A 144,179-nucleotide genomic window follows, 5' to 3' on the forward strand; every position below is an offset into this window, starting at 1 on the left:
ATGGTGTATGGTTGTGCTGTTGTGTTGTTTCCTTCCGCCTCTTTTATTTTATCTGCTGCAATTCCAGTCGTTTATATTGTTGTAACACTGCACAAACATAATATGAGTATTTCCACCAACCAACTTGTAATTCACTTCCACACACAGGAAAATACAGACACACTGAATAACGTAGTAATTAGTACAACACACAAAATCAGGCGTATATTAAAGCACAATCTCACAGTAAAGTGTCACATAATCACAAAAACATTAGAGCGGCCAAGGGCCTGGCAGGCTGGCTTATATCCAGCTGTTTGCGCATGATACAGTTCTTGCTGTGCCATCTGTGTTGAGTGAAGTGGTCATTGAAGCATGCGCTGTTTAATTATGTACGCTTACTGTATGGGTCAACAACACTCCTTCCTCTTGGAGGTAACTGTTCACTGTGGAGATGTCTGTCTCTTCATCAGATGGGATGACTGCTGGAGCAGGTGTCATGCTGTTACTGCAGAATATGGTCTGAAATGACGTATGTGTTGACAGGTGCGGTGCTCACTCCCCCGTGAGAGACCATAATGAAGCACCGGTGATAGAGGTGCCATATCCATATCCAGGCAGGCACTTGGTGATGAAGGTAAAAGAGAAGGCAAAGGCAGTGGTTTATGGGGAGGGAAGCAGCCCTGCACTAACTACTACACCTGGCAGCAGTGGCTCCCAGAATGAAGATGATGCAGGAGCCAAAGGGGGTGGGGACTGTGGCGCGGGACCAGTGCGGACAGTGGAGGCAGCCGTGCAGGCGGCAGGGTCTCCAGTGCGTGGTCGGTCATGCATGGGCAGAGCTGGTCTAGTGTCAGGGCACCAAGCCATTGAAGGTGCACACGACTCAGAGGCAGCAGCCTCAGCAGTGGTGTACGACTGCCAGATCCACTTAGGGCATCGGCGAGACTTGCTGGCGCAAACGGCAGAGCTCGGATAGAACTGCTGTGAGGCAGGTGCTGGCAGATGGCTGGGCATTGGCCGGAACAGATGAAGCAGCATACAGTGCTGGCAGTTGTGAAGCAGCTCCACCAGGCCATAGTCGTCAACTGCAGGGAACCTATAGGAGCTCAAGAACCTATAGTGTGTGTCCTCAAGAGAAAATTGTGTGATATATTTTTTTCATCTGAGTTTGAAAGTACGGATCGACTACTCCACCTCACTGTTTGACTAATGAGGGGTCATAACATGCCAAATGGAAACACAACAGTTCATCCTGACCAAATACTGGAACAGGGCCAATTGGCAACTGAGAGAGAGCATCTTTGTACAAAAATCCTGAGATGCAAATTGCAGGCCATTGTTTATCACCAGCGTATATGTTAATCTTCCAAGGAAAATATCTTTGTGAGAGTCATGACTGTAGCCACCATGGATGTGGATGGATTACAAAAGACATAAGGAAATTTTGGAAAGTGTCAACAAACCAAAAAGAGTTAAGGAAGGAAACTGCAAAATCAGCTCGAATACACTCCCAGGGGTGCTGGGGGTTGGCCACAGAGAAAGAGAGGCGCATAGTTGTCAAAACCCAGACAAAACATGTGTGGTGGGCCAGCAATTTTGTCCAAGAAACATGCCAGAGGGCCCGGTGGAGTTGGTGCATGATGGCCCACTGCAACATGGCCAGGATCACAACCATGAGTGCTGTGGTGAAGAGCATGGACAATTGAATAGCCTGATGTAAAACAGGATTGGCTGTGACAGCTGCCAGAATCTGAGAGCTGGTAATGGGAAAATCATTCACAGTGTTTTGAACTTCGACATCTAAATGGAAGCACAACAGTTCATCAAAATACTGTATCGGGGCCAATTGGCAACCGAGACAGAGCGTCCACATTAACATGTTGTGCAGTGGGGTGGAAGTGAATCTCATAGTTCCAGCACTGCAAGTGTGGGCTGCTTTGTCTGGAAGACACACTGAAGGATGAGGAAGAGAGCCAGAGGTTTATGATCAGTAATCAAATGAAATTTAGAACCATAGAGGAAAACATAATTTTTTTTTAGTGCATAGACAATAACAAGGACTTCTTTTTCTATCTGTGAATAACACTGTTATGCCTGATTCAGGGTTTTGGCAGCATGTGCCATAGGGTGCTCGGAACTGTCCACATGTTTGTGCACAAGAATGGCTCCAAGGCCAGACTAGGTGGCGTCTGTGGCCAAAATGAGATACTGACCTGGTTGTAAGGTAAGAAAGCAACGTGTCAAGTGTAATAATGACTTCACCAGAGCAAAAGCGAGATTTCAGGTGATGACCAGTGAAAAGGAATACCTTGACATAGGAGAGCCTGAAGGATCTGAGCCCCACTGTCGCTGCATCAGGAAGAAATTTATGGTAGTACACAATCATTCCAAGAAAGGCCTGCAACTCCTTGACATTGACAGGACGTGGCGAAGCCATAATGGCATCAACATGCTGGTGTAAGCTTGTGAGACTTCAAAACCAAGGTAGATGATAGATGACTAAAAATTAAGATTTGTCCAAGTTACATTTCAGACTCGCAGTTTGCAGTACCATGAACAAGGCCCCAAGGTTCCATAAGTGTTAATCTGTAGAGGAATCGGAGACAAAAATATCATCTAGGTATTTAGTGCACCCCAGAATGGTGATTGTGAGTTGCTCCAGAAATCGTTGGAAAACAGTGTGGGCACTAGCTATGCTGAATGGCATGTGCAGGTACTGGTATAGCCCAAAGGAGGTAACAACTATGAGGATATGTTTGAAATCAGTTGCAAGGATTCCAGATGGGTCTATTTTGGAAAAATATTGGTCCGTGGATAGATAAGCTAAGAATTCATTTCAAACAGGGTAATTGTCAGATATGAATAAATAGACTGTGATTTCACAGACTTCTTAAAATCACCACAGAGCTGGAGGCTGCTGTTAGGTTTTGCGACAATGACCAATGGGGTAGACAATTCACTAGGGGAGACAGGTGTGACAACACCCAAGAATGTAAGTCAATTGAGTTCTGCTTTGACTTGCTCCCATAAAACAATGAGGATTCCCACCCTACACTGCCCACAAACAGTGAGGAAAATTCTAAGTAGAGTGCGTCCAATTGTTGGCACAGAACTTAATCCAATACCAGATGCACTTCATCAGAAATAGAGAATCCATAAATTTTGAAGACATCCAACCCAAATAAGTTTTCTGTGTTGGCATCACCAACCGCTACAAAGGTCAAAGGTCGAACAACTGCTTTATACCCTATGAGAGTTGAAAACTGTCCCAGTGTGGGTAGTAGTTGTTTGTTGTAACTCACAAATGAACAAGAGGCAGTGGACAACACCTGTAATCCAAAATCTACATAGGTTTGGGAATTTAACAAAGTCACTGCAGCGCCCATGTCTACTTGCAGTTTTAATATCTTATCCATAACATGTACTTCAATATAAAGTTTGTTTAGGGCTGTTGTAACTTGGGAAACACTGTTTACACCCATGTGATGAATGAGAGTGAGAGTTGCGCACAGACCCAATATGTCCATTTTTCTACAGTGTTTGCACATATCCCAATGCTTTGGGCACTCGGGCCACTCTTGTTGAACAAAGCAATAAGGGCACGACGTGAGAGGAGCACGTGTCCACTGTCATGGTGCAGACTGCTACTGTTGTTTAACACAGTGCTGCCCCATGTAACTTGAAGACCACAATTGTATGGGTGCGATGTCATTTTCCACTCGTGAGCTAACCAATGGTGACTGAAGAGGAGAAGTAGTATTGCCTACTTCACACCAAGCTTCTGTCTGACCTCTTGCTTCTGTAGATACTTCAAAAGACTGGGCAATGTTCAAAATCTCTATGAGATAAGTATTTTCACATTTTAGAGTGCATTCACTAACTTCTCTCCAGGGGATAAGCATATTATAGCATCACAAAACATTGAATTAGCATGAGAGTCCCAGTGAGCTTCAGTAACAACCTGGCAATCACAGCAAAGCCCATAAAGTTCTGCTGCCCAAGCCCTGTAGGACTGTTGTGGCTGTTTTTGTCAATGGAAGAACTCAGCACTTGCAGCAATAATGTGAGTACATTGGAGAGCAACCGACACATTCCATCAAAAGAGAGTCTGGGCAGGTTCCTGCAGAGGAGCTAGCTGATATAAAAGGTGAGGAACATGAGGAGAAATCATGACAGAAAGAAAGCCTTACACATACTGGGGTCGGTTACAACAAAAGATTGAAAATGTTACTGAAGGCATTTCTTGTGCACGTCCTGATCCTCTGCAATATCATTGTGTGGAGGAAACAGTGGGGGCTGGCACTCAGTAAAGTTGTTAAATTGTTTAGTGCCACAGAGAGAGCCTGCTCTGGTTGGTGAGAGCTTGCTGCTGTTTAACAAGAGATTGAAAAATTTCTCCCTCTGTCATAGTGGTCTCAGTGAACTGCAAATTGAAACACGCTACATAGAGTACCGCACTCATTGGCAAAAATATTACAATGTTGCACAAACACAGTATTAGGATTCCCACCAGCCAACTTTTAATTCATCTACACAAACAGGAAAATTGACACACTGAATTACATAGTAATAAGTACAACACACAAAATCTGGGGTTACATTAAAGCACTGTCTCACAGTGAAGTGTCCCATAATCACAAAAACAGTAAATAGGGCAATGGTATGAAGCACATGACATGGCACTGTGCCAAGTGAAGTGGCCTCTTTAGGCTGGCCGTGGAGGTGTGTGTTGCTTAATTATGCATGCTCACTGTATAGTGTTACAACACAAATAAACTGGAAATTAGCTATAATTATTTGCCAAATTTCTGTCTACATTCCTTAAGTACTACCTTGTTCATCCTGCAATTATGCTATAATTTGAACTTGTGTCTGTATTCTTTTATCACATAATGGATCAAGAATAGGTGCAGAAATTAGGCCTGTTTCTCCTGCATCCGTGATTTATACCTCTCAGTAGAGTGGTAACTGACATTAATAATTTTTGGCATATATTTTCTTATAGTGAAGCTTCTTGGTTTACCTATTCCAGCATCCCATAAATTTATCTTAATCTTGGAGAACAAAATTTGCTAGTGTTTGAAACCTATAAACAAGAAGACATACAGATGTGAGTTAGTAATTCCTGCCCACCAACATTTACACATTACAGTAAAAGAAATGCTTATATGGAAGAGGAGGAGTTGTCGAGGTGAAAGTTTTTCTGTTTATTTTCAAATTTTACTTTTCTGTCTTATCAGACAATTTATGTCATTGGGTTAGCGATCAAAAATTTTAGTTGTAGCTTTGTACACTTCTTTCTGTGGTAAAGATTACCTTATGTAGCATAATAAATGTCATTTTTTCTTCTGGTGCTGTACCTAATATACATCATTGTTCCATTTGAACTGCAGTGGATTATTTACAACAAACTTCATGAGGGGATAAATATGCTGTGAAGTAGTATCAAAAATGCCTAACTCCTTACACAGATGTCAACATGTGATAGAGGGTGAGCACCACATATAATTCTTACAGCACATTTTTGAGCAATAAAGACTATTTCTTGAAGGCAAGTTTCTCCAGAGCATTATTACATATGACATTATTGAAAAATATGTAAACATACTGATTTCCCTCTCCCCAAAATTTGCAGTGATTCTGAATGCAACTGTGGCCGAACTAATTTTAACAAATTAAGTTGAGTCGTCTCCTTTATTCCTAAACAATTCATTATTCTCAACCAGAACTTCTGCACATTATTGAACTAACTGTAAGTCGTTTTAGGAGTTCCAAAATCTGTTTCTCACAGTGTAAATTCCCATCGATTGGATACCAAAGAATTTTGAAGTTTAATGATTATAAAGAATCTGCCTTGATTGCAAATAGAAACCGGATGTTGACCTAGGTTTCGGCGTGGATAACCATGCCTTCTTCTGAACACACTAAAACTACAAACTGCCTAAAGAGGCATGGTCCAACATTAATATAGAATGCCCAAAAGGGCAAAAGACTCGCCCTTTTGGGCGTTCTGTATTAATGTTGGACCGTGCCTCTTTAGGCAGCTTGTAGTTTTAGTGTGTTCCGAAGAAGGCGTGGTTATCCGCACTGAAACCTAGGTCAACATCCGGTTTCTATTTGCAGTTGAGGTGGGTTCTTTATAATCATTAAATTATTCACGATTTCTGACGCGCTGCAATGTTAAAAGTTATCAATTTTGAATTTTGCACCCTATTGATTATTTCCTAACCATGTGTGTAGTACCACTAGATGTGCAGTACTGAGTATTTGTGTCTTTTTAAAATATAGAGTGAGACAATTAACTGAAAATCAGTCAATGATACTTTTAAGAACATTGTTTACTATTTCTTCTGTTGCTGTATGTGTGCTTAGACTGATTACAGTACTACTGTTATCTGCCAAAAGAACTAATTCTAGTTGTTTTATGTTAGACGGAAGATATTTCACATATAAGATGAACAATGGCGAACCTAAGATTTAGCCTTGTGGAACTCCTTATATGATTTCTGCCCAATCAGAGTAATGTCCCAGGTCAACATCAGATGTATTAGTAAGTACAACTTTCTTCATTCTTTTGGTTAGACATGACATTATCCACTGGTTGGCTATAGCATCAGTACCATGTAACCTCATTTATCTAGGATATTTTGTCATTTAATGCTAGTAAAATCTTGTAAGTGAACATGTAATTGGCTTTCTCAGTAGAGCAACTGAAATCTGAATTGTGATTTAGTGATGTCAGTAGTGAAATGGGTCACTAATTATAGACATCTCTCCTATCACCTTTCTTAAAGAAGGGTTTAAGAATTACACATTTCAGTCTTCAGTAAGGGCAGAATCTGAAGTAATGAATTAAAATTTGTGCCAAGGCCAGAACTTGAACACAGGTCTCCTGCTTACTACACAGATGTGTTATCCACTACACCACCCTGGCAATGTGGCTAAAATAGCTGCATAGATACGCTAATCCAGTGCCCTTCCTAACACAAACTTCAATACCTGGCCTTGGTACAAATTTTAATTCATTACTTCAGCTTCTATCATTATTGAAGATAAAGTGGAGACTCAATAAGTCTTCAAGAAAATGTAATTCCATCAGATCAGCATTTCAGTCTCTCTGGAAAAATGGCTTGAGTTAATGATGCATTACATTTTTCAGGTAAGACATGGAAAAAATCTTTAGTTCTCCATTAAATGCCATCAAATCCTGGTGAGCTTTTATTTTTGAGAGAATATGTAATTTTCTTAATTTAAAAGGCAAAGTCCCCGTCTCCCAGTTGTAGCAACAGGCACTGCACTCATATGAGATTTCATTTCTGTCAGCAGCAGCCTGCTCAATTCAGTGTTCACACAGCTTACAGCAGTATTAACCCAGGGCTGGTCATGGGGCTGTAGGACATTCACAAAACTTACATTTCTGTTTGTAGTTGCTAATCTTCTTTCATTCAGGTCATCCCTAATGTTGTAACTTCTGTCTTTAGCCAGGATTTTGTCTGTGCATTGGAATTTATGTGGTTCATCTATATGGACATATGTTTTATTTTTTTCTGTCTATTTTTATCCATTCATTTGTCTAAGTAGTTTACAGCAAAGATTAAAACACATTATGCCCACAGCAATCAAGCCTGTGGAGCTAGTGAGAAAAAGATGAACATTAATTTTCTTGAAACTTCCTGGCAGATTAAAACTGTGTGCCCGACCGAGACTCAAACTCGGGACCTTTGCCTTTTGCGGGCAAGTTCTCTACCATAGCACGACTCAGGCCCGGTACTCACAGCTTTACTTCTGCCAGTATCTCGTCTCCTACCTTCCAATCTGCCAGGAAGTTTCATATCAGCGCACACTCTGCTGCAGAGTGAAAATCTCATTAATTTTCTTATATTTGTTAAAAGGTCCTATCAGATGTTTCGTCAGTCTTCTATTACTGTCTTTTCCCATCAATGACAGACAGGGGAAGTGGATTTCTGTTTAGTTCACTAATAATGTGAAATATATTAATTCTTATAATTCAAAGTCAACTACACTTACTAGTTCTTTACTTCACCTGATCTATCTATCTGGATTGCTGGTACCTGTAATACTTTGGAGAACTAAGAAATTTAAGCAGAGCAAGGTGGATGCCATAGCATTGTGTTCAGAGAAGAGGAGGAGGTAAGTAACTACAAGGCTAGAAGAACTATCATCTAATAATGGAACGTTAAATGCTACAGACATTTTGTGTGTACGAAAAATCGTAAGCCTGACTGTCTGCAGTGTGCATTGCAGTGCTTAAATTAGCTAAGACACACTCTCCCCAGCGAACTCACTACTGGTGCACCTCTCATGTGGTGCCAGCAAATTTCCGTTCTAATATTATTCTTAAAATCATTAATAAATCAATAGGCCTGCTCCAACCAGAGCCTAATTTTGGCTGGAACTCACCGGAAAGGCATCCTGGCATCTCACTTTTTTCCAATGGGCAATTATTATTAATTATTGGACACGCATTCATGGAGCAGGTGCAAGTGGCTGGGAGCACTTGAAAAGATGATGCCATAGTCATGAAAACTAATGACTTGTGCCAATATGTACCAAGAAGAACTAGGGAGCAAAATGATGCTGCTACAGGGACAGACAATAGCACCTGTTGTTTACATTAAATCTTGTGGTTTTACTGTTTTTATTATAAGAAGGTATGTTTTAAAAACCTGAATTTCAGAATGGTATTTTGTAAAAAATGACCTCTCATTGTAAATTTTGTCACCAGGTTTCAAAAACTGACACGTGATTTTTATGGCTGGGAGAGAGGGGATGGGAGGAAAGGGGAGGGTGGAGGGGGGGGGGAGGTGCTGTACAGTGAAGAAGTGCATTCAAGCACTTAGAAGTTAAGCATTCGCTCCACTTACTGTAATAACCTAATCATATTTGTCAAAAAAAGACCAAATAGAAATCACGTTCTAGTTGTACATTCTTCGGTTGGCTGCAAGTTTGGACTGCACTCCGTGTCTCCAGAATACCTTTTGTATTGAAAGGATAATGAGATAGATTTCGTTTGTATTATTTGGCTAAGAAACTGGTACCAGTCTGTTGTTTGAGTCATTGTTATAACACATATGGCTTTGAAAAGTTGTACGTACGTGGTCCTCTATCATAACTTTGTACATGTAGGTTCAACAAAATATAGTGCACCTGAATTTATATTGAGAGATGATTTGTGGGTGTATGTTTCTTTCATTCATTCACACATAGTATGTCATAAACCCCTATCATGAAATAGAGCCTTCAGGGATGTGGATGAGTTAAGTAATATGTTAACTGGCTGTAGCAGCTATTGAGTGCTACTTCTGTAAATTATGGCTGATGCTAATATACTCAGACTGATGATTACGAGAAATACTATTTGACTGCTTCATATGATTACATGTATATTAGAAGAAATACTGCAACTCCGGAGGAAAAAAAGGTCACTGCTCCTCCTTTGACTGATGACCATAGATGTTAAGTCCCATAGTGCTCAGAGCTCCTCCTTTTATACTACTCAGCTGCTGATTTTGTCTAAGAGTAACTCAAAACAAAGCATTTTGTAACATACTATCATAATCTGTGTACATACTGGCAAAGACAAATCTGTTTAACATTAAAATTAGAGTTAGGCATATGCGAAATTCCATGTGATATTATGGGCATGAATTTTACGTTTAAACAACTTGAAACAGTTGTGGCATTATGCTTGAGGACATTCCACTAACCAAATATAAACATGCAGATATTACTATATTGTATACAATATGCAGAAAATAACTGTATTTTCTTCAAATCAAAAACACAACAAAATGATACAAAGGATCTTTACTATGTACTCAGTCATTATACAGAGTATGTGTGTCAATAAAAAAATCTGAAAGTCTTTTTACAGGATTATTAAAAAACCATGGAGCTGTCTTTAAGCCAGAGGTTGGTTTGTCTTTTTCCAGCCTTTGAACTGGCTTAAAGTGAACTCCGAATCAAACAACAGCTTCACATTTTTCATATTGTGGAACCATTGGCAAAAGCAAAAAAAATCAATACTTCTTAGACTGTTATGAATATTTATTAATGAAGAGTTAAATACAACATACATTTCTCTTTACACATACACATACACATACACACACACATACGCAGACAGACAGCATGGCACTGACTGTTGTACATATATATGTGTACACACTCATTGTTTGGAGCCCTCTCGACACTGTACTGTCGATACTATGGATATAAATGAACCACACTCCAGTAGTCTCCTTAAATTTATATTGCAGTCAGATTACATTCAACATTTGTCAAAATTTTACAAATTTATACTTGCACAAGGGAAAGCAGAAAGGTGGAAGGAGTATATAGAGGGTCTATACAAGGGGGATGTACTTGAGGACAATATTATGGAAATGGAAGAGGATGTAGATGAAGATGAAATGGGAGATATGATACTGCGTGAAGAGTTTGACAGAGCACTGAAAGATCGGAGTCGCAACAAAGCTTCGGGAGTAGACAACATTCCATTAGAACTACTGACAGCCTTGGGAGAGCCAGTCCTGACAAAACTCTACCATCTGGTGAGCAAGATTTGTGAGAAAGGCGAAATACCCTCAGACTTCAAGAAGAATATAATAATTCCAATCCCAAAGAAAGCAGGTGTTGACAGATGTGAAAATTACCGAACTATCAGTTTAATAAGTCACAGCTGCAAAATACTAACACGAATTCTATACAGACAAATGGAAAAACTGGTAGAAGCCGACCTCGGGGAAGATCAGTTTGAATTCCGTAGAAATATCGGAACATGTGAGACAATACTGACCCTATGACTTATCTTAGAAGCTAGATTAAGGAAAGGCAAACCTACGTTCCTGGCATTTGTAGACTTAGAGAAAGCTTTTGACAATGTTGACTGGAATACTCTCTTTCAAATTCTGAAGGTGGCAGGTGTAAAATACAGGGAGCGAAAAGCTATTTACAATTTGTACAGAAACCAGATGGCAGTTATAAGAGTCGAGGGACATGAAAGGAAAGCAGTGGTTGGGAAGGGAGTGAGACAGGGTTGTAGCCTCTCCCCTATGTTATTCAATCTCTATATTGAGCAAGCAGTGAAGGAAACAAAAGAAAAATTCAGAGTAGGTATTAAAATCCATGGAGAAGAAATAAAAACTTTGAGGTTCGCCGATGACATTGTAATTCTGTCAGACACAGCAAAGGACTTGGAAGAGCAGTTGAACGGAATGGATAGTGTCTTGAAAGGAGGATATAAGATGAACACCAACAAAAGCAAAACGAGGATAATGGAATGTAGTCGAATTAAGTCGGGTGATGCTGAGGGAATTAGATTAGGAAATGAGACACTTAAAGTAGTAAAGGAGTTTTGTTATTTAGGGAGTAAAATAACTGATGATGGTCGAAGTAGAGAGGATATAAAATGTAGACTGGCAATGGCAAGGAAAGCATTTCTGAAGAAGAGAAATTTGTTTGCATCGAGTATAGGTTTAAGTGTCAGGAAGTCGTTTCTGAAAGTATTTGTATGGAGTGTAGCCATGTATGGAAGTGAAACATGGACGATAAATAGTTTGGACAAGAAGAGAATAGAACCTTTCGAAATGTGGTGCTACAGAAGAATGCTGAGATTAGATGGGTAGATCACATAACTAATGAGGAAGTATTGAATAGGATTGGGGAGAAGAGAAGTTTCTGGCACAACTTGACTAGAAGAAGGGATCGGTTGGTAGGACATGTTCTGAGGCATCAAGGGATCACCAGTTTAGTATTGGAGGGCAGCGTGGAGGGTAAAAATCGTAGAGGGAGACCAAGAGATGAATACACTAAGCAGATTCAGAAGGATGTAGGTTGCAGTAGGTACTGGGAGATGAAGAAGTTTGCACAGGATAGAGTAGCATGGAGAGCTGCATCAAACCAGTCTCAGGATTGAAGACCACAACAACAACAACAACAACAACAACAACAACTTGCACAAATATTTGGTAAAGGTGTCTGCTAAGTTGTTTTGTAAATTTACTTTACAAATGTTTGTAATTCCATTCCTACTATATTCATTCACAAAATGATAATGTACTTCAGTACACATTGAAGTTTTTCTAAAGTTACCATATCTAGCAATAGTGACTGCCCCTTAGTTGTCACCCTATACTTCTAACAGACTTATCAGATTTTGCATAAAAAATATTAAAAATATCTAGAATTAACTTAATTTCAGTGACAGGTTCTAACAACGCTATTTACTCAGCAAAAGTAGAAGATTTTGTGATACTTTGCTTCTTAGATTTCCAGATAATATAATTACAAAGCCACGATCTATGCAGTCACCTGCCCAATCTGCATTACAATACACTCTTAAGAGACTGATATTTTCATTGCCTCCATAAGCTAACCTCAAACCTTTTGCTTGATGCAAACATTTCAGTACTCACAAAGCATACTTAAAGTGAGTATCTTGTAACAGTTTTTAAATTTACTCAAATAGTTTATCCTGTAACTTATATCGGGCCATATTCCTGAGTCAAAATATGGGAAAGCACCTTTCGAATTCCTGTTAATAATATCATGACTTGCATCTTGTGCTGGTCCTAATTTCAAAGTAACTTCCATTGGTGTCTGTACAACTTTGATGTTCAATCTGATATTTCTTAACTAGAGTGTTAGTATAGCTTCCCTGACTAAGAGTCATTTCATTCTCTGCATAATTACAGCCAATCTTTACCCCAAGATAATTCTGTACTTCACCTAAGTCTTTCATTTGGATTAGTTTGGGTAACAGATTCTTGATTTCTTGTATTTTCCTTTTACTATCATAACAAACACGATTACACAGATCACAGAATTTGCAGTCATCAATAGATATGGGAAATAATCATGTTCACTTCTTTTAAAACCTAGATTTTTCAAAAGCTAATCAAAAAAATTACACCATGCCTGAGGACTCACTTTCATGCCATATAATGTCTTAAATAACTTACAAACTCTGCCTGTTTCAGCCTTGTGTCCTGGAGATTGCTTTACATTAATTTCTAAGAAAACACTACCATTTAGAAACGCAGTTTGTACATCCATTCCTTCTACAATTAAGTCTTCTATAATGACAAAGGTAAAGTAACAAAAATTTCAATGTTTGTCTCATAGCAACTGGTAGATAAATATCATCCACAATTTCGTTTTGTTGAAAGCCCCATACCACTAATCTTGCTTCACAATTGTTATTTGATTTTCTTGTAAAAACCCACCTTACATCAAGAACATTTACATTCACAATCTTAATTACTAGTTCCTCAGTTTTATTTTTATTTGAAGAGTCAACTTTCCTAGGCACTAATTGTTTCCAAACTTTTGATTCAGTACTATTCATTGTCTCCTCAAACTTTTCTGGGCTATCTACACTACAGAAGTTCACATAAATGAAGTTACTCTTCACATGATCCTCCTACATTCTCTAGTTGAATGTCTTGACTTGCATTCTTGATCTTGTTTATGACTGATTGAACACACTTTGATATCCTCTTCTTCTATTGCTCATTTACAGATTCATTGTGTATGCGTTTGCACTCAGAATCACTAAAATGTTCACACCCTGAATCAGAATCCTTTAAATTAGTACATCTGACATCCTCTTCCACAATATCAAGGTGTCCGGAAATGAAAACTTTACTGTTAATCAATACTCTGTGTTATAGTCATGAGCGACCTGTGAGCGATGCACGGCAGAAAACGGAGATGCGAAGCCACCAGGCGGGGCAGCCACTGGAGGAATCACTAACAAAGAACAGACAGGACAGACAAACAAGTAGGGGATGACAGACACAACACGAGGCAAGCAAGCAAGCAAACACAATGAGACAACAACAATGCAGGAACACTCCAAACAACAACATTGTATATCTCAACACACAGAACTGGAACGCAGTACGGCCGAGATGTACATGTGAACTACGGTGAGTACCAGACTGCCGGGGGAAGCGCCGTGTGGCCGCCTAAATATGTGACCACAGGAAACACGATTGGCCATGGACTTCCCATGGTATGGAGTGTGGCACATTTGCATGGCAAGGCTCACGGTGCAGGCACGTGCCAGAGCACAGAGACCCCTAGCGGGTATTCAGGTCCATACCCTCTGATGTACATTCAGCTACCACACCTTCCAACACTCGCTCCCTTCCCCCCTGAAAACTGTGCATAGGGGCAGAATTGCCCAGGATGTGCCATGGTGGGTGGATGGAGGGAAAGGAGGGAAACCCTGTGTCGTCAACTGCCAGCGGTGGGTCGGGAGGGCAGTCCATGGAATCCATTGAAAAGTCACCGGAGGGCAGGGCATCACACAGTGCCTCTGATCATTGTGGAGGTGGGAAGGAGTGCCGGCGTGCCTGTGGAGAGCCGTCTACCGTGGGGCCGACATGAGGGCCTCGTGCACACCAGGAGGAGGTGGGGGGTTGATGGACATGAGGTAGGAGTATGAGGCCAGAGTTGGTTATAGTGGCAGCACTTGAGACCCTTCTGTGTCTGTACCAATGTCATACACTGCCCATGGGTCATGACTACTGTGGCAGGAGTGCAAGCAGCATTACCCATATGAGCCCACCCACAAGGCCATGCCCAGTGTGTAATGCTGAGAGGGTCGGAAGCAGGGCTCAGAAGGAGACAGCATCAGCAAATGGAGTAGGGTTCGTGGTTGCCACCCACGGAGGAGTTCGGCCAGAATATGACCACCAATCAGCATGGTGTGATAAGTGCTCAGGAATAAGGTGAGGGCCGATGTGGTTGCAGGGGATTTGACTGCTTTTGTCAGCTGTTGTTTAAACATCCTGACCAGTCGATCTGCTGTGCCATTGGAGGACGGATGAAACAGAGGGGTGCAGATGTGTTTTTATACCATTGGAGTCCCAAAATGTGTTGAATGAGGTTGCTGTGAATTGGGGGCCATTATCTGGGACCAAGGTATGAGACAGGCCTTCGATGGCAAGAACCTGAGCCAAGACCGTGAGTGTGGCATCAGTCACGGTGGACACCATGTGCACCACATACAGGTATTTGGAGTATGCATCTATAATGAGTACTCACATTGATCCCAAGAAGGGATCCACAAAATCGAGATGGATGTGATTCCAGGGCTGGTGAGGCATGGGCCAGGGTACAAATGATTGTGAAGGGCTGGTCTGGCGACATGCACACACCGTGCCCCATGGGCCAAGCATTAAATGTCGCCATTGATGCTGGGCTAGTACACTTGCTGGTGAGCCAACGTATCATTCGGGACACCCCCAGTGTCCACGGTGTAGCAAGCATAGGACATGGTGGTGCAAATCAGGTAGGATGATCACCTGATGGGTGTCAGCCTTCACGGCCAACAGGAGGACACTCGTCACAACCGAGAGCCTGTGTGAGTGGTGTGCCAGGGGCTGAATTCAGTTTCCAACTGGTGAGTCCGATAGGTGGGCCAACCATGGGTCATGTAGCAGAGAACCTACTGCAGAATGGGGTCCTGGTGTATGGCAGAGGCGACATGTACAGTCGTGATGGGAAATCCATCCAGTGTATCTTGGCAGACCATATCAATGTGAAAGCAGAGGACTCCCTGCTCATCGAACTTGGGATCAGGGCCCGAGGGGAGATGTAACAAGGCATCTGCATTGGAGTATCAGAGGTGGGCTAATATCAGATAATGTAAGTGTAATTGCATACGAACAGCGCCCAGTGCTGGAGATGTTGAGCATTTCATCTGGGATGTGTGTGTGTGGGCTGAATAGGGTAACCAAAGGCTTGTGATCTGTGGGGAGAGTGAATTTTGTCCCAAACAGGTAGATGTGAAACTTTAGAATGGCAAACACAATCGCAAGAGCCTCTTTCTTAATCTGGGAATAGTTCATCTGTGCTGGGGACAGTGTCTTGGATGCATACGCAGTGGGCTGTTCTGAGCCATCTGCATTCCTGTGAGCCAGGACTGCCCAATATCGTAGGCCAAAGCATCGGCTGCCACAACCAAGAGGCGGTCACAAGAGAAGGGAGTCAGGCAAGGGACGGACTTGAGCATAGTTTTCAAGTGGAGAGAAGCTTGATTACAGGCGGGAGTCCAATTGAAAGGCACCGCTTTGCGATGCAAGCAATTAGGGGGCTGTGCAGTGTCAGCAGCCTGGGGTAAAAACTTTAAGTAGTAATTAACCTCACCCAAAATAACTTGGAAGTCAGTTAAATCCTTGGGGCATGGAAGGGAGTTGATGGCCACAATGTTACGATCTGATGGATGAATGCCATCTTTACTGAGCCAGTGATCCAGTTATTCAACTTCTGGTTGAAAGAAACTACACTTTTCCAACCAACAGCATAAGCCTGCAGCCTGCATGGCATGAAATAAGGTACCGAGGTTTTGCAAATGCTCATGGCATGTGCGGCCAGTGACCCAAGATGTCATCGAGATAACTGACACAAGCTGGGATGGGCTGTGTGAGCTGCTCCAGGTACCTCTGAAAAATGGCCGGCATGGAGGAAGTACCAAATAGGAAGGCACTTGTGTTGATATAATCTGAAAGGCGTGTTAATGACAGTGATTTTCTGGGATTCCTCATCTAAGGGTAATTAATGGTAAGCCTCCACCAGGTCGACCTTAGAGAACTACTCGCCACGCGCAAGTTAGGTGAGAAGGTCTTCCTGCCGAGGAATGGGATAAGTTTCAACCAGGGACTGTGCATTGACTGTAACTCCAATATCCCCACACAGGCAAAGGGACCCATTGGGTTTCCCGATCAACACTAACGGGGTTGCCCAAGCACTCACTTTCATGGGCTTGATGACGCCTGCAGTCAATCAAGCTCTTGCTTGGCTGCTGGATGTAAGGCCACCAGAATGGGTTGGACCTGGAAGAACTGCAGCTGAGGATCTGGCCGGAGAGCAATGTGTGTCTTGAAGTCTGAAACACACTCTAATTCCAGCTGAAACAGAGAGGCACAGCCGAGCACAGGTCATCGAGGTCCTGGTATGGGACTGCAGTGGAAACAACCTTAACTTCGTCAGAAATAAAAAAGCCAAGCAGTGTGAAAGCATCGAGTCCAAAAATGTTTGAAGCCAAGTGATGGTCAGCCACCTGTAGGGTCAGGAGCCGCGGAATGTGTTTATAGGTGGCTGGGACCGAGAACTGCCCACAGAGGCTGACAGAGCCATCACTGTAAGCGACCAATCACCAAGAGGTGGAAGACAGCTCTGGGGGACCCAGGCATGTATATGTCACCAGATTGATCAAGGAGACGGGGCTCCTGTATCAACCTGGAAATGAAAATCCAAATGCAGAGCGTGAGGAACAACTTCCACATCAATGGGGCATCCAGTGGGATGATCGACTGCAGTGTATGTGCAGTATCCTGATGACCTATGGGTGAGGAGTGGGAGCTGGTGGAGTGGCTGTGACAGACAGATTGGAGATGGCCGTGTTTCTGACAGAGGATGCATATCTTCCAGCGATGGGGACAGTCTGCATGTAGTGGGCACTTTGGTGGTACGGAGGTCACTGAACGCGAATCGTCACACGCAGTGAATGTTTTTGAACTAACCTGATGATGAGTTTTCGAACTGATGCTTGGCGATGAAGTTCGATCCGCTGAAGGAACTGCGCATTGCAGTTTCAGCAGCGAGGTGCGGGCCACAACGAGTTTGTTGTAAGTGTGAGCAATGCATTGTTTCAGCTCGTCATTCTCCCGGTGGAGGTGCACCACTGAGTCGTATTCTGAAAGTAGGTTAGTGATGCAGGTCACAATCTTGCCCACGAGGGCAGAACACTCGCGAACTAAATCCCATGTTGCAGCGGAAACAGAACGAGCAGTGTGGGTGCCAGAGCACAGTATCTGAATGTTAGACAGGTGGTGTAACACTGAACACTGGACTACGTTTGGGGAGAGTTTGTAATGGGACAAAACATCCATACCAAGAATTGGTTCATGGATGTCAACGATGTAGAAGGTCCATGGGAAACACAGAGAAGGGGATAGGTGCACCATCACTTTCACAGAACCGACAGTTTGTAACAGTGATGCATTGACAGCTCGTAGGAGAGACTTCGTCAGTGAAAAGTCGGTAGGAGCCAATGATCGAGGAATGATAGACACGTCAGCACCAGTGTCAATTAGGTAGACAAACTGTGATGAAATGTCTGTCATGTATAAACGACTGCTTGGCCGAGGGGATGAGCAGACGGAGTGCAATGTTAAGGGACACCTGTGAAGTTCCCCGCAGGACTTGGCGTCGCTTACTTCCTGTGGTCAGCGTTTGGGTGTTGGCAAGGTAACCTGCACTTGTTGGCCTCAGCCCCAAAAATCCTGTGGTACCAACAGTATGGATGAGCCGGATGTGACGGTGGCGGTGACTGTGATGGTGGGGGCGGCTTGTCTTCGTTGATCTGTTCTGGGACGCATGGAGTGTGGGCGAGTCTTGAGTGCTCGTAAAGAGGAGAGGGCGAATGAGTACTGCCTGGCAGCGTAGAAGGCATGGAAGTGGAACGGGCCCTGCCCCTGGTTGCAGACGACCAGTAAACAGGAGGTGTAGTGTCCACAGCGATAGCAGATGAGCTGGGTGTTCCTGGCGCAGGAGCGCATACAGCTGACCTGTGATGTGTAGGCAAGAACCGATAGATTCGATAGAGTGTGGCAGTAGATGTATCTGTAGGTCGATAGGTAACTTGGCTGACCACACCGCCCACAGAGTGACATCTGGCATTGTGTGTTCACTCACGAGTAACCTGAGGTGGCGCCAAAGTTATGATGGAGTGCAGTCCCCCAGGTGCTCCTAGCACAGAATCTTGATTATCAATTCCTGTGGCGAGCAGGCAAGTCAGTCTAATATTGTTTTCTTGGCAAACTCGTACTTCGGTGGCGGCGGGGGCGAAAGTAGGAGATCACAAATTAAATCCGAGTGGTCGTGGAGGTGTGTGACCAAACATAGGAACTTGGAATTGTCATCAGTCGCTTGATGCAGCTCGAAGAGGTGCTCCACCAATGCGAACCATTTTCCTCGTCTAGGCAGCTTGGGTAGGCGGCCTGGAGGTGGAGACGAAGATGGCTTTGGCATGTCTTGGAAGGCCTTCGGTCCTGCTGCACAAGAGTTCATGCTGGGATCCGGCATCACCAGAGCGGAAATGATACTAGCACACACATTCAGAACAACGGCAGGTTGTAATGTTTCTGAAGATGGGCGAAAACACGACGCAGCAATCACTGTCAGTACCATGGGAGCAAACGGGCAAGCGGCGTGTAATGAGGGCCCATAAACTGGACCAGAAACTGCAGGAATAGCACTGACATTGTCCAAATCGGAAATGATGCGGAAGGCTGGCGTGGCAAATGTAGACAGTACTGCGGAAGGAGTGAGCGGTTGTATGGTTGGAATCGAGGCCCCCCATGGGCGAGGGGGGTGCGGGGTGTGGGGGGCTGGCCTAGAGCTTAAGGTGGCAACAACGAGAGTTTTCCGTGCACACTGGCCATTCACCCTTCGTGGGAGGACCATGAAACACTGGTGAAACCCGTTGGCGGTCACACTGTTGTAGTACAATGTTCCTGGGTGAAGAGACTATGTTGGGTGCACTCGTACCCACATGGTTGCGAAACTGGGCTGCTGATCCGATGGTTTGTTCTGGCGAACTGGATGCGTAAAAATGTCTGTTACTGATGTGTGAGGAAGGGGAGGCTGGCGTAGCTTGGTATTAGTCGACAGCGTGTTCGTTTCGCACAAATGGTGGCGTTGCACTCAGCAGTACTGTAACTGACATCGTGGCACATAGAGGATAAAAGCACGTGTGCAAATTTTGGCCCCTTTGAACTTCGTATGAGTGATCGATCGTCACATTATTTAGTAGATTGTCCACTTCACTTTTCACTTGTTGTTGAGCGTAATCTGGCGAAACAAAGCCTGAGTCCATTGTTTGAGGTAACTGTGGAACACTTGGTCGTTGTGGAGTTGCTAAAGTAGAGGTTATCCTCGTCGTAGTTCATAGATCATTGTCCGTTAGCTGTGAAATAACCGACGGCGGAGGGTTGTGTTGGCCTGGTCGTAAGAGCTGGGCTCCAAGTCTTCGTAAAGAATGTTCAGTGATGTAGCCATGGCGTCGGATGTAAAACCTGTTGTTTCTATACAATCGGCATGGAAATCGTGGAAGACTTAGAACTTTTTGCCCGGGGTCACCAATACGGGATTCTGGATACGGATCATAATATACATAATAAACAGTTCCCAAGTTTTCTATATACACATATATTTTACCATAAAGACTGATACATATGAACACTGCATCAAGTACAAAGGCAGACTGAATTAAACATGGCGGCTCATTAGAGCAGTTAATGTTCCAAAGACTGTAATTTGTGTGGTCAATGTGACCTATCGACACCACACATTCAATCTAGAGTTTAGCTCTGCCAGTAGATTATGTTATAATGCATGCACCTCATAAGACTTGTAGTCACCACTTTCTACAGTTGCTAAGAAGTTGCTATTAAGTGTAATTTATTTACATTAATAAAAACCTAAATATTAATTTGTGAGAATTGGTTTCTTATCTCAAAGTGCTCAGTTTAAGATCCTCTACAAATGTAAAATTTTGAACCTTGTATTGATACAGAAGCCAAAGCAAATGTTATGATTTTACAATACACAAATATTTGTCCTTAATGCTGTGGTGAGGCATGTGAGAAACAAAGCATATACAAAAAAGTTCACAAAAATGTGTTAAAAAAATTATGGAATAATTCTTGTGACAATGAGATGTTTAATGATTTCATGTCACTGGCTTTGGTGCTATGAGACAAAAAGGATGGACACATTGTTGACTTGTCACTCTGTTGATAAGAATTCTGTTTATGAAATATTTTTCAATTTAAATACTAATTAATCGAGATCAATTTTTTTTGCTGCACAGAATCCTTGTGCCACAGAATGAATATATTCTGTGTGTTTACAAAATATTGAATATTAGCTGCTGCTCATTGTAAATTCAAAAAGAAAACAGAACTGTGAAATTCAATGGGTACGCTTATCGCAGCTTTGCCCCCACAACCCAAAATATGTATGAGGACCACCTTTGCAGATTTTACAAAAACACAAGAAAAGAAAACCATTTTTTTTGTACAAATTGTTTTATTGTTTCTCACAATATTTGCCTCCAGTATTAATAAACTTTTGCAGCACTTTTTCTAACCTGAATTAGGTACCTTAAGAACATGTTTTGGAAGGATTCAACAGCTTCTTGACATGATGAAAATCACTGTCTTTGCATTTTTTGTTTGATGTAAGGGAAGGTATTAGTTAATAAATCAGGTTCATATGAGCCAAACGACATCAAATCAGTGTTTTCTGCCACAAAAAAATCAACTATTTGACACACTTTGTGATAGTTGGTATCATTGTGATGAAGAATAAAGCAACATTTTTGGTTGCTTTTCCTCATTTCATCAATGACCTGTGGCAAAAAAATAGTTGCACACCATAAGGAAAGAGTGGTCTTTTTCTTGGAAGTGCTTCATGAACAAACCACTGTTGTTGATTTTGGTTACCTTGGAACAATCAAAGAGTTGATAATGCTTAGTTTCCAACTTGTACATATGTATCCGAGTTTCTACTGTAACAATTTTGTATATGGATTTTGCATTTGCTGGGTCAAATTTTCTGACTACTTCCTTTTTTCAATTGACATGAGCCTGTTTTTGATTTTCTGTCAAATTGTGGGTAATGTGTCAAGAAAAGATTTGTTTCACAACTAAACGTTCATGTAAAATTGAATGTAATGCGGGCCGTTGATACAACTAAAGGCGTCTCTACCTCATGGTAAGTACAGGCTCACACTCTCCAATCACAATCCACACAACATTGATGTGTTTTTGGAACAACAACCAATTTTAGTCAACCTTTACGAATGGCCATGACAGAATTCAGCAAACTAATTGTGAATTGAGAATGTAGTCTTTTGTGATGGCACTTATACATAAAACATTCTTGGTTTTTTGCCACATCAGTTCAGGATAAAATCTCAAGCTTTTGTTGATAGCCTCCAAAACATGTTCTTAAGGTACCTAATTCAGGTTAGAAAAAGTGCTGCAAAAGTTTATTAATACTGGAGGCAAATGTTGTGAGAAACAATAAAACAATTTGTACAAAAAAAAAATGGTTTTCTTTTCTTGTGTTCTTAAGATACCTAATTCAGGTTAGAAAAAGTGCTGCAAAAGTTTATTAATACTGGAGGCAAATATTGTGAGAAACAATAAAACAATTTGTACAAAAAAAATGGTTTTCTTTTCTTGTGTTTTTGTAAAATCTGCAAAGGTGGTCCTCATACATATTTTGGGTTGTGGGGGCAAAGCTGCGATATGATGATGATGATGATGATGATGACAATGGAGGCTATCGTCAAAAGCTTGAAATTTTATCCTGAACTGGAACTATTTTTTGAAGGCAAATGATTATCAAAAGTTGACTAGACAACTGAGGCATTATTATTAAGTCAAGTCTCTATGAAAATCGTAAAAAAAAAATCATCCCATGAAAACCACATATGGAAGTTCCACAATCTCAACAGATCTACAATCAATCAACATATGTAACGTTCACAAAGCCCCAAACTGTGTGTGTTCTTTCAACAATATGCTATATTTCTGCAAAATGTTCTCAGTGTTATGATTAGTACAGACATCAGAAACACTCGACACCAAACTTGTAATCCAAAAAAGGAGAACTAGAATATGCAGATTTCATAAGTCAAAGATGATGCCATTTTTAATTATATGACAAAACGCACTGATTGATGAGATGATCAATACATAAACAAACACTATTTTGGTTGATTTTAATGTTCTCTTTTAGGGCATTCCCTACTGGCATATAAAATGCAAGTACGGATTAATGTTGTCATTTAGTCTGTTATGCTTGATGGTGCAAATGAGATAAAGTACACCAAACTGCACTACAAGCGAGACAAGTTAAATTGTGTCAGCCTCTCACCTTACTCTATGAGCTAATGTGGATGCACCTCTGTGCCCCACTTCATTCTCCAATAGAACTGATTATGTATATCTGAGAGCCCAATTAAAGGGTTATCATGATAAAGGGCCTAACACCAGTTTTGTGTAAACTGTGTTTTCTACTTCATTAGGTGGTATGTGAACAAGCCATTTACATACTGAAGGGGCTATCTCCAATGATGGCTGATGTGAGTGTAATGGAGGCCAGTAGATGGCATGAGAGGTAACTCCTTTGACTCGTTCAAGCTAAATGGGGTACATGCAGATTGTTTTACAAGAGTTGGCTATACTGGATGTAGAGATTACATACTTCCGCTTACTCTGGCTGATTTGTAGCCTGTCATTTGCATGTCTGCATTGGCAATACAACTGACTGTGAAAAAATAATTCAGCAAAGATAAGTAACATAGAAACTGGTAACTCTGGAAGAAAGCCTGAGCAAAGGTGTGGAAGCATTTTGTTCCTAATGATGTAATGAAGATGATAACAGCAGCTCACAATAAGTGACCATTTAAAGCTGTTCAGATGGAAGTTGGTTATTGTATGGATTTTCAGCAAGCAGCTGACATAATCATCAACACAACCAAGGTTAATATAGGTTGTGCCTCAGGGACTAAAATCACCACATCTGTGGCAATTCAGATAAAAATTCATTTGGCGAAACACAGGGATGGAAAATGATAAGAATATTGAAAAATGGTGGTGAAGTGGGTTTTGAAATGATCATATTCAGTTAGGTCACTGATGCAAAAAGATTTAATTCACAGAAGAAACAAGATATTAAAAGTATGATGGAAGGCTTATCTGAGGTGCAAAAACAGTTGTACAATGAATTGTGCAAAGACTGAACAGTAAAATGATTACTAGAGGTAAAAATGTTCCATCACTTGTTTGATGGACTTAGCCCATTAGCCCATTTAGCTTTTCAGTGTTTATTTGTTGTTTTTGGAACATGCCATATGACAGCTTTCTTTCCTAAAGTCATTGAGATGTATTAATGTGGAGTTCATGCATATTTACGTTCATGTTATCTGAATAAAATTTATTCTGATTAACTAAGAAAGCACATTTTCTTACTTAGCCCCTTTAGCATGATAACCCTTCAATTGCTACCTTTAGTTTCATATGTAACTTCTGTAGTGAATATTATGATTTCTGTGTGGCTTTGTCTTTTTTTTAAAATGTAAGTCATTTTTGTTACTTCTACCACTGAAGATAATTATACAGTTTCTTATTCCATACATTATCAATATTGTGACTTGGTTTCATACACTGATAAACATAAAAAGTAAAATAGACTGTGGGGTTTGAGTTGAGATTTATTCAAAGGCAGTATTAAAAATAAATAAATAAATGCACATTAATTTTTAAGGTACTGATGCAGAAACTGCATAAAATGGCAATGGATGTTTCAAGATATTTCCTGCAGAATCTTCTGCAACTAAAAGCTGACCAGCCTCAGAATATACTTCAGATGGCAGTGCAAATTCAGTTATTTTCTTTTCCTCTAGAAACTGCCAGTCACAGAGAATCTGTCCAGAGCCATCACGAATCTCCACCACTCTGATACCAACAGATGACTCTATTACATTCCTGTGGATATGAAAACATAGTCAATGTCTTTAATCACCATAAAATACTAATTAGTTTTTTGTCTAGTTAAAAATAGTTTTGCAAAACTGAATCCCAGGTCAAATGATGTATGAAACATAGAAATAAGAAATGGGTTTTAGTAATTTAGTGTGTGGTGACACTCCTAAGATTATTTAACTGTATGACAGTTACCAGAATGATAAATAACATGATATTGTAGAACTGAAGATGGGTGAAAAATTCTTGAAAGCAGTATGACAAAAAGTGATGGGGCAGTTTGAACAAGTCCTAAATTGAATTTTTAACCAGCTTCAAGGCTTATTACCTTCATCACATGTTATTTTTGCTGTCTTCACTTATTGTTGTTTCCACTTTGTATCCATACATACATACAATGAAGAAATAAAATAAATACACAGCAAAATCTTACCTCTTACAAATGAAATCTGCAAATTCTGTCAGTTAAAGGTGAACTATTATGACTATACTAATTCTCTTTTTTAACTGATGCACCTTTTTAAACAACATAATCTCAGATTTTGCTTGCCATAGATCTGACTTATACAATCTTTTTTAATTTCCTCATTGTATACACAGCTGAAACAGAAATTAGTGATTACAGCAAAAATCATATGAGCTTCATAATTCTTTTCAACTGCAAATTATTCATATTTCACTTCTTAGAGAATTGATTTCTCTGTGCCATCACTTTACCTCTTTACTCTTTGTATATGAATACAAAGTTGAAACAATAAATTCTTGAGTTGTTAAAAAGATACATTTTATTTAGCTTCCAGAAATGGCTGAATGCTTAAGAAGATAATAGCATTAAGAACAAGCTGTACAGATGATCATATTGTTAATATGCCATATGGTTTGAGGCTGTTGACAGTGATGATGGTTGGCATACTCATCACGTCAACTTTGAATGTCTTGCCATTCCTACTGATGACACAGTAAGGTCCATCATAGTGTGGCTCAGGGGCTAGCCTACTGCGTCATGTTATTTGAAGACATGATGGCACTTCTGATGCTCATCAAAAACAGAAGGGCAACTGGTCTGCTGATCTCTTGGAGCAACAGGGCATAGTTGCTGGATTAGTGTATGTAGCTTTTGTACAAAATCAGATGGGGCAATGCAATCATCTGGCACAATGGCAAAGAACTCACTGTGCAATCATATTGGCTGGCCATAACAAGTTCTATAGTCATAGCTTTCTTTTAGTGATGCACAGAGACACAGGAGGATGACTGGTAACATCTCTGTCCACCACTGTGAGTCATGACATCGAAGCGACAATTTTAGTTGGTGGCACATGCATTCACCTAAATCATTCACTGCTGGGTGGTAAGCTGTAGTTCTAATCCACTTCATACCCAGGAGGACAGCAAGTACTTTGAACAGATATGACTCATATTGTCTTCCCTGATCTGTTGTAATTCATAGAGGCATCGTGAAATGGGTGATCCGTCTCTGTATGAACACAGTCACAACAGTTTTGATGGTAAGGGCGGCAATTGGGGTCACTTTGGATGAGCATGTGAAACAGTTGATGGCTGTAAGGCAGTACATGTTTCATTCTGATGTTGGGAGATGTCCTGTGAGGTCTAGATGGAGATGTTGAAGTCTATGATTCAGAGGAAAAAATGTGCCAAGAGGTGTCCTAATGTGCCGTCCAACTTTATTCCATTGACAGGGCATGCATTGTCGCACATATTGCAGGCGGTCTTTGTTCATCTGTAGTCAGACAAAAGCTTGCTTCACCTTACTGATGAGGTATTCTGGGATGCAACATGTTATGTAAAGAGGAAATTGCCTGTTGGTGAAGGTCAGTAGTCACAAACAGTCGCAAATTGTTTGCAGTGACATCACAACACAGCAGCATAGTTGACAATGGCAGCCAAATACAACGGAATTGTTGGCCAAATGGTCATGCCAACAAACCTTATAGTTCACTATCTGATTGTTGCACTGTGGCAAGAACTTAAAATCCAAACTATCTGATATAGTCAAGATGTTGCAGCTGAAATGGTGAAGCTTTCTCAGAATCTGCCAGAAAGCGTATGTTAGTGGCTTGTCATCTGGGATGAGAGCGAACTGCTGTCCCTCCAATGCGTAACTAATAGCAGCACAGGCAGCATACAGTTCATGACCATAGGTGGACCAATTCTGTTGAGATGGTAATAACTTTTTACTGAAAAAGGTTAAGGATTGCCAATGCTCATATATTTACTGTTGCAGTGCAGCACCAATTGCAGTGGCAGAAACATCGATCACCAGGGTGAGAAGCGCATGTGGAACTGGGTGTGCTAGCAATTTACCACTCTGGATGCCAGTCTTCAGCTTGGTAAATGCCAAATTGGCCTCACTATTCCACAGAAGTTGGTCCTTCAGCTTTGGGGAACAATGCAAGAATTTATTCAGCTAGGAAGCCAAGATTGAGAACAAACTGAAATAAAAACTGTTTATGCTGAGAAATCATTATAGTTCTTTAACTATCATTGCTGTGACTTGCTAGTTGTTAGTAAAGCCTAGGAACTGTATTCTGGTGCTCCAGAAAAGCACTTCAAGAGCACATGTGCATGTAAATGAGTGAAGATCTGTCATAATTGTGACAGGAGTTTGACAAGACCAGGACATTGTCAATATACACATAACAAAAGCCTAAACTGCATGTGACTTCATCCCTGAACTGTTGAAATGTTTGAGCAACATTAAAAAGACCAAAAGGCATTCAGAAAAATTCAAAATAGTACAAACAGTGAGCAGATAGCAGTTGTAGCAACGTCGTCTGATGACACAGATACCTGGTTTCGAACTAAGTCCAACATAGAAAAGATGTGCCTACTGGGGACACTGAATGTAACGTCTTTGATATTCAGTACCGGATATTGACTTGTAATGGCTCTGGCATTGAACTGTCTTTAGTCACTACATCAACACCATCCATTATTCTCCTTTGGGGCCACATGTAGTGGAGATGCCCACTACTGCACGATGGTTGGCAGAATTCTTGTACAAGCACATACCAGAATTCCTACTTAACTATCTTCAGTTTCTGGAATGGCAATCTGTGCAGACAAGCATGAAGTGGTGGTCCATGTGTAATCAAAATATAGTGCACCATTGAGTGCTGCACAGGTGCTAGTGTGGGAGTCTGGCATGTGATCTCTGGCAACTGTCTGAGGAGTTCTATGAACAGACACTACACCCTAATCCTTGATTGCTAGGTTGGTAGTAGTGTCATGAAGGTATCAATGGTGGAGGTCAGGCAGGAGTCAATCAAATGATAAAAAGCCAGCTCCGAGTATGGGGTGCATCATGTCCACTATTACAAAGGGCCACTCAAATTTGCCTTGTAGGCCTAAGTTCAACACTAATGTGAAATAACCATACGATCGTAGAACCATTGGTGGCAAAATGGTAGCAGTCATTACAGATGGAATGCGGCCAATGGCCAAATGGATAGACTTACATGTCAGCATCCTTGTCTACCAAAAACTGTAACTTTGTACTGTGTTCCCATGCATATGGAGAGATATATTTCCACTGTGTGATCTGCAGTTTGTGTGAGTGTATCTAGATCATTGGTGCACATTGGGTGGCAGGTGTGTGATAACCAAGTATTCTACAGAATATTCTCACTGACTATGCAGTCAACGTAGTAGCTATGATGGGAAGCAATCACAAACCTCTTCATTGCAGAGTAACTTCTCCAGTCTCTTTGCCTTATATTTCATGAGCTGTGTAATCAGGGTCTTCTTGATGGTTATGTAATGATCAGTGCTCAGTGGTAATGCCAGAATGTCTTGCACCTTCGTGGCCATATCTTCATTGAGCGCAGCAACTACAAAACTGTATCTCATGTCGTCTGTGGTTATGTGCATTAGCAAAAACTGCATTTCTAGTTGTGCAAATCACAGTACAGGATTCTGTTGACAAAGTGGTGGTGGTTTTACCATCATGCAATTAATTTCTTTGCCAGTAAACATGTCTGCAGTTGGTGATGGGTCCGACATCATGGAGTTATGGTGAATTGGGATACAAAAGCTGTGTGGCACATTTGGCATCGATGATTGTACTTAGCATGATGAGGCACAACACAAACCATTAAGGACCATCAGAGATCATGTCAGGATCACCAGTTGTTGCAGGTGAAGTTGAATTAACTTTATTGCAACATAAAAACTAAACCATAACTCACACAGCTCCTTTTAATAGCACATCAACAACAGAATAAAATGTATATAAAACAACCTTAGACAGCGACTGCACCAAAGATAATCATTAAAAATAGTAATCACTTGCATGCCACATTACACTGCACTTCAAATCATTTGGATTTAATGATCTTTCTGCTAAAGTTAGATGAGACCATGATACTACATGAAAAGTATAATATAAAATTAGGTATCATAAAGTCTATGAAAGGTGGTTACTTCCATCTTTTCTAGACAGAACATTAAGTGGGTGCTGATTTATAAGTCAAAAGTCAAAAATTGATCTTAGAATGCAGTGGACACACTTTTTAGACTATCGTTAAGTACAGTAGTCTGTACTGGGTACCAGTTTTTGAGATAAGTGACACATACGTCTTTTCAGTAACAATGTGGGCAATTTGTATACATGTGATACCATGTGCTACCAATATGTTCCAAGACACTAAGCTTAAAAACGTGATTTTTCTGAGGCTCGTAACTCAGCTTCTAGTGGTGGTACAACAGTAGGATCAAGTGTTTTGGACAGCCCTTAAGCTAGGGACCAATTTTATACTTAACAGAGGGATTGTCTTACTGTAACTATCCTACAGTATAGCATCAAAGTTTGAACATTACACAATTCCTCCAGCTTAGGCAAATTCTGCAAATCAGTTGGTTCTCTTTGGATAAGATGTGGTCTATTGTGCACCTTAAGGAGCTTATGGAGGCACCATGTAGTTAATGGGTGGTTCCTGAGAAAACCCTAAAGAAACATTTTTCATCATTTTTTCACCATCAGCAATGGGTTTCTAAATAACTAACTGCAGTAAATTGCTCAAATTTTAATGGTATTTTCTCTAGACATTTATCTAGAAGTGCCATTTTTCTGTTTTCAAAAATCTTTATCTGTTATTGAGAAACATCCCAAGAACATAGTTTTTGGGTAGCAAAACAGAGCTGCATATTCCAAGATAGCTATACTTAGCAAATAGCTGTAATTTTTACAACATATTCCTAGAGCCCAATCTCAAACACTCCTGAAAATCTTACAGATGTCTTTATCCATTTCCAAGAAACAGAGGTTCAAATCTACCTGATTTGTACATGTAAAATACAGATGTAAAATTTGATGCGAGGTGAAAACTTCATTTATAAAGTGACATAAAGTGTCTTTGTTTTCTTCAGAAGGGTTCTGGGAACCCCATGTTGAGATACTGATGCATATGCAAAATTTTTATGCATGCACAATTCAGTCTGAGATGTAAAATTAGTTTGTGTTATTTCAATTTCACATGAGTGAACTATCAAAACTTTATTGACCATAAATTTCTTTTCATATGTATGACATGTCCTGCTGTAGTAGGGAAAAGAAGGGAACTAACAGAAAAATGCCCATATCAGAACACAAAAAAGGCAAATATGCTCCTGTTTAAATGGCTCTGACTTTAAAGTGTGGCAGCAGCTGCCTCATTCTACCTTCCTCAGCACCTTTAAAAGTTGTCCCAAAAATTATGGCATGTGAAATATTCATGCTCTTTTTAACATACAGCTCACCTCTCACTCCAACAAGCTACCATAACAGAGCCCACTCAACCAACTAGTCCATTTCTTTAAATAGTGATACCTATACACTCTCACTCGTCCATTTTCATTCACTCATTCAGCCCATCTAATGCCATTATCTCTTTGTCTCTCGCCAACTGGCACTGTCCTCTGTCCCAGCCCCAGTCTCCTTCATTGTGTCCTACTATTACTGTCTGATCTCACTGTCACTGTCTCCCTTGTGCTTCCTCTTACTGCAACTATCTCCATTCATTCTTTCCCACTGCTGCTGTCCCTTCTCACTGTCACTATCTCTCTCTTCCTCACTGTCATTGTTGCAGACTCTGCTTCTATCACTGGCTCTCACCCACTTCCACTTTCTCCTTCTTTTCCTTGCACTGTTTTCTCACTGTCGACTGCATTCCACTGCCGCTGTGTCTCTCTCTTTCTTTCACACTGCTGTTGTCTCCTATGCTCTTTTTATACCACAACCACTGTCTACTATTTTCTAGTATTTATTACTTTTCCATCTCTTTCCCACTGCCACTGTCTCCTCCTCTCTCAGCACAAACACTGCCAAATTTTTTGGGAAATTCTTTAAAGGTGCTGAGGAAGGCAGAATGGGGCACTGAGGAACACTTTCACCTTTTTTTTGCTCCAAAAGAAGCTTTTTTCCTGCTGTTAAAGGACATCTTGAAACTCCAAAAATGTTGAGAAGGATGCAGGATGTCTATATACCATACCACTGTGCTGACAAATGGATTACCACATAGAGCCACAAATAGAGAGATTTGTTTACAAGTTAATAAGCTGTCAGATGATAGATTGAATACCCACTGGTGGTGATCGACCCACTGGTATACACTTAATTTCTCTGTCAATTTTATTTGGAGTTCCTTGAAAATTCAGTCACAGTTTAAACCTTCATGAATTTTCTGAGAGATAAAAAACTTCACGATAACAATTCTAACAAACAAATGAATTTAAAAATGACAGCAAACATTATAAACTACTCAAGTTTTAAATGGTCATTCTTCTGCCTCATGGCAGAACAGGGATACAGTGAGAACTGCATTCTGATGGTTAGGATTGAGCCAGAATAGGAAACCTCTTTCAGCAAAATGACGTGGTCAGCTCCTGTGTCTGAGCACGTAGGCTTTGCTTCCTGCCCTTCCATGTAATCAGCAGTGACTCAATTTTTTGACATTCAAAGCTTACAGCAGTGTGGCACCACATCCTGCCCATTCAGTTTGAGCTTTATATGGACCAGCAGTTGCATTTTCATCATCATAATTGACATGTCTTGGTGCAGCCATTTACCTCTTTACTGTTTGTGGCAGTTTCCCTTTTTATCACCCTAAACAGACTATAGCAATGTCAATATCATATGCACACCATTTTGTTCACTCAGAGCAGGGTGGTGTCATCCATGTGGTAAGATTCACCAGAACTTCCTCCTTTGTCACCTTGATCTGTTCTCTGGGTTCAGACTGACTGTAGTTCTGTGGATGCTTTCAATACATGTGCTCTGTGTCGTTTATCATTGTGTAACATCATTGAAATCTACCCTCCTCTAAATGTCGTGTTTTGCTTAATTCTAATTTCAGAATATATTAGTACTTCTGTTACTCCTTATTTATTTCTTATTAGAGTTGTGATATCCTCTACCTTTCACTGTCCAAGAAATCAGGGACCCACAGCAAGTAGGAATGTTGCTGACACCTTACACAGTCAAATAATTGATAGATAATCAATTTAAAATTCCAGTGACATGGCAAAATTTTCTGCACCTGTAAAGTGGGGCAAGCTCCTCTAATTTTTGCTGTGTGAGACTGAATGGACTGTGGAAGGGGCAGCACATTGAGATAGCCACAACCTGAAGTCAAATTTGGTGGCTTCCAACCCCATGATGCTAAGGGTAAATTGATATGTCACTGCAAAACATTGGCAGAATGTGTCTCCTTCCCAACGAGTTAAAATTTCATAGAGTGGCTGAGATACTAGTTACAGCGCTCCTAGCGGCAACCAACGCTAACTCGGCTGCCATGTTCTCCTTAGTCAAAACATTAGGAAAGCGTTACTGTTGTTTGTGTTGGAAGTGTGTTAGCTGTTGTGATATTACTGCAATATTTAACTTTTCTAGTTGACTTTTTTGTTACAAAATATAAAGTCAACATGCCTGCAGTGTGTTCAGCGTTCCACTACACAAATCGCAGCGATAAAACAACAAATATTTCATATAATAAGTAAGTATATTAGTACCGAAATATGACACACGTTTTTTATTGTTTATTAAAGAGTCATCTGCATTGGAACTGTAATTATGCTTAAGACAAATGCAGGAAGTAATTTACTTATCGTTGATTACAGATTTCCTTTAAAAGATAAGGAAATTACAAAAAGATGGGTTATAAATATGAAGCGAGAAAAATGGTTTCCTACTACAGCCAGTTACCTCTGTTCAGCTCATTTTGAAGAGAAATATATGTACCACACAAATGTCCAGAGGTGCCTTTTGTCAAAACCAGTACCTACTATCTTTAACTTTCCACCACATTTACAAAAGCAAGATAAAGTATTACGACCACAACCCAGAAAGCGATCTTTCGACAATTTGCAAGATAGTGCTATTACAGTGACATCATTAGCACAAAGTAAGTCAATAATTTAATTTTACTCCGTATTCTTATTACTTTGAATTACATACTTTCTATTATAATCTTATGATGTAACTCTGTTATAAACTTATGATGTAACTACATTCTTTCAGTGCCTGTCGGACCCACATCTGTTTCTGCTGACCACAATTACTGTCTACCAAGCCCTAAGAAGTTGAAAACACAATATAACAGAGTACAAGCAGAGAATGTGCGACTAAAGAAGCGGATAAAGCAAATGAAGCAACTTAGTGTACGACACAAAAGAAGAATAGTGCAGTTACAGACTTTAGTTGCTGGTTTGAGAAGAAGGCTATGTAGTTCAGTTTCTGATATGTTTAACAGTGAACATGTAGTTGGTTTGTTGAAGGAGCTATTGGAACTTCAGTGCAGTGCTAAAGTATGCCATTATTCTCAGCAAATAAGGAAATTTGCCCTGACCCTACACTTTTATTCTGCCAAGGCATACAGCTACTTACGAAAATTTGTGAAATTACCCCACCCAAGAACGCTTCGACTTTGTTATTGAATTACTATGCTTGTGTTAACTACTTGTAACACATATTTCAAATAAATTCTCGTTCACAGTGTACTGGTTTTTGAGGCTTTGACTGTTTACTTTGAAAGAGCGACAAAAATATCGCATTTCTGCGCCCGTTACTGTTTCTAATAGTTAACCACAGCATGTTTAGAAGTTTCACTGTAATATTCTGGTGGTACCTGCTCTAATTGCATTAATTTATGGGCAACAAGTAACGTTATAGTGGATGGACAGACTTATTCGAGTTGTCTTGTAGTGTTATCTACATCGAAAAGTTTAGCCATATTTCGACAAAAACATCCCTTTTTGCTGTCAGTGTACACTGAAATCACTGCTGTCTATTGCTTGTTTTAGAAAAAATAAAGCTAGTATGGGTTATTTCAAGTAAGTCAAACGCAGTTACAAGGGGGCGGGACACAGCAGACGAATGCCTTGACTAAAGAAAACATGGCGGCCAGAACTTCAATTTGCTTCAAACATGGCGGACCTATAGCCACTCTATGAAATTTTAACTCATTGCTCCTTCCTCAGTACTTGCTGGTGACGGCCATCTTAGATACTTCAGGACCAAAAGTAATCACTGAAACAGATGCAGTGGCACTTGTCAGAAGTCCATGACTCCAAATTTGGCTGTCTATGTTGTGGTGTTGACACCACACTATGTGTGACCTCTCTAACCTCCAACCAATGCTGGATGACATGGGGCACAGTAGTGAGTTCACTGTGTGTGTCCAAACGACAGGTGAAGATGTGAATTGCCTATAAAATGCTTGGCACATAATATGGTGAGCCTTCTTTGGTGTGGTCAGGTTTAGTTGATCAGAATCTTCATGATGCATCTGATTTCCTTCTTGTATTCATTCAACTTTAATGATGAGTCACCATCACATCCAAATGCCCCACATGTTTGGATATTACTCAATATGACCAGTAAACTCTGTCCACAGCTAGTAAGAGAATTCCTTCCTCCACAGCGATCTTAAATGATCTAATGCAGTGCATGCCTATTACATACCTGATAACTTGAACACAAGCTGATAACACTAATGCACTGTGCATGCACAATGTTAATGTGTCCTCAGATCATTTCAACTCTAATCATTTACAAACGAAATGGTGAGACGTATGTGTGCATGTGCAATTGTGATTACATTACACAGTTTCTTTCAGATGCTTTATGCATTTTTTGTTTGTTGGTGTAAATGCCAGGTCCAGCTGTGGATTAGACTCGAGCTTTTTATTACCAATCTGATATGACAAAAAGGGAAAACTGCAGAAGCATTCTGTGTACCAACTGGACAAGTTCACATAATTTTGAAAATCATAAACCTAGTTTACTACCGTTGAGTTAGTAACCACACCTCTTGTGTTTAAGAAGCACATGGCAGTTCAGATGGCCAAGATTGTTGAAAATGCTAATATTTTGGAAGGAAACCATTCCTGTTATTCTCAATGCATGAACTCCAACTGCAACTCCTGTTCCGCAAAATTTATACTCACAATAGGCTGGGCAAGCATCCGTGCATACCACGGATAAGAGCGAACAGGAAAAGAAAATGCAAGTATGAAGTATGGATATTAGCTTCTGAAAACTATAGTCATTTGGAAGATGACTTCTTGGCTGTATCTTGTAATACAATAGCTTCTTTTCCATGATCTGTACAGTTTCTGAGCTTCCCACTGCAAGTTTAAACTTCACAGCACTGTCAGTGACACTTGCAAATTGTGTCTTTATAATGGCAGGTCTCTCTGTTTAATGAAATATTTTCTATCTTTGGCAATTATACCCAGTCATAAGTCTCATGAGCTTTTCAATCATTATGCAAAGAACAACTTAAACTTTATAATAAAACCTTTGCTATGCCATAATGTAAAGTACAGATTTGTCACAGTTTACGTTCAGATGTTTGACAATGATCCACAAATAAGACCTACTTAAACTGGTATTTCCCTATCATTGACCAACATTCTTGTGAGAGCCACATATGAGCATGTGACCATACTGACATGATGCCATTCTCTAACGTTTAGTTTGCACAGATTACTACTAGTCCACTTCCAGGGAAACCACCAATACCAATACCAAATAAAGATGTTTTGGAGTACATGTTGTGGGTTACATATAGAATCTTACAGAGGTCAATGACTCAAGCTTTTAGGCTTATAATTCCTCTCTCTGAAGGGATATCAACTGAGAAAATAAAACCTTTTTTTAGAGGTTGAAGTTAGGCATGTAGAGTACTCAATAAACTGTATACAAAAGAAAGACAGGAAACAGACTTTTGTTGTTTACCTCCAGGAACTTACGTTTCCTTTTTTAGATATCTAATGGAATTAAATATCTATCTGTGAAATTAGGTATATAGGGTACTCAACAAATTGTATACAAAAGAAGGAGATGTTGGGAACAGACTTGTGTTGTTCACCTCCAGTAGCTTAAGTTTTCTTTTTTAGATATCTAACCACCTGATCTATGGTTTTTTTCTGTATTTTTCCTTCCCTCATCTCTTTCTTGTGACTGGCATCTCCAACACTAGTTTCTTGGTTTTCAGTTCTCATCTTTTGTAGTCATTTCACTTCTGATTTTTTCCTCATAGCTTATTCTATCTCCCTTGGCCCAAGCCAGTGTATGGCTTTCCAATCTGATCCTTTAATAAAGATCCTGTGTTTCCTACACTTACCTGCTTCCTTCTGTGCAAAGGAATCAAGAGAATACATAGCATGCTGAACTCCCCTTCCTCCTCCCTTTCAAAAGCCTGTGAGACTCACTTTTATGCCACATGGAAAGTAAAGTTTTTTTATTCACCATTCCTTTTTCAGGGTATTTTTTTGCCGATAAACAAAAGACCACTAATAATTACTGAAGGTAATGCAGAATTAAATGAGTACCTGTAAGTCTGTATATTAAGGGAACCTTTGCATCACACTACAGCCATTTGACAGACCAATTACTGACTGTACCGGTGATGAACACAAATGCTGTAGACAAAAGACAAAACTCTAGTTGTTGATTTTTCCATTAAAATATTTTACTATGAGATTAAAGTAATGGTTAACACAACATCCTGAGGGACTCCTGACTGTTGTGGGCTGTATGTTAGAAACCTTTTTTGAAAATCTGAACAATTAAATTTGATTACGTTACTTTCTAAAACTGTAAAAAAAGGACATTAATTACAAAATTAATTTAGTTTTTCTGCTTTACTGAAAGATGTACAATATACATTATGTTTTTTGACAAAAAAGTAAGTAAGTTTGCACAACTGACAACATATGAATCAAATGACTACATTAATAATTTGATTGGAAATCGATTATTTTGTTGATTTTGCTGTATTACTTCTCCTTGAACTGACGGCAATGGTTGTCTTCATTATATTTGTCACTTTTCTGTTATAATCTGTTCTGTTATAACCTAGTCATCGATTTCAAACATGCTCTTTTTTAACACCTCTTCTTCTCATATAATACACTCCTGGAAATTGAAATAAGAACACCGTGAATTCATTGTCCCAGGAAGGGGAAACTTTATTGACACATTCCTGGGGTCAGATACATCACATGATCACACTGACAGAGCCACAGGCACATAGACACAGGCAACAGAGCATGCACAATGTCGGCACTAGTACAGTGTATATCCACCTTTCGCAGCAATGCAGGCTGCTATTCTCCCATGGAGACGATCGTAGAGATGCTGGATGTAGTCCTGTGGAGCGGCTTGCCATGCCATTTCCACCTGGCGCCTCAGTTGGACCAGCGTTCGTGCTCGACGTGCAGACCGCGTGAGACGACGCTTCATCCAGTCCCAAACATGCTCAATGGGGGACAGATCCGGAGATCTTGCTGGCCAGGGTAGTTGCCTTGCACCTTCTAGAGCACGTTGGGTGGCACGGGATACATGCGGATGTGCATTGTCCTGTTGGAACAGCAAGTTCCCTTGCCGGTCTAGGAATGGTGGAACGATGGGTTCGATGACGGTTTGGATGTATCGTGCACTATTCAGTGTCCCCTCGACGATCACCAGTGTAGGAGATCGCTCCCCACACCATGATGCCGGGTGTTGGCCCTGTGTGCCTCGGTCGTATGCAGTCCTGATTGTGGCGCTCACCTGCACGGCGCCAAACACGCATACGACCATCATTGGCACCAAGGCAGAAGCGACTCTCATCGCTGAAGACGACACGTCTCCATTCGTCCCTCCATTCACGCCTGTCGCGACACCACTGGAGGCGGGCTGCACGATGTTGGGGCGTGAGCGGAAGACGGCCTAACGGTGTGCAGGACCGTAGCCCAGCTTCATGGAGATGGTTGCGAATGGTCCTCGCCGATACCCCAGGAGCAACAGTGTCCCTAATTTGCTGGGAAGTGGCGGTGCGGTCCCCTACGGCACTGCGTAGGATCCTACGGTCTTGGCGTGCATCCGTGCGTCGCTGCGGTCCGGTCCCAGGTCGACGGGCACGTGCACCTTCCGCCGACCACTGGCGACAACATCGATGTACTGTGGAGACCTCACGCCCCACGTGTTGAGCAATTCGGCGGTACGTCCACCCGGCCTCCCGCATGCCCACTATACGCCCTCGCTCAAAGTCCGTCAACTGCACATACGGTTCACGTCCACGCTGTCGCGGCATGCTACCAGTGTTAAAGACTGCGATGGAGCTCCGTATGCCACGGCAAACTGGCAGACACTGACGGCGGCAGTGCACAAATGCTGCGCAGCTAGCGCCATTCGACGGCCAACACCGCGGTTCCTGGTGTGTCCGCTGTGCCGTGCGTGTGATCATTGCTTGTACAGCCCTCTCGCAGTGTCCGGAGCAAGTATGGTGGGTCTGACACACCGGTGTCAATGTGTTCTTTTTTCCATTTCCAGGAGTGTAGTTTGATTCTGTTGTTACAGATAAAATCTCATACATAACATGCAAGCCTTTTTCTTGCTTTTTTGTCATTTCTGAACAATCATTCTCAATGTTCTGCAATATTTCTCAATTACAATATCAACTGCACAATTCCTTGTCTGAATTAAGCTTTAGTTTCCCCTTTGTTATCTTCACAATATTTTAACTCCAAAAGGGGTTCACAATTTCTTTGTTGGCACGTTGGAATAATAGTAGTTTCCATTCAATTTTTTAAAAAATGTACAAGAATTTTATTTATATAAGGATTTGGAGTTCTGTTTACAGTGGATCACACATATGAAGCCATTTATCATTTAATATATTTCTGTAAAAGTTTCTCCATAATTTAATATTACTGGTGTTTATTTTATATTTCACTATCAGTATTATCAAAAACCACAGTAAACTGTAAACAAATCTCAGAACCAAGACCGAAAAACAACTTGAATTTAGAGTTCATACTTAATTGAATAGGCTGTTGGTCATCAGACTCATTTTCCTTTTGTTTTTGATGAGCTATGGGAGTGACATCATGTCTTCATACAGCACATTGCAGTATGCAAGCCACTGCAGCCACCCTATGATGGACATCACCCTGTCATCAGTAGGAAAGACAAGACACTCATCAACACACACCCTGGACTTGACCAATGCTCTAGCCACTCCACCACCTGTCACAGATGAGTCACAATGGGTGCCATAGGCTACTTCTATGTATCTTGTTACTAATGCTGTTGTCTTCTTAAACATTCAACTTTTTATGGATGTTAAATAAAATATATCTTTTTAACAACTGAATGATATATTGTTTCAACTGTGCAGACAGTGAAGAAATAAAACAGTGGCACAGAGAAATCAACTCTCTTACAAGTGAAATCAGTAATTGCAGTTAACAAGGATTATTAAGCTCAAACGATTTTTGATGTCATTGGCTGTGTGTACATACAATGAGGAAATAAAACCAGGCTACAGAAAAATCATTTCTATCACAAGTGAAACCTGAATATTACAGCAGTTAAAAAAGAATTATTATGGTCATAACAACTCATTTTTAACTGACAGAAGTTTCATATTTCACTTGAAAGAGATAAAATTTTTCTGTGCCTTTATTTTATTTCTTCATCGTGTGTACATGTGGATACAAAGGTGAAACAATAATGAGCAACAACTGTAAAAATAACTGTAGTGAAGGCGATAAGCCTGAAGCTGATTAAAAATTTAATTTAGGAGTTTTCATGCCGCTCCATCACTTTTCATCACACTGCAGTCACAAATTTTTCATTTTGTGTCTTCGTTCTTAACTGAATACGGATTTTGGTTGTCAACACAGTGTCTCATACCATAACACAGTATCTTCTTTAATGTGACTGGATTGTGTGGCACAGTAGACAACTATACCAGGTTCACCAAAAACATTTTTGATTAAATCAGCAGAGCAGTACATCACGTTATTGGTCTCATGCACCATACATTGCTAAGAGCACATAGATTCAGGCCATGGCTCAGAGTGTTTTTGATGACACCATGGAAGTTCTGAGGCAAGGACTAAAGGAACATTTTCAATTGGCAGCACTGCTATGATTGGAAACCACTGCACAGAACTTCATCTTTTCTGACTGGAAGCACTGATCATGACATCTTCACCAGCCAGATGCACTGATCATTGCATTACTGTTGGCTGAATGTTGCCATATCATGATTCAGTTTGAACAATCTGGGCACAAGTGATTGGTTTGGCGTTGTTTCAATTGTCTTCCTCAGAAGTCCCACAGACTGCAGGATTTTGTGCAAATGATTTATTGTTCGCAATGGTTGTTTTCAAATAAGTAGAGCAGAAATTTAGGTGTTTCCTTTTCTGTGATTTTTGGGGAGAGTGAAATAATGAAGATCGTGGAAAGTCAGTCAAGTATTCGAGAAGTGCTTATCGAAACTGAGCACATGATGGGGGAAAATCATCAAATGTAGAGAGAAGAGTGTGAAAGGAAGGATAGGGAAAAGAGAGAAAAGAGGGAAACAAAAGAGAAAGAGAAAGGAGAGAGAGGGTGAAGGAAAAGAATACGGAAAGAGAAGCAAAGGAGAAGAGGAAGGAAGATTCATAGTTAGAAATAAAACAGAAGATCAAGGAATTACACATCAAGGAATTAAGTTTAGGCAGTGTAAACTTGAGAAATGTAGGAAAGAAGAAGTAAAGAAGAATCTAAACCATCTTATGCACAATAAAGTGAGAATTTAAAAGAATATGCATTGGAGGAAGATGTAGATGACAGAATCTGTAGTTATGAGAGAGGAGTAGACAGTATTACAGAAGTAGAATGCTGTACGGAACTACATGGAGGGGCCTACCATCTAACAATGAGTTTGTGGAAAGCCCGTATAGTGAGGTCTCACAGCAAAAGAATTTTGATGGGGAAGATGATATAAAAACAGAAGAAGAATGAAATAAATCTGAAGAGATGAAATCTGATGTTGAAACTGTTAGAGAAGGCAGCTGTGTTTGATAATAATGACTTGTGAAAAACAATATCTTTTCCACTTTTCAAATACATTCAGCATCATCAGATGGAAAAAGTGAATATGTTTCTGAATTTCATAATTTTTTTGTGTGATGATCATTTGGCAAATGACAATGTTTTATCTAGACAAGAAATTGATGAGATCCTGTCTCTCGTTCTAATGTTAATGTTGAGAACTGGAGGTGACAGAGATTTGCCAGAACCAGAGGATGAATTATAGCTATGTGGTGAAAAAGCTGCCCCTCAATGGTCAAAATGTGGGAGACGTTTGGGGGAATGTAAGACAAGCAGAAAAAAGAAATGGAAGAAATGGGTAGGACATGATCAAAAGATTTTTGGGACTGATGTGATCGGAAAAGAGCCAAATAAAACTCTTAAATCAGCACATTTCAAGTGATGCAGGGATACCGAGACCAGTCACAGTTGTGCAACTTTTTCAAATTTTTACATGGCAATGACATACATGATATGTAAGGTAGAGATTACATTTGAAAACAGCTGCAAAAGTGCACATGAACCTGGAAGGGGACAGAATTCCCATTGGTGCATCACTGATCAAAGAATGTGAGAGATCTTCCCCAACAGCCTTTTTGACCTTCACTACACCACTAACTGTGCCCTCCTGATCCCCCTCAGCGATCCTGCTACGTGTTTGAATGTACAGCAAATACGTAGTGGTGATATGAAAGCAGTGAAGTGGTTAAGCATGTACAATTTCAGTAAATGCATGTGAATCCAAAATAACATGTGATTTTGGTGACCTACTGTGAGATAGGTGGTTACTAACTTAGTGAATGATATTCACCAATGTGTGATTCATTTGTTGCGCTATTACACTCAGCTTTTCCTGCAACTGAGATGTGACAGCAGTCATGTTTATGTAATATTCTTGGAGAAATAAGCTCATAATAATATTTTTAAAGATTTTATTATACAATGTGTTTCAAAGTTTTGTGCTCTAAAGTTAAAAACAGTCATACAGTAATTTTTAAATGAACACACCACCATTTGACTGTATTGTTATTTAATTACACTGAAGCACCACCGAAACTGGTATAGGCATGCATATTCAAATACAGAGATAAGTGAACAGGCAGAATACGGCCATGCGGTCAGAAAAACTGCTGCTGCAATGGCAAGTTATCAAGATTTAAGCAAGTTTGAACGTGGTGTTATAGTTGGCACACGAGTGATGGGACACAGCATCTACGAGGTAGCGATGAAGTGGGGATTTCCCCATACAACCATTTCACGAGTGTACTGTGAATATCAGGAATCCGCTAAACCATCAAATCTCTGACATCACTGCAGCCAGAAAAAGATCCTGCAAGAACGGGACCAATGGTGACTAAAGAGAAACGTTCAGTGTGACAGAGAAATGTACAGTGAGACAGAAGTGTAACCCTTCCGCAAATTGCTGCTGATTTCAATGCTGGGCCATCAACAAATGTCAGTGTGCAAACCATTCAATGAACCATTATCGATATGGGCTTTTGGAGCCGAAGGCCCACTCATGTACCCTTGATGGCTGCATGACACAAAGCTTTATGGCTTGCCTGGGGCCATCAACACTGACATTGGACTACTGATGACTGGAAACATGTTGCCTGGTCGGATGAGTCTTGTTTCAAATTGTATCAAAGCGAATGTACATGTACATGTGTGGAGACAACATCATGAATCCATCAACCCTGCATGTCAGAAGGGGACTGTTCAAGCTGGTGGAGGCTCTGTAATGGTGCGGGGTATGTGCAGCTGGAGCGATATGGGACCCTTGATGCATCTAGATTTCACTCTGACAGGTGACATGTATGTAAGCATCCTATCTGATCACCTGCACCCATTCATGTCCATTGTGCATTCGGACAGACCTGGGGATTGCCAGCAGGACAATGCGACACCCCATAAATCCAGAATTGCTGTAGAGTATACACTTCCACTGGCCACCAAACGTGCCAGACAAGAACATTATTGTGCAGATCTGGAATGCCTTGCAACACGCTGTTCAGAAAAGATCTCCACCCCTTCGTACTCTTACGGATTTATGGACAGCCCTGCAAGATTTGTGGTGTCAATTCCCTCCAGCACTACTTCAGACATTAGTCGAGTCATACCACATCGTGTTGTGGCACTTCTGCATGTTCGTGGGAGCCCTACACAATATTAGGCAGGTGTACCAGTTTCTTTGGCTCTTCAGTGTATTTGCTTGCTGGCCTGTTGTGTTTAGAATTGTTAGTATTTTAGAATTTACAGATGCCACATAAATGTGTTTTGATTACTTTTAACTTTCAGCTGTATATTTTGTAGAATTTCCTTATTTTTTTTAAATAGTAATGTTTCTGATCATCAAAGGACTACTACAAAAGATTTGATTTTTCAACAGTTACCTTTTGCTTTTAGATGATGATGATGATGATTGGTTTGTGAAGCACTCAACTGTGCTGTCATCAGTGCCTGTACAAATTCCCAATTTTTACACAGTCCAATCTAGCCACTGTCATGAATGATGGTGATGAAATGATGAAGAAAACACAAACACCCAGTCCCTGGGCAGAGAAAATCCCCAACCCGACCAGGAATCGAACTCGATATAGAGGCAGCAATGCTAGCCACTTGACCACAAACTACGGACATTTGCTTTTAGAGATGATAGTGTTTATGAACCATTATACATTGTATTTTTCAAATGTCTTTTTAATTTGTGTCTTTTGCTAAATTATTTCATGAAGTTATTTTATATGAATTAATAAATCAAGTAATTTAGATCTGTATGCCATTTTCCCATTATTCATACAGTAGTTTTAAAGGATATAACATAAGTGGGTAGATAAAAAAAAAAGTCCACTAACAAAGCAGTGACAGGAGAACACACATATAAAGGTATTTAAATTTGCAAACTTTTGGAGCCAGTGGCCCCTTCTTCTGAAAAAAAGGGATGAAGGCAGAGGAAGAGGGGCAGTTTTAAAGAGGTGTATATGTGGCCTCTGTGATCACCAGGGCTCAGATTTGAAGGTTTTTCACCTTACAGAAAGTAAAAAATGGCTAAATCACACTTATAGGCCTAAAAGGAGTCAAAGAGGACATTCCCAGGAAAAGTAAGAGCTAAAGAGAGCTTCTGCTGAAAACACGTTATTTAAATAGATTTTCTGAATTAATACTAAGGAAGATCATTCATGTGAAATGGCACATTTTAAGGAATGATATAATAAAGAAATTTACACACTGTACTGAAATCAAGAATGTGTTTGGCACAATAAAATTTGTGTTTATTTCGTGATAGTGTGTCAGCATGCTGCTACATCAATCTCACTCAAATCTACTTATTTTTATAGTCCAGAAGATGTAAGAAATATAGCCCATATTGAAATCACAACACAATGTATGACAAATCATTGTTTTGAGAATATGTCCACATGCTGCTGCACAGGGACAAACTCAGTCACCCTCTACTAAAAGACACCCACCAACAGAGTGGTATATTAAAGGAATGGATCATGACACTTGAATCTATTTATTTTTGTAGCAACAAAGTAAAGTTGCATGGTGTGGAAGATTTATAGCTAATGTCATGGTGAAGGAATTATATTTGATGGTACCGGGAAAAACCCACCTTCTCCTGTGTAAAGAATTGGAGAAGACAAACCGCAGTACAGTAGCTGCCACTGTCAGAGACACCCTATGCTTCCTAGGCCAGGGGAAGATAAGGATTAGGAATTTTTGCTGTTGGTGACAGATTGTGCTGCCCATATGTTAAATGTGGGAGCAACACTGAAAGAATTCTTTCTGAGCGTGATCCATCACACTTGCGTTGCTCATGGCCTACACCATCTAGCAGAGGAAGAAAGTAATAATTTTCCTGGGGTTAACAGTATCATCTCCTCTCTTGTGAGACTATTTCTTTCCCACATTCAGTCCTTTAAGGAAATGGCTCCCAACATTCCCCTCCCACTCGAACCCATACTTACATGGTGGTCCACCTGGTTCTTGGCATACTATCAAAAAGCTGGAGAGGTTAAACACACTTGATTCTAGTAAATCAGCTTTTATTAAAAAAGCCAAGATGCATCTTAAGAATAAAAAGAATGTTGCATCCGTGGCATTTTTAAAAACTCATTTCTAACATCTGCCTGTTTGGAATTCAACACTTAGGGTCTGCATCTGTACCACAGAAAGAGTCTGTAGATGTAATCTCCAAGATGCAAATGTATCTGGAGGAAATACCTAGTTCACTGGGTACAGCATATGTCACTAAATTAAGGAATATTCTTGTCAGGAATCCTGGATATGAAAAAAAGTCCATCATTATTGTGGGTTGATCCTTTTCATGAATTAGACAGAACATGAATACAGCAAATAAACAAAATTAATAAATATCTAGGAATAAAAATGGAAAAGTATTTACCCATTAGTTAGATCACATAAATGATAGAGAGAAAGTAACATATTCAGAATAAGTTTTCGAAAAGGTTACTTTAGTTTTCATGTGTCCCTGCTTGTGAGTCATAACTTAAGCTGTCTTGTGATCACCTTGGCAATAATTTATTTATTTAGCTGTGCAGATAATTGAAATCAGTTGTGTAATCACTTTAGGGCCAATAAATCTCTACATCTATGTTTGTCTTCCTCGTATACATTACAGTAAACTCATTTTCTATTTCCTCCTTGAAGAAAGAACATTCAGTTTAAAGATGGACTGCATTGGGGGCCACAAGTTACTTCCTCAGTGAAATATGCACCATTGACATCTTGTGCTGCAGAGGGATTTTTCTCAGCCAACAAAAATTTACTGACAAGCAACAGGAAAAGTTTCAGCTTACAAACCTTAAGAATGTGGTTAACTGTGTACTGAAATACCAAAATACAATATAAAATTCCTTGTTAGTTGCAGCATACAATGGACTGTGGTAATACATAGGTACACATTTCAAGTGAGTCTTTTTATGTGAGTGACTCATGAAAAGAATTTTTCTGTAACAGATTTTTCATTAAAATATTATAAAAAGAGATAGTAATTGTACCATGGGTAAATATCTCAATTGTTTATGCATTTTCTGAGTGCCAGTATAAGGGATAGTTAATTGTGCATTCTCCACAAAGAATTAGAATAACTGTGTCAAAATTATAGTAAAATTTTTTATGTTAATATTAGTGTTCATTATATCTTTCATTAAAAGATTCCAAAAAGGTTAAAACAGTTTGCTTGGACCTAAAAAGAGCTATTTCATGAAAATAAAGAGGTAAAATTCATCTTAAAAAAATTTGAAATTGTAGGCCCTGATGGTCATCAACTGATAAGCCATTGCTGCTATATGTTACTTATATTTCTTGTCTCTTAAGATTTTCGTTATCCTTGGAGAATCATTTTTATCTGTCGCCGAAATGTTGGGGCTGTGTAACAAATCATTTTCTGTCCAACCACATGTGCTAGCTTGTTTGCCTTTGTAATCTTTCCAGACACTTTCCTGCTGCTGAGAATGTGGGGTTTTTCCCCCTAATCATACTAAAAGGGTCAGCCAGAGCCTACTTGGTGGGCTTACTTGGCAACAGTTTCCCCATGAGGGCCATTGCAGAAAAGGTTCTTAATATCCTACTAGGAGACAGCCCCCTACAGTAGCAGCAGTACGGAAGAAAGGAAGGAAAGAAAGAAGGAAGGAAGGAAGGAAGGAAGGAAGACCAGTGTTTTAACAGCCTACTGACACTGAGGTCCTTAGAGACAGAGCACGAACTCGGATTATTTCAAGGCTGGGGAAGGTAATCTGATGTGCCCTTTCAAAGGGGCGATACCAGCATTTGCCAGGAGTGACTTAGGGAAATAATGGAAAACCAAAATCTGGATGGCCAGTCCAATGTGCTAACCACGGTATCACCTCACTTGGTGTGGAGGTATGCAGGAGAAGACAATAGCCAACAACAAGGCTTTCATTCTGCTTCCGATTCTGATTGGCGGGAAGGCCTATATGTTAAGTAATTTCGTGGAGCAGTTTGGAGTTCATGAAATCATTTGGTTGCTTGTCAGCCATCATGGTGCTGACATGGCAAGTCATGTGTCCACTGGGGCAGAGTTTATGTTTATCATCATCATTTCAGAGTACTGGATCTTGTGATCAATGAGATCACTTAGATCACTTTTCTGGTATGGAAATCCCACAGAGCATTTGAAACTGCATTCGCATGTGTGGATCAGTGACAGTGGACTGTTTAGGTACAGAGAGAGACCCCAGAACATAGCGTGGAGCCTTTAGCTAGCTGGAGATGCAGTTAGATAAAAGTAATCAACCTGGCTAGAGTTGTTTGATACCAATAAGCTTTACTAATTTCCTTACAAATCTGAGAGTGATGTCTGAATTTAAGCCGTGTTCCTGTTTGTTGTTAATGTAATTATCGGAATCTTAGATGAAATAATTAGATATCAGTATGGCTTTTCATTATGACTTTTGAATCGTGAAATTTAACCCTGTCTCACGGATTAAAGCAACAAAGGTGACCTTTATTTAATCTCCTTGTCAAACACTTTTTCCGATTAAACCCAGAGAGTAGTAGATCACATCACTGGTCTTGTGTGCCACACATCATCCTTAGTATGTGTATTCAGGTCGTGACTGTGCATGTTTTTTTGCACAACACCACCATAGCTTCGAACACGGACAAAAGAAATCTTTTCAACTTCAGTTTCATAATGCAGAAGTAGCAGTTTTTTGTCATTATGAAGCAAGGAGCATTTAATTATAATCATTACATGCATTACACATTCTACATCTCTAAATGTGTGTATACTTGCCTAACTGAATCCAGTACCAGTTCTCCAGAAAACTCATCTGTATAGTCATTGAACCACCTGAAAATTGAAGTATGAATCTAATAACAATCATTAGGAAACAAAAAAAACTGAAAAGAAATTCTTGTGTTTGTTGCTCACCTATGGTATGATAGTAGAGCTGCACAACTTTTTGACCAATATGTATGATCAGAAATATCCATCAGTTTCTCTGTAGTGTTGTTTGGTTTCTTGTTCTGTAAGCTGTTTGTCTTCTCAAAATTATTACCACTCTGACTGGCAAATTTCTTGCCAGTTCCATGTCGTTTAGCATTGTGTACATTCTCTGTGCTATTAAAATCTGCTCTCCTGTTTATATTCTCCTGTTTCTGCTTCAGTTTCTCTTCTAGGGGTGTTACTGTATATGAAACCTGTAACAATCTTGTTAAACAGACAGTAGAATTCTGTGATAATTCCCTGAAAACTGGTTTCACAATGTGTGCACATGTTTTGCTAGAAGTCCTGTTTTCATTATCATTTTTGGGCACAGTAAAAACCAGATCAATGTTATCAAATCCTCTTCCCATTATACCATCAGAAGAGTGACCTAAGTCAAAGGTGTGGCCAAGCTCATGTAAAGCTGATCCCAGTGTGGTTGAAAAACAGCTGCCATATGTTCCCCTGAAATTTTCAAAAACTAAATATGCACAGAACACAAATAACAAAATTCTTACTAACACAGTAGAAATTTTCACAAAAACTACACATTTTTTAAAAAAATCAAACAATCAAACCAAATTATGAAATTCTGGACAGTCACATCTCATTTCAGGAAAAAAATTATATTTTCTGACCATTAATTCCACACAGTAGGTTTTAATTTGTTTTTGAACTGATCATCACATTATTTATGTTAAGGGCACAACTAGACCCATACCATATCATGTGGGCTTGGTGTTATTTTCCTCAATACAAAGGTCTTTTATTTCTGTGGTAGAGTTAACCTTTCTGAAAAATCTAATTTCCATTTGAAGAAAAGGGTTTCATCCATGCAAGATATATTCCTTTAGTGCCATATTTTATGTTGCTGAATGGAACTTTATGGTCCAAATAATCAAAGGCCTTGGCAGTGTCACAGGTTACATCAATGGGATAATTTTTTATGTTTAGCTCTACTGGTACCATTTTGATGTCACATACGTATGGCCTTGTTGTACAGAATTGACAAAAAAGTCATCGAGTGAAACAGAATTGATACATGGTATACCCAAGGAAGGGTTGCAGGTCTTCTGCTGTTCCTAATCTATATAAATGATTTAGGAGACAATCTGAGTAGCCCTCTTTGACTGCTTGCACTTGATGCTGTTATTTACAATCTAATAAAGTCACCAGAAGGTCAAAACCAACTGTAAAATGATTTACCCAAGATATCTATGTGGTGCCAAAAGTGGCAGTTGACTGTAAACAATGAAAAGAGTGATGTCGCCTACATGAGTACTAAATGGCATTCATTGAATTTCTGTTACACAATAAATCACACAAATTTAGAGGTTGCAGATTTAACTACATACCTAGGGATTACAATTGCAAACAACTTAAACTGGATCCATCAGACAGAAAATATTGTGGAGAAGGTGAATGGAAGACTGTGTTTTATTGTGAGAACACCTAGAAGATGCAAGAATCTACCAAAGAGACTGCCTACATTACACTTGTCTGTCCTCTTCCGGAGTACTGCTATACAGTACGGGTTCCTTACCAGACAGGATTGATGGAGAACACTGATGAAGTTCAAAGAAGGGCAGCTCATTTTATGCTATCGAAAAACGGGCAAGTGAATGTCACAGACATGATGTGAGATGGCATAGCAATAATTAATACAGAGGCATTATTCAGTGTGGTGAAATATTTTCACAAACTTTCAGTCACTAACTATCCCCTTAGAATCCGAAAATGTTTCGTTGATTCTCACCTACATAGGGAAAAATGATCATTGTAATAAAATTAGAGACTCTGGAGCTTACACTGAAAGATTTAAGTATTTGCTTTTCCCATATGCTGTTTGAAAATAAAATGGTAGGGAAATAGTCTGAAAAAATTTTGATGAACACTCTACCAAGTATTTAATTGTGAACTCCAGAGTAATTATGTGAATGTAGATTCTTTGTGATGTGAATGTAGATTCTTTGTGAAAGACAAAGTAAAAGACATTTAGCAACTTATATTCTAAAAATGAGTTGGTATTCCAATGTAGGTCATGTTATCAAATCTGTTTGAAGGAGAATAAAATGAATCTGTAATCAGAGGCTTTGGAAATCATGGAATTTAAAATACATTAGAGAAATCGTTGAGGGGGGGGGGACCACTGGAAAAATCTTGTTTTTGTCTTGGTAGATGAAATGGTTTGTTTACTGAGGTGTCATGCACTGTCGCTGGTTGGGTGCAGCTGAGTAAGTGCACTGCTTCCCTACTCCCTCATTCCTACTGCTGCTCCCCTTCCTACCACTCTCATCAGCTTGCAGTCACTGCTGCCACCACTTCTTGTCATTAGCCTAGCAGCTGCCGACGAGAGGTATGAGGAGTGGTTTGTTTAGGTCTGATTCTCAGAGACTGTAGACACAGCGGCCTTAGACAGTAGTCATGTGTGCGTGAGTTATGTCTGAGCGATTGTATGAATATGTATGTGTGCTCTCATTTTCTGACAGAAGCTATGGCTGAAAATTTAGTTGTGATAGGATGATTGACTTTTCTGTGTGCCTGTTTGTGTCTCAGCAATCATCTTTATGGTGAGTTGCTATCTATCCTCATTATTATTGATTCTCAGAGTATTTGAACAAGTTATCCATTGCATGGATTGATCACCGCAATCTCATTTCATGGACATGCTGTCTGTAGCTAGTAATAGCTGGCCACATGAGTGGATTTCCGCAACGGGCCAAAACCGCAGCCCGTTTCTGCAGGTATCTAATGGATCGGGCCTGCCAATCTGAAGCTATTTGGTTCCCACTAATATGCAGGCCCTGTCTCTCAGATCTAGTCTCACCGAACTACCTGCAGGCCAGATCTGTTTGTGTGTGATGTAATGCAGCAGATTTTCACGGTTTATCCATGGACGCAGGACTGTAGTGCTCCTCAGCAGGCCACAGGCCATGGGCGATGGATTTAAGGGACTGACTGTTTCACTGCAAGTATGTTGTGCAGTGTGGTGTTTTACAGACACTTTATTTGTTGCAGTACATTTTGGCACTTCAAAAGAAGTTTATATGTTAGAAAGTGTGGACGGTAAGAAGAAGAAAATTGTGTCAGTTGCTGGCAGTTTATACACTATATACTCATATATTTCTTGAAAGAAAAATCACACAACACCTGTAAAATAATGGATATAAAACAGTGGGTAATAATTGACAACAACAAACATAGTAGATCCAACTTTTTATTGGTGGTCACCTACAGTGTTGGTTTACGCAATTCTTCCCCACATTATACAGGGTGATTCAAAAAGAATACCACAACTTTAAAAATGTGTATTTAATGAAAGAAACATAATATAACCTTCTGTTATACATCATTACAAAGAGTATTTAAAAAGGTTTTTTTTCACTCAAAAACAAGTTCAGAGATGTTCAATATGGCCCCCTCCAGACACACGAGCAATATCAACCCGATACTCCAACTCGTTCCACACTCTCTGTAGCATATCAGGCGTAACAGTTTGGATAGCTGCTGTTATTTCTCGTTTCAAATCATCAATGGTGGCTGGGAGAGGTGGCCGAAACACCATATCCTTAGCATACCCCCATAAGAAAAAATCGCAGGGGGTAAGATCAGGGCTTCTTGGAGGCCAGTGATGAAGTGCTCTGTCACGGGCTGCCTGGCGGTCGATCCATCGCCTCGGGTAGTTGACGTTCAGGTAGTTACGGACAGATAAGTGCCAATGTGGTGGCGCTCCATCCTGCTGAAATATGAATTATAGTGCTTCTTGTTCGAGCTGAGGGAACAGCTAATTCTCTAACATCTCCAGATACTGTAGTCCAGTTACAGTAGCACCTTCGAAGAAAAAGGGACCAAAAACTTTATTGGCTGAAATGGCGAACAAATGTACAACTAAATGAAACCGACAGATAGTGCTTAGCTCTTCCTTTTGTCGTTGCAGAGTTTTAAATTCCTAAAGCTGTGGTATTCTTTTTGAATCACCCTGTACATTTCTTTCAAGAGGCCTACTTTCTTCTTAGGTTGTTTCTTAAGTCACTGAAGGTGTTTTAAATCTGTCTTGCGACTCCAAGGAAATGCGTATTTTTGTCACCAAATGGGTTTCGTTTGATTGCAATAAAATAACATCAATGGTCTTCATGAAACACATGTACCATTTAGCAGGTTCATTGCAAAAGACATTGATGTTAGTAATGAAGAGTTTGCTCACATCAGGACGCGTCACCCTAGATGATTCTCACCAAGCATTTGAAATTGTTAGATTAATACCACAAAATCTTTTATAAAGCCCACTCACTGACTCTCAACCATTCTCATGGACATGTTGCATGACTGACAGATGGGTTGTTTTTCCCGATTTCATGGATGGCATGGGGGCACACATACTGTTGTATACCATTCAGTTTTAACTGTTCAGTGGTATACTAAAGCAGGGCTTCACAGAAAATGTGCTCCATGAGCAGACAGTGAGTGGAGGCCTGTGAGCAGCCAATACTGTTCTTCCTCCATTGTCACAGGGTATAGGATGGGAAGACGTATGGAGACTAGTGTAAACAAGGAAATTGATGCTGAGGGAAATGCTTGGAGAAAAGTAGACTGTCTTTATATTCTTTGTCAGTTTACAGGTTTACGGATCAATTACTTCAAGTCCCTCCTTCCCCCCTCCCCCGACAACATAACTGGCACTCTGTCTGTAGACACATGCCAATAAATTCCATGACAAATCATCTGTATTTTCTATGCTTTCTTCAACACTGCTTTGAATTTCACATCCAGCTGTGTGCCTGCAATTTCTACACTTTCGTAGAGTGCTAAAGAATATGCAACACCCTCTTTACAAATACTTTTCAAGCTGGCTCTGAAAGTTGTCTGCCGGAACCTGGATGGGAGGCTTGGTTGTCATCTCTGATAATGGTGCCAAGTGAAATTGTTGACATTATTAGTCAGCTGCATTACCAAGTATTATTTTATTAAGTTATGGAAGGACTTTTATCAAAGTACCACAATTTTGTAGGTCATCTGAACAGAAAATTCGTGTAACATTTCTTCCTCTTCAGAGAGCTTTCTTTTAAGTGTAAAACCTCATATGCACTATGAACCCTCATATTTCCCATTCGTGTATTCTCTGTTGTAGCAAGAAGTACTGCCTTTGTAAACTGAACTTCCTGGAGGTGCACTAAACATTTTGGTAGCCCACATTTTTGTGTAAAATAAGATTCCTTGCACTGGAGATTGGAGTGTGAAAACAATGTCAGTGTTACACAATGTCAACTCGCCATTGCCGCTATCAGATGGCACCGCTGGCAAAACTCTATTTCACAGTTGGTGCTTCTCCCGTATTGTCATGACCACATGGTACATGCAGATTTGCCTCACTCACCACCACACCACCACTGAGCTGCTTGTGAACAAGAGTGTGAATAGACACACGTTCCTCAAAATCAGCAAGTTGTTAAGCCCTGCCCTAAAGCAGTTGTCATACACATACAGTGAAACTAAAGAAATAAGTGATCATTTTTTCAGAAGTGCTTCATGACTGAACCATTTTTGATGGCTTGACTTCACCCTGAAAGACCCCTTCATTTATCCATTGTGTTTTATAGATCCCAACAACAGGGAGAACCTTCAGAAATGACAGATTAGTCAATTTATGGATTAAGAAATGAAAGTAAGCCATACAAATATAATCTTAAACTGTATTAACAATAAAGTATCACTATGCTGCCTAATGCTATTCATACTTATGCCACCCTTACTTAAAGAAGCAAATTAGAAAGGAAGCTGCACTGTTTAAAACACCACTGTTTGCTCAGTAAATCTAAATGGTTGCTGTTTATTTCCTACTGGTAGTTTAATATTTACTTGATTATAATGGTATTTTTCAAAGAAAATGGTTACCTACATCAGTAAATACTCAGCGCTATTTGTGATACATTACTACTTGCCGTGCAGTTTTGCAATGAACACTGCTATCAATCATACTCCTAACCAATGAGGATGTATCATTTGGCCACTCAGAACATAGCAGCTGCTAACTCGCACCACAACATTAGGTGTCGAACCTTGTTGAATCTACTTCCTTTGTTGCCTATTTTTTTTCCCACTTTCTGGACATTTTTGTTTGCACTTTTACCATTTGTGGTAGAGGATATTTCTGTTTCAGATCCATACTTGCCATTTTTTTCACATGCTGCCACATATTGATTTAATTTTAATATTTTTTTGCTTTGTCGTAGCTACCCCTCCACCCCAAGCCCCATGTCTGCTTCACACCTATCAGCACCACAATTACAAGTGCCTTTGGCACCAACACTCGATCTAATGCAGTTTCTTCAGTTAGAGATGCAACAAATGATGCAGCTTACTGAGATGATGGGCTTCATTCAGATGCAGATGGCAGCCAAAGAGAATCATAATCAGATGACAACAGCTATAGCACTGCCACAACTTACACAACCATCATTAGTGCCTTGGTTTTACCCATTTGAAGAGAATAGAGAAGTCTAAGTTGAATACTTGGCTCAGTTTGAAGCTCATCTATTTGCACACCAAGTACCAGGTACTTTTTCCTTATCAACACATGGTGTATCAATGTATAGAGTGTGCTGCAAATTATTCCCCACTTAGCCACCAGAGTTTGTGACCTATGAAGAATTAATCCATGCTTTGAACAGCTACTATGATGAGAAAGTCCATGTGGCAGCTGCCAGGTTTAAATTATTTTTAAATCAATCAGGACAAACTTATAGGCAGTTGGTGACAGACTTACAAGGATTATTTGGCAGTGTAAGTTTAAATGTTAAGTGTTGCAAGTATTATATTGAATTCATGATACATGATGCCATTACTCAGAATGTGGCTGATAATAGACTAAGGAAACAAATTCTCAAGTATCCTGACCCTTTCTTTTACCCAGTTTTAAAAGTATTGACTATCAAGACTATTGTGACAGTGCCATAGACAGTTTTCAGTCAGTCAATATTTTTGCTGTAGCACCTAGCAATAGCATTGCATGGCCATGTGAACAGACTGGTTCCAAGTCAAGCACACGGCGACCCATTCAGGCTCACCACAGCCAGCCATGTAAACAGCCAGGCCAACAAGGTGCCAGTGTCAAGTCTTGCCCGTGCTGCTTTTAAGCGCATAAGTGTCACTTATGGCCATCACAAAACACATGTTCAATCAGTATGCTTAAGAAAAAAAGGTTCCCTCTCCTAATACATGCCCATAGAAATGAAACTTTGCTGTAAATGTTGGTGACAGTGAGCCAAACTAATTAGCTTCAATTAGCTATGGGTGCCACAGTATCTTTGCTAAATTCCAGTGCTTATGATCTTCTTGGCAAGCCCAAGCTGCCAAAATCACACACTAAGCTTACAGCATACAATGGACCAGACACTCTAGTACTCAGTATTTGTTCCTTTCTGCAATATATCAGAATTTGTGGAAAACTGTGACATTTCAGGTTTGTGTTCATGTAACAATGAAAATATATTTGGGTTATGTGTGGTAGACAATGAGTTGTCAGTTAGGCCTTTTGATTCAAAGGGCAGTGTTGCTCAGTTGTGTGCTGAATTCAAAGACTGGAAAGCTGATGACTTAGGCAAAGCTTCTAATTTTGTTGCACTTGTGACCATGAAAGACAATGCATAGCTTCACTTCGTCAGGGCTCACACTGTACCACACACATTCTGTGAACAGGTAGTTCAGGAACTTTCAGAGGCAGGACAGTGGCATTATTGCTCCCACCATGACCAGCCAGTGGGCATCTCCCTTAGCACTTATCATGAAGCCTTTAGGCAAATTGCGTATTTTACAGACTTTAAGGCAACAGTGAACCACCAAACAGTGATTGATTCATTTCCTTTCCTCGACCTGATGAACTTATGGACCATTTGGGAGCTGGTTGTTACTTCTCTAAGATTAATTTATATGATGCCTACCTCCATATCCCTTTAGATGAACAACCACAGCAAGCATCTGTAATTAATACACAGAGGAGACTATTCAAATTTCTTTGTTTTCTTTTTGGTACTGCATACACACCAGGAATTTTCCAGTGCTATTTGGAACAATTAACTGCATCTGTGCCTTTGTGTACAAATTATGTAGATGATATTGTGGATCAGGTCACACCGCAGACAGGCACCTTGGTAATTTGGGCACCTTGTTGCAATTGTTAGCAGAGGCAAGTCTTAAATGCCACACAGACAAATGCATGCTCTTTCACACTGAGACCGAGTACTTGGCGTGTAATTATTTCCGAGGGTGTTCATTTGGCACGAGTTGCACTTTCAGACCATTCGTGACCTCAGACCTCCAAGGAATGTTACTGAATTACATACAGTCAGTACTAGGGAAGTTGACTACATCTTTTTTGTTACAAATGGAGCAGATTTTGCAGCACCATTGTACTGCCTTCACTCCAAGAATGTACCTTTCATGTGATCCCAGAATATGACATTGTATTTCGACACTTGCCTAGTTTATTTTGAATCTCCCAAACCTGTAATCTTGACCGTGGATGCCTGTTCATACGACACTGATATGTCTGCTTGTGTCTGTTATGTGCGGATGGATGTGTGTGTGTGTATACCTGTCCCTTTTTCCCCCCAAGGTAAGTCTTTCCGCTCCCGGGATTGGAATGACTCCTTATCCTCTCCCTTAAAACCCACATCCTTTCATCTTTCCCTCTCCTTCCCTCTTTCCTGATGAAGCAACCATGGGTTGCGAAAGCTTGAAATATGTGTGTGTGTGTGTGTGTGTTATTGTTTCTATCAACGTACCAACACTTTTGTTTGGTAAGTTACAGAATCTTTGTTTTTTGATATTGTAGTCTCTCACACAGGATTGATTCTGCTGACAGAGCAATAGCCTCTGCCTCCAAATTGCTTAACGAAGCTCAGAGTAGTTATTCTAAAATAGAGGAAGAGGTTCTTGCCATCATCTTAGAGTGACTAAATTTCATCAGTGTTTGTACATAAGAAAGCTCTACTTGGTGACTAACAACAAGCCTTTAAAGTCACTTCTCAACTCAGCCAACCCATTCCAAATTGCACTGCGCAGAAATTTCAATGCTGGGCTCTCATCTTATTGCACTACCATTACAAAAAAATGTATAGGCCCACATCCAAGCATGCCAATGCAGACATGCTTTTGCATCTTCTCTTGGGACTGGATGCAGACTCTTGATGCTTCAGAAGCATCTTGTTGCCACACCATTGCCAGGACTCAGACATGCTGGACCATTTTTCATTAGATCACTGGAAGATCACCCAGGTCACATCAGCAGAACCTGACTGCAGATTCTGTTGCGCTATGTCCGCATTGGTTGGCCTCACACTGTGAGACAAATTGTTAGCCCTGTGGTTCACTGACACTTTGCACATTGGCATGAATTGTCTGTGTTACAAGGTGTCCTATTGCTATGCACTGAATCTAAACAATCACATGTGGTGATTCTGAAGGTTGGAGACATGTTCTTAGTTTGCTTCATCAGGGACACTGGGGTGTGGTCCATACCAAACAATTAGCTCACTTACATTGTACGTGGTTTGATGCGGTTTCATAAATAGAACAGATGACAGCTCAGTGGTCACACTTGTGCGGAACACCAGGCAGCCCCCCCCCCCCCCCTTCAATGGTTTTTTGATCGGCCAAAGCCTGGAGCACCTCAACAGTGCTTCCATTTGGATTTTGCAGGACTCGTTCTTTGACTGTCGTCGGCATATATTGCGAGATTCCTTTTGTGTTTCCCATGCACTCTATGATGACACATTGCACCCTTCACACCTTACAGTTCATATTTTGCATTGAGGGTTTACCCGAGTTGCTTGTGACTGACAATGACCCTAAATTTGTCTCTGCAGAGTTTGAGGACTTCCATGCAGCCAACGGGATTTGTCACATCACCAGCATGCCTATTCATGCACAGTCCAACAGAGAAATAGAATGCTCTATCCGCACTTTAAAGCAGCAGATGGATAAACTACGCACCCACCACACATGGGACAAAGCTTTCCTGCTTTTCTTGTACTACTGCTCCCAGATTCACAACAGTGCATTGCCAGTGGACTTGCTCTCTGTACAATGCCAATGCACATTGCTCCATATGGCTGCTGCCTATTCCGCCCACTCGGGCAATGTATCAGCTGCAGTCCAACATGCCACAAATCTGGGTATTACAGAATTCAACCGCCTGTTCAAACGGAGACCCACAATAAACAATTAAGCCCTGTTAAAACTGTCAGGTGCTGATAACACTGTATTACACAAGTACACAGCATCTCACACTCATCCCTCAACCTCGGATGCTGTTCATGTCCCTCATATACCGTACCAGGCCTGGTAACAATACTAGTCCACTCTGGTGGCAGTTCTGTCACACAGAATTGCAACTCTAATCATTTACATACCCATTAGTGCTGTGTACTTGTTTGAAGTTACATGGACATCTATCCATGTCGTCTTAGTGCTTCATATGTTTTGTCATGCCGTGATTTTATCACTGATTTGAGTAGCCGTGATGTTACTTATGTTCACACTGGCAGAATTGTGTAATACTATCACTGTGAATGTCAAGCTGTGTAATTTATTTGCAAGATTCTGTATGTGTGTGGCCAATAATAAAATTTTATGCAATTGAATTCCTAGAAACTTCATGCAGTCAACCTTGGTTTTCGTGGTGGAATTGAACATAATTTAACTTGCTTGGTTTGTTTTAAGCTGCATTAACAAGCTAACTGCGACGAGGTTGCTGGTGACCACAGCAGAGCCTCATGCCTGACACTGTGACCTGACCTGGCGGTGAAACATCCATCACCATGCTTGCATCAGTCACAATGTTTTTCCATGTTCAATTCTAACCTGTTTTAATCTAAATTCTTATCTAGTTTTTCTAAGGTATTTACTACAGTTTGATGAATTTGGTCTGCACTGTTAATTTCAATAATTACAGATGTGCCAATAAAGCTGAGTGTCAGTCAATATTAAGTTGTAGATCACTTATGTAAACAAAGGAACAGTGGGTCCTAAGACTGAACCCTAGTGTATTCCTTGTGTAATAATTTTGCAGTCTGAAGCATAGTTACCTGTGTCAAACTCTAATCACTCTTCATCTGCTGTTGGTTAGACAGGATGTAAAACATTCTAACACAGTGCTCTAATTCCATGTTGTTTCAGTCTGTAGAGAAGCAAGCAGTGCTTTACACTATCAAAGGCCACTGATAGGTCACAAAAAACTCCTGTGGCATGCAGGGAGTTGTCTAGAGAGGAGCTAATTTTGTCTGCAAATTTTGAAACTCATTTTTTGAAATTATATTAAATTTTTTTATGAAATTTTGAATCTGTATTGTGACAACCTTCCAAATATTTTTGAGTGAGATGGAAGGGGAGAGATTAGGTGATAGTTTTCCTGTATTTACTTTTGCGACTTTTTAAATTACGGTTTAATTACTGCATACGTCAGAGTGTATGGAGAACAGCCTTCTCCAAAGGGTAGATTAACTATTGTGGACTGTGGTTGTGCATTTAATTTAGAAACTGCTTTTTACATTTTCATTGACATCCCAGCCCACCCTCCTGATTTTTTACTTTTGAGTGATAGTATTGGACTTTCTTTTGTGGTAATTTTCCTGAATTTACAGAAAGGTTCACTGTCATGTTACTCTTTGCCAAACAAATTTACTTTAGCTCTGTAATTTTCTACCTCAATGTTTCATCTGTTCATATTTATAATGGAATCAATAAACATAGATAACTAAGTCAGGATTTTGTTGTGTTTTAGTTCTCAATGTAGCTGTCCTTTATGAAGCACTAGATGATTTTTATTCCTTCAGCAATCCACTGTACTGGGTACTTTGTGGTGCACAGTAAAAGGAGGAAAAGTTTCATTAGAAACATGCAGGAATATTTTCAAAAATTTAGACAGATTTTCAGAACTTGAAACACTCTACTTGAATCTTTAATCTACTCCACCTCATTTAATTTAATGTATGCTGGAATAAGTTCATATTTTCTGTGTTGAACTGTCATTTGGTATAAATAATTTTGGAGCAAGGTTCTAATGTTCTGGTAACTCCTTAAATGGAGCACAATAGCCAGCAAGTCCCAAATATGAACAAAACTTACTGGCCTCACTACAAATATAACTGGTTAAACCATTGCCTAACCACTTTGCTGACCATCCATTTACTTGACTAATATCAGAAGTAGTGTTATTAATCCCAATTTTTTTAAATCGCGTCAATGAATTTCGTCGAGGTGTTAAAACCAGTAGCTATTATGATTCTTTTCTTGGTTTCTTTTTCCAGTTTCCATAATAGGCACTGAAATGTTGACAAAAATAGTTTTATTATTTCTTCTCTGGGCAAAACAATTGGAAATTAGCTTCTTGATTAGTGTTTTTGTGTGTTGGCAACATTTTATCTTTTTATGCATCTGTGAGCCAATGAATTTTTTCACAGGGTGTGCTTCATTCATTGTATGACAATTAAGGTCTATTTCTGGTGTTAACTGGTTATTACTGGTTCTTTGAAACTGGATAATGCATGTCTTTGTGAGATTAAGACAAACTGTGAGCCATGACTGCAAAGGCTGCCTTTGGACCCTTCGTTAGTATTGATGTATCATCACCGAATGTTACGGTTTTTGAACCATTCTTTAACACACTGACTGCTTCAAGGCCACTGGTGGACACAGCAGAGGTTCATACCTGCCACCATGTGCTCGCTGGTGGCCACAAGTTTCACATGTTTAGTCCAGTATATAATGCAGTATTGGGCATTAATTTGTATTTCTCAATTGAGTTGATGCTCGTGTACAGGAATCTGGGTACACTATTTTGTTCACTTTTTTTTTGCAACGTTAAACATCATCCAAAGCTTGTGGCTGCTGGTGGACAAATGGCACCAGGTGTGAATCTTAGCTAGGTCTGCAATCGGCCTTATGGTAATCAGCTTGTTAACTATGACATCTGTCACATAATGGACAAATGAAAGTGTGCCCTTAGTACGAGATCGGTCTGATGACAGACTAATGGAAGAATGCCCTTCCTGAAAAAACTTAAGCTATTCAATATTGTCAATGCAGAGTTATGAAATGTAAGCCAGCTTATCGAAGTTTCAGTTACTTTTTTTTTCTGTCAATGTGTTTTTAGTGAAATAACATACACACACACACACCTTTATTGAAATGGTCAATTTCAGTCATACTTTTGCTAATCCTTTGTCCAATTCTAAACTGTTGATCAATAAAACTGAATATCAGTAAGAACACAGAAAAAAAACAGCGACTCAACAATCCATCATGTAATACAGAAATTTTTTATTTTTTTTATTTTTTATTTTATTTATTTTTTGTCACTGAGCACAGCTGTACATTCCTTTTCAGAATGGAACTGCAGTAACGTGCACTTGCCATTGTTATATAAAATGAATCTTATACTTCATATGAAAAGTTAGAATGTGTAATAATTTACAAGTGGAAACATACCAATCAACAGAAATAAGTATTTTTGACTAGTCAGTATTGGTCAAAAGTCTGCATTCAAAAGGAAGTAAAATATGTAATTTATTTAATAACAAAGGTGAGTACATGTTACAGCATATCCACTCTGAAAAGTAAGCTAGTTATCCAGCTCATTCGCGCAGACTATTTCATGCCACATGTGCCCAAACATTGCACCTACTGCCAGTGTTAATAGGATAAAGTCATGAGAAGTTTATTTACATATGTTGAGAACAAGAGTGTGCCAACTGGTAGTCCTTGTGGGGACATCACACTGCTTTCTGTTATGAAGGTAAGATTCCACCCAGGCAACAGGGATGCCATTAATGTTATAAAACTTTAGTGTGCTGTGTAGACTTTTCCAACCCATTTTAGTGTGCTGTGTAGACTTTTCCAATCCACACACTCACTCAAGGCTTTGGCATGGTCACAAAACACAGCAGCAAGATAATTTTTCTTGTTTACTTCTACTATGATTTGTTTTCTGAGGTATCGTATTTCTGTGATGAACCCTTGCGAAAGCCAAAGTGAGAGGCAGTTAAGAAGTTCTCCTCAGTTAAATGAAACACTATTCTGCCATAGACCACTTCCTCAAACACTTTTGAAACAACTGGAAGGAGTGAAATAGGTCTGTAATTACAAGTGATTTGCATATCTTCATATCTTAACTTTTATAGATGGGTGTTACTACAGCACATTTAAGTCCATCAAGAAATATTCCCTCAGTTCATTGATTGATTACCAAGATGGTAATGCTATCAAGTCAGTACTAAATTTTAATCTTCTCTTAGAAGTATCATTATTGCCAGAAGGGTTATGAATTTCCAGTGACCTGATGAATTTTGTAATATCTTTAGGGATTGTATTTTTTAAACTTTTTGCATGCTTGCAGTGTCTGCACAAGTAAATGTAATGAACCTGTGTTTTGTTGTTTATTAGTGAGTTCAACATTCTGTACCACTGTGAAGTAGTAATCACTGAATTTTTTTAGTCATTGATTTTCAAGTGTCACCATTTCTGCCAGAGATATTTTTTGGGGCTCAATTTCATTTAGATTTTTTTTTTCATTTCTTTCTTGTTCAATAATTTTCATTTTTTTCTTTCTTGCATTTCCATCTAGTGTTTTACTTTTTGACCAGAGTGTATGAGTTTCATGTATTTTATAACATGACTGAAGGATTGTACAAATTGGTGATAATATAATTTAGACTCTTCACTACAGCTCAGCCACTGAATTATGTTAAGCTTTCTCTTCCTGAACAAGATACTTTAACCCCAAGAGTTACTCATCCCATGATTTCCCTTTTGTTTTATGGGAAAACAAGATTCAAAGTGCTATGGGAACATGATTACACTTTCTGCTCCCTAACCTTTAAACAAGTGGTTGATTCTGCTTAAATTCTAGCTCATGCAGTTTTTATTCTTGTTACAAAGTTGTATATGCATTTTTCATTTCCTCAGTCAAACATTTTGATTATGTCTTTTCACAAATTGACACAAGCCTGTTTTTGTGCTTCTGTCAAATCATGCAGAACCTATCAGCAACGTCTTGGTTTAGTTTTGTTTTGCTTTAGGGTGCAAAAAACAACTGGGATCAAATGCGCCCAAGTCAAAACTATGGAACACGAAGACAGAAATGAGTTAAAAAGCGGTTAAACATCAGTCCGAATTAACTTAACAGAAGACAGCTAAAAACAGGCATGTGGAAAAAGGACTAAAAAAAGACACCATACAGAAACGGAGGTCCAAAACTAAAAATTAAATGGCCTTCGCCATATTATCAACAACATCTTGTTTCACAACTAAGTGTTAATGCTATATCAAATGTACTGCAAGTCTTTGATGGGCCTAAAGATGCCTCTGTCTGACAGTAACTCACATGCTGATGTCACATTATTTCTTTAAACGTTCATTGTAAACAAATTATTCTGCTAATTTTTGAGCTGCCATTGCTTTTTCTAAAAATGGTGACAAAACTTAATACAATACTAATGTCACAACTCAATAGTGCCATCTAGTGGTCAACTGCAAAAACTTAAAAGGTAACTGTTATACATTGGCACTCTGGCACACACACAATCAAAATCTGCTGACGTGTCCTTTTCTTAAATATATTTTTAAAATACAAATTGGGCAACAGAAAGAACTAAAACAGTTAGTCGAGATATTCAGATCATGTTGTAAACCAGTTTCTACTCACTTGCCATGATAGAAAAAGCATTCATTTTAAATGTGACTTCCAGAGATTTGTAAGTCACAAGCATTACATACAGGTGGATCCATGTGGAAGGCTGCCTCAGCTGCTTGTTCCTCACTGCCAGCAACTCTTCCCCCCTATTGACACATGATCCTGTGCCTCAGTAGTCTCTCTCATGTATACATCCTTAGCTGCTTTGTATGCAGACTTTTTTCTCCAGAGTTTTATACATCCTGCTGCCCAGCAAAATAATACCACTCCCTCTGTCTCTGTCAGAAAAGAAGGTTGGTTGGTTGGTTTTGGGGTTTGATGGGGGCTAAACATCGAGGTCATCAGTCCCCTGTTCCAAACAGACATACTTGTAAAAGGCCTGTACCGTAAAAGCGTAACCTCTGCACCCAGAAGGAGGGAACACCAAGTGGTACAGAGCTAAAATGAACACCGCAATAACACAAAATAGAGGAAACTTAAAAGGAGCAGAGCAAATAGGTGACTAGAGTAAAACCGACTACAGTGGTTGATGGATCAGGTAAAAGGTCAACCACTCAACTACAAATGAAGAACCTCCAGCTGGAGAGCATTGATAGAGGTATCAACACAACTTGTTACCATAAAAGACACTATTTTGGTATCCACGTCACAAAAGTCGCTGGAGTGGGTGTAGCCTGAGAAATCATGCGAGAGCACCCACACTAAAGTGAGTGATAAAACCCAGCTGCACGGATAAAACATAAAACTGAGTCAGGTATAGAGGCATTGTCACCTAGAATTAAAGGAAGTGCAGCTGGTAAATTAAAGGACTACCGCAAGGGGGCAGTCCATCAGAAGATGGACCACTGTCAGCCCTGCATCACAGCGACACTTGGGTGGGTTCTCACGGCGAAGGAGATAGCTGTGGGTCAACCACATATGTCAAATTCGGAGACAGCAGAGAACAACTGAGTCCCTACATGTGCTCCTCAAGGATGAGTTCCATATGGCTGTGGATGACTTTACCATGCGGAGCTTATTTGGCGTGTTCAAGACAGAGCATTCAGAGCACCAGACATCATGGATCTTGTGATGTAGGGCGGACCGGACGTCTCTTTCCACAAGACCAAGCTCCAGGGGTGGCGAAGTGGTGGCCTGCTAGGCCAACCGATCGACACGTTCATTTCCTGGAATGCCGATGTGGCCCGGGGTCCACACAAACATCACTGAACGACCACACTTGGCGAGAGCAAAAACAGCATCTTGAATACCGTGCACCAAAGGGTCCCGAGAAAAACACTGGTCGAGTGCTTGCAATCCACTCAGGGAGTCACTGCATTTGACAAATGACTCCCCAGGGCAGGAGGAAAGGTGAGCAAGTGCACGATAAAGAGCAACCAGCTCCACAGTGAAACCACAGCTCCCACAAGGCAGGGAATGCTGCTCAACGTAGTTGCTGTGGATGAAAGCAAACCCAGTGCATCCATCGACCACAGAACCATCGGTGTAGACTACATCTGCATCACGAAATGAGGCAAGAAGAGCCAGGAATTGTTGACAAAGACTGGCAGGTGGAACGGAGGACTTGGAGTCGCAGGACAAGTCCAAGCAAAGCCACAAGTGAGGGAGGGACCAAGGAGGGGTAGAAGAAGAGGGCCGGGAGGATGGAGGAAGGGGAAAGGACTTGAGTGACGAGAGAAGGGAACAAACACTGACTGCGATCGGGAGACCTGACCTAGGCCACCGTCGTGGGGAGGGGAGTGCAGAAGATGGAAAAAGGAGCCTGCAGTTTGGGTGGTCAGGCGAGGCATGGACGTGGGCAATGTATGACGCAACCAACTGTTGTCGGTGGAATCATAGGGGAGGGATTCCAGCTTCTACAAGAAGGCTAGTCACCGGACTAGTGTGGAAGGCACCTGTCACCAGTCTGACGCCACAATGGAGAATCGAGTCTAGGATCTGAAACATTGAAGGTGCCGCTGAGTCGTACACCATGCTCCTGTAGTTGAGACGGGGCTGGACTAAGGCCTTATAGAGCTGTAGGAGGGTTGTTTGTGCAGCCCCCCAAACGGTGTGGCTGAGGCAGTGAAGGATGTTGAGGTGCCGCCAGCACCGTTGTTTAAGCTCGCGAAGATGAGGTGTCCAAGTGAGCTGAGCATCAAACAGCATGCCAAGAAAGCGATGCGTCTCCTCAATACGAAGGAGTTCATTGGCAAGGTAGAGCTCGGGATGGAGGTGGACCGTTCGACGACGACAGAAATGCATCACTCGGGTCTCAAAGGCTGAGAACTGAAAACCATGGTTGGATGCCCAAAAATGTGCCTTACGGATAGCTCCCTGCAGCTGCCGTTCAGTGACACTGATGCTTGGGGAACTGTAATAAAGACAAAAGTCATCGGCATATAGAGAGGAACAGACCGATGAGCCCACCGCAGCCGCGAGACCGTTAATCGCCACCAAAAACAGGGGAACACTGAGGACCGAGCCCTGCAGGACACCGTTCTCCTGAATATGAGCAGAGGTAAAATAAGTGCCAACTCTTAACCCGAAAGGAGCGATTGGAGGGAAAATTCCGTAGAAAAATCGGAAGTGGACCCCGTAAGCACCATTCGTGCAGCGTAGCAAGGCTATGATGGCGCCAGGTGGTATTCCGAAGATCAAAGAAAACAGCAACTAGATGTTCTCACCGAGTAAAAGCAGTACGAATAGCCGACTCTAGCAAGACTAAATTGTTGATCGCTGAGCGGCCCTGATGGAAGCCCCGCTGTTGCTGGGCCGGGAGGCCCCGAGCTTCGAGGATCCACATGAGCCGCTGACTCACCACCCGTTCCAGGAGTTTGCACATAACGTTGGTAAGGCTGATAGGGTGATAGCTATCAACCACCAGCGGATCCACACCAGGTTTCAGCACCAGGATGGTAACGCTATCCTGCCAACAAGTTGGGAAAATGCCATCCATCCAGACACGGTTAAACAGGGCGAGTAATTCATCCTGACAGTGCACCGAGAGATGACGAAGAAACTGGTTGTGAATGCGGTCTGGACCTGGAGAGGTATAAGGGCAATCTGTAAGGGCACTTTGGAACTCCCATTCACTAAACGGGGCGTTGTATCATTTCCAACGGTGCATGCGAAACGACAACTGCGTACGCTCAGCCAGCTCTTTAATGGCGTGGAATTCTGTGCTGTAGACTGCTGTCGCAAAACTATGAGCAAAATATTCTTCCAGATGTTTGGCGATGGCAACTGGGTCAGTACAAAGTGTACCCTGAAGAGAAAGGCAAGGAACAGACGCATGAGGGCAAAAGCCGAAAATGCGCCGAACCCGCGACCACACCTGAGATGGGTAGGTGCGAGAACCTATGGTGGCAACATATTGTTCCCAACAGGCCTGTTTGCTCCGCTGGATTAACCGCTGAGCCCGGGCCTGCAGCCGTTTAAAGGCAACCAGATTCTCTAGGGAAGGATGACGCTGGTGTCGTTGCAGGGCTCGCCGGCAGTTCAGTTCCGGATAGCTTCTGCAATCTCTGGTGTCCACCAAGGGACTGATTTACACCTTAGGATACTTGAAGAACAGGGGACAGTTCCCTCGGCAGCAGAAACAATGGCCATAGTGACCTCGTCCACTGCCAAAGCAATGTCACCAGGAAGCAGAGCAAGGCCATAGTAGCTGAGGTGTAGGCTGGCTGCCCAATCAGCTCCACAAAGAGACCATGGTGGCAGCTGGTCAGGGGGTTGGGATTGAAGAAGAGAAACCAGGATAGGAAAGTGGTCGCTACCACAGATGTCGTCATGGTCCCTCCAACTGAGGGAAGTCCCCCAAAAGGAGGAATGGTGGGGGGAGCTGGGCGAACAAGGCAGCTAGGTTAGCAAGAGGGACAACCTCATCTGGGGGGAAGGTAGAGGGAACAGATGGTAAGCTTCATTCCTGCCCGGATTCTAACAGCCACAGCCTTGAGAGCTGTGTGAAGTGACACTGCGGCACTAGGAGTGGCAAGAACATAAACGCAGACACTGCCAGACACCCTGCCGTATTCTACGCGGTTCTTATAGTAACCCTGGTAGCCACAGAGGGAGAGCGTTCGCCGAACAGGAAACCAAGTTTCCTGTAAGGCCAGACAAGTGGCAGGGAAGCAAGGTGGTGGAAAAAACCACGGCAGTTCCATTGAAGGATAATGGTATCCGACTGTGAAGGCATGAAAGAACCTGGGGGGGATAGGTCATGCCTTAGAAGCGCTCGCCGCCACCAATTGCGAAGTAGTCTGATCAACTTCGATGGGAGCTGCGGGTCGAGCAACATCTAGCGCCTGAGTGGATGCTAGATGCTCCACATCATCTGCAGGTGCAGTGGTGAACTCCTTTTCTGTCTCTATGTCCTTATCCTTTTGCTTTTTCTTCTTTTTGGTAGGGTCCCATTTGTCCTTTGGTTTATCAGGCTGGGTGGGCTTTTCCAACACAGTCTCATGGACCGAGGAAGACCTGGAAGCCCTACGGCCCTCAGGTGGTGGCTTTTTCAGCCACCGGCTGACATCTGGAGGGGCAGTAACCATGGAAGGGAGGGCACCAAGCGATCCCTTCCGCGCGAGGGGAGCTGGAGGAAGCGGGCACTTCTCCGGCGCAGAGGTGGGGACTGAAGTCCCCAAAGAAGGAGGAGTTGTTACTCCCGTTGTTGAAAACAGGGGAGCAACGGAAGAGTGTGTTCCCCCAACTACCAGGGGGGCAGGAATAGACGGCCGGGCTGGAGGGCCCACAAAAAGCGGCTGAGCTTGGGGGCTCATCGCCAGGGATGGTGACATCGAAGCTGCTGCAGCATACGGCGATGAAATGCGCACAGGGTGAAGTCGATCGTACTTGCGTTTAGCCTCTGTGTAAGTGATCCTGTCCAAGGTCTTATGCTCCATAATCTTCCATTCTTTTTGATAAACTGCGCAGTCTGACAAGCAACGTGAATGTTTCTGTCCGCAGTTGACACAAACAGGGGGCGACGAACATGGGACGTTGGGGTGGGAGACACGTCCACAATCCCGACAGGTAGGGTTGGCGTCACATCTCCGTGACATATGCCCAAACCTCCAGCACTTAAAGCAGCGCATGGGAGGAGGGACGTAAGGCTTAACATCACATCGATATATCACCACCTTGACCTTCTCGGGCAGGGTGTCACCCTCGAAAGCCAAGATGTAGGTGCTGGTAGCGACCCTACTATCTTTAGGTCCCCTGAAGACACGTCGTACAAAGTGGATACCGCGGCGTTCCAGATTTGCATGAAGCTCGTTGTCAGACTGCAACAACAGGTCACAATGAAAAATAAGTCCCTGAACCATATTCAGGCTCTTATGAGGCGCACTGGAGACTGCAACATCACCGAACTTGTCACAAGCAAGCAATGCCCGTGACTGTGCTGGGGATGCTGTCTGTATGAGGACTGCTCCAGCCCTCATTTTAGACATGCCATCAACTTCTCCAAATTTGTCCTCTAAATTTTCCACAAAAAACTGAGGCTTTGTGGTCAGAAATGAGTCCCCATCTGTTTGGCTGCAAACCAGAAATTGAGGAAAATACATCTCACCAGGTAATTTAGACCGCCGTTCCTCCCCTGGTGTGGGCAGGGAAGGGAACGATTGGAGGTCATACATTAAATCATTGAACTTTCCTTTCTTAGAGACTCTTGCTTGTTCACTATTCGTATTTCTTTTCATGGTGGTCCCACGAGCAGCTAGGGAAAGGAATGTCCACCCAGACAGAGCCCCGCTTGCCTGGGTAAGCCTAATACAACCGGGGGAGCTGCAGGTTCCCCAGAGGTCAACCGCTAGCAACTGTTCTACCTCAACAGCCATGCGTCTCCTTGGCACGCAGCACACCTCGAGATTGAGTTTTTTTTTTATAGAGGGTTATACCATCCTCATGACCCAGGCAGTTAAGCCAAGATCCCTGGGCTCTGTACCGTACAACGTTCCACTGTCGTGCCTTACGGTGGTTGTTGAAGCACACTCAGAGCTTACAGTATTGAGGACTGGTGGCGCTTCCCAGTCCTCAGCTCAGGGACCCTGGGGTCGCCAAGCCTGTACCCAGCAACTAAATGCTGAGCCCCCTGCAGGTAGGAAAAGAAGAGAGTATGGAGATGGTTTTTACTTGCTTGTCTGGAAAGTTCAAGTGTTGAATAGATTGAAGGTGACTCGCAGTGTCAAAGAACACGAGGAATTTCATAGATTGAATTCATCTCATCTCCTGTATTGAATTAACTGTGAATTCATTCAATAAGCGAATCACAAGAACAGATTTTGTGAATGCCACAAAGCATTTGGACATGCTACAATTAGTTAATATTTTACTAAATAATGAACTGAAAACTTAGCCTGCATTGCCCTTCTTTCCATATATCGACAGTTATAAAATTAGTTTGGGCTTCTTTAATAACTGGGTTAGTGACTGTATATGCCTTTTTAAAATTGCAATTTGAAAAGAACCAGGTGTCACTACACTCTGCTTTTTGCAAATTCCAGATGGCCTCATGGCTCATGGTAAGTTTGTGAAAGTGTGCTCCATTTTAAGCAAAATGGTATGTGATGGATGTCAGTAGAGTGGCCTAATGCATCACGAGCAGCTTTCATAGTCTAGCAGGTGATGGCTTGTCGCATTAAGCACAGTGGATGGGTATTGAATTCATCTTAAAGGCACCTGTTATCAGCCTAATTCACCCGTGCTGCACCAGATAAATGTGGTACCTACCCAACGTACAAGCTGCAAATCCATAACCAAGTCAGGGCAGCACTTACACACTGAAAAACTCGGAGTGATTCTGTTTGTTGTTCATCATGACCTGTAGCTAAAATTTTAGAGCTTTTATCCTCAAGTTGGAGTAAGGAACACAACAGATGATGAATGCATACCCTTGAGAGGTAAATTGAGGATCAAACAGGAAAAAGCCCAGCAGAAACTTTTGGATAAAATATAAGATATTGAATCTACTTGATGAAAGAAGAAAACATACAAATGTGGCTGGCAAAATGGAATATGGATATCTACAAATGAGAGTGACAGGAAATGCAAAATAGCAAAGAAGGAATGGCTATATGAGATATGCAAGGATGTAGAAGCATTTATAACTAGTGGAAAGATAGGTGCTGCCTATAAGAAGATTGAAGACATATTTGGAAAAAAGAGGAGCAGCTGTATACTGTCCTATCATGTAAGTGACGTCAGTGCAGTAACTATGGTAGTAATTTGAACTAACAACTATTAACAGATGTGCAGTTGGATACTCAGTTCTGAGCAGGCAGTGTTAAGTAGAGGACGTGTGATACTACTGTGTCAGTTGTGTTGTGTAACACATCACAATGGAGTAAAATCTCTAATTTGCTCAGAATGTTTTGAAAAAGAGAAAAGTGTGTACAAAATTAGTCTTGTACTCCTTGACTCATGAACAAAATCAACAAAGTGTGAACGTCTGCCACAGCTTGATTAGATCCAAAACACGTGCAATTCCTTTCTGGAAAAATTCATCACAGTTGATGAGACTGTGTTACTACTATGAATCTACCATAAAACGAAAAAAAGCAGAAATTCACATGGAGGGTCAACACTTTGGTGACATAACTAATATTCAAGCCAGTGTGACACGAGTTGAATATCCCGAAGAAGGATTTTTTCTGACAGTTTAACATGGTTGTAAGAATGTTCTATGCATTGTACTCAGGGGGACGATACACACGTGCACACAGGTAGAACACCTGAAGCAATAAAATCACTGCCTTAACATGCCTATTTTTTGTTAATCCAGTCTCTAAAAACCTTTTGGACTAATGGGGTGCGAATATTGAGAGCTCAGACGGCAAGCCAGTACCAAGCAAAGAAGGGAGAGCTGAAAGTTGTAACAAATATATAGAAGGGCTATATATGGGGAATTAATTTTAAGATAATATTATAGAAAGGAAAGAAGTAGATTAAGGTGAGTTTGGAGATATGCTCCTATGAGAAGAATTTGACAGAGCATGGAAGACCTTAGTCAGCGCAAGGCCCCTTGAGTAGATGATATTCCCACAGAATTATTGAGATCCTTGAGAGAATCAGCAATGACAAAGCTATTCCACTGGGTGCGAAAAATATACGAGTCAGACAAAATATCTTCAGACTTCAAGATGAACATAATAATTCAGATTCAAAGGAAGGCATGAGTTGACAGGTGTAAATATTCCCAAAATATCAATTAAATAAATCATGCTTGCAACATACTGATGGAAATTATTTACAGAAGAATAGAAAAACTGGTAGCAGCTTATCTTGAGGAAGATCAGTTTGGGTTCAGGAAAAATGCACGAACAGGCAAGGCAGTACTAACCATATGACTTATCTTAGAATGCAGATTAAAGAAAAGCAAACCCAAGTATATAGTAGTTGTAGATTTAGAGAAAGTTTTTGACAATCTTCATTGGAATGCACCCTTTGAAGTTCTGATGCTGGTAAGGATAACATACTGGAACTACAAGGTTATTTACAACTTTTGCAGAAACCAGAGTGTTGTTACAAGGGTTGAAGGAAATGAAAGGAAAACAGCAGTTGAGAAGGGAGTGAGACAGGGCTGCACCCTGTACCTGATGTTATTCAGTCTGTACATTTAGCAAGCAGTGAAGGAAACCAAGGAGGAATTTGGAAAGGGCATTAAAATTCAGGTAAAACTGTAAGGCTTTTTGATGACACTGTAATTATGTCAAAGACAGCAAAGGCTTGGAAGAGCAGTTGAATGGAGTGGATAGTGTCTTGAAAAGAGGTTATAAGATGAATATCAAGAAAAGTAAAACAACAGTAATGGAATGTAGTCTAAATAAACCAGGTGATGCTGAGGGACTCAGATTAGGAAATGAGGCACTGCAAGTAGTAGATGAGTTCTGCTATTTGGTTAGCAAACCAACTGATGATGTTCAGATGAGAGAGGATATAACATGCAGAGTGGCTATAGCAAGAACAGCTTTTCTGAAGAAGAGGAATTTGTTAAAATTTAATACAAAGTGTTTGGAAATTTTTTCTGGAAGTATTTGTATGGAGTGTAGCCTTTAAGGAAGTGAATTGTGGACTATGAGCAGTTCAGAAAAGGAGAGAATAGAAGCTTTTGAAATGTGGTGCTACAGAAGTATGGTGAGGATTAAATGGGTAGATTGATATGCAATGAGAAGTTACAGAATCTAATTGGGGAAAAAAGGAATTAATGGCATAATTTGATTAAAAGAAAGAATCGGTTGATACAACATTTCCTGAGACATGAAGGAATGGCCAGTTTGATAATAAATATGCAAAATATGCAATGTATGGGGTTAAAATTGTAGAGAGACCACAGGATCAATACATTTGAAAGGATGTAGGTTGCAGTAGTTATTCAAAAATGAAGAGACTTACACAGAATAATGCTACATGGAGAGCTGCTTCAAACCAGTCTTGAGACTGATCATCATAAAGTTCTTTAGGCATCAGCAATGTCAGTCTCCGACCTGTACAGACAACAGTAGCTTACCAAATTTTAAAACTGAGAATAGGGTCCCTCATTTGGAGTTTAGGTGGATTAAAAACTCGATGCAAATAGTTACAATTAATAGAAACTGTTTTCTCTGAAGAGAAGTTAATTTCACTACTATCTGCCCACTTCCCCAGCCTTGTAAAGCTAGATTACCAGGTGGCAATGTGAAATGGAAAATAGAGAACTCTTTCAGAAATAGAGAGCACTCTAACTGGATTCCTCAGTGTGAGTATTATTCTGTTGATCTCTCTTGTAAACGATTTGACACTTAAAATGGACTGAGCCATGTGGAGTTTGAAGTAACATTTAGACAGGAAGAACTATATGAATAAAAGGAGATGACACTTTAAGCAAACTACCTAGCACAGCTTCTGTATAGCTGCCTCTAGTTGGGTCAGATTGTTTGTAATTGATTGATCTCTCTTGAATCCACACTGTTGGCAACTAGAAGCTTCTTATTTTCTAGAACACATGTTAGTTCATTGGCTCACCATGCACACCAATAGGTGTGAAACTATGTAGCTAAAAAGTGACACCCTGTAGTAAATACTCTGAGAAGTGCTTTCCTCATCTGTTTTGAGGGGGAGGGGGTGGGGGGAGGAATTGCTTTCAGTAAAAAATTAGAGGATGATTTGTTTTGGCAAGTAAGCCTTCAAAGCATGTTGTACTGTGGGCACTACCTGGAGCCACAGACCTGTATTTTAGATTACATGAGGTCTGGCATAGACTAAGGCAATTTTACTTTTCATTGTTGTCAGAAGCAAAATTCCATCTGCTTATATCAGGTTCCATCTGCTTATCTCAGATTTCATCTGCCTATCTCTGTGATATCTTTGTGGTGATGAATGGCTGGATCCATGCTAATTGTGGTGACATCCTACCACTGCCCAGGCAATGTCTACAGTGCTTTGTTGTTGGCTCCCTTGTGGGGATACAGCTGGTATTGGCCATCTGGAACATACTGGAAATCCTCCTTGAGACTTCTCATATTTTTACAGAACTTTTTTGTTTTCTTTTTTATAAGTGTGTAGGAACTGAGGAACTCCTGGTAGTTCTTTATGATTGGTGCTTTTCATTCCTTGCAGCTTGAAATTCCAACAGCTTCTCAGTGGTCAGTCTGCACTTGAGCATTTCCCACACCCCTCAACTCTCCATGACTGCGGTGGCAATTGTGCCACCAAAAGATAGACTGCCTTCTGAACCAGCCTGTAGACTCTTGCATGGGAGCATCATTGTGGTGGATCATGGTTGTGACAGATAGCTCTGTGTAGCAACAATTTTGGAGGCTCCCTTTTGGTTGCTGCTTTGTCTTTCAACTCTGTTCAGTTGAAGTTTTTGCCTCTGCTATGATATGGTTTAACACCTATTCCGTTTAGAACATCTGTCCCCTATTCTGCAACTTTTGCTTTGAATGTGGATGATAGAGTAATATTTATTTTTGACTTTATCTTATTGCAATAAATGATTAAACCATGTATGATTGCTAATACCTTGTTTGGTTTTTGTTTGGAGAAGACTGAATTTTTCAGTAGGTACATAGAAGAATCTATGTGATGTTGAATTAGCTCTGGAGGTCAGTCTCACAGCAATAGGGGTGAATGAATTTGGAAGGGTTTGTGGCTGCTGCACCTTACACTGTTCCTTCACCTCCGTGAACAATATTTGTTCGTAAGTTTGATTTATTGTATCTTATTCTCCTCTACTCCATAACAGATGGTTATCTGATCACAAAGAGGATTAGAGGTAGCTCTTGTTCCAGCTTCATATATTTACCACATTTCATGAAGTTAGGCAAGTCATTACACACCAAACCAATTTGGCCAATGTGCTGATGTTTATAGCAATATATGAATGAGCAATGTAGGGATATATTATAATATAATGATCTTCTGCTTTCACATATTCTAGTAACACTGGCAAGCCGAATGTGTGTATGAAATCAGCTTTTTCTCTAGTTCCTCATTCACTCAACTTTCTTAGCTTCAGCACACCACAATTTTTTTACTTCTCTTTCAACTCATGGCAATTGACATTACATTATGACATGTCGTAGCTCCTTTGCTGTAATAAAATGTTTAAGGTTTCCCAGCTTGTAAAGGACACACTCCCTTACTACTTTCACCCAGTACATGAGATGCCTGTTGTGCTAAGAGTACTTCAATTAGTACAGTACTATTATGCACCCTTTTCACTCAGATCTTTATAAACATGTAAAGGAAAACATTGAGTGATGCGTTCTTGTTATCTAATATTCCTGACAATTTGTCAGTAGGATGACTTGAATGTCAGGCCTCCTCTGGTTGGTGGGTGTTAGTACTCCGTAGAGCACAAACAAAATCCTGGCAATGGTATTATCTGAATTTCAAGCTCAATTTCTGTCCAACATGACCCATGGGAAATACATTCCAACTCAAGCAGAGCCCAATGAGTATACCTGGATATGTAATTGCAATTGGAAATTTGCTCCGATACAGGACTACCACAGATTTCTTGCTTTTCATATACTGTCACTTTATCCATTAGGCTATCTGAGAACACCTTTAGTCCTGAATCAAACTTTCAATGTGACTGATTTTTCAATATATGATTTCTGAACACCAATACCAGAGATTGCTCTCTAGAGTATGTGGGAACAGCACCACTGGGGAATGGAGTTGGAGTACTGTGGCTTACCCTGCCACAAGGAGTATATCTGAAATGAATCAAGGGCAGTGAAATAAAATGAAATGAAATGAATGAATTGATTGGGATGAAATCAATGAAATGCTATGACACAGGAAAGGCTATCACTGCAAAACTTTCAGGTATGCTACACCAACACAAACTTCCTGTGTCATTACATTCCAGGTTTGCACTGATTTTCAAGTCAGTCAATGGTTTCATTTCATTCAGTGGTTTCTCCCCATCAATCTATCCATTTCATAATAAGAATGAGGTTTGATTGGTTTCTCTTCAACACTCATCCACCTCTCTGATTTTTTTTAGTTGTAAAGACTTTTACCATCCTTGTGATGCAGGTAGATAAGTGAAGAACTTTGATCTCCATAACAAACCAGTTCCACCTTTATGACTAAGATGGGTTCCTGAAGCATTCCCAGAGTCTACAGCTGTACACAACTGGATGTGCTGACCAGCCTCCAGCTTGCGATCCTCATGTTCATCAAACCAAAACTCAGCCAACAAAGACTAAACTCTTTAAACTGCACACAATTTATTGCTAATCAGGAGACGTGTAGCTTCTGCAGGCTATGCCATGGGATGGACATGACAAACAATCTTACTTGCAATTTAAGTCTGTCAGGAAATATGCCTGAAGTCATCAACCTGTCACAAAAATATGTCAAAGGTGGATCTATCAAGGTAGCTCATATCTTTGTCTATCTCTAACTAATGGCTGTTAGTAGTGTAACCTATGTCTTCTTAATTAAATGTAATGTGTCTGTACTTGTTTATTTGCAGGTGCAATGTTTGCTGCCAAAATACTCTTTTAGGTTGTTTTTCATTTTGATTTATCTGTGTAGGCTTTTCATAAAGTGCTTGTGTTTCTCTTATCTCAGAAGACACTGATGGTAATGAAGGTTCAATTTCTGATTATTGCCTCTTATCAGATGTTATCAATTTTTCACTCCTCCTGCCATTTTAACTTTATTTCAATGTGTTTGATGGGAAAAGGCACTCACTGTTGTAAAAATGTGTTTCAGGAAAATGTAAACTTAATCACATACATTGTTTGCTTTGTTCATAGCAATCTGGTGTACTTTTATAAGGCCACTCTGAACAATATAACTATGAAATTTGTTATGATTGTTAAGTATAGTATTTTTATTTTATGATATAAACCTAACTGGTCAGCATATTTAACAATTGCTAAGGGAGACCAAGAGATAAATACACTAAGCAGATTCAGAAGGATGTAGGGTGCAGTAGTTACTTGGAAATGAAGAAGTTTGCACAGGTTAGAGTAGTATGGAGAGTTGCACCAACCCAGTCTCTGGACTGAATACAACAACAACAACAACAACAACAACAACAACATTTAACAATTATTGTCAGATAAACCATTTATTATCAATTCATTATGAACTTGTGCAAATGCACCTCATGCACACATGACCACAATCACTGTCTCTGGCTGCTGAGGCTAGACTGACCTCAGCAGCCAGAGACAGTGGTTGTGTGTGAGCTGTGTTTGTGTGTATGAGTATGTTGTCTATCTCAGAAGAAGTCCTTCCTGCTGAAAGCTTACATGTTTAGCAGTCTCTCTGTCATACCTGTGTGCGACTCAACATCTCTGGTATATGATGAGCAGCAACCTATCCTTTTGATAATATTGCCATTATCACAGCCTGGATTTTCCACTGTATTAATTATGTATGGTAGTGAGGAGTAAAAGCAAGTTTACATTGGCCAATACAATTCCAATTCTGGTTGGTAATTTTCCCGTACGAAGTAAACCAAACCTAGAGGACACTGCCAACTCTAAAGTCTTCCCAGACAGTGCTATCTGATACAAAAATAATGTTAAAGTCTCCTCGAACAATATTTCTTCAATTAAGTCTGCCCAAGCTATTCAACACTCTCTGTAACTGCTTGATGAAACTGAATATTTCTTTTTGGCAGCTTGTAAATTGTTGGTACTACCAACATGCATTTCCATATCTACCACTGACGCACAATTTCCAAGCAGCTGATGCTCACAATATTTACCGACCTGTAGGCCTGAGACTTCACACATTTTTTTTCATTCAGCTACCCTTCCTTTTTCTTTACTTGTACTACATTAATATGACACTACCTTGCATTTACCAACATGAATTCACTTGATTTTTGTGATTTCTGTTTGATATTCTGATAAGCAGCGTGCATTTGTCAACATTCTGCCTGTCCTTACAAATTTCCTATGTGGATAGCCAAATTTACCATTTTTATTTATGAACTTTCAGATGTTTTGGTGGAAGATACTAAAAGTGATCCATATTTTGTCCTAGTTGCAGTATTTTATTTGGCACTGCCTGTTTCCACTATAACTATGTTTATGTTACAGCTATGTCTTTTGGGAGACTTTTCATTACAAAAACCTAATCATAATACTGTTGATCACTGGGAAGCATGATATTTTGGTCAAACTGGGAAAGAGGAATGTAGATTAGGTCTTAAGATACCGTTGATGCCAAGGCCCTTAGAGACTGAGTACAAGAGCAGAAGCTTTAAGTTGAATTACAGTCTTCACAAGGCCATTAGTATGCATTACATATATGATGAATTGCAGCATACAGTGTTATCATATGAATGTGCAGACTGCTACAGTAGAACTATTTTAAAGGTGGGGAAGGGGAGGGAGTCATGTATTTATATCAGATAGAGAAGATCTTCCCACACTTAGTGTAGATAAACATTTAAATTGGCACCCACTGAACTAACAAAGCTAGACATCTATAAGAAGTTACTCATTCAGTGTGTTTGCTGCTCACTGTTCTCACAAATGTATACAAAAAGATCACGAATAATAAAAATCGACCAATCCATCAAGCTGCAAATAATGCAATTCCATCAAGTGGTCAATAATGCAAACCATAACTGACTCGGCTCTAGATGACTACCACCAATTACAATAAGGGTTGCTGTGGAAGATGAGTTCAATATTACTAATGCATTGACACATATACCATGTATCTACAGCTACAGACATACTTCGCAAGCCGCCGTACGGTGCAAGGTGGGAGGTACCCTGTGCCACTAGAAGTCATTTCCTTTTCTGCTCCCTTTTCTGCTCCAACTGCTTATGTTTGTGATCCTTACACAAAATGTATGTTGGCAGTCACAGAATCTTATTGCGGTCAGTTTACAATGATGGATCTCTAAATTTGCTCAAAAGTGTTCCTCAAAAAGAACATCTCCTCCTCTCCAGGTAGTCCCATTTGAGTTCCCAAAGCATCACCATAATATTTGCATGTTTTACAAATGTACTAGTAACAAATGTAGCAATCTGCCTCTGAACTGCTTCAATGACTTTCTTTAATCCAATCTGCTGTGGATCCCAAACAGTCAAGCACTACTAAACAATAGGTCACACTGGGTGTCCTACACGCAGTCTCCTTTACAGGTGAATTACACTTTCCCAAAATTCTCCCAATAAATCAAAGTTGAGCATTTGCATCCCTGCCACAATCCTCACATGCTTGTTCATTTCACATCACTTTGCAACATTATGCTCAGATATTTGAATGAAGTGACTGTGTCGAGCAGGACACTACTGGTACTGTATCCAAACATTTGCCAATCACATCACCAACTAGAAATTTTGTCTAAGTTATCTTGTATCCTCCTACAGTCACTCAACTTTGTCTCTTTCCCATACATCACAGCAAACAATCGCAGATTGCTGCCCACCCTGTCCGCCAAAACATTTTTTGTCTAGAAATTCTGACAATAACCTTGTCTCTGTAGAACACTTTCCATTGAGGACAATACGCTGGGTTCAATTACTTAAGAAGTAATTCACCTGAAAACTACCGGGATTCGACTTGTCATACAAAACATGGCCAATGTTAAACAGAAGTAGGTCCCAACATGGCACATGTGCATATTCTTTACACAAACGGGACAAGCAACCAACACCACTTGTGACTGCTGAGAATCACAGACCATCAGACACATCACAGAAGAATGTCCCACATCATCATATGATGGTAGACACAGGAGACTTCCTGCTGGTGACTCCAAAGTTGACAGAACATATGAAGGTTATAGATGTTTATTAATATTATGCTCTGCCCTGTGTATTTTTTCAATGTGCCAAAAAGTCATATGATAAATAAATACATGCTCGCCTAGCGGTAATGTAGACACTTTGTTCAATAAAGTAACTGAAACCCTGAAAAGAGTGCCAGCCTACAGAACTATGTCAAGACAAGAATATTAACACAGATGTTCAGGGTGAAATTAGTAATAACTTCCTAATCTTCTTGAGCACTTTTGCTAAGGCACAAAAGATAAACACTGCTACAAGGGTTTCAAAAAGTTCAGCTTCAGTTCTAGACTGTGAAGTATTTATAAGATATCTTGGCCTTTCGAATCATTACTGTCACATAATACAGCTAAAGACAGGCTTTGTAAAACCTGAAAAACAGCAGGCCTATCAAATTATTTTCTCATGACATAAGATACAGACTTTATCTAGGACATCGGCAAATCAAACCTGGGATGAAGTGTGCATGGAAAACAATATAGAGGCTAAGTTCTCTAAATTCTGCACATTGTTTAAAATAGTTTTTGAGGAGTCATTTCCAGAAGTAGCCATTGCTACTGCAGCAACTAAGGAAAATAGATAAATAACTGCAGGTATCTGGAAGTTCTCAAAGACTAATTTTTCTGTTCTTTGCAAAAGCACTACAGTAATCCACAGTTCCTAGAGTACTATCACAGGTATAAAAAATATAGAGGACGGTACTGCTTGCTCTAAAAAAAGAAACCTCACTCAGTGACAGAATAATATATAATACAGAAAATAAAAGCAATGAATGTCAGATGTTATAAAAAAAAATTAAAAAAATGAAAAAGGCAAACACAAGTACAACCTACACATCAAGGATGGTGACAGAATAATAGAAAGTTGTCAGGGATAAGCAAATATTGTAAATGGTTACTTCTCTGGTATTATGAAGAAGCTGCAATATAATCTTCCTAAAAATCATGTAGGAACTACAATGACTTACACTGCAAGCACTGCAGGCACAGATGTAGTTCCCGTCTGTTATGAAGGCAAGCATAGATAGCATACAGACAGTGTCTTTTAATTCAGGTATTTTTCCATAGTAACTGAAGCAAGCACGAGTGGTGCCCTTACTAAAGAAAGGTAATGCACATTAGATTAGATTCAATTTTCGTTCCATAGACACAAAAATGAGACGATTCTCATGGGTGTGGAACAAGTCAGAAAGAACAAAATAAGAAAACATAAAACATCTAAATATAACACTCCCCACCCTGATCATTCGTCAGGAGATTGTCAAAATAAGTGAATACATTACAGTAAACTGCACCTGCTAATATTTACAGAATTAGTACCCTGTCAGAATGAAACACAGTTATGCACTTTCAGTAAATTTATCATACACAAAATACCTATCACCTGTTGTGACCAAGTGCAGTCTAAACTGAAATCTAACAGACATTTTTACTTAAGCTGGCCTAACAGTCCCTGTTAAGATATTCATCTACAGAGTAGAAGGAGTTGCCTACCACAAAGTCTTTCAAACTCTTTTTAAACTGTGCTTTATCTGAAACCAGGTTTTTTGTGGTTGCTGGCAGTTTATTGAAAATGTGTGTTCCTGAATATTGGGCCCCTTTCTAAACCAAGGTAACTGATTTTAGGTCTTTATAAAGATTGTTCTTATTCCTAATATTGATACTATGATTGAGCTATTGGCTGGAAATAGAGATATATTACTTGCAACAAATTTCATTAAGGAATAAATATACTGAGAAGCAGTGGTTAGAATACAAAGTTATTCTTGAATTTACACCACAAATGAGTCTTGCTACATGCTTTTGCATGCTAAAAGCTTGTGCTTGGTTTGACGAGTTACCCTGGAATGCGATAATTGTTTACATATGAATGAGAAAACTGGTAGAAGACAACCTTTGGGAGGATCAGTTTGGATTCCGTAAAAAAATGTTGGAACACTTGAGGCAAACTGACCCTACAGCTTATCTTAGAAGATAGGTTAAGGAAATGCAAACCTACCTTTCTAGCATTTGTAGACTTAGAGAAGGCTTTTGACAATGTTGACTGGAATACTCTCTTTCAAATTCTGAAGGTGGCAGGGGTAAAATACAGGGGGCGAAAGGCTATTTGCAATTTGTACAGAAACCAGATGGCAGTTATAACAGTCCAGGGGCATGGAAGGAAAGTAGTGGTTGGGAAGGGAGTGAGGCAGGGTTGTAGACTATTCCTGATGTTATTCAATCTGTATATTGAGCAAGCAATAAAGGAAACAAAAGAAAAACTGGAGTACGAATTAAAATCCATGGAGAAGAAATAAAAACTTTGAGGTTTGCTGATGACATTGTAATTCTGTCAGAGGCAGCAAAGGGCCTGGAAGAGCAGTTGAACAGAATGGACAGTGTCTTGAAAGGAGGATACGAGATGAACATCAACGAAAGCAAATGAGGATAATGGAATGTAGTCAGATTAAATCAAGTGATGCTGAGGGAATTAGACTGGGAAATGACGCACTTAAAGTAGTAAATGAGTTGTGCTATTTGGGGAGCAAAATAACTGATGATGGTCAAAGTAGAGAGGATATAAAATGTAGACTGGCAATGGCAAGGAAAGTGTTACTGAAGAAGAGAAATTTGTTAACATCGAGTATAGATTTAAGTGTCAGGAAGTCGTTTCTGAAAGTGTTTTTATGGAGTGTAGCCATGTATGGAAGTGAAACATGGACGATAACTGTTTTAGACAAGAAGAGAATAGAAGTTTTTGAAATGTGGTGCTACAGAAGAATGCTGAAGATGAGATGGGTATATCATGTAACTAATGAGGAGGTACTGAATAGAATTGGGGAGAAGAGGAATTTGTTTCACACCTTGGCTAGGAGGAGGAGGAGATTAGTGTTTAACGTCCCGTCGACAACGAGGTCATTAGAGACGGAGCGCTAGCTCGGGTGAGGGAAGGATGGGGAAGGAAATCGGCCGTGCCCTTTCAAAGGAACCATCCCGGCATTTGCCTGAAGCGATTTAGGGAAATCACGGAAAACCTAAATCAGGATGGCCGGAGACGGGATTGAACCGTCGTCCTCCCGAATGCGAGTCCAGTGTGCTAACCACTGCGCCACCTCGCTCGGTCACACACCTTGGCTAGAAGAAGGATGTAGGTTTCAGTAGTTACTTGGAGATGAAGAAGCTTGCACAGGATAGAGTAGCACGGAGGGCTGTATCAAACCAGTCTCTGGACTGAAACGGCAAGTAAAATGTTCTTCCTACGCAATGCATACTGCACAATTAAAAACTACTTAGACAACTTATGAGTAACAGGTAGTAATGAAAGGGGATAACTACAATATGTCACGTTTCCATACATGATCACAGTTTACTGCTTCACACAAAGAAATCTTGTCAAGCTATAAAATGCCTGATAGTAATGTCAGCTGACTCAGTTTCTCAGGTGAAATGAAGAGCATAGTCGAGTGTGGCAGGAGTCTAGTCTGGAGCTGATGCAAGGGGCATACCAGCAGCTTCACAGTATGGGAGACATCCGAGGACATACTTAGTGTGTGCGACTATGAAGAATGAAACTACATTTTGATTACAAGTTACCTGAAACAAAATTGTATGTAAATCAAGGAACATTATACAACAAGGACTTTCTGACTAAGGCAGTGCAGCTGTTAAGACACTGATCTTACATTCAGGAGGATGGAGTTGCTCTGTCTGACCATCCTGACTTGGGTGTTCTTAGATTGTTGTTGTTGTGGTCTTCAGTCCTGAGACTGGTTTGATGCAGCTCTCCATGCTACTCTAGCCTGTGCAAGCTGCTTCACCTCCCAGTACCTACTGCAGCCTACATCCTTCTGAATCTGCTTAGTGTATTCATCTCTAGGTCTCCCTCTACAATTTTTACCCTCCATGCTGCCCTCCAATACTATATTGGTGATCCCTTAATGCCTCAGGGCATGTCCTACCAACCGATACCTTCTTCTAGTCAAGTTGTGCCACAAACTACTCTTCTCCCCAATTCTATTCAATGCCTTCTCATTAGTTATGTGATCTACCCATCTAATCTTCAGCATTCTTCTGTAGCACCACATTTCGAAAGCTTTTATTCTCTTCTTATCCAAACTATTTATTGCCCATGTTTCACTTCCATACATGGCTACACTCCATACAAATACTTTCAGAAATGACTTCCTGACACTTAAATCAATACTCGATGTTAACAAATTTCTTTTCTTCAGAAACACTTTCCTTGCCATTGCCAGTCTACATTTTATATCCTCTACTTCGACCATCATCAGTTATTTTGCTCCCCAAATAGCAAAACTCCTTTACTACTTTAAGTGTCTCATTTCCTAATCTAATTGCCTCAGCAGCACCCGATTTAATTTGACTACATTCCATTATCCTCGTTTTGCCTTTGTTGATGTTCATCTTAAACCCTCCTTCCAAGCCCTGTCCATTCCGTCCAACTGCTCCTCCAAGTCCTTTGCTGTCTCTGACAGAATTACAATGTCATCGATGAACCTCAAAGTTCTTAGATTACTGAGGCAAATACCGAGAAGGTTCCCTAATCAATGCCACGGCCGACTGCCTGTCCTATACTCACATACTACCTGCCCTATTCACTTTAAGCAGGTTATACACTGAAGAGCCAAAGAAACTGGTACACCTGCCTAATACCATGTACCGTCACCCTGAGCACGCAGAAGTGCCGCAACACAATGAGGTGTGGACTCGACTAATATCTGAAGTAGTGCTGGAGGGAACTGACACCATGAATACTGCAGGGTTGTCCATAAATCCATAAGAGTACGAGGGGTGAAAATTTCTTCTGAACAGCACATTGCAAGGCATCCCAGATATGCTCAATAATGTTCATGTCTGTGGAGTCTGGTGGGTAGCAGAAGTGTTTAAACTCTTAGAAGTGTTCCTGGAGCTACACTCTTGGAATGTATGGAAATTCTGGACATGTGGAGTGTCACATTGTCCTGCTGGAATTGACCAAGTCTGTCAGAATACATAATGGAAATGAATGGATACAGTTGATCAGTCAGGATGCATACGTACATGTCACCTGTCAGAGTCGTATGTAGACCTACCAGGGGTCCAATATCTCTCCAACTGCACATGCTCTGCACCATTACAGGACCTCTACCAGTCTGGACAGTCCACTGCTGACATGCAGGTTCCATGGACTCATGATTTTGTATCTATATCCACACACGTCCACCTGCTCAATATAATTTGAAATGAGACTCGTCTGACCAGGCAACATGTTTCCAGTCATCAACAATCCAATGTCAGTGCTGATCGGCACAGGCGAGGCATAAAGCTTTGTGTCGTGCAGTCATAAAGGGTACATGAGTGGGCCTTTGGCTCCGAAAGCCCATACTGATGATGTTTTGTTGAATGGTTCACATACTGACACTCGTTTATGGCCCAGCACTGAAATATGCAGCAATTTGCAGAAGGGTTGCACTTCTGTCATGTTGAAAAATTCTCTTCAGTCGTCATTGGTCCCATTCTTGCAGGATCTTTTTCCAACTACAGTGATATTGGAGATTTGATTTTTTACTGGATTCCTGATTTCACAGTATACTCATGAAATCGTCGTATGGGAAAATCCCCACTTCATCACTACCTCAGGGATACTGTGTCCCATTGCTCGTGTGCTGACTATAACACCACATTCAAACTCGCTTAAATCTTGATAACCTGCCATTGCAGCAGCAGAAACTGATCTAATAAATGCACCACACACTTGTCTTAAACAGGCATTGCCGTCCGCAGTGCCACATTCTACCTGTTTACATAGCTCTGTATTTGAATATGCATGTCTATACCAGTTCATTTGGTGCTGCATGTATTGCATAGTCTGACATACTGATTTGCATTTTATTACACTGACAGATCCTGTATCATAATGAATGAACCTTGGGTGAATGAAGATAAGTAAAAATAAATAAATAAAAATTGAGGAGGGAAATTAACTGTGTGCATCATGACACTTGTCATATATGACTTATTGAAACCATGGAAAACCTAACAGTGAATGGCCAGACATGGCACTGTGCAATTCTGAACAAACAACAATTATCTACTAGTACCTGAACTCAACATTAAGTCAATACTTTAAGAGAACTATATGGAAAATTCCTTGAAAGTGCAACTGTATAACAACCTAGAATTGAGCCAAGAATAGATAAAAAAAACCTCTTTTCTCCATTTTTTTCACTAAGAATTATCTTTCATTGTAACGGCTCTTAGGCCAGACTACTAGTAATTCTCAAACTTTCAATCCATACTGTGTTGTAGAGCTATCTTTTTGGGCCATGTTGGTACAGAAAATAAAGTATTACTTCAAATGCAGACCATAACTTCTGGACACAATCTGCTGTTACACATCTTGCAAGCTCCTCTTCAAAAATCTTTGAATTCTACTGCCCTCAGTTCTCAATGGAGTAATTCCTTATTGGTATTTGTTCATAACAATAAATAAATCAAATCCCACTGTAGTGTGATTCTTATTTTAGAAGTAGCCTTTGCTTCATGGTCCAGTGAGGAATCAGACTATTGTCCTGTATTCTGGTGAGGGGGGTCTTTGACAAGCCCCATATCACATAATGGAAGAGACTGTAGAATTCTAGAAATTCAAAACAAAATCAAAAGAACATTTAGTTAATCACCCATCCTACAAATTATAGGATTCTCTCTAAATTCAACAACTGACTGTTGCTGTTGCTGTTATCAGGAAGACGTTAAAAGGCATCTGTCAAAAATGTAATGCAACTTTTGTTGTACGATTAAAAGCTGTTCAGCAACAGCTAATTACTGAACTGTTTCTAATAGTTACTTTTATTTGTTTCAGCTTCAAATTTTTGGTATCCCAAAAGGTCTTCATGATGAGATTTACAGAGCACAATGAATTAATCAAGGGAGTGAGAGATTTTATCACATTAAATCCTTGTGTTCCGTTCATAGACTGGGGTGCAATCTCCTGCAGTCTTTCCGCAAAGTAAATTCTTTCTGTGTGACTATGTGGTAGTTAGTACATATAAGGTAAATACCTTATGAGGAAGAAATATGGGTGGACTTCTCACAGAATCACGTTGCAGACTGTTTGTTGTGTCAGAGTTTGCAACTATTTCAATCAAATGTAATACAGATGATAGAGACAAAGACAGACTGACTATTACCGAGTGAGGTGACATAGTAGTTAGCACTCTGGACTCTCAAGAAAAATGAAAACCATATACCAGTGTGAAGGAATATCACACACAATAAAAATACGCCTTTTAAAAATAATCAAAAGATATTCCATGGAAATCAGTTAAATATACAGAGTTAACCCGAACTTCACACAAAAACTTTCAGAGATGGCAGTATGTACGAAAGTAAGGAAAATATGAAACTTCCTGGCAGATTAAAACTGTGTGCCAGACCAAGACTCGAACTTGGAACCTTTGCCTTTCATGGGCAAGTGCTCTACCAACCGAGCTACCCAAGCATGACTCACGCCCCATCCTCACAGCTTTAATTCCGCCAGTACCTCGCCTCCTACATTCCAAACTTCACAGAAACTCTCCTAGAGCACTTGCCCGTGAAATTCAAAGGTCCCGAGTTCGAGTCTCGGTCTGGCACACAGTTTTAATCTGCCAGGAAGCACACTCCGCTGTAGAGTGAAAATTTCATTCTAGTAAGGAAAATATGTCTGGTAAATATGGATTCTTAAGTGCATACCTTAAAAGCTGTAAGCACTGTTCCATCTTCGCCACTGTGAAACATATTTGTTCTACAGAACAAGTTCTCATAGCTCTTAAGGTATGCATTTTAAAGCCCATTATACTATCACCTCTGTAAGTTTGTCAGTGAGGCTCTGTTTTACCCTGTATTTAGCAATGCATTCATATGCCAAATAGGAGTAAGAAAACCTCTACAAAGAGTTAGAGAAACAAATAAATGATGAAGTCCCACAACATGATTCCAATGACAGATTTTTAATGTGAAAGTAGTACAATAACTAAAGAATAATTCATCAGGGGGAATGTTTGGTCATGATACAAGAAGTCACACATTGGCAGACTTTACTGAGAAGATAATCATATTTGTCCTTCACTGATTCTTGCAGGAGATACCAGATAGCCAAGACCATTTTCTAAGTTCAAAAGAGCTAAAAATGAAACTGACTACATTTTACAAGTTTTGAACAGCAACTAAACAGACAAGTGAGATCCAGAGTAAAAATACACACAAAGCTAGAAGGGAACAAATTCATCAGGGAAGAAATTTGACATAGATAAAAGTTTTCAATTAAATTAAATTCAATTTATTGCTCATAACACGTAATTTTAAATGCATGTGTGGGTCTTCAGTCCAGAGACTGGTTTGAGACAGATCTCCATGCTACTCTATTCTGTGCAAGTTTCATCTCCCAGTACCTACTCCAACGTACATCCTTCTGAATCTGCTTAGTGTATTCATCTATTGGTCTTCCTCTACGATTTTTACCCTCCATGCTGCCTTCCAATACTAAATTGGTGATCCCTTGATGCCTCAGAATATGTCCTACCAACCGATCCCTTCTTTTAGTCAACTTGTGCCACAAATTTCTCTTCTCCCCTGTTCTATTCAGTACCTTCTCATTAGTTACATGATCTATCCATCTAATCTTCAGCATTCTTCTGCAGCACCACATTTCGAAATCTTCTATTCTCTTCTTGTCCAAACTGGTTATCGTCCATGTTTCACTTCCATACATGGCTACACTCCATACAAATACTTTCAGAAATGACTTTCTGACACTTAAATCTATGCTCAATGTTAACAAATTTCTCTTCTTCAGAAACGCTTTCCTTTCCATTGCTAGCCTACATTTTATATCCTCTATACTTCGACCATCATCAGTTATTTTGCTCCCCAAATAGCAAAACTCATCTACTACTTCAAGTGTGTCACTTCCTAACCTGATTCCCTCAGCATCACCTGATTTAATATGACTACATTCCATTATCCTCATTTTGTTTTTGTTGATGTTCATCTCGTATCCTCCTTTCAAGACACTGTCCATTCTGTTCAACTGCTCTTCCAGGCCCTTAGCTGCCTCTGACAGAATTACAATGTCATCAGCAAACCTCAAAGTTTTTATTTCTTCTCCATGGATTTTAATTTGTACTCCAGTTTTTCTTTTGTTTCCTTTATTGCTTGCTCAATATACAGATTGAATAACATCAGGAATAGTCTACAACCCTGCCTCACTCCCTTCCCAACCACTACTTTCCTTCCATGCCCCTGGACTGTTATAACTGCCATCTGGTTTCTGTACAAATTGCAAATAGCCTTTCGCTCCCTGTATTTTACCCCTGCCACCTTCAGATTTTGAAAGAGAGTTTTCCAGTCAACATTGTCAAAAGCCTTCTCTAAGTCTACAAATGCTAGAAATGTATGTTTGCCTTTCCTTAAACTATTTTCTAATATAAGTGGTACGCTCAGTATTGCCTTACGCGTTCCAACATTTCTATGGAATCCAAACTGATCTTCCCCGAGGTCAGCTTCTACCAATTTTTCCATTCCTCTGTAAAGAATTCGTGTTAGTATTTTGCAGCCATGACTTATTAAACTGATAGTTCGGTATTTTCCACATCTGTCAATACCTGCTTTCTTTGAGATTGGAATTATTATATTCTTCTTGAAGTCTGAGGGTATTTTGCCTGTCTCATACATCTTGGTCACCAGATGGTAGAGTTTTGTCAGGTCAGGCTCTCCCAAGGCTATCAGTAGTTCTAATGGAATTTTGTCTACTCCCGAGGCGTTGTTTCAACTTAGGTCTTTCAGTACTCTGTCAAACTCTTCACGCAGTATCATATCTCCCATTTCATCTTCATCTATGTCCTTTTCCATTTTCATAATATTGTCCTTGAGTACATCACTCTTGTATAGATCGTCCATATACTCCATCTACCTTTCTACTTTCCCTTCTTTGCTTACAACTGGGTTTCCATCTGAGCTCTTGATATTCATACAAGTGATTCTCTTTTCTCCAAAGGTCTCTTTAATTTTCCTGTAGGCAGTGCCTATCTTACCCGTAATGATATATGTCTCTACAACCTTACACTTGTCCTCTAGCCATCCCCGCTTAGCCATTTTGCAATTTCTGTTGATCTCATTTTTGAGATGTTTGTATTTCTTTTAGCCTGCTTCATTTACTGCATTTTTATAATTTCTCCTTTCATCAGTTAAGTTCAATATTTCTTCTGTTACCGAAGGATTTCTATTAGCTCTCGTCTTTTTACTTACTTTATCCTCTGCTGCATTCACTATTCCATCTCTCAAAGTTTCCCATTCTTCTTGTAATGTATTTCCTTCCCCCACTCTTGTCAATCGATCCCTAATGCTCTCCCTGAAACACTCTACAACCTCTAGTTCTTTCCATTTTTCCAGGTCCTATCTCCTTAAATTCCCACCTTTTTGCAGTTTCTTCAGTTTTAATCTGCAGTTCATAACCAACAGAATGTGGTCAGAGGCCACACCTGCCCCTGCAAAGGTCTTGCAATTTAAAACCTCGTTCCTGAATCTCTGTCTTACCATTATATAATCTATCTGAAACCTGTCAGTATTTCCATGTATACAACCTTCTTTTATGATTCTTGAACCAAGTGTTAGCTATGATCAAGTTATGCTCTGTGCAAAATTCTACCAGGCAGCTTCCTCTTTCATTCCTTATCCCCATTCCATATTCACCTACTACTTTTTCTTCTCTTCCTTTTCCTACTATCAAATTCCAGTCACCCACGACTATTAGATTTTTGGCTCCCTTCACTATCTGAATAATTTCTTTTATCTTATCATACATTTCATCAATCTCTTTGTCATCTGCGGAGCTAGTTGACATATAAACTTATACTACTGTGGTAGGCATGGGCTTCGTGTCTATCTTGGCTACAATAATGCATTCACTATGCTGTTCGTAGTAGCTTACCCACACTCCTATTTTTTTTTATTGATTATTAAACCTACTCCTGTATTACCCCTATTTGATTTTGCTTTTATAACCGTGTATTCATCTGAGCAGAAGTCTTGTTCCTCCTGCCACTGAACTTCACTAATCCCCACTGTATCTAGCTTTAACCTATTGATTTCCCTTTTTAAATTTTCTAACCTACTTGCCCGATTAAGGGATCCGACATTCCACACTCCGATACACAGAACGCCAGTTTTCTTTCACCTGGTAACGATGTCCTCCTGAGTAATCCCTGCCTGGAGATCCGAATAGGTTGCCATCATCATTTAACCATAGAGTAAAGCCGCATGCCCTCAGGAAAAATTACGGCTGTAGTTTCCCCTTGCTTTCAGCCGTTCGCAGTACCAGCACAGCAAAGTCGTTCTGGTTAATGTTGCAAGGCCAGATCAGTCAATCATCCAGACTGTTGCTCCTGCTACTACTGAAAAGGCTGCTGCCCCTCTTCAGGAACCACACGTTTGTCTGGCTTCTCAACAGATACCCCTCCGTTGTGGTTGCACCTACGGTACGGCTATATGTATCACGTATCACTGAGGCACACAAGCCTGCCCACCAATGGCGAGGTCCATGGTTCGTGGGGGGAGGGGGCATTTTTAGAATATACATGGCATAAGCTGTGATTATACTGTGTCTAATGAGTAGGGGTAAGTAAAGCATGTTACATCATACATACTACACAGTTGTATATTACACAGACATAGATGAATGGGGCAGTTACTTAACAAAACTAGTCAAGTAAACAGCTGTAAACCTTGCACATACATGGGGAGAACAGGAAGAAAATCTCACATGCAATAAGACATCTAACAAGCAGTGTTCCCACCTGAATTGCGCAGGTGGGAACTGTCACTGCAATATATCTTATGTTCCTGTAACCTCCTGGCCTTGACCTTCACCTATGTATCCCCCTCCCTGTTCCCACTCCAGCATTACACAGGTTCCTGTGCCACCTACACATCTAGTCTTTTTACTTCTATTTCTTTTGTGCCCCCCCCCCCCCCCCCTGTATCTAGCTGCCCTACCCTCTCCCCACCTCCCATAAGCAGCACTTTACTGTGCTGGAAGAAGACCTTTTGGCCAAAAGCTTGTTTGTTTAGCAGTTGTTTTGTTGTACCTGTCTGCGAGTAAATGACTTCACTATAAGGTAAGTAGCAGTCTACCCTTTCCATAATATTGTCATTCTTCCAGCTTGGATTTTCCATTGTTTGACTTTGTTTCTCTCTAAAAATGGTTAAAGTTGGAGACAAAATAAAACATAAACTTTCAAAATTGTTTGCAGAGGAAGATAAGTTACAGAACTAGACTGTACTTTAATTATTCAACTTCACAGCAAAAAGAACATACAAATAAATTCATCAAACTCATTTGCAAAATATACAAAATATTCACTAAAACTATCAAGATTATCTCACTGCACAGAAAAAAATATTACAATGAACTTTTCAGATTCTGATCCCTCCCATCAACTATAAAAGCAATTTGAAGTTCTCATGACTAATCTTTATGATGGATACGAAAAAACGGGTAATAGTGTCTGGAACACATACTGATTTAAACACAGCATTTGACTGTCACTTGAAATGATCATAAAGAAGTAAATACACTGTGACATTGGAAATAAACTACTCAGTTTATTAAAATATTATTTAAGCAATATGTTACAGATGAATCATGTAAATAAGCTGTGATCGGCAATACTACTAATAAAAACAAGGAATATCTCAAGGCTTTTTTCAAGGACATCATCTGTTCAGTGTGTACATTAATAACTTTTCGAATCCTACATATGTAAGATTAGATTTTAGATTAGATTTACTTTCATTCCAATTGATCCGTAGTGAGGAGGTCCTCCAGGATGTGGAACATGTCAGAAAAACAACAATACATGACAAATATTTAAACTAAAACAAATAAGCTAATGTACCATTCCACAGGTCCCAAGTGGAATGATCGTCATTTTTTAATGAACACTAAGAGTCATTTTACAAATACTATTGCACTGAATTTAAAATAAAAAAGTTTTTTATTTATTTATAAGGTAAGAAACATGTAATACAACTACTGTAATACTTATTTACAATGAACACATTACTGCACTGAAATGGTGCAGAAGTTAGATTATACTTACACACACACACACACACACACACACACACACACACACAAATTTTCAGTGAACACATTACTGCACTGAAATTGTGCAGAAGATATGTTGTACTTATATACAAATCAGTTGGTTTTCCTCAGAAATTCATCAATGGAGTAGAAGGAGTTGGCCACCAATAAATCCTTTAGGCTTCTCTTAAACTGAATTTCATTGGTTGTTAAGCTTTTTATGGCTGCTGGCAAGTTATTGAAAATGTGTGTTCCTGAATAATGCACACCTTTTTGTACAAGACTAAGTGACTTTAAATCCTTGTGAAGATTATTCTTATTTCTAGTATTGATTCCATGAATTGAGCTATTGGTTTGAAAAAGTGATATATTTTTAATGACAAATTTCATTAAGGAATAAATATATTGGGAAGCTGTAGTTAGTATCCCTAGTTCCCTAAACAGGCTTCTGCAGGATGTTCTTGAGTTCACACCACATATAATTCTTACTGCACGTTTTTGTGCCCGGAAAACTTTAGCTTGGCTTGATGAATTACCCCAGAAAATAATCCCATATGACATTATGGAATGAAAGTAAGCATAGTATGCCAGCTTTTTCATTTTTATATCCCCTATGTCTGACAAAATTCGCATTGCAAACAGAGATTTGTTAAGACGCTTCAGCAGTTCTGTGGTGTGCTCCTCCCAGTTGAATTTATTATCAAGCTGTAATCCCAAGAATTTAACACCGTCCACTTCTTCTATCTTCTTGTCATCATATGTTAGACATATACTCTTGGGACACCCCTTACAAGTTCTGAACTGCATGTAGTGTGTTTTTTCAAAGTTTAGTGACAAAGAATTGGCTAGGAACCAGTGATTAATGTCTACAAATATTTTATTGGCTGATCTTTCTAAGACTACACTTGATTTGCTATTTATTGCAATGTTTGTATCATCAGCAAACAAAACAAACTTGGCATCTGGTAATGTTACTGATGAAAGGTCATTGATATACACAAGAAAAAGTAAGGGCCCCAAAATGGAACCTTGTGGGACCCCACATGTAATTAGTTCCCAGTTGGATGATGCCTGATAGCTTGATACATGTCTCTTTCCTAATAACACCCTTTGTTTCCTGCCAGAGATGTAAGATTTGAACCATTTTGCAGCATTTCCTGTTACACTATAATATTCTAGTTTACTTAAAAGGATATTGTGATTTACACAGTCAAATGCCTTTGACAGATCACAAAATATACCAGTTGCCTGCAATTTTTTGTCTAATGAATTAAGTACATTTTCACTGTAAGTGTAGATAGCCTTCTCAATATCAGAACCTTTTAGAAATCCAAACTGTGACTTTGACAGTATGTTATTTGAGATAAGATGGTTATAAAGACGACTGTACATTACTTTTTCGAAAATTTTTGAGAATGCTGGCAACAGTGAAATTGGACGGAAATTTGATGCTATTTCTTTATCTCCCTTCTTAAACAGTGGCTTAACTTCAGCATATTTCAGCCATTCGGGAAATATTCCACTGATAAACGACTGGTTACACAGATAGCTTAATATGTTACTTAGCTCAGAATCACATTCTTTAATTAACTTTGTTGATATTTCATCATACCCACTAGATGTTTTTGATTTTAAAGATTTTATGATGGACATTATTTCTGTTGGGGTAGTGAGGGTCAAATTCATATTATGGAAGTTACTTGAAATGTCTGGTCTAAGGTAATCCATAGCAGCATCTACCGAACCTGACAACCCCATCTTTTCAGTAACAGTTATAAAATGTTTGTTAAAAAGTTCTGCCACACTATACACATCTGTCACCAATGCATCATTTACTCTTAATGCTATTTGTTCCTCTTCATGTCTGGTTCTACTGGTCTCCTTCTTCACTATATCCCATATTGTCTTTATTTTGTTATCTGATATGACTATCTTTTCCTTGTAATATATTTGCTTTGACATCCGTATTACAGTCTTTAATATTTTGCAGTATTTCTTATAATGTGCTATAGCATCAACATTGGAAATGTTTCGGATTGACAGATACAGTTTTCTTTTTGTTTTACAAGATACCCCTATTCCTCAAGTAATCCATGGCTTCTTTGTAGACTTTGCTCTAACCTTGGTAAGTTTTGGGGGAAAGCAGTGTTCAAATAAGGTAAGCACTTTATTAGCAAAAATGTTATATTTTTCATTCATGCCATGAGCACTGTAAACATCAGTCCAGTGAATGTCTCTGAGGAGTGTCCTAAAATAATCAATTTTTGGCTTACTGATTACCCTCTTGAGCTCAGATTTAACAGATTTTATATCTTGTTCAGTATTAACATTTAACAGAAGGAACTGCATGTCATGGTCTGAGAGGCCATTGACTATTGGTTTTGTAATATAATTTTGTTCATTTGACTTTTCTATAAAGATATTATCAATGGCTGTTTGTGAGCAAGTGGTTATCCTAGTGGGGAACTTTACTGTGGGAATTAAGTTGAATGATAGTGTTACTAACTCAAATAGGTTCTTATTGGGAGAGTCTTTAAGGAAATCTACATTGAAATCACCAGCAACCACTATTTCTTTGTTTTTGGTTGTTAAATGGGCCAGTACAGCTTCAAGGTGGTTTACAAACAGATTAAAGTTACCTGCAGGTGCTCGATATACACTTAATATTATGAAAGATTTTTTGTGAAATTCTAATTCTGTTGCACATGCTTCCATATGCTGTTCTAGGCAAAATTTATGAATGTCTATGTTCTTAAATTTATGACAGTTCCTGATGAATGTGGCAACTCCTCCTTTCTCCATTTCTGATCTACAATAGTGAGATGCTAACCTAAACCCTGTAACACTTAAAAGTTCTATACCAGTGGTCACATGATGTTCAGAGAGGCAGATTATGTCAGCTGGGTTTGAAGACTCTAATTCATCTATGCAGATAGTTAATTCATTAATTTTATTTCTCAGTCCTCGAATATTTTGATGCAATAAAGATAGCTGACATTTCACATTGACTGACTTAAAATTGGATGGAGTTAAAATATCTGCTGACAGTTGAAAATTCTTAACCAATGGCTGTTTATGTTGATGTAATAAGCTGGAATTATGTTTTTTGATTTCTTTCTCAAACTGAAGGTTTGTCTCAGTTCTAACCTCTCTTAAAATTTGTTTTCTTTCTGTCCTCCCTACCCTAAAAAAGGGTCTTTTCTGAATCCTATAACCACTGGTATTTTACCACTCATGACAGTGCCTCCCCCCTTTAACTTTCCTGCTATTTCCCCAGCCAATTAACCCTTCCCCTTCCTGTTGAGGTGAAGGCCATGCCTAGTATAATCCCACCTACTGACAGAATCAACATGAACCACACCAATGTGTGACCCCGCACCCGACATGAGCAGCCGTTCCAGCTCCAAATTAACTCTCTTGACAGAAGAGTTCAAATGAGGTCGGTCATGGCGCCCAAGAACAGATACAAACTCAACACTGGTATGCCTCGATGCTGATGCAATCTTCGCCAGGTCACACTCTATGCTGTACCCAGGATCTCTGTCAATACTGTTACCTGCCCCACCCACTATAACCACGGTGTCTTCCTTAGTGAAATCTTTGCAAAGTGATCCTAAATCCTCTGTCACCTGCTCCAGACCAGCACTAGGTTTAAAAAAATTGGTGACCTGGTATTCTGATCCTAGTTCATCCTGCAAGAGTTGGCCAACACCTCTTCCATGGGAACTACCTAACAACAACACTTTCTTTCTCTTTACTGATTTCCCTACATTCTTACTTTTCAATTTGCTGCTGAAAGTTTGTTGTGCCCTGTCTACACCTGTAACTGCTTGAGGCTCACCAGCTTCTAACTGAAGCAACAGGTCAAATCTATTTTCCACATTCACCATAAAGCTGTCAGACAAAGTTCTAGGCCTGTTCCTCCTGTTGCCTGTTGCCACTTCCCACCTCTCTTTACCCTTCTCCCTCCTTAACCTGTCAAGATCTCCCCTGGCCTTGTCTAACTCAGCCTGAAGGGCAGCAATTTTCCCCTCCTGTTCCAGTATCTTCCTATCTCTACTACAAATCCTACAAAACCACTGATGAGTCTCATTTACTTCCCCTATTCCCACGCCACTACAGTCACCCACATGGAAAAAACTACAGCACCCATCACACCAAAGCCCCGACCTAACAATTCTACGGCAAGTCAAGCACTTTTCACTCATGATAAACGTAATAATTTATTAAGAATAAGTCAGTTAAATTACAGATAAACACGAAAATATGGTTACACAAATTTGGCCTATACGCAACTGTGTGTAAACAAAAACAAAAGTGCAAAGTTTCTGAAACAACAAGTTAAACTTTACGCTACTTTCCGGAAATGCTAGTTAAATAATGAAGAGGTACGCTAAGTTAAATTGCTGGAGAGAGCAAGGAACAACTAAACGAAATTCTATAGATTTGCTGCAGCAGAACGTAAACAGAAAATACGACTGTACGGTCTTTTCGCGTTTTCTGCTATATTACGTAATGAGAAATGAAACCTTTAATGGTACACTTAAACGGCACACTAATACACTTATTTACCACGTAATCAGTACTAATCTATGTGTTTTATAATCTAAAATAACTTATCTTCACGAGAACACCAAAGAATATACTATATGCTGATGAAATAGAAGTTTATTGTCTCATAACACACAATTTCAAGCCATTGACTTAAAAGTACAGGAGACTTGTCAAAACACAAAAACTGGTTTAGAATTTTCCTTATAATACCAGTAATGTAATATACAGTATTATAAGGAAACTTTATATTCCTTATAATACCAGTAATATAATATACAGTACCCCCCCCCCCCCCCATGAACCATGGACCTTGCCGTTGGTGGGGAGGCTTGCGTGCCTCAGCGATACAGATAGCTGTACCGTAGGTGCAACCACAACGGAGGGGTATCTGTTGAGAGGCCAGAAAAACGTGTGGTTCCTGAAGAGGGGCAGCAGCCTTTTCAGTAGTTGCAAGGGCAACATTCTGGATGATTGACTGATCTGGCCTTGTAACAATAACCAAAACGGCCTTGCTGTGCTGGTACTGCAAACGGCTGAAAGCAAGGGGAAACTACAGCCGTAATTTTTCCCGAGGGCATGCAGCTTTACTGTATGATTAAATGATGATGGCGTCCTCTTGGGTAAAATATTCCGGAGGTAAAATAGTCCCCCATTCGGATCTCCGGGCGGGGACTATTCAAGAGGGTGTCGTTATCAGGAGAAAGAAAACTGGCGTTCTACGGATCGGAGCGTTGAATGTCAGATCCCTTAATCGGGCAGGTAGGTTAGAAAATTTAAAAATGGAAATGGAGAGGTTAACATTAGATATAGTGGGAATTAGTGAAGTTCGGTGGCAGGAGGAACAAGACTTCTGGTCAGGTGACTACAGGGTTAAACACCAAATCAAATAGAGGTAATGCAGGAGTAGGTTTAATAATGAATAGGAAAATAGGAATGCGAGTAAGCTACTACAAACAGCATAGTGAACGCATTATTGTGGCCAAGATAGATACGAAGCCCACACCTACTACAGTAGTACAAGTTTATATGCCAACTAGCTCCGCAGATGACGAAGAAATTGAAGAAATGTATGATGAAATAAAAGAAATTATTCAGATAGTGAAGGGAGACAAAAATTTAATAGTCATGGGTGACCGGAATTCGAGTGTAGGAAAAGGGAGAGAAGGAAACGTAGTAGGTGAATATGGATTGGGGCTAAGAAATGAAAGAGGAAGCCGCCTGGTAGAATTTTGCACAGAGCACAACATAATCATAGCTAACACTTGGTTTAAGAATCATGAAAGAAGGTTGTATACATGGAAGAACCCTGGAGATACTAAAAGGTATCAGATAGATTATATAATGGTAAGACAGAGATTTAGGAACCAGGTTTTAAATTGTAAGACATTTCCAGGGGCAGATGTGGACTCTGACCACAATCTATTGGTTATGACTTGTAGATTAAAACTGAAGAAACTGCAAAAAGGTGGGAATTTAAGGAGATGGGACCTGGATAAACTGAAAGAACCAGAGGTTGTACAGAGTTTCAGGGAGAGCATAAGGGAACAATTGACAGGAATGGGGGAAAGAAATGCAGTAGAAGAAGAATGGGTAGCTTTGAGGGATGAAGTGGTGAAGGCAGCAGAGGATCAAGTAGGTAAAAAGACGAGGGCTAGTAGAAATCCTTGGGTAACAGAAGAAATATTGAATTTAATTGATGAAAGGAGAAAATATAAAAATGCAGTAAATGAAGCAGACAAAAAGGAATACAAACGTCTCAAAAATGATATCGACAGGAAGTGCAAAATGGCTAAGCAGGGATGGCTAGAGGACAAATGTAAGGATGTAGAGGCTTATCTCACTAGGGGTAAGATAGATACTGCCTACAGGAAAATTAAAGAGACCTTTGGAGATAAGAGAACCACATGTATGAATATCAAGAGCTCAGATGGAAACCCAGTTCTAAGCAAAGAAGGGAAAGCAGAAAGGTGGAAGAAGTATATAGAGGGTCTATACAAGGGCGATGTACTTGAGGACAATATTATGGAAATGGAAGAGGATGTAGATGAAGATGAAATGGGAGATACGATACTGCGTGAAGAGTTTGACAGAGCACTGAAAGACCTGAGTCGAAACAAGGCCCCGGGAGTAGACAACATCCCATTGGAACTACTGACGGCCTTGGGAGAGCCAGTCCTGACAAAACTCTACCATCTGATGAGCAAGATGTATGAAACAGGCGAAATACCCTCAGACTTCAAGAAGAACATAATAATTCCAATCCCAAAGAAAGCAGGTGTTGACAGATGTGAAAATTACCAAACAATCAGTTTAATAAACCACAGCTGCAAAATACTAACACGAATTCTTTACAGACGAATGGAAAAACTAGTAGAAGCCGACCTCGGAGAAGATCAGTTTGGATTCCGTAGAAACACTGGAACACGTGAGGTAATACTCACCTTACGACTAATCTTAGAAGAAAGATTAAGGAAAGGCAAACCTACTTTTCTAGCATTTGTAGACTTAGAGAAAGCTTTTGACAATGTTGACTGGAATACTCTCTTTCAAATTCTAAAGGTGGCAGGGGTAAAATACAGGGAGCGAAAGGCTATTTACAATTTGTACAGAAACCAGATGGCAGTTATAAGAGTCGAGGGACATGAAAGGGAAGCAGTGGTTGGGAAGGGAGTAAGACAGGGTTGTAGCCTCTCCCCGATGTTATTCAATCTGTATATTGAGCAAGCAGTAAAGGAAACAAAAGAAAAATTCGGAGTAGGTATTAAAATCCATGGAGAAGAAATAAAAACTTTGAGGTTCGCCGATGACATTGTAATTCTGTCAGACAGAGCAGTTGAATAGAATGGACAGTGTCTTGAAAGGAGGATATAAGATGAACATCAACAAAAGCAATACGAGGATAATGGAATGTAGTCGAATTAAGTCGGGTGATGCTGAAGGAATTAGATTAAGAAATGAGACGCTTAAAGTAGTAAATGAGTTTTGCTATTTGGGGAGCAAAATAACTGATGATGGTCGAAGTAGAGAGGATATAAAATGTAGACTGGCAATGGCAAGGAAAGCGTTTCTGAAGAAGAGAAATTTGTTAACATCGAGTATAGATTTATGTGTCAGGAAGTCATTTCTGAAAGTATTTGTATGGAGTGTAGCCATGTATGGAAGTGAAACATGGACGATAAGTAGTTTGGACAAGAAGAGAATAGAAGCTTTCGAAATGTGGTGCTACAGAAGAATGCTGAAGATTAGATGGGTAGATCACATAACTAATGAGGAAGTATTGAATAGGATTGGGGAGAAGAGAAGTTTGTGGCACAACTTGACCAGAAGAAGGGATCGGTTGGTAGGACATGTTCTGAAGCATCAAGGGATCACCAATTTAGTATTGGAGGGCAGCGTGGAGGGTAAAAATCATAGAGGGAGATCAAGAGATGAATACACTAAGCAGATTCAGAAGGATGTAGGTTGCAGTAGGTACTGGGGGATGAAGAGGCTTGCACAGGATAGAGTAGCATGGAGAGCTGCATCAAACCAGTCTCAGGCCCGAAGACCACAACAACAACAACAACAACAACAATATACAGTACTGAATAATTACATAACTAAGCAATTAATAATTTTTCTTCAAAAGTAACAAACTTTTAAGATTAACAGTCCTAAGTACTCGCTCTCTCCTGCTCAAATTTTCAGGTTGTCATTTATGAATTCTTCTAGTGAATAGTAACATTTCTGCACTAGTTTCACATATAAGGATGTTTTCAGTGTTTCTAAACTTATGCTGAGCAATTCTCTTCCTTTCACTTTGTTATAAATTTTCATACCCATACAGTGTAGAGTTTGAGCATAAAGTTTTAAACTGTGGGTGGGCAGCATAAAATTATTTTGATTTCTGGTGTTGTAATCATGTTGAAAATGATTTTCCACAAATAAATCAGGGCTACTGTGTACAAAGATATGTATAGTGAGGGAACACTTAGTATACTCCGATTTTTTAGGAGTGGGTGACGATTTTCTTCATCCTACACGTGCATATTTCTAATGATGGTTTTACCACAGTAGAGAATTTACAAAGAGTACTAGATAAAACAGAGAAATGATCCGTATGAGTAGTGTCACTCAATCAGAAGTGCATACACCAGACAAAAACAGAATAAACCGAATAAGTACTTGGCATTACTTTTTCTGATCACAGGCCAAAATATTTCCTGTGAAGGGCACATTAATTATCTATGTGGCAAACTAGCTGACATACTTTTTTTTTAAATATAAATTAAGAAACTGTGTGAGCAGACAGTTGTTACTCAATTCATACTTGCTTTATTCCATTCCCATCTGCAGCAAAGAGTATTACTTAGGGGTGATCGCCCAGGAGAAAAATGTATTTTCAGGTGTCAGAAGCAAGGAATCAGATGTATCTCAGGATTAGCTTCCAGAGGGTCCTGCAGAAACTACTTTAAATGTCTCAGGATAATGACAGTGCCTAGCCTATACATACATAAATGTTTAATATATGTTAGAGGAAAAATTCAACACAAGATGTCATGTGCATGTAAACAGTAACAGAAAAATTCACTTGTTGGATTTGCCTTACTCGAGACTTGTTAATCCATAATAACTAAGTGCTTAAGGATAATTTTTTTCCAGTAAGTTACCATTCTCAGCCTGCACAGCAACACTAAACAAATATAAGAGCTAAAATACAATAATTCCTATTCAATAGAAGCATTCCTAGAAATTAATCATCATAATATATGTTTGCTCAAGTGATAAAGGAACCTCTTTGGTTCTTAAATAACTTAGTTATTTCCCGAATGACTGATTAATCCATAAAAGTTTACTCATGCGTAAACTTTGATGAGTCCAACTACATGAAAAATACTGAAAGGTGAATGAAGATTCTATGCTATTGACAATCAGGCTGCAGTTAGACAAATGAATAAGTTGACTTTGAAGTGGATATAGGGCTTTAAAAAAAAAAAAAAAAAAACTATACTTAAATGACCCTTCTAAAACTTGATTTAATGATGTAACTATGCTGAAGAATATATACATCATTGCTACAGCTTCCCTTGAGCATAGTGACAAATTCAGAATTAGTACAGGAGACAGACCAGGAGATTCCATATCATCAAATCATTCTCAGCATTCCTAGAAATAATTTTCAGCCAGGGGAATTTAAAAAAGTTGTTTGAGTTTATGGAACATACCTGAACCTCTTTTGCTTTACTCACGACACTGTACAGTTTGCCTTACTTAACACCTTATAGTAACATTAGCTATAATAAGATAACACTTTGGAAAGATAATCTTACAAAACAATGAGGTCCTACAATTAGTGTGTTTTTGTAATTGGTGACTCACTTCATTGACAACAAAAGAAATCAACAGAAGAGTAAAAATGGCCTGGTGTGGTTTTGATAAACTAAATCATTTACAAAACCAAGCTTTCAATGTGTGTGAAACATGGAGTTTACAGTCAGTAATCACCAGCCCTGACTTAACAGAAGTGAAGAATGGACTTCCAATGAAAGAGCTGAGAATTGCTTCATGACCAATGTAGATATGCATACTTTTAACTATTAGAGGACACATGCAGCCAGACCCAATAACGAACAAACTGATGTAAATAACAAAATTATTACTTTATTGAAAAGGAAATGAACATGAGCAGTATATGTAACCAGGCAAATGGACGGGACACAAATCGTGGAAGTTCTTTGTTGGATTCTAGGAGATGATAAACGACCCACATCATGACCTATGGGAAAGTGGATAGTTGACATTAGGAAACAAGAGCAACACAAATGTATATAGCTGCACACTGCACGGAAAGGTTTTAAGTGCCCAAAACAAGCACTGGATGCTGAATGGCTGATGACAGTTCGTGCTTATGAAATAAATAGTGGTTACATTGTATTCAGTAATCTGTTTTATCTTTAATATTTTGGTTCCTACGTACCATAAACTGTACAGATTATCCAATCAGAGCACTGAATCTATTGTTTAGATTATGACTTACATATTACAAGGGGAAAAAATACTTTTCTTTACACTGCAACTTTTCTTTTCATCTACAGTTACCTGGAGTACTTACTATCTCTAATAACTGATTAGAAACACATGCAATTCTAATGTAAGTGTTTAAGAACAGTCTGACAACAGTATCAGGGGTATAACTTAATGTAAATCTGTATTGTGGTAGCTATTTGATTAGACAAATATGGATAACTGTCTTTCATTTTTGTATGTTATAATTCAGACTGTTCCTTGCAGTCTAGGAAATCTGATTGTAAACCTCTTCTCTGAAGAAACAAAAATTACTATTTAAGTACTATAATCAAGCTATTTAATTGCACAGTGTTGTAAGTAAATGCTGGTAGGACACAAACATACCTATAGCAGCTGTCATCCATGAAGTACTTTGAATCTACTTTTGTCTGATTTGTCAAGTATGGTATAACATCTTCCACTGTCTTAGCCCAAGTATATAAACATGCACTGCCGAAAATAGCGAGCCCTCCACCTCCCAGAGCAACATGAGCCTCCATTGCAGATAGCATTTCTGTATATGTATTTGGAACAGTTCCATCAGTTGGTGGGTTGTACCGAGTACATGACAGAAATGCCAAGAACTTTCGATTATTGCTACCAAGAGAAGACATCATTAGTTCTCTCCCAAAGTGTTCCCACAGTTCATGCGGGTTCATTTTTCGCGCTTTTTCGTGTGAAAGTTGACTGTGAAAAGTGACACAGTCCGGAGCTGATGGGTCTATGTCTGTTTCAAGTTGAAAAGTCTTACGACCAAAATTACAGTCATACAGTTTCTCTGCAATAACAGTTTGAATTAATTTAGCTCCAAGTGCTATTCTTTCGCAAGCACTTCTGATTGAATTTTCAACGCCGGCAGGAGCTTGGAATTTACCGTCGTGACCATGGCATACGATATAAAGCGGAATAACAGAAAGTGATGTTTTCCTAGGTTTGTAATGAAGTTTTAACTCTAACGTTCGTCCACAACATTCTACAACGAGTTCATTTTCTTCTAAACTTAACTCAACTAAGCATTTGAACCTAAAATTTATAATAGGCCATTGCGTTGTTTTAGACAAGCCCGAAAAATTGTTAAACTGTTTTATTTTACAGTTTTGAGGAACACACAGACTATTGTTTTTATTAGTTACTCCACCTTTAATAAGAACTACAGAATAACACAATACTTCTCCGCTTTGCAGATTGGAGACAAAGATATCGTGATCTGCACTATTACAAGTACTAATCCCTGTTCCCTGAGTATTTACTTTCTCCATCTCGCAATCGAGATGCATAGCCTACAAAGTCACTAATAAATGAATTCAAATTACTAGCGACACATGCATATTTCACATACAATAGACCTGCAGCCTTTACTACTTGTCACTTAATTGAGCCTTTACACGCCTCCCTCCCACGCACGAAACTAATTTTGACAGACAGGGTTGCCACAATGCAGACGTAAAAGTGGCCGGTCGACAAGCAAGAGTTTGCGCAGATGGATCGCAGCGTGTTGACGTAAGTTGGGCGAAAATGAGAGACCTGCGCAGATGTGTAAGTTGGAGGCTTGAACGAAATTACGTAGCTGTGGGTGCAGCAGATCACAACTGTACGGACAGATTGTAGCGTTCGAACCGGAGATCGCTGCAAATCTGGAGCGCAAAATGTGTTTCAGTCAGCTGTTTATTTAGTCTCGTGTTTCTCACCTTTGATTACACAGTAATTCTAAAATGTAGAACAAATGTCTTTATTTCTGTCTATGATCAAAAACTTGTTAGGTGATCGGACTACCGGTTTCATCTTCAGATCTGCAGAGAAACATGACAAAAACATAAATACAACTGGTGAATTGTCTACAGCTTAAAACAACAAAGTAGGTCGTTATGAAAAGCATTACTGACATATATGTGAAAATTGTGTGCATTAAATATGACGAGGCATACCTGCTTTAAAAATATGTGCTAGTATAATGGAGCCAAAGTGGCATCGTCAAAAGATAAATATAATATTAGGTCAGCACCGCCGACAAATATTAAAGTATGGTATATACTAGAGTCATCCTTTTAACAACGCTACTGTTCCAAACAAAGTGCCGTACAGGAGCCACAGAGTGTTTATGTCGCAAGCTCGTCAGATGTCGCTACTGTAGATGTGCATATATTCTCCAATAATACAATTGTACAGTATGGAATAAAAAGAAGAATACGACTGATAAAATCTGTAGTGGGCTTACCAGATGTATATATAATTACAGTAATAAAATGCAATAAATGTAAAACATGACCAAGGTTAGATTGTTGAAAAGGAAAAAGTTAAGTGACAGAAATTCTGAAACGCCATTGTGGCAAATTTAAACTAAAAATATAGTGACATACATAAGAACAAGCTTATGGAGTTCACAGATTAATATAGAAATGATGAAAGAAATAGGGAAAGAAGTGAAATGAATGTAAACAGACTATAGTAACTAATGAGCACCCTCTGTTGGTGTAACCGCCAGAATGTCGCATAGGCGAGTAGCGGCCAAAGGAGCTTAACTGCCAGATTGCTCAAGTGTGTGGAATCTGTGCCAAGTAGGACTGACAGGGGTTATTGAATGTATACAGAGTTGGGAAGTACAAATAATCACAGGTTTGTTTGATCCAAGGGAGAGTGTACAGAGATGCTGAAGGAACTGAACTGGAAGACTCTTGAAGATAGACATAAACGATCCCAAGAAAGTCTGTTGTCAAACTTTAAGGAACCAGATTTAAATGACGACCCTAGGAATGTATTACAATCCTCTGTGTATTGCTCACATAGGGATCTTGAGTAAAAGATTAGAATAATTACTGCACTGACAGAGGCATTCACACAACAATTTTTCCTGAGTCCGTACATGAGTAGAATGGGAAGAAACCCTAAAAACTGGTACAGTGGGACATACCGACTGTCATTCACCTCATGGTGGCTTGCAGAGTCTAGATATAGACGTCGATATGGTCAGAGGAACTTAACCACCAACCCTGCAACATGCTGTTCCTAGGGGAAAAAATGATAAGACACAGTACCAGTCAATTAACAAGATTATCTAGTTAATGAAATATATTATATGAACAGATAAGGGACAAGAAAACACATGAGGAATAAGCTCAATGAAGTAAATGTATAAAGCATTCTATACCAGGTGAAGACAAAGGCAAGATATATATGAAAGAGGCATTCAGTGATTGAAGTCTTACATTGTCAAACGAAGCAAAGTAGGCGTTGGGCATAAAATCGCTCTGTTGACTGAGCACTTTTCTTGGCTCTTGTTTTTTCGCTTTGTAAATTTCAAGCTCTTCTAACAGATCGAGAGCGTAGCCTTTTTGCAACTTATGGAGAATACACATATTATTCTCAATGCCCCCCTACAGAATGACCACTTTCTGATTAACACAACCCCAAGGCAGTTCTGTTAAGCTGCTGTGGATGCTCCTTAAACCTTACGTTTAAAACCGGCCGATTTGGCCGATATAATTTTTATCACAGTTATTACAATCAATCCTGTGTATTCCGGAGCTAACAAATTTATCATGTGCCATATTCAAAGCATGTTTTACTTGCAGTTTTAGGGCTTTGTTAACTTGAAAGTCACATCTAACATGAGATTTTCTGAAACATCTTGCTATTTTCTAAGATATTTTGCCATGAAATTTCATTGGAATGATTTCCATTCATTCTCTATTGATTCTACTTTCTTGCTAAGTGTACATCTGCCTTCTATTTACTATACTTTTCTTTAGCCTATTGTAATGGTGTATGACACACAGAAGAACCAATAGCTACTGCAATTTGCTTTAAAATGCTGAGTTCTTTACATATTTTGCTTTCGAACAAAGATGGCCAAAGGAGCCTTTTTTATATAGTGGAGGATGGCATGAACTGGCATTGATGAGACTACCTGTACATGTAGGATCTCTGAAAACTGAAAATTTATCTTTGTTGTCAACTTTCTTAACAGTAAGATCATGGCAGTTAAAGGACTTCTCTTTTTCAACTTCCATAGTAAAAGTTATTTTGGGTGCATACTCCATATTAGTTGGATAAATGCATTAACCTTACTGGTGTCACCCTCCACCAGTAATAAAATGCCATCAACATACCATCTATAGTAATTCGTTTTTTCCTTTAGCTGTTTAAACTTGGCAAAAGCTGTGCATTCTGAATCGTTCAAAAAAATATTTGCCAAAATACCAGTTAGACTATTACTCATCCAAAGGCCATCGTTCTGATACTATATATTGTCACTCAAAGTACAAAAATTGCAAGCTAAAACAAAATCTAGAAATTCAATTAGTTTCGTACACTTAGCACTACCGACCTTGTTATGGGATAGCAGATTACGTTTAATAATTTCAATAGTTTTTTTTTATATCTGGACATTACTGTAGAGGTTTATCACATCCAAGAATGCTAATGTTGCATTATTTTGTATATGTATATCCTTGATTACATTTGCAAGCTCACAACTGTTTTAACGCCAAAATAAGTATTGAACAGGTAGCATTTATCATGTCAAGGGATTTCTTTTCATATTCGTTGAGAATGAACTGGGAGATGTCTATATTTGTATGTAAACGAGTCTGAAACTTCTCAATTGGATCTCCATAAATTTCTTTTGCATCATTTTCTGCAAAGCTATCATCCACTATATAAAAAAGGTCTTTTTCACCTCAGTGATTCACTGGCTCCTTCGTCTACCTGCTACCAAAAGCGAAATACGTAAAGAACTCAGTATTTTAAAGCAAAATGGAATAGCTAATGGTTTTTCTGTAAATGCTGTCACATGCCATTACAATAGGCTAAAGAAACGTATAATAAACAGAAGGCAGAGGCACACTCACCCAGAAAATAGAAAGAAAATAAAGGATGAATGAAAACTGTTGTAATAAAATTTCATAGAAAAATGTCCTGGCAAACAGAGAAATGATTCAGAAAATCTAATGTAGATGTGGCTTTCAAGTTAACAACACCCTGAAATTGCGAGTAAAACATGAAGTGAACAGAATGTACACAAATTTGCTGGCTCTGGAGTATACAGAGTTGGTTGTAATAACTGTGATAAATGTTGTATCTGCCAAACTGGTCGCTCTTTTAATATGATGTTTAAGGAAGACTAACAGCAATGTAACCGAACTGCTTTGGAACTGCATTTATCAGAAACTGGTCATTTTATGGGAGTCATTGAGAATAATACGCATCTTCTCCAAAGTGTGCAAAAAGGCCATGCTCTCAACTTGTTAGAAGAGATTGCAATTTACAAAGTGAAAAAATAAGAGCCAAGAAAAGTGCTCAATGGACAGAGCGATTTTGTGCCCAATGCTACTATGCTTCCTTTGACAATATTCTACTTTAATCACTGAACGCCTCTCTATATACACAGTGAGTCAAGAGGGATTTTACAAATTTGAAATCATATAGAAATTTATTGAGATAACTTACAGAAACGGTAGATGTGTCATTTTGTAGAAAACAATCTCAAGTTCCATATTTAATTTTGGTTCGATGTGACTACCATTTGTGATGCTGCAAAGATCCCTCTGGTAACCAACTTCTTCCTACATTCCTTCAGCAGCTCAGACGTTACTTGCGCAATGGCAGTGCAGATTCGATTTTTCGGGTCAGCTAAATTGTGTGGTAAGCGAGAAACATACACATGGTCTTTAATGGAACCCCAGAGAAAGAAATCCAGTTCTGTCAAGTTTGGGGAGCAAGGTGGCCATGCGATTGGGAAGAGACCTGGGAAACAATTATCAAGGAGATCTCGAACTTCCATGGGGAAATAACGTGGTGTACCGTCTTGCTGGTAGTAAACTATCCCATTTGGATCATCTTCATCGATCTGTGGAATAAAAAGGTTTTCAAGCATATCCAGGTGCACAATATGAGTGACAGTTCTCTCCATGAAGAAGAAAGAGCTGTACACTTTCAATTGGTAAGGGCAAAAAAAAAAAAAAAACACATTAACTTTGGTGCTGTCATGAGAGTGTTTGGTGTTTGAGTGTTGCATATGGATTTTCGCTGTCCTAATTTTTGTAGTTGTGGATGATCACCATGCCACTGATACGAAATGTGGACTTAGCACTGAAGATTATTGTGTTCAGGAATGTCTTGTCATCCTCTGCCCGATGCAACATTTCCGCACAGAATTCCTCATGAACAACCTCATCTACATCGCTAATGAACTCTGCCATTGTGAATCTATATGGTTTCAAGTGTAAACATCTACACAACACTCGCCAAACAGTCTTCTGCAGAATGCAGTCTCGTGAGACGCACGTCGCGTTTATGTGGGGTGTGAACAAAGCTCTCTATAACCTGTTTGACATAATCATCAACATTTGGGCGAGCTGGTGATTTTTCATATCACAGTGAGCAACCTGTCTCAGAAAAGTTCTTTTGGCATATTCTGTGGAAAAATTTACGCTGCGGAATTGTTGTCAAGTATGTTTAATGAAACCTAAACACATAGCAAGCACACTCCACACCAGTGAAAGTAGCCACTTCAACTACACACTAAGCTGGCGCTCCTGGTGACAAAATGGGTTATGCACTATATGAATCAAACTTGAGGTTGTTTGCTACAAAATGACACAACTACCGATTCTCTAAGTTATCTCAACTAATTTCTGTATCATTTCAAAGTTGTAATACCTCTTTCGGCTCACCCTGTGTACCTCACCTTTGTCTTTACCTGATACATAGATACATTAATACTTGTTCCATAGATCATGAATACGACATTTCGTAATGATGTGGAACCCACTTTAACAGTAGTTTTCTTTACACAAAATAATTAATTAATTTTTTTAAAGTTACTACTTAATATCTAAAATTTCATCTACTGAATAGAAGGAGTTGTCATTCAGAATTTTTTTTATTTGCTTTTAAATATTGGTTGGCTTTCTATCAGAATTTTAATGCTATTTGGCAAATGGCCAAAGATATTTGTGGAAGCATAATTCACCCCTTTCTGTACCAAAGTGAGATTTAATCCGGAATAGTGAAGATCAGCGTTTCTTTTAGTGTTGTCGCTATGCACTTTGCTGTTATTTTTGAATTGGGGTGGGTTATCAATAACAAATTTCATAAGTGAACATATGTATTGTGAAGGTACTGTGAATTTCCCAAATTCCTTAAATAAATGTCTGCAAGATGAGATAGAGTGCTTTACATATTTACTTCGTTTTCTTACATCGAGCATATTAGTCTCATGTTTTCTTGTCCTTCTCTGTTTATATAATATATTAAATTAATTAGATAATCTTGTTCACTGAGTGGTACAGTGATTTATCATTCTTTTCTTGGAACAGCATGTCGCAGGGTATGAGGGGACCTCTGGTAGTTAATTTTCTCTGAATTATTATCACTTAACTATTTCCTTTTCAACAACCCAAGTTTGGTCATATTTTTTATTACTTGCATTTTATTACTGTTACGACTTGTACACCTGATAAGCTCACTACAGATTTTACCGATCATATTCTTCTATTTATTCCATGTTGTACAATTATATGATTGTGGAACATACACTATGTGATCAAAAGTATCCGGACACCCCCAAAAACATACGTTTTTCATATTAGGTGCATTGTGCTGCCACCTACTGCCAGGTACTCCATATCAGCGACCTCAATAGTCATTAGACATCGTGAGAGAGCAGAATGGGGCGCTCCATGGAACTCATGGACTTAGAATATGGCCATGTGATTGGGTCTCACTTGTGTCATACATCTGTACGCGAGATTTCCACACTCCTAAACAACCCTAGGTTAGTGTTTCCAATGTGATAGTGAAGTGGAAACGTGAAGGGACATGTACAGTACAAAAGCGTACAAGCTGACATTGTCTGTTGACTGACAGAGGCTGTCGACAGTTGAAGAGGGTCGTAATGTGTAATAGGCAGACATTTATCGAGGCCATCACACAGCAATTCCAAACTGCATCAGGATCAACTGCAAGTACTATGACAGTTAGCAGGACGTGAGAAAACTTGGATCTCATGGTCGAGCGGCTGCTCGTAAGCCACACATCACGCTGGTAAATGCCTAACGACGCCTCGCTTGGTGTAAGGAGCGTAAACATTGGACGATTGAACAGTGAGAAAACGCTGTGTGGAGTGACGAATCACGGTACACAATGTGACGATCCGATGGCAGTGTGTGGGTATGGCGAATGCCCAGCGAACGTCATTTGCCAGCGTGTGTAGTGCTAACAGTACAATCTGGAGGCAGTGGTGTTATGGTACGGTTGTGTTTTTCATGGAGGAGGCTTGCACCCCTTGTTGTTTTGGGTGGCACCATCACACCACAGACCTATATTGATGTTTTAAGCACCTTGTTGCTTACCACTATTGAAGAGCAATTCGGGGATGGCGATTGCATCTTTCAACATGATCGAGCACCTGTTCATAATGCATGGCCCTTCAGCGCAGTGGTTACACAACAATAACATCCCTGTAATGGACTGGCCTGCACAGTGTCCTGACCTGAATCCTATGTAACATTTTTGGGATGTTTTGGATCACTGACTTTGTGCCAGGCCTCATCGACTGACATCGATACCTCTCCTTAGTGCAGCACTCCATGAAGAATGGGCTGCCTTTCCCGAAGAAACCTTCCAACACCTTACTGAACGTATGCCTGCGAGAGTGGAAGCTGTCATCAAGGACAAGGGTGGGCCAACACCATACTGAATTCCTACATTACCGATGGAGGGCACCACGAACTTGCAAGTCATTTTCAGCCAGGTGTTTGGATACTTTTGATCACATAGTGTATGTATCCTGAAGTAGTGGCATCTGCTGAGCTCACGACACAAACATTTTGTGGCTACTGTATGGGAGTCTGTCTTGAATAGTAGCGCTGTTAGATAGATGACTCTAGTATATACCATATTTTTATATATGTGTGATCATGCTAACCTTATTTTGTGCTTATCTTTTTATTATACCACTATGGCTCCGTTACATTATGACATCTTTTTAAGAGAGTCAGGCATCATCATATTTAAAGCGCATAATATTTATATGTATGTCAGTAATACTTTTCATTATGGTCTATTTTGTTTTCAGCTGTACACAATCTGCTAGTTATATTTGTGTTTTCCCACGTTTTTCTGCAAACCTGAAGATCGTCATTGCTGACTGAAACTGGTAATCTGAGGACCCAACAAGTGTGTGATCGTAGTCAAAAAATGGTTCAAATGGCTCTGAGCACTATGGGACTTAATGTCTGAGGTCAGTAGTCCCCCATAACTTAGAACTACCTAAACCTAACTAAGGACATCACACACATCCATGCCCAAGGCAGGATTCGAACCTACGGCTGTAGAGGTCGCGCGGTTCCAGACTGAAGCGCCTAGAACCGTTCGTCCACAGCGGCCGGCGTGATCGTAGTCGGAAATAAAGAAATTTATATTACACTTTCTGGATCGCTGTTCTGTACATGAGTCTATTGATGATCATGTAGCAGCTTGTGAAAGTTCTGGAGTGGTTGTGATGGATCAGTACTTTATGGAGTTCATTGCTGAATTTATTGAAGTAAGCACACACACACACATGTGTGTGTGTGTGGAGGGCTAAGTCCAAGGATTCTAGCGACTGAGATAGGAAGGCAGCTGCCTATAAAACAAGAACAGTTAACACTTATGCCAACAGGAAAACTGTAATTAAAATAAATAAATAAAAATAAAAAAACATATTGGGTCTAACAAAAAATATTAGTTCTGACTCTTTTGCGCTAAGAAAGGTGTCATTTTGACCTAAATAACGGATTGCTCCTTTACTTTCTCTCAATACTGTTGTACATCACCATCTTTTGTGGCAGTGAATATAAAATAAAAATAACGTATTTATTCTACAGAAGAGTTCAGTCAGAATACTGTTTCAGTTGATAAGGATTCAACTTGCAGCAGTGTCTTTAGGGCCATAGATATTCTTATACTTGAGTGTCAATATCCTTATTCCCTAAACGAATAGCCGGCTGGAGTGGCCGAGCGGTTCTATGCGCTATAGTCTGGAACCGTGCGACTGCTGTGTTCGCAGGTTCGAATCCTGCCTCGGGCATGGATGTGTGTGATGTCGTTAGGTTAGTTAGGTTTAAGTAGTGCTCTGAGCCATTTGAACCTAAACGAATATGTGCTTCATAAGAGAAGTGAATTAAAGGTAAATTGTACAATTCACTACCGCAGATTAAAAGTAAAACTTTCCACATAGACTATGAATCCTGATCTAAAGTTCAGAATAGAGATTTGTATTTTGATGCAAAAGTTTATAACAGGTTGCAGGTACAGATTAAGCAAGAAATTGAATATTCCCATATTTTCAGAAACAGCACCATACAAGGTACCTTACTGACCACACCTATAATTTTTCAGAATATATGGTGGTGCAAAGCACATATCAAAATATAAAAAAAATGTTACAGTATCTTTAACTTGTCACAATTGTTGTGTTAAATAATAGAGATACTTTTCTTCATGAAATGCTTTTTCAGGACAATTATACTGCATTCCATGTGTCAGGTATTATTTCACTCATTATCTCTTTGGACATTTCTGTCGAAAATACTGAATCATTATAATGTTTGCGTTTGCCAGGAATCACAATGCTGAATGGTGAAGTTACTGTCCTCATGCAAGTATTTTACCATGTTATATTATGAGTAATGAGCATCAACAGATATTTACAAGCAAACACCTCATTCTTTAAGGTATCTAAATCCCATGTATAAAATAGCTTGATACATATGAAAACTATACAGATGAGTCAGTGTGTAAAACACTTGACTTTGAGCATGTAAGAGACTAAAAGCTTAGGAAAGGTTTAAAATTATGCTTCAAGTCTGGCTAATTTGTGCTCCATTTTAAGCAAAAGCTAGTTTTGCGTGCATGTCAATGTTTATGACGTCATACCACCTATGTGTCATACGATGATATAATATTGCAGTTGCACTGAGTGGTATATTTAGATACTATCTTCAAAGCAAGTTGCAAATAGAATGAATAGCAAATAAGTAATAAATCAAAACATCATGTGTGAGGTTGAAGTTTGAAGGTATGAACAGTGAAAATGTAGTAAGCAATACATTTCTTTCCTTTCATCTGTTTTGGGGTGGGGTGGGAGATATCAGCGAGAAAAAGTTTTGTAAAAGTTTGAAATTATGTGTAAAGTTTGTTAGAAATCGCTGAGTGCTCTTATTCTCAAATACATGATGAATAAAGTTGAGGAATTTTCTTGTTATCAGTTCCACTGCCTCAAGACAAACACACAGTTTCTAACTGCAGCACATGTATTTTGTGTTAGTCTTTTAACATAAGATTATATCTCTTAATGAACAGCTTATGACATCACTGTAAATTTTTAAATTCAGTTAATAACTATGTGAAATATTTAAAATCAAATTTTTGATGCCCCTGGATGGATTTAGACAGGCAGCCTGCAACTGGTACCTGGTTTTGAGTTAGCAGTTTGGAAATATAGATATGTCTCCAGGTCTTTTCACAAATAATGTCACAGGTTATTGGGTTCTCAGTGTAACTCATGAAATGAAATGTGTAAAGCATCCCCACTTAAGGGGGCACTGTCTTGCCTATTTAGATCATTCTTTCTTTCTCTGACAGTTTAGTAACACTTTTAAGGCTAGTTGCGAACAAGGAACACAACTGACTTTCCTACATCATCATTTAGTTTCTTGAACTGAAATATACTTTGCGAGAGGTTAGCAGCCTACTGCTGAAAGTTCTCTCCGAGATCAGCAGATGATGGGCCAAAGTAGATCGGTTTCACTGGCTAACAGAAAAATTTTAATGAAAAATAATTACAACTCTAGATTCTAAGTCCTAGTCACATTTTAGTTTATTTGAACAGGTAATCTTTTCTGGCTTTACAGCTATAATCATATCTGTAAGTAGAAAGTTTAAAATGAAATATGTCTCAGAATTTGTGAAACAATAAAGTGGACATACAACATACACACTGAAAGCAAGTAAGTTGATTACTCTAAAAAACAGTGACACAAATGATTTGTAGTTACCAACTGAACTGATATAAATGTGAGGCTGTTATTTACACACAGAAATGACGAGTTTTATTTATTTTGTGTGTGTATTTACTAGATTAACGTTAATGTTTCGCAAATTCTGAAATAATAATTCATTTTTATTCTTCTATCGATATGATGATGGCTGAAAAGTAGAAACTGGTCATCTGTTCAAATAAAACAAAATTTGACCAAGAGCATGACTTTTATTTGTTCAGCTGTTTGGGATGTACTTACAAGGGTCAGGACCAGTTTATTTAGATATAAAGGTCACCAGTCTCCTCCAAAGATCAAAGCAACCTCATTTCATAAAAGATGTTACTGCTTTACTGTTCTGTCTTTCACATGTAAAGATTAGATTGATTTGCAGTGATTTCCATATCAGTGTCAGAAAGATATGTGACAGGGAAACTGATCCAGACAAGCTATTAACTACTACAATTTAGTATTGGTCATAAATTTCCCTGCTCAAGATCATAGTACACTGATAGATAATGTATTGATGCAACTAACAGAAGTTAAAGAAACACATGGCTACTCAGAAGTAAATAGACCATCAAATTATTACATATGTTAGTGAACACTACATAAATTAGCTGTATGCTCACAACCACCCAAAGAAAACAGTGAGGGTGACTATTTACCAAACAATGAAAGATTTTACAGAAATCTTAAAAATGTAAACTGGGAGAAGATTATCTAAATTAATCACATTACTTGATAAGTTTTTAATTATTTTTAAAGCAGCATTCCCCTCAAAAATTAAAATCAATCATGCAAGTCTTCAAGGAACTGTTGTATTAAAACAGTATCTTCCTAGAGAAAAAACTTAATTTGCGCTATAGTCAGAAGAAGTAAGTACCTCAGGGTACTTTCATACTATAAACACTACTCTCATTTTTAAGAAAACTGGTAAAAAGCTCCAGAAATTACATATCTTTTCAGAAATTGACAGATCATACAATAAAATCTAATCAACATGGTGTATTGTTATGAAATGGACACAGAAAGAAGCAAGAGAATACACTATTTCTATTAAAGAAAATGGGAACATTGTAGAGGTAGGTTCTATATAACAGATACTTATAATAATTAATTAAGAGTCAGTGAAAAACTTATTCAAGAACTTTTTAAGATACCACAAAAAAATACACTCTAGAAACAATACAGAAAAAATGTAGTCACATGAAAATTACACACACATCTGCACCTCAGATAAGGAAAATCAACACATCCAACAAAAGTAAATGATCATATATAGTTGACCGTATCTCCAGTAAAACACTAAAAAATTGTGCCCATACAATATAATAAGTCACATGAATGACACATCATAAATTCAGACTATTTTCGCAGGCAGGATAAAATATACCATTGATAGACCTCTCAATAAGTCCTCCACATATGCCAGTACATACCAGCCAGTGTCAGTCCTAATTTTATTTCATTCTGTTTAATTATTCATCCAGGGTTCATCTTACAATGATATAAAATTTGCTATGGATAAACATAGAAAATATATAGCGCAAAACTATACAAACACACAAAATATAAAAGTATGACTTATGAGAATTGGACAGATGGTCAGCCTGCAACGCTATTTTTCCATAGTCCTCCAAATCCTGAACTTTGTCCCTGTTATAGATGATTTGTAGTGTAGCTAGGGTCTCTGCAACCCTGGAGCAACAATGGTTGGACAAGTCTTCACACAATTCAGCATGTCCTGATGCACCCAATCAAAATTCAAACAACTATTGATCCAAATGTCATATTAAGATATGGTTTGCTCCAGTCCATTTCAAATTAAACAGAGCGTATATTTAGGAGGTTTTCTGCTATAAATTATTCTCTTCCCGATTATATAACATTAGCATTAGGAAATGATCATGGTCAATGAGATAACACATCATTATCATGTTTCATACTGCCTCAATTGGTTATACACACAGGAATTTTGAAAATCAGTGCATGAGTAAAAACGTGCTGTGCCAACTTCAGTTTTCATGTCAACCACAAAATTTTGTTCTTGAAGTCATTCTTTCAACACCTTACGATTTCACACTTCATGACTCGTCAATGATCTCAGACCCTTTTCAGTCATGTTGATTCAGGTTTATCATATTACTATAATTTGAACACATGTATATAACATACATAATGTTGTAATACTGGGAGTAAACAAAAACAAAGAAATCCACCACTTTCAAATACTGAACAGGTCTTTACACCTACTACTCCTTTTCCTTCTAGTCACCAGACATTTCATGTTTTACTAATCTATCACACTTACAACACATTCACAACACTCATTCTCACATATGTAGTGATGGTTATTGCAATTTAGAGATGGTTGTGGAAGGAATATGTCTCCCTCATCAATGCAGACTATGCCTGACACCTTTGCTCAGCCTTGTTAACTTTCTCAACTGTGGGTTAGATTTACAAACCTCAGAACTTAGCTATGCAAGGACGCACTAATGCCACCACTTGACTATTCATGTGACAATAATTTCACAAGCTCCAACATAGTTGAAAATTGAACAGTGACCCAAAAGTAGAATAAATTTCCTTTACTTCACATCTATGGTCACAAATTTTGTCATCAGACTACTGGTTTCGGTCTATAATGACCATCTTCAGGTTCACAGCAAAATATGGGAAAAACTCAAATACAACTAGCAGATTGTCTACAGCTTGAACCAATAAAGCAGACCACGAAGAAAAGTATTACTAACATACCTACGCATTTCAGCGTTTTAAACATGATGTGGCATACCTGATTTATAAAAAAATGTCCTAATATACTGGAGCTGTAGTGGTATCGTCAAATGCTAAACACAAAATCAGCTCCAGCATCGCCAAACATATATAAATAATAGTATATACAACAGACATCCTGTCACCAGCACTACTGTTCAAAACTAACTGTCGTACAGTAGCCACATGTCGCTACTGTAGGCGTACACATATTCTTTAGTGATAACTGTACGATGCAAAATAAAGGGGGATACAATAAGTAAAGTCTGTAATGGGTTTATAAGGTGTAAGCAAAGAAATAAAACATGACGAAAGTTAGATCGTTAAAAAGGAAAAAGTTAAAAGGCAGTAATTTACATACGCTCAGGTGGTGATACTATAGATAATGACATAAATAACAAATAGCTTTCTGAGGACACAGAATAATATAAAAATTACAAAACAATAAGCTAAACAAGCCCAATGAATGAAAACAGTCGGCGCTAACGCCAGAAGGCCGCATAGGCAAGATATCGTTAGAGGAAGCATGACTGCCAGAGGGCCCCTTATACTCTGTGGCACCCTGTTCCAAGAAACGAATGGTAAAACCCCATACCAGTGCATGGGCAACATTATCTAGTTAATGAAGTAGATTATATAAACAGAGAAGGAACAAGAAAACACTAAAGTTATGTGCACTATGTAAGAAACGATGTAAATATGTAAGGCACTCTATCAGCAAGATATATAAAGCAGAGGTGTTCAGTGATTAAAGTGCGTTACCAGGGCCTGCATGCAGTTTCTTGGAAGGGATGAAGCGAATTTCAGAAAGTTCCCAAGAAGTTCCGCACATCAGCCTTACATCCTACACAATCAGAGAGGGAACGTCCAACAGTTCCTGACGGTGTGAAACTTGTAATGGCTGACAGGGCTGGTCTGGTTGCTCAAAAAAAAAAAAAAAACCTGCCACCACCACTGGACCAGATGTGGACTGAACTAGAACATGGGAAGGACGAACATTTGCTTCAGCAATGCAGGGTCTACAGCGTGACACTGGTCTCTCAACACCAAGGGCCTCTCGGGGCAAAGATGTGGATAGTGCACTTACCGAGGTGACAACCGTTCTCAAATTTCTTAGCAGCTAGAACTTTCTACATGAACTCATCACTGCTGGAAAATGATGTTGGCAGCTAAAGCTAAGCTGGCTAAGATAGTTATGCTGGTGGAAACACTGCTTCAGCTTGAGGGGTCAGATTAACATCTTGGCCACACAAACAATGGATCTTCGCATCTGTCTGTGGAATGCTACTGGAGTTTGCAATAAGAATCATGAACGACAAGAGTTCATTGGCAGTCACAAGATCGACAGTCCTCTTGACAGAGGCTCCCCTACAGCCAAATGAAACTTTTAAACTTCTAAATACGGCTGGTTACCACACTGACACACAAGCACAAGGTGATGGCGCAACAGTTTACCTTCGCCATACTATTACTCACTGGCATGTCGACCTACCCAACCTACAAGAGGTGGAGGCTACTGTGTATTCAGTCTGACAGATTTGGGAGGGGTCACTTTTGTGGTGGCATATCTTCACCCTGCAGCCAGTTCATAGTACAAGACTTACATCATATCTTAGCACAAGATGGCAAGACTTTTATTGGCGGCGGCTGGAATGTGGAGCATCCTACCCGAAATTCACGTACCACCAACCCTAGGAACTGGTGCTGCACTTCCTGGAATAGGACTTTGACATGGAGATCTGGGGACCTCTTGCTGCTCTCCATTGACTACACGTATACTGACAGCTCGTCTTCTTTTTCTGCAATGAATATATTTTTAAATTTTCCAACTGGGTTTTCAACTCTGTAGTTTGGTTTATTCTGAGCTTTCCAAAAGTATCTAACGTTGATTTGGGAATGTTAAACTCCTTAGATGCTTTTAAAACTCCCATTTCCAAAGACAAAATGGCGAAAACTGCCATTTCCGTCGATTTAGTATACCACTGCTGTCTATCAGACGTCCTAATACAGGGTGAAGTGAAATTCGCGCACTCGGGCTTCGCAGTGCGATTCCTCACATACCAGCGATAAAAAAATGTCTCTCAAAATTTCGCCCAGCGAGTACATCCGCAGAAAAAGGACGTTAAAGAGTGGCGATCTGGCAACACTCTAACCACATGTATGGTAACTATCTCTGTCAGCACGTATTACTCTGCTGTGCAGTTGGTGCAGTGGATAGAGTTTTGGGATAGCACGCAGGAGGTCGACGGTTTGATCCTGGGTTGACGTATATCTCTTTTATTTGGTAAATGTAGTCAAGGTGGTACGGTATCTGGCGTCTTAATCGTTAACAGAGATTGCAGCAGGTCCTCTAGAAAACATTTGCACTTACATACTACAGTTGTAGAAATGGAAGATTGGTCAGCTTTGAAAGAATCCCTTTCCATGTCGTGGCTGTGAATTTCTTCGCACCACTTCATCTACTAGATGCGAAGCCTGTTTTCTTTGTACCCTCCTCCAATGATCCCATAGATTAGTACGAACTATTATTCTTGCCTCATTCAGGTCCATTACATTTCATTAGTTCCTTACGTTAGCAGTAGGACTTTGTAGGACTTTGCGAATCATGTCGAAACTCGGTTACTATTTGTATGTGTTATCACTATGGTCCAACTAATTATGCCTTTCAACACTGTGTCTGCTAACCGCATGCTAAAATGTAAATGTCATGTGATGAGGGTCTCCCATTATGTAGACTGTTTGCGGGTGCAAGTCATTCAGTTTGACGCCACTTCGGCGACTTAGGTGTCGATGGGGATGAAATGATGATGATTAGGACAACACAACACCCAGTCCCTGACCGGAGAAAATCCCCGACCCAGCAAGGAATCAAACCCAGGCCCTTAGGATTAACATTCTGTCGCGATGACCACTCAGCTACTGGGGGCGGAGAACCGCATGCTGTTTAGTATGTATCTCAATGTATTTTTATTCTTCTTCTATCGATGGGATTGTGGAAACACCACGTCTGTTACCATTAGGGAAACAGAGTAATTCGAAACCGAAAATTTCACAATTAGTGGTGTTGGGATGAATCATGCAGAGTAATATTTGCCAAAGGTGTAATGCGTGCTAGGTGGAACAGCGCACATGACTGATGGCGCGTTTATACTGTATGCGCTGTCCGCCAGACGGACTAGTTGCGAGCAGAGTAATGCGCTCATGACAGACTCCAATGTACATGTAATAGACATATAGAATTTTCTCATTGTAAACTTCTAAACCAGTGTGGCAGATGTATGGCATACACAAGCGATGAATATGTGGATATACTTCTGGTCCTTGGTGCATCTGATACCTGGCTCGTGTTGCTGCTCGTGAATATGCTGTCAGATATCCTCGTCAACGATATCCAGATAAAAATGGGTTTCGTCATCTGGAGCTGCCCCTTCAGGAGTCAAATTCTCTCCTTCCACCATCGCATGACAGAGGTCATCCACGGACTCGCTACATTCCAGCTACTGAGGAAGCTATTCTTGAGGCCATACACCAAGAACCTCAGCGAAGTACACATAGTGTAGCAAGGCAGCTGCACGGTCGTTAAAATGGTGTACAAGCATGGGCTGCACCCCTATCATTATGCTTTCACGCAACACATTTATCCTACAGATCACTATCAGCGGATGCTATTCTGTGAATGGTTCCAACAACAACAGGAAGCCAACAATGACACTGTCAAGACCATAATATGGTTTGATGAAGAAGGATTCACTTGTGAGGGTGTCATCAGTCTGCACAATGCCCACCATTGGTGTGAGTTTAACCTGCAAGTCACTTGTGATCATGGATATCAAGTTCACTTTGGTATCAACGTCTGGGCTGGAATACTGGGCGACAGGTGTTTGGGCCTTTACATGTTGCCTGACCGGTTGCCTGTACGAAGGTATCATACATTCTTATCAAACTATCTGCCTGACGCGCTGGAAGACGTTCTACTACATGTTCGGCAGAGAATATGGTACCAACATGATGGTGCACCTCCACACTCTGAAATTAATGTGTGACAGTATTCGAACAGAACATTTCCAGGAAAATGGCTCGGAGATGGAGGTCCAGTTGTATGGCCACCGCATTCACCTGACCTAAATCCCCAGGATTTCTTCCTGTGGGGACACCTGCAGGAGCACGTGTATTCTACTCCGCCGACGAATGTGGAAGAATTGGTAGCGCATGTTCATGCTGCTCTTGTTACTGTGGACACAGCTTTGCTGCGAAGGGTCCAGTACTGTAAGATACGGTGGGTTGCGCAATGTTTGGAAGTGTAGGGAGGTCGCTTTGAGCATCTATTGTTCTGAGGACAACGTATTCTGTTGTGAATGTCCGACATCTGAGTGCTCATATTACATGTAGTATAAATGACAAGAGCATGTTGTGTTATTGTACTGTGCTATCATCTTTAGCATCTCGAAATTGATATTGTTTTTGTAGTTATTCTGTCCTATGACAAAATGGTTCAAATGGCTCTGAGCACTATGGGACTTAACTTCTGTGGTCATCAGTCCCCTAGAACTTAGAACTACTTAAACCTAACTAGCCTAAGGACATCACACACATCAATGCCCGAGGCAGGATTCGAACCTGCGACCGCAGCAGTCGCGCGGCTCCGGACTGCGCGCCTAGAACCGCGAGACCACCGCGGCCGGCTGTCCTATGACAGGTCATTTGTTTCAACTGTGTATTTCTTGTTTGTCTAACCTCGTATTTGTTGTGTTCAGCGTTGCAAAATGTTGTAAATTTAGTGTACAGAATGAAATTAGCAAATAAAAAAATGCGCCCTAACGCAGGATCGAATCCTCGATCTCCTACATGCAAACCCAAAACTTTATCCACTATACCAATTGTACAGCACAACTGATATGTGCAGCCAGAGATACTTAACATACATTTGGTTACAGTGCTGCCAGATTGCCACTCTTAAACGTCCTTTTTCTGCCGATGTACTCATCGGGTGAAATTTTCCGAGAGACATTTTTTTATCGTTGGCACGTGAGGAGTCGCGCTGCAATGCCCGAGTGAGTGAATTTCGCTTCGCCCTGTATAAGCTTACTCCATTTGGAAAAGCAAGTGGAAAAAGAAATACATAGTTTGAAATCCACTTGCATCAACAAATTACTGGACAGAAAGGGACACTCATTCTGCCGCATTCCCTTCCACCCAAGAGCACATTTCAGATTAACAGCATTTATGGAACATAATAACTGATGTGTTTAAACGTATTATACAGAGTAAACATTAATAAAAATGACAAACTGCAGGGGCGAATTCCTGACTGGAAATGAAGGAAGAAAGATCCTATAAATATGTTTGCAGAACTGGACAGTGGGCGTTCAACGACAAGTCGTCCCTGAATAGCCCGCATCTCGTGGTCGTGTGGTAGCGTTCTCGCTTCCCACGCCCGGGTTCCCGGGTTCGATTCCCGGCGGCGTCAGGGATTTTCTCTGCCTCGTGATGGCTGGGCGTTGTGTGCTGTCCTTAGGTTAGTTAGGTTTAAGTAGTTCTAAGTTCTAGGGGACTGATGACCATAGATGTTAAGTCCCATAGTGCTCAGAGCCATTTGAACCATTTGACGTCCCTGAATACAGTACAGAGCCGCATCACATCTACGTCACAGCAGATGTTCTAGGTGGCCTCCATGGGATGCAATACGCACTGTTGTCATACAAGATACACATAACCGTGCTTTGGCTTACAGTATGTTGGCTGCCCACTTACCTGTAGCTTACACTAGGGTTCGTCCCAGTATCGTATAGAACCCGGTCCTCCGAATCTGGAGTACACACATTCCCCCGCCTCCCTGAACGTTCCTCTGTCTGAAAGGACCCATGATCACACAAACGCCCAAAAAGGATTTGAAATGTTGTGTGATGTGAGTGATATCTGTAGGGGTGCTTGTTTTGGTGTAGCCGTGCTATCTCTCGACCGTTTTCATCTGTTTCGTCGTGCACAAACACCATCTCGGCTTGTTCCCTAGATGAATACCGTACCATTCTGCTGCTTATAGTACGGTGCGTCAATCACACAGCCTGCAACATACAAGAAACATACGGCATATGGTCGCAGGAACTGTCATTCGTCAGCGCCATCTACCATGGCAACGATGCATTTCGGGACACATGTTCTTGGGACAATTCTTCCTCCATTTCCAGTCAGGAATCCGTCCCTGCAGTTTGTCAGTGTTATTAAAGTTCGTCCTGTAAAACTAACGTATAGCTAATGGCATGACCTTTAAGATTACATGCCATTTAATGGCGCGCAATTAACAGTTAACGACTTATCTTGCGCTGCTTATACTATAGATCCCTCAACCAGTGCCATTCGAGATGCGAGGGCCTCGATAGTACACATCGAGCTGCTCAGCACTGCGTGGTACAGTGATTTCTAACCGTAGTGATTGACTGATTGTAGGAAGCATCTCCGAATTAACTATGCTGTTGTTTTCTAATTACTATTCTATTCTTTTATTATGTCATCTATGTCATTGAGTTGTTCTATGGACAGGGTGTTTCATTTCTACCGGTATCCGGTTCAACATGCCTATTTTAGGCGCAGTCCCGCACGAATGTGACTTCTGCGTCTATGCTCTAGTTGACATACGTTTTAGATCTAGTGGTATTATTCCTGCACAGTAGCTATTACAGGTTTATTGTGCCTGGCTCGATTATAGCTAATCGTAGTCACAGATGTTTCTTTTTGTTCGTTAGTCGTCAACCTGACAGTTATTAATGTGATGTTGTGTGCTCCATTTTTCTTCCACTGTGTCGATCATTGTTAGAGTCTGTATTTTTCTTCTGCTCTGTGTCGGGTACTTCCCATTGTCCAGGTTCAAAAAATTGGCTCTGAGCACTATGGGACTTAACTGCTGTGGTCATCAGTCCCCTAGAACTTAGAACTACTTAAACCTAACTAACCTAAGGACATCACACACACATCCATGCCCGAGACAGGATTCGAACCTGCGACCGTAGCGGTCACGCAGTTCCAGACTGTAGCGCCTAGAACCGCTTGGCTACTCCGACCGGCCTGGTCAGGTTCATCTCAGGTGATTGTCGGTCTGGTTTATATAGAGTCTTGTTTCTATGTATTCGTCGTGTAGTGTGCATGATATAGAGTCAGCGGCTCTGTTCACTTCTTGCCATTTATCTGTCCCCCTTACGAATTCGTAGATATCGTCAACGCGTGAAGTTTGCTCGATAGGGCTGCATAAGTAACGCGTCCGTCCCCATAGTCCAGTGACAACCCCCGAGGAAAAAGAAAAATAGAACAAAAAAGAATTACAAATAAATATATAAGAACAAATGAAAAACAAATAGAATTGTACCCTTTCCTTTATCCTTTTCTTTATTTAATAAAGTGTTCAGAGGCATATTTAATTTTTGTTCGTGGGCGGAACCTGAAGTGGTGGCGCACGACCGTCCTACTTAGCTTTGGGATGAAAGTGGCGGTGGCACAAGAGGGGCTAGTGTAATTGGTTAATACAAACCATAAAAAAAATGCATGGAAGTATGTTTTTTAACACAAACCTTGTAAGGTGTCAGGCAAATCCAACACCTTCCATGAAAACCCTGACATGATAAGCAAATCCAGTAGTATGTGACATAGCTCCGAATAAATCGTGACATTAAATTAACCAAAGTAATACGAGTAATGAGTGAGCAAATGGAATACCACAGACTAACACAAGAATGCCTAAATGCAAGTCATACCTTCCCACCGTGAGACAGACGCAGTTCCGAGGGGAGAAACGAGAACAGAAGCCGAGAGCAGAACCGTGTTAAGCTGAAAGGCCCTACGATAAGGGACGGATGGACACCCACGTCGCCAGTTAACCGCTAGGACCACACCACCCGCAAGTTTTAGCGTGAGACTTTTTCGCGTCTCTGTTACGTCAGGATCACCCCCCAGCCAATGTTAAAAGCTAGAGCCCTCCAGAAGAACAGCATAGATCTTACCATAACACAAAAAGGGCTACACCACCCACAAGTTTTAGCGTGAGACTTTTTCACGTCTCTGTTATGTTGCAAACTTTAAAAAATATTGCCCCACCACGAAAAGTATAACGTTTCTCATTGGATAGACAGAATTTTTGTAGGCGGAGCTTAAGGTTAACATTGAGACCCTGATTGGTCAGATGAAAACACAGCCAGACAGTTTTTTTTAAACCAACTTCGGTAAATTGTAGTAAGCAGAAGTTAGGAGAGAGTTGCTTCTGAGACGGCGAGGTGAGCGGAGCTGTGCTGCCCGCCGCCCCCTGACGAACACCGACAAGATAATGAATGCACACGATGCTGCATAACAGCGCATAAAGCTTCACTCAGAACTGCAGAAGTCTCATTTGTTACACCCCCTTTTTGCGTAATACTAGTGTCGATCGTCAATTAAAGCTCATGGTGTTCACATTTGCCACTTGAAATAAAAATCTGAAACGCGATGATTTTTCTGTTATATAGTTATTGAGAAGCCACATCAGCCACTGTAATTTACATGTTAGATAAATAATTAAAGATAATTGAGGGTCACTGTAGACCATTTTGATAGTTTTCTCTTTTGTGAAACTTAATTTAAACCTAGATTATAGATGTGATATGGCATAGGTCATCCTTCGATCCATTGTAGAACTTGGAAACCCACTAAGGGAATATTGGTTCACATTTTTGTTGAACGCAGTTGGTTTTTACCATCCTGTATTAAAACATTTCCTTTTATCAATAGTGCAATTTATAAACAATGTTTTGTGAGTAGAATAAAATTTCCAATGGTAACCTTAACTGCTTTTTCGACGTTATTTTACCAGATAACTAGAACTAGGAAAGCCTTGAACCCCTCCCGCTAAATTTAGTTAGTATTATGATTCTTTTACAGGGAGTGCAGTGGAGCTGACGCTGAAATCATTAAGTATTTGGTTATATCATCGCTAGTCTGACTGAACTCTTCTGAATTCTACATGTCATGTGTGGTCTGGCGTCTCCTTAGCAGCAACAGGTCCCAGGTTCAAACTAGTCAATTCCCTAAAAAACACGCTCAGAGCGTCGTTGCGAGAAAGTGGTAGGGAGGCACGATATAGAACAAACAGACACCACGCAGAATGTTAGAACCCACGTTTTTTTAAATGGAATCCCGTTAGTTTTGTTAGCACGTCTGAACATATAAGCAAATACGTAATCAGTGCCGTTTGTTGCATTGTAAAATGTTAATTACATCCGGAGATATTGTAACCTTAAGTTGACGCTTGAGTACCACTCCTCCGCTGTTCGATCGTGTGTATCGGAGAGCACCGAATTACGTAGGGATCCAAAGGGAACGGTGATGGACCTTAGGTACAGAAGAGACTGGAACAGCACATTACGTCCACATGCTAACACCTTTTTATTGGTCTTTTTCACTGAAGCACATGTACATTACCATGAGGGGTGAGGTACACGTACACACGTGGTTTCCGTTTTAAATTACGGAGTGGAATAGAGTGTGTCCCGACATGTCAGGCCAATAGATCTTCATTGTGGTGACCATCATTTGCTGCACACAACTGCAATCTCTGGCGTAATGAATGTCGTACACGCCGCAGTACATCTGGTGTAATGTCGTCGCAGGCTGCCACAATAAGTAGTTTCATATCCTCTGGGGCTGTAGGCACATCACGGTATTCATTCTTCTTTAACGTACCCCACAGAAAGAAGTCCAGAAGTGTAAGATCAGGAGAACGGGCTGGCCAATTTATGTGTCCTCCACGTCCTATGAAACGCCCGTCGAACATCCTGTCAAGGGTCAGCCTAGTGTTAATTGCGGAATGTGCAGGTGCACCATCATGCTGATACCACATACGTCGACGCGTTTCCAGTGGGACATTTTCGAGCAACGTTGGCAGATCATTCTGTAGAAACGCGATGTATGTTGCAGCTGTTTGGGCCCCTGCAATGAAGTGAGGACCAATGAGGTGGTCGCCAATGATTCCGCACCATACAGTTACAGGCCACGGTCGCTGTCGCTCTACCTGTCTGAGCCAGCGAGGATTGTCCACGGGCCAGTAATGCATGTTCCGTAGATTCACTGCCCCGTGGTTTGTGAAACCCGCTTCATCGGTAAACAGGTAGAACTGCAACGCATTCTCTGTTAATGCCCATTGACAGAATTGCACTCGATGATTAAAGTCATCACCATGTAATTGCTGATGTAGCGACACATGAAACGGGTGAAAGCGGTGATGATGCAGTATGCACATGACACTACTTTGACTCAGTCCACCGGCTCTCGCAATGTGTGGGTTCATGGCAACAGCAGCTAACAAAAAAAATGGCTCTGAGCACTATGGGACTCAACTGCTGTGGTCATAAGTCCCCTAGAACTTAGAACTACTTAAACCTAACTAACCTAAGGACATCACTCACATCCATGCCCGAGGCAGGATTCGAACCTGAGACCGTAGCGGTTGTGCGGTTCCAGACTGTAGCGCCTTTAACCGCTCGGCCACTCCGGCCGGCCAGCAGCTAACACACCAACTGCACCCGCTTCTCCTGTGACGAGCCTGTTACGGACCCTTTTGCGTGCTACGACCATACCTGTTGCATACAGTTGGCGGTAGATGTTTTGCAATGTGCGGCACGTTGGATGCTCTCTGTCCGGGTACCGTTCTGCATACACCCTGCAGGCTTCAGCTGCATTTCGTCGACACTCGCCATAGATGAGTATCATCTCCGCCTTTTCAGAGTTCGAATACACCATGGTCACAGTTCCTACAACACTACACTATCACAGACGTCTAGTAACACGGTATACTACAGTTGGTCTACGTGCGGAGACGAATGCAGAATAACAACAGCAGCAAGCGCTACATGTGGACACTGCGAGAGCTAGACCAAACCACAACAGTGCACTACAGCCACACTCGTAAACACGGTCGTCATCGTAAACATGTCCCTGCAGATGCTGCGCGTATTTGTTACAACACGCAACTGAACGTCGGAGGTTTCAAGCGTCAATTTAGGTTACAATATGTCCGGATGTAATTAACATTTTACAATGCAACAAACGGCACTGATTACGTATTTGTTTATATGTTCAGATGTGCTAACAAAACTAACGTGGTTCCATTTAAAAAAACGTAGGTTTGTGTTAAAAAACATACTTCCGTGCATTTTTGTATGGTTTGTATTAAACAATTATACTAGCCCCTCTCCTCACGTTCGCTCTGTGGATCGGTTCGTCAGTATTTGATGTGGTTTACGAAATATATCCAGCGGTAACGTTAGGTAACTCACCCTGCATACCGTCGTTCTTTCTTAATTTTGATTCCCGAGTTCGAGACCATATTGGTTTTTTTATTATTATTTTTTCCTACCTCGCTATCAGAATTATCTACGAATGTTTTTTCCAATTTATGTTTAAATAATGTTGTCGGTATCGTTAATTAACTTTCTGTGTAATTAAAGAATTAAAAAAATAATAAAGGAATGAGGAAAAAAAGGGACCGGTGTAGATGACTGCCGTGCGGAGGACCCGGGTTCGATTTCTGGAACTGCCAGAGGTTTTATTTATGTTTTTGTTTTGGTCGGAAGACTGGAAAATGACCCACTCGATCTCGTAATGACAATCAAGGATCTACTTGACTGACTAGCAGCGGCTCCACCGGCCGGGAGAGCAGTGCACTGACCTCGCGCCCCTGCATACCGCATCAGAGTAACGCCGTTGGCTGATGGATGACACTGCAGTCAGTTGTGCCTGACTGGCTCATTTGTGAGCAGAACGGATGAGTTTTTCTTTTTTTCCCTTTTCAAGTGTAATGTGCAATGCAGATGTATATGCTCACGTGTACCAGGTTCCCCACAGGGACAGTCTGTTCCCGACAAATGTGCACTCATAAGGGACGTCGCTCAGCTAAAACAGGAATTCTTCCAGCTATAAGCTTCGTGTGCCACTGTGATTAGGTTGGTGAAAGAAGTCGATCGTGTTACTCTTAGTTTACCAACAATAGGACTTTAAAATGTACATCAGCTTCCTCAACCAAGTGCATGAGACAATATGCAGGATCACGATAAGCACATTTGCCGAAAGCAGTATCTGGACAATACGCAGAATCACATTCTTCAGCTGCAGAATAGATGCCACCTGAATCACGTTCTTAAATTCAGCAACATGTGCAGGAGTATTCTACCCAATTACTTGGTAGGGATCTTGAAGCATAGGCTGGTAAAGTGGAGCAGACAACTGTTCATGAATAATAGAATGCATTGTCATTGTGAAAACACTATTTCCAAATTTAGTGTTGAACTCACTGCAGATAGTTCTTATAGAACCTGTTATCCTTATTGTATATATTTTATACTGTCGGAAAAAATATCATGCATTTAGCTTTGTGAGTTAACGAGCATTTCACTCTCATTCAAGCATATGGCCGAAAGAGTCAGCCTTCAGGAATTGTGAAACGAACCCTGTCGTCCAGGACCGGATGCCACAAAGGGCGCAGATTCACCACGAGATGGGGAAACTCACAGGCGTCTATTGTCTATTGAGGCCTAAGCGCAGTAGTCTACGAGTGAGACAGACGAGAGCCAGCCGGAGTGGCCGAGCGGTTCTAGGCGCTACAGTCTGGAACCGCGCGACCGCTACGGTCGCAGGTTCGAATCCTGCCTCGGGCATGGATGTGTGTGATGTCCTTAGGTTAGTTAGGTTTAAGTAGTTCTAAGGTCTAGGGGACTGATGACCTCAGAAGTTAAGTCCCATAGTGCTGGGTGTCATTTGAACCATTTTGAGACAAACGAGAACGTACCTCACAGGAAAACCCAGTAAAAGGCTTTTGTGGGCAAGGAGACGTAGCAGCTTCAAATATGTCGGACCTAAGATCGACCATAAAGGGAAACATTTATGAAAACTACTTAATTCTGTAGTAATGCAGGGAATGAATCCACAGTAATTTTAATCTGCCATCCTCCATAAATTTTCATGGTGATCACAATAAAACTTGAATATTGATCATATCTATAATAGTTTAGGATCTAATGTTAAAGTGAAATAAACAAGTTTTGTGACAGAGACCTGAATGCTAAAATCTGAACGCTTTGGTCGAACTTAAAGGTCGACATTTCATATAGAAGCGCATCATTAAAATGACAAACGTTGTAAATATCAACTCTGTAACTTTATTTGTTTGAAAGATATAGTACATTTAAACTATCACTATTGACAGTTAAGCATCAGATTATCATTTCCTCCACTCAAAACACATTGAACGATGACAGCATGACACCTTATTGAATCATTAGGTAATAGAATATTTGTTCTAAAGTTTAGTGCATAATAGTTACTTTTGTTCTTTATTTATTTATCAGAAAGCACATTGGTGCAAGGCTACTGGCCGTGACATTCAAATTTAAGAAGGAAATTGCACTGGTTTTATGTAAAAGAATTTAACGTTTATTATGTAATGGACATTATTGTTACTTTATTTACAACGTGAAAGTGGTCAAGCTTTCATTATTTAAATATGTTAAAATGTAAAGTAATGTAGAATAAGCTGTAGCCAATCAGATGGACGGCTTCAGGGAAGGTAACTGCGCTAGTTAGTTGAGCGAAGATGTTCGGCGCGCGGGAAAAAGCGGTCGGAGACGGGCAGAGGGCAGTTCTGGTCGAGACACCAAAGGGGACTCCAAAGGGTACAGTTCGGATTGAGACGCGAAAGCGGACAGTCGGTCTTTAGGCAGCTAGGAAGTGAAACGGCTTAGAAAATTTCGCATTGTGTGGTATCGCAGGACTTAGTCTCTGAGCGGTGAGCAGCCGCGCGCCTAGTGTGAATTCTAACTTTTCACGTAGATAACTTGTATTTCGCGATGAGATAGTGAATGATCGAACTGTGTCAAATGGATGCGCGCTCGAGTGTAACAGTAACGCTTAATACGACCACGTTCGCTATTAGTTTGCTTTATGAATAAACATTAATCTAACCAAATCACAACTGTGTGGCCTACATCATTTATGGGTCGTTAATTTAGTTCCCGATATTATTATGACTGTTATTATAAGTTACGTTAACTTTGTATTTGGAAAACTTGCCATCAGCCAGACAATTTAACCAAAGGGTCACAAGTGTCTAATTTAGGGCGTGTAATGCGACACGTGCGGCTCAACAACTAGACGAGTTTGAGCCAAGACATTTCGACGAAGAGGAGCCGCATGTGAGTCCGAACATGTATGGGATGTTAGCTTGCAGCTTCTTTAAGGGCAAATTAATCATTTATTATTGCTGTAACTTTGTGACTACTTTAAGAATCACAAAGTACTATTGTCATTAACAACTTTCACGAAAAAGGATTTTAAACGGTTTTTTGACATTTTTCCATTCGTGCTAGTCTCCAAATGTGTGTTTGGTGGAAGACTGTCTTCAATAGCCTTTTTAACTTTCGGTCCGAAAGTTTTTTCCTGAAGACATAGTTTTTTTTTGTTAGATGTCCACTCATTAGAACTCTAACATCCATCGTATAACTAGGAGCTGTATTGTGTGTAGACTGGACCAAGGCAACTGTTGCTTTTTTCTCTTTCTCAAATAGTGTCGCTTCAGAAGGTACTGTTGTTCATAATTAAATCCACATTGACCAGTGTTCCAAATGCACTACGGCTGCATCTGAAAACTTGCAGTTTTCTGGTTTACTTCTTCGACAAAATGGGCCCCAGACTGGTGGATATCTTGTCTTGTTGTGCGTCTCTGGCTGTCATGGAAGCAGTGATGTATCTACAGCACATTCTGAATTCTTTCTTGAGACGTGCTGCAGGACATTTAAACTTTGCCTGCCCAATTTCTCGTGATTGTTCCCTTGCCTAAATTTCCACGAACCAATAATTAACATATTTTCCTTCTTTGCTTGCATTGTGAAATTGGAATAGTGTGTGTTGCACTTCCAGGTATTTGATTGCCTTGTTTCCTCGAAATGGATGTTCATCACGTCTTTTTTATGCGAATAATCAAATATTACTTTGACGTTCGATGTATTATTTATACATGGATGTCTTTTCAATGACGAGCTGTAGGTCGCAACCTTACGTGGATGTGTACGACAGTCATCATAAATACACACAAGACTTTCTCCCGAAAATTTTGTTAAAATACTAGCAGTATTGGATTCCTTTTCTGCTCGGGGATTCGTAGTCACCAGAACTGTTAGTTTCTCTCTGATGAGTGGGCTACTGTTTCTGCCACTGCCATTAGCACAAATGTCTTTAACACAATGAATCGCGTTATCGTTATACACTTCTTCATCCACTATCATATCCAATGTAACTTCAGTTGAGCAGTGAAATGAATATTCATGTCTCTGAATAATCAGATCCATCAAAAACATTGCGGAGGTGTCATCATCCTCTCTTACACTGTCTTCCATTGGTTAACGTCTTCTTTACTTGGACGCCACAATATTTAAATCGTTACCAACATTAATGGTTTCGTTCATTTTTTGCTGTGTATGTATGACAATACTGCCACACGTATACTAAACACGTCAAGCACTTACTGAGGCGCCGGCCGGTGTGGCCGTGCGGTTCTAGGCGCTTCAGTCTGGAACCGCGTGACCGCTACGGTCGCAGGTTCGAATCCTGCCTTTGGCATGGATGTCCTTAGTTTAGTTAGGTTTAAGTAGTTCTAAGTTCTAGAGGGCTGATGACCGCAGATGTTAAGTCCCATAGTGCTCAGAGCCATTTGAACTTACTGAGGTAACTGCCTTCCTGGCGTGTTGACCCCTCCCCCCTCCAAGACTACAAACGCTGTTGTGTGCAAACCAAAAGCAACACAATAACACGCCGTCGCAGGCGTGGTTAGAAATGTGAGATGGTTCTGTGTAGATAAGTTTAAATAGAAATTCTTGTGCGAGCCGAGAGGCGTCCCTAGTCAGTGAAGCTGCATTGGTCAAGCGCCGTGTCCTGCCGAAAGGAGTACCTTGCCTGACTGCGATCCGCAATGCTCATTTTCTACCACTGCCGATCATCGGGAAAAAGCATTGGCTTCCCAGTCACGCTGGCATACATTCACTCGCCATTGTTTTAGCTGGCACTTGTCCCTTTAATTCTTCCTTATAATTTCCATTACTCTGTTCAGTCTTTCCATCTTCAGCCAGTACGTCGCAGTATGCTGACAGATTGACGATCGGTCAGATATATTCCGAGCATCACGCACAGTACTTCCATTGACGTGGTGTTGAAAGCCCCCGATGATCTTAGCAAAACGCTTCTCTGCGCTGGCCTGACAACGATTCCCATCGTTGTGAGACTGAGGCTGTGTACCCTTGTGCTCGCCGTGAAGCGTACCGTTGATTCAAACAACGTCTCCGTGACGTGTTCCTATAGCATGTAGTGGAAGTTTGATTATGCTGATGCGTGCAAATTTGTGCACAAGTTTTCCTGTTCTACACTACTGGCCATTAAAATTGCTACACCACGAAGATAAAGTGCTACAGACGCGAAATTTAACCGACAGGAAGATGCTGTGATATGCAAATGATTAGCTTTTCAGAGCATTCAAACAAGGTTGGCGCCGGTGGCGACACCTATAACGTGCCGACATGAGGCAAGTTTCCAGCCGATTTCTCATACACAAACAGCAGTTGACCGGCAGTTTGCAATACAACCATCTGCACGAACAGTTCAACGACGTTTGTAGCAACATGGACTATCAGCTTCGAGACCATGGCTGCGGTTACCCTTGACGCTGCATCACAGACAGGAGCGCCTGCGATGGTGTACTCAACGACGAACCTGGATGCACGAATGGCAAAACGTCATTTTTTCGGGTGAATTCAGGTTCTGTTTACAGCATCATAATGGTCGCATCCGTATTTGGCGACATCGCTGTGAACGCACATTGGAAGCGTGTACTTGTCATCACCATACTGGTGTATCACCCGGCGTGATGGTATGGGGCGCCACTGGTTACACGTCTCGGTCACCTCTTGTTCGCACTGACAGCACTTTGAACAGTGGACGTTACATTTCAGATGTGTTACGACCCGTGGCTCTACCCTTCATTCGATCCCTGTGAAACCCTACATTTCAACAGGATAATGCACGACCGCATGTTGCAGGTCCTGTTCGGGCCTTTCTGGATACAGAAAACGTTCGACTGCTGCCCTGGCCAGCACATTCTCCAGATCTCTCATTAATTGAAAACGTTTGGTCAATGGTGGCCGAACAACTGGCCCGTCACAATACGCCAGTCACTACTCTTGATGAACTTTGGTATCGTGTTGAAGCTACATGGGCACCTGTACACGCCATCCAAGCTCCGTTTGACTCAATGCCCAGGCGTATCAAGGCCGTTATTACGGCCAGATGTGGTTGTTCTGGATACTGATTTCTCAGGATCTATGCACCCAAATTGCGTGAAAATGTAATCACATGTCAGTTCTAGTATACTATATTTGTCCAATGAATACCTGTTTATTATCTGCATTTCTTCTTGGTATAGCAATTTTAATGGCGAGTAGTGTATCAAAAATTGTTTAATGAGTTGCTTCAATGTCAATCGATCGTCAGTCTGTAGTCCAAAGTGACTGGTTACGAAATCTCTGAGGATGTTTCCATTGTGCAGTTTTATGGTCGTATCACTGTGTTGTTTTTCTTTTAGCGATATGTAGACTGTTTTGTCGGAACCATGGCGAGCTTGTATTTTTAGGCATCATTTGCTTATCCCATGTGGGACGCCACTGGCTTTGGTTTCCGGTTTCTTTCTCGAATTGTCTAACACCACAACCAACAGATGATCACCGTGTGCAACAGTCCCGTCAATACGTGTACCCCCATCCATTTCTGTTAGGAGAGACTGAAAGGAATGGTCTCAAAATTATGAGCACCCAGAAAGAACTCTGCTGGCACCCCTTGGCGATTACCTTAATAGCTTTCAGTTTTGCAGCTCGTCATTCAACTGCTGTGTCATTGCTGTAGTCTAGCAGACTACAGTATAAAACTCCTGGTACCTTCAGTTCCCGGACACTCGATCATCACAGGCCAAAAAGGGGTTGTCAAGTGCTGAGTACGGCCATTAAGTACTTGCCCGTTCACAGTGTGTGCTAATTCGTTTACCCGATTGATTGCATCATCAACTGACTTATTTTCGCAGGACCGCTACTAGCGCGGGCTGAGCCCCACTAGCTGCCTATGAGTCCGTGACTGGTTACACTGAGGCGATGAATGAAGCCCCAAGACTGGGATGAGTACCTGCGTCCGGGAAGTTAGCACACACAGTAATCATCAAGAAATGCTTCCTAAGAAAAAGAGGTGCCATAAAAGCTGAAAAATGTACAGAGAGTGAAATTACAATCAAGATTTTTTTCTACTTTAGCCTTTAACCAAACAACAAAGGAAAAGAACAATGGACTTCAGAATATGTAACACATCATCATCATCATCATCATCATCATCAGCATCTTGGACAGTTTCCAGCCACTGGCTGGGTCTGTCGGGAACACAAGCCTCTCCATCGTGTTCTGTCTTTCCACCATTCCCCCTCTTCCACCTTCGTCCAGTTCTCTCCTCTTCTCGCCACACATTCCTTCACTCCCTTCACCCATCTATCTCTTGGTCTTCCCCTGGGCCTCTTCCCCTCCAGTTGCAGATCAAACATCCTCTTTGGAATTCTTCCCTCATCCATTCTCTTCATGTGTCCATACCACTGCAGTCTTGATTTTTCTATCCTGTCCTGTACTGGTTCCTCCTTTAGTCTTTCCCTCACATACACATTTCGCAATCTGTCTCGTCTTGTTACACTCAACCTGCTCCTCTGGAACTTCATTTCACTAGCTTGTATTCTACTTTTGTCGCTTTTGTGCATTACCCATGTCTCACTTCCGTATGCCAATATGGGGACAAAGTAGGTTCGGTATATAATTCCCTTGTATTTCTGTGGCACCTCCTTGCTCCAAATAAGCCCCCTAATGCATTTGAAGAACTGCCCTGCTTTTCTGCACCTTTCATTTATTTCCATTGCGTTTCCCCCCTTACTTTCAATCATGCTTCCCAGGTACTTGAAGTTCTCTACCACTTGTAGTTTTTCCCCTCCACAAGTTATATCCACATTTGGCCTATTCTTCTTCCTTGTTGTGACAATTATTTCACTTTTCTTTGCAGAGAAACGCATTCCATATTGTGCTGCCGTTGCCTCCCATACATCTAACTGCTCTTGCACCTCCTTCTCGCAATTTCCCCATAACATCAGGTCATCGGCAAAAAGCACTGCTTTCATTTTTCATTTTATGATCTCCAATTGCATCTGATACTTGCTGTAGGATTTCATCCATAACAATAATAAACAATAAAGGCGAAAGTGCACTTCCCTCTCGCAGCCCATTTTCCAGCTTGAACCATGCAGTACGTTCCCTCCCCACTTTCACACAACTCTCACTTCCCTCATACATTTTTCTGACTTTTCTTGTTATCTCTTCATCTATCCCTTTTGCGTTCAGCACATCCCAGAGCTTGTCCCTATAGATACTGTCATACGCCTTCTCAATATCAAAAAAGGCCATGATTAAGTCCTTCCCGTACTCATAGTGCCTTTCCTGCAGTTGCCTTACCGCAAATATGAGGTCCGTTGTTGATCTTCCCGGTCTGAAACCATACTGCTCCTCTTGCAGTCTACTTTCAATACTGCTTCTTATTCTCTTCTCCAGGATCTTTTCATAGATTTTTCCACAGTGGCATAGCAGGGTGATTCCTCTGTAGTTCTCACATCTCCTTTTATCCCCTTTCTTGAAGATCGGGACTATAATTCCTTTCTTCCAATCCTCAGGAATTCTGTTCTCCTTCCACACCACCCTCAGCACTCTGTATAGCCACTGGGTTCCTACTTCTCCTGCTGCTCGTATCATATCCAATGTTACTTCGTCCCAACCTGGTGCCTTGCCCCCTTTCATCCTCTTTATGGCTTCTTCCACTTCATTCCAAGTTAGATCATCAATTTCCCCACTATTATAATCGTCTGCTGCCTTAGGCTCTCCATCGCTGTTAGTTACCCGCTTGGCGGCATTCAACAGATCTTCAAAGTACTCCTTCCAAATCTTTTTGAGCTCATGCATTTCCTCCACAACTCTTCCATTATTATCCATGATCCTCAGGCACTCGCTTCTGTCGTTCCTCTTATTTCTTACCATGGTGTAAAGTACTTTTTTGTTCCCTTCACTGTCCTCTTCTAACATTCTTGTCCATTTTTCCATCCACTTCATCTTCTCCGCCCTTACTATGGTCTGTGCCGCTTTCTTGCTTTCCTTATATTTTACCCTAGCTTCCTCTGTTCGGGTCTGGAACCATTCTCTGAAGGCTTTGTTCTTTCGAAGTACTGCCTCTTTACATATGTTGTTCCACCATGGGGTTTCCTTACTTCTCCTCTTTGTGCTAGTTCTTCCGCACACAGTCTCAGCTGCCTCAACTAGAGCCCTCTTAAAATCTCCCCATTCTTCTTCCACTGTTCTCTGATCTTCCTTTGCCAGCTTCTTCCTGATCAGTGTCTGGTACTGGGTCCTCCGTTCATCCTCTTTCAGCATCCACGTCTTCAACCTTTTCTCCTGTATGTCTGTTGCCCTCCTATCTTTTTTCTCTCTCAGGGTGGCTACCAACAGCCGATGGTCACTGTCTAAGGCCTCAGATGGAATGACCTTAACATCTGTGAGGCTGCTCATCATCTGCCTATCTACTAGTACATAGTCTACTACTGAAGTTTGGGACCAGTCTCCACTGTACCAAGTTATTTTGTGGCTACTTATCTTCTTGTACAAGGAATTTGCGATCGCCAGCCCATTCCTCTTGCAGAATTCCAGCAACAATTTTCCTTCTCTATTTCGGTTCCTCCAGCCCTCTGGTCCCATTATCTCCTCGAATCCTTTCCTGTCTGTGCCAACATGTGCATTGAGGTCCCCTATTATAATCTGATTACCTCCATTTAGCTGCTTTTGCATGTCATCTTCAAATTCCTCCTTCTCCTTTTTTGTACACCCCAACTGTGGGGCATATGCTTGGATGATTTCAATGCTTTTTCCTTTCACTCGTACTCTGGCTTTTATCATTCGATCACTGATACCTTCCACCTCCTCCTGCAGACCCTCTCTAACCACTATTGCCACTCCATTTCTTCCCCTCTCATTCCCTATCCAGTACAGTTTACATCCTTTACTTAGTGGTTTTTCACCAACTCCTCTCCACCTAGTCCCAGCAAGTCCCAAGATATCCAATTTCCTCCTTTCCATCATTTCTACAATTTCTTCTAACTTCCCAGTTAGAGTCCTTACGTTTAAGGTGCCCAGTTGTAAACCATCTCGTAATCCTTTTCCATTGCTTGGTCGGTTTCCTTTAAATCCGTTCCGTGAGCCGAGGCATGTTCCCTTTTTGAAAGCAGTTGATTTATCCACTACTGGCTTGCTAGGCCTATCGCAACTTCACCAGAGCCCCATTAGCCGTCACGTTTCAGGGTTCCCATAGGGCCTTCCCAGCTACCGTAGCGGTCCTGGGGCACACGAAGTCCCCGCTGTACATCGCCCCTATAGGCAGTCCCCTACTTTGTACCGTTGCCCATCTCCCACGACTTGGAGGAGGGGTTGGACTTATGGGAGACAAATATGTAACAAATATGTAACACAGAGGCAAAAAAATTGTAAGTAAACCGTATGTCAAATTTATAAAGAAATATTGTTTTTAACTTATAAATGCCACAATGTAGAGACATTTTATGTATACCATTTTTCCAGATTGTCCACTGAAGGTGCTGTATAAACAAAACCAAACGCGCCTGGTGAAAAACAATTTTAAACTGCAGTAAGCTTAAGACGGAAAATCCAATAATAATTAATATACGAGGTGTGATCAAAAAGCATCGGGAATTTTTGTTTTTCTTAAAGAATCTTCATTTATTCATTAGCATAAGCTTTGTCCCTTTGAAACTAAGTATAATACACCTGTGCCAGCGCTTTTCCCATTTCAGGATAACTTCTGGAACTCACTCTTCGTTGTGGTGTTCAGCTCCTTCAGCGATTCTGTTTCGATCTCATCAGTGGTGGCAAGGCGACTTCTTTTCATGGCTCTCTTGAGCATCAAGAACAGAAAGCAATCGCAGGGGGCCGTGTCCTGAGAATACTGTGGTTGAGGCAACATAATGGTTTTGTTTATTGCCAAAAAATCATGAAGAAATAGTGAAGTGTAAGCGGGAGCGGGACCGTGATGCAATTTCCACGAGTGGTTTTGCCGCAATTCTGGTCGTTTTCTTCGGACTGCTTCACGCAAAGGGAGCGTAACTGCCAAGTAGTATTGCTTATTGACCATACGACCATAAGTCAGAAACTCATGGTGCACTATCCCATTGTAATCAAAGAAAACAATGAGGACCTTCATATGTTATCAAGCTTGTCGAGTTTTTTTCGATGTTGGACCTTCAGGACAATTGGGCCTCGGTTTCGACGTCATACCCGTGTACCCATGTTCCGTCATCTGTTTGACATTCTTTAGAAGTTTTGGATCGCTGTCGGCTTCATTCAGCAGTTCCTGAGCGATACCCACGCGACGTCATTATTGGTCGAAATTCGACAATTTCATGCCCAAAATGCGCGCAAAAATTGCTTGGTATGAAAAATTCGCTGAGCTCTCGAAAACATGTATAATCTTTATCGACAGTCAACAGTAAACTAATTCAAAACAGCTGAAAATGCAAACATAATCAGGAGACTGTGTACCAACAAGCTAAAAATAGTTGAAAATCGGATGTATAAAACACGTAAAATTAAATTCCCCTTACTTTTTGATCGCACCTCGTATAACAGCTGCTGCGGAAGATGGTCATGCAAACAAAAATATTATGTTATTTATGAGAACTCCCTTTAAAGAACAAATACTGCTGCTCCATATATTTATTTCTTAAGGAAATTTGTCATAAGTAATATATTTCTCTTAAAACACAGCTCTCTTCACGGAATTAGTACTACAAACTGAACTTAAACCAGAAACGATTACGGTAATTGGTGAAACCTCAGAGTGACTGATGCGGTATGGTTCAAATATTAGAAATTAAATATGTGTCGAGATGGTTGTCTTTGTCTTGTCGCTTAATACACTGCACTATAAGAACGAATGAGAGTTCACAATAGCAAAGGGAAATAAAACAATTTATTTTCTCTTGCATAGATCGGCTTAACGACATATTTCAAATATGTACAAGTAGAAATAAAAGAGAAATAAAAAATGTTATTTTGGAAAATTTAATTACGAGATTTACTGTAGACAGATGCAGATTATCTGTGTTTGTTTGAAGGAAGGAAGGTGGAGTATGGTTTGGCGTCCAGTCGACTACGATATCATTAGAGACGGAGTACAAGCTCGTGTTGGAGGAGGATGGCGAAAGAAATCCAAAGGAAGCAGCTCGGAATGTCCCTTAAGCAATTTAGGGAAACAACGGAAAACCTAAACGTAGATGGCTGGGACGGTGATTCGAACCGCCGTTTTTGTGACTACGAGACCGGTGCCTTACCACTACGGCATCTCGGTCGGTAGTTTTGTTTGATTGTAACAGGCGAATTACCAAAGACAGCAATCTGTGTCAAGCCTCAATTTCGATACGGAGGAAAGCATATGCACTGCGGGAGATGTGCACAGCCTCAATAAAGAGGAAGAGAGATGAAAGAAATACACTGAAGCACCGAAGAAAAAGAAACTGGTATAGGCATGCGTATTCAAGTGCAGAGATATGTAAACAGGTAGAAGACGGCGCTGCGGTCGGCAACACCTACGTAAGACAAGTGTCTGGCGCAGTTGTTAGATCGGTTACTGCTGCTACAATGGTAGGTTACCAAGATTTAAGTACGTTTGGACGTGGTGTTATGTTGGCGCAAGAGCGACGGGGCACATCATCTCCGAAATAGGGATGAAGTGGGGATTTTCCCCTGCGACCATTTCACGAGTGCACCGTGAATATCAGGAATCCGGTAAAACATCAAATGTCCGACATCGATGCGGCCGGAGAAAGATCCTGCAAGAACGGGACGAATGAAGAGAATCGTTCAACGTGACAGAAGTGCAATCCTACCACAAACTGATGCAGATTTCAATTCTGGGCCATCAAAAAGTGTCAGCGTGCGAACCATTCATCGATATGGCATCGACACAGACTTTGGGCACCGAAGGCTCACTCGTGTACCCTTGATGACTACACGATACAAAGCTTTACGCCTCGCCTGGTCCCGTCAACACAGACATTGGGCTGTTGATCCATGAACCCCGCATGTCAGCAGCTGGCTGTTCTAGCTGGTGGAGGCCCTGTAATGGGCGTGTGCAATTTGAGTGGTATGGAACCCCTGAGAAGTCTAGATAAAACTCTGACAGGTGACACGTACGTAAGCATCCTGTCTGATTATCTGTATCCATTCATGTCCATTGTGCATTCTGACGTAATGGGCAATTCCAGCAGGACAATGTGACACCCCACACATCCAGAATTGCTACAGTGTGTCTCCAGGAGCACTCTTCCGAGTTTAAACACGTCCGTTGGCCATCAAACTCCCCAGACATGAACATTATTGAGCACATCTAGGATGCCTTGCAACCAGCTGTTCAGAAGAGATCTTCACCCCCTCGTACTCTTACGGATTTACCGTCAGCGCAGCAGCATTCATGGTGTGAATTCCCTCCAGTATTACTTCAGACATTAGTCGAGTCCATGCCACGTCGTGTTGCGCCACTTCTGCTTGCTCACGGGGGCCCTACATGATGTTAGGCAGGTATCCCAGTTTCTTTGGCTCTTCAGTGTAAAAATGACGTGTTCATGGTAAGTGAATTGTAGACACCACGGAAGTTCCAAATGGGCACCGAGCTAGGTGGTGTAGCTGTCATGAACAATAAAACATCCCCCAGGCTGTGGCTAAGCCATGTCTCCGCAATATCCTTTCTTTCAGGAGTGCTAGTTCTGCAAGGTTCGCAGGAGAGCTTCTGTAAAGTTTGGGCGGTAGGAGACGAGATACTGGCAGAAGTAAAGCTGTGAGGACAGGGCGTGAGTCGTGCTTCGGTAGCTCAGATGTTAGAGCACTTGCCCGCGAAAGGCAAAGGTCCCGAGTTCGAGTCTCGGTCGGGCACACAGTTTTAATCTGCCAGGAAGTTTCAACAATAAACCTGTTTTTATATGAAGATGGTATCTGTTCTTTCGGAAATGTCCGAAAGAACAGATACCACGGTGACCACAGCTCGTTAGGATGAAATAACAATGAAATGAATACCCCTAGCTGCATACAGGCATTGGTATAAGTCAACGGGGACAGTTGAAAATGTGTGCCCCGACCCTACTCGAACCCGGGATCTTCTGCTTACATGGCAGACATTCTATCCTTCTAAGCCACCGAGGACACAGAGGATAGTGTGACTGCAGGGACTTATCTCTGTCACGCCTCCCGTGAGACCCACATTCCCAACTTATTGTCCCGCACTATATTCATAGTGCCCTTGCCCATTATACTCATTACTCGTGGTTTTGCCGATTCCCGTAAGAGTTCGTTTGTGCATCCGCACAGAAGGAGATGGTCAAACGGCCGGTAGGCCATAACTTCATATATATAGATTGTATCTGTTCTTTCACCAGATACGGTTACTTCACATAATGATTCAAACAGGACACTGGTCTGACTTCATTACGCAACATAAAACAATTGAACGACATCAGTAGTCTGGCGCATTGTCTCTGGTGTACCAGAAGATAGTTACAATTTCGTTTATGAATTGTGTAGCTGGAGTCAGCCCAAACAATTACTGCTTGTCGTGCCTTTCATGTGACGTTCAGTGTCAACAGAAAGCGTTGATTTGTTTGCCGTTACAAACAAAATTAT

The 144,179-nt window shown here is 40.4% G+C and overlaps 1 protein-coding gene and 2 long non-coding RNA genes across 5 annotated transcripts; 2 read left to right on the forward strand and 1 right to left on the reverse strand.

The window, feature by feature from the left end:
* The first annotated feature begins 5,350 nt into the window (after positions 1-5,350).
* Positions 5,351-87,023, forward strand: LOC126485294 (uncharacterized). The gene is made up of 3 exons (XR_007587973.1): positions 5,351-5,473; positions 6,414-6,532; positions 86,663-87,023. It is a non-coding gene; the product is annotated as an uncharacterized LOC126485294 (long non-coding RNA).
* Positions 24,287-104,928, reverse strand: LOC126485257 (uncharacterized). 2 transcript variants are annotated; one of them, XR_007587967.1, is made up of 5 exons: positions 103,871-104,928; positions 47,846-48,364; positions 47,708-47,764; positions 25,009-25,175; positions 24,443-24,578 (listed from the first exon to the last, which is right to left on the reverse strand). XR_007587967.1 is itself a non-coding variant. In XM_050108862.1 (4 exons), exons 1-4 carry the CDS (start codon positions 104,800-104,802, stop codon positions 24,353-24,355), a joined length of 1,734 nt encoding a protein of 577 aa, XP_049964819.1. In that variant the 5' UTR covers positions 104,803-104,928; the 3' UTR covers positions 24,287-24,352. The 2 variants fall into 2 exon arrangements, 1 of the variants encoding a protein (XP_049964819.1); XM_050108862.1 differs by lacking the exon at positions 25,009-25,175 and having other exon boundaries at positions 24,287-24,578.
* On the forward strand, positions 28,360-33,567 carry LOC126485278 (uncharacterized). 2 transcript variants are annotated; one of them, XR_007587971.1, is made up of 3 exons: positions 28,360-28,733; positions 32,691-32,974; positions 33,091-33,567. It is a non-coding gene; the product is annotated as an uncharacterized LOC126485278 (long non-coding RNA). The 2 variants fall into 2 exon arrangements; XR_007587969.1 differs by lacking the exon at positions 28,360-28,733 and having other exon boundaries at positions 30,479-32,974.
* Positions 104,929-144,179: the final 39,251 nt, after the last annotated feature.

This window comes from Schistocerca serialis, chromosome 1 (assembly GCF_023864345.2).
Source record: "Schistocerca serialis cubense isolate TAMUIC-IGC-003099 chromosome 1, iqSchSeri2.2, whole genome shotgun sequence".
Lineage (NCBI taxonomy): Eukaryota > Metazoa > Arthropoda > Insecta > Orthoptera > Acrididae > Schistocerca > Schistocerca serialis.

Coding starts and splice junctions, on each gene's coding strand:
- LOC126485257 (XM_050108862.1), bottom strand. CDS start 104,802: ATGCATCTCGATTGCGAGATGGAGAAAGTAAATACTCAGGGAACAGGG. Junction 47,765..47,845: donor GCTCTACTATCATACCATAG/GTGAGCAACAAA, acceptor TTCAATTTTCAG/GTGGTTCAATGACTATACAG. Junction 24,579..47,707: donor CTGGTACTGGATTCAGTTAG/GCAAGTATACAC, acceptor TCATATCCACAG/GAATGTAATAGAGTCATCTG.